The 144,179-nt window shown below is 41.0% G+C and overlaps 1 protein-coding gene across 1 annotated transcript; it reads right to left on the reverse strand.

The window, feature by feature from the left end:
- Window positions 1-20,960: 20,960 nt before the first annotated feature.
- LOC126198626 (histone deacetylase 11) lies at window positions 20,961-100,638 on the reverse strand. Its single transcript, XM_049935083.1, has 8 exons — window positions 100,331-100,638; window positions 79,108-79,258; window positions 78,885-78,995; window positions 75,708-75,799; window positions 71,479-71,683; window positions 42,290-42,456; window positions 23,967-24,075; window positions 20,961-21,125 (listed from the first exon to the last, which is right to left on the reverse strand). Exons 1-8 carry the CDS (start codon window positions 100,378-100,380, stop codon window positions 20,961-20,963), a joined length of 1,050 nt encoding a protein of 349 aa, XP_049791040.1. The 5' UTR covers window positions 100,381-100,638.
- Window positions 100,639-144,179: the final 43,541 nt, after the last annotated feature.

The raw sequence follows: 144,179 nt of genomic DNA on the forward strand, positions 1-144,179 counted from the left end.
CTGACTGTAAATTATACAAGTAACACCCAGCAACGAATTTCCAAAATCTAAACGGTTCATCTGATTCTGTCGATCGACGTGTCTTTAGAAAGCTATTAGTGTAAACCTAAATTGGTATGAACTACAGGCATGTAACTTGAATAGTACATGAGTTATTGCAGGTCAAAGTGGCCGATTACTATTGACTGCTTCAGACCATAAGTACTCCACAGTTACACGAAAAAACGATAGCAGCATGCTTAGAAATATATTTATTCGTCTATGTATTTGTTTATATTCGATATATACTATTCATGAAGAAATTGGTCAAATATTTACTGTGTTTTAGAAAGCACAGAGACATTAGGCTGCTGGCCTACTTTTGTTTCTATTCCTTTGATTTGTTTATGTATTTAATAACGTGTGCTAGAGCGTGTTTATGGTCCAGCCGTAGGAATATTTATATAATTTCAAGTTATTTAAATGTAAATTCAGTATTCCGTATGTGTGTCAATATGTTTGTGTGTTCAAAATGGCTCTGAGCACTATGGGACTCAACTGCTGTGGTTATCAGTCCCCTAGAACTTAGAACTACTTAAACCTAACTAACCTAAGGACATCACACACATCCATGCCCGAGGCAGGATTCGAACCTGCGACCGTAGCAGTCGCACGGTTCCGGACTGCGCGCCTAGAACCGCGAGACCACCGCGGCCGGCATGTTTGTGAGTGTGCGTTGGCTTGGAGACATGACGGGAGCGCTCCAGCCAATCACAGCGCTCGTTACTACGGTAGGCGACTACTCAAGACAATGGAGAGACTGGATGGAAGTGGGAGAGGAGCATCCGGTCGCACGGGACAGGGGGTATTGGATGGGAAGGCGCCACGGACGGTCGCAGGAAATACTTGGAGAGTGTTGAGCAGTTTGCGCGTGGTCGTGGGAGATAGAAATATTTCGTAGTGCCGACTTGTGCGCTTGTGAGATTTTCGTGGCTTCTGCAGTGAAGACGTAGTATGCGTTTAGAAGTGAATATCTCGCAAGCTATGTTGCTCATAACTAATTATGTGAAGTAGGAATCTATAGTTTCCCTGTTATTCAACTTATATTTTATTTAATTGCTACGTGGAAAGAACCCAACGCGAATTTACAACGCTTTGAGAGAGGTGTGTGGGCATAATGTAGCGGGTCGTAGCACTGTATCACGGTGGTCTGTTCGTTTCCGTAATGGTCGGGCCAGCACTGAGGACAACCCAAGAAGTCGAAGTCCATCAACTGAACATTTTGAGAGGGGATCGACGAAATACATGTGAGGAAATAGCATATGAGGCCAAAATGTCTGCCATTTCAGTGTACAGAATCATAACTGAAAAGTTAAAGTTGGGAAAAGTTGCTGCGAGATGTGTGCCACATGATCTGAGTTCTATCCTCTGCCATTTTCTCCAAGTGTCCTAGCCATCGTATTCGCTGAGATTTCACAAATTTTACTATGTCCCTGCCTTGTATTAACTCTTGTAATTCGGCATTGTAGAGGATTGTTGAAGAAGCCAAGGCTCACCAAGGGCTGTAGAGCTACTGAAGAAGAACTGCAGCTTGCCAGTTTTCTGGTGTGTTACTGTATTCCCAACAACTATTTGCAGCCCGCATCTCGTGGTCGTGCGGTAGCGTTCTCGCTTCCCACGCCCGGGTTCCCGGGTTCGATTCCCGGCGGGGTCAGGGATTTTCTCTGCCTCGTGATGGCTGGGTGTTGTGTGATGTCCTTAGGTTAGTTAGGTTTAAGTAGTTCTAAGTTCTAGGGGACTGATGACCATAGCTGTTAAGTCCCATAGTGCTCAGAGCCATTTGAACCATTTGAACTATTTGCAAAATTTAATTGGTTCAAAAGTAATAATGCCGTAGTATATTTAAATAATTCCACGATGAGATCGTCTTCCCCTGGAGATGTTCTGTTTCCGGATGTCTTTGACGCAGTCTTAAGTTCAACGCAGACTTGTTCTATTGATATAAGAGCAACGTGCTCATCACGAACGGCGGTTGTCACGATTCTCTTATCACCCGTCCATAAACTTTGGAATTAATCCAGCCACTTATGTTCTTATATAGAGATATAGAGTTAATGTGAATCATATCTCTTCAATCTTTGTTAAGATTTTGAATAATCTTACAGGCTTTACTTTATTATTATTAAAGTCCTCCGCGTCCGTGACATGCTAAATATGCGGCTGACAGAAAATCATTAGGTTGGTGCATAATTTCGTAGCGTTTTTATTTTGCATGTTCGTATTGCGTTTGCTATAGGTTTATTTATCGACTGTCATTTTTTATTTGTAGTTCACTATAGCTATTTGAGTTTATATTTTCTCATTTGGAGATAGTGAATGGAACTGTGGACGCTAGACAATGGAGTGCCATTTGGAGAAATTGAAACATTTCCGACATACTCTTCTGTTCTAATCACACTACTGGCCATTAAAATTGCTACACCAAGAAGAAATGCAGATGATAAACAGACATTAATTGGACAAATATATTATACTAGATCTGACATGTGATTACATTATCACGCAATTTGGGTGCATAGATCCTGAGAAATCAGTACCCAGAACAACCACCTCTCAGCTTCAACACGATACCACAGTTCATCAAGAGTAGTGACTGGCGTATTGTGACGAGCCAGTTGCTCGGCCACCATTGACCAGACGTTTTCAGTTGGTGAGAGATCTGGAGAATGTGCTGGCCAGGGCAGCAGGCGAACATTTTCTGTATCCAGAAACATGCGGTCGTGCATTATCCTGCTGAAATGTAGGGTTTCGCAGGGATCGAATGAAGGGTAGAGCCACGGGTCGTAACACATCTGAAATGTAATGTCCACTGTTCAAAGTGCTGTCAATGCGAACAAGAGGTGACCGAGACGTGTAACCAATGGCACCCCATACCATCACGCCGGGTGATACGCCAGTATGGCGATGACGACTACACGCTTCCAATGTGCGTTCACCGCGATGTCGCCAAACACGGATGCGACCATCATGATGCTGTAAACAGAACCTGGATTCATCCGAAAAAATGACGTTTTACCATTCGTGCACCCAGGTTCGTCGTCGAGTACACCATCGCAGGCGCTCCTGTCTGTCATGCAGCGTCAAGGGTTACCGCAGCCATGGTCTCGGAGCTGATAGTCCATGCTGCTGCAAACGTCGTCGAACTGTTCGTGCAGATGGTTGTTGTCTTGCAAACGTCCACATCTGTTGACTCAGTGATCGAGACGTGACTGCACGATCCGTTACAGCCATGCTGATAAGATGCCTCTCATCTCGACTGCTAGTGATACGAGGCCGTTGGGATCCAGCACGGCGTTCCGTATTACCCTCCTGAACCCACCGATTCCATATTCTGCTAACAGTCATTGGATCTCGACCAACGCGAGCAGCAATGTCGCGATACGATAAACCGCAATCGCGATAGGCTACACTCCGACCTTTACCAAAGTCGGAAACGTGATGGTACGCATTTCTCCTCCTTACACGAGGCGTCACAACAACGTTTCACCAGGCAACGCCGGTCAACCGCTGTTTGTGTATGAGAAATCGGTTGGAAACTTTCCTCATGTCAGCACGTTGTAGGTGTCGCCACCATCGCCAACTTTGTGTGAACACTCTGAAAAGCTAATCATTTGCATATCACAGCATCGTCTTCCTGTCGGTTAAATTTCGCGTCTGTAGCACGTCATCTTCGTGGTGTAGCAATTTGAATGACCAGTAGTGTAATATCGGTGACTAAAGTCTTTATCATGTATGACTCGCGGAAACAAAGTTGACACTCGGGGCGCTGGCTGGTGGGAGCGACTGTAAATGAGAAATGCATTTACACCGCGCCGAGTGTGAACTTTACTTGCGCGTATAAAACATCTGTTGCATTTACTAAAATTATGGAGAAACTATACGGACTTATGCACCAACCAATATTTTTGATATACCTTGGTTCCGCGCCTCGATACCAGGTTGTCTGTATCATACAGAATACGGTTGATTCCTTCATTGCTTCTTTTTGATATAGATTAGTGTGCTATCTTGTTGTGGACCACACACACCAGACAAAGAAAACGGAGCTGTCGTACTAGAATAGACATGAATTCGTGCAACAGCATCATCTCGGCTGCCTTGCTAGTACGTCGATCTCGTTGTCTGGCGAAAAGCCGAAAGTCATAGCCAGGTTTCCTTACATGGGCGTGAAAATTGCTCGTACGTAGTCCAGAGTTTTCTTTGCTTTCATCGCACTCTCTTCACTGATGCTCTGTTCCACGTTCATACACACCCCCTTCCAGGCTTTCATTTACGTAATGCGTAATAGTTTCTAAATAGTTCCATGGCTTCCTGTTATCTACTTAACAAAGTGGCTCACGCAGCTGGTATAGGCCGGCCTGCTTTGTCGGTGCACGTAGGCGGAATCACGTGTTGGCCGGGAACATGACGGAAAGGGGAAGTCCTATCTGGAAGAGTACTGATGGCCTTCGCGAACGTCAACTGCAACTATCTGTCTCTCTACTCGCTAAAATTATGAAAGCTACGTGGTGTATTAGAATCATGACGTTTGATATCGATTTACATTTCGTTAATGTCCAAACGTATACACCAATAATCCAAAACATAATGACCACTGACCACCTAGACTGAATGCCGCCTGCTGACGTTGTGGGTACGTGACGCGGCGAGGAGTACAGTACCCGGTATTCATTACACAGATGTTAATGAATCGTTGTTTCTTATTGTCGGCGTCAATCATCCACAGGAGTGAAACTCCGTGGCAGATTAAAACTGTGTGCCGGACCGAGACTCGAACTCGGGACCTTTGCCTTTCGCGGGCTAGTTCTGCAAGGTTCGCAGGAGAGCTTCTGTGAAGTCTGGAAGGTAGGAGACGACGTAGTGGCCGAATTGAAGCTGTGAGGACGCGTCGTAAGTCGTGCTTGGGTAGCTCAGATGGTAGCGCACTTTGCCGCGAAAGGCAAAGGTCCCGAGTTCGAGTCTCGGTCCAGCACACAGATTTAATCTGCCACAAAGTTTCGTATCAGCGCGCACTCCGCTGCAGAGTGAAAATTTACTTCTATAAACAGGAGTTCTTATATCCTTAGCATAAAATTCTGTCCACCAATGAGGCTCTCTATGCTCTTAGCCAATGATTGGCTTAAGCTAAAGAGCTTTCTAGTAAAAGTGATCTCAAAGTGATGTGTCGTGCGATGCGTCCATGCTTTAGACGCCATATTGATTTATGAGTTTTCGCAGTTTTGGTTTTATAACCTGCAGTATGCCATTTCAAGGCAACGGCACATTGAAGATTTATCACAATATCTGCTCGATTTCTTATAATAAAATGTCAATAATAACGCATCAGCGGTAAAAGCCTCAACAGACAAACATGAACGATAGTCTACTGAAGCTCCAGACTGGAAGTTCTAGGAGATGTGGCTGGAGATTGTGACTTGTGGAGTATAAGGTATTAGGCTCAAGTCCTGCTATATGCCAATACTTTTTTTCCTCTTAGCATTTGTAAGATGTTTAGCGAATTTCTTTTTCACGGTTTTGTGACTTCTGTCTGATAGAAATCACGGATTAAATTGCTGCAGATGGCATGACCAATGACATTCCTATTCTTGCTTGTCACAAATATTTGGCCGTTTTTTCCTAAAATGTCACGATTTCCGAAGGTATGGTTACGAGGGAACGTAAGAACACAGCTGAAATTGCTGAGAGCGAAACGAACACGTATGACCTGTATATTCATTGCTTGCCACATATATTTGGCTGTACAGTTCTGAATATGTCGCAGTTTCCGAGGGGGTCAGATCGTTCCAATGATTCTCAGCACTATGGGACTTAACATCTGAGGTTATCAGTCCCCTAGACTTAAACCTAACTAACCTAAGGACATCACACACATCCATGCCCGAGGCAGGATTCGAACCTGCGACCGTAACAGCAGCGTGGTTCCGGACTGAAACGCCTAGAACCGCTCGGCCACAGCGGCCGGCTTCCGAGGGTGTGGTTAGGCAGATATTCACTGTTTGTTACAAATATTTGGCTGTTTATTTTCGAATCTATCGCAATTCCCGAGTGTGTAGTTATCCAGGAACCTTTTTAAGAGGACAGATTAAATTTCTGTTGCAAATGTTTGAACTCGGAACAGCGTCGTCTGTTAGGCCGTGACGTGTTTCAAGATCATTATTCCTAATGAGAATCTTCGACTGGGAGAACATATTGCTTGGAAAAACAGAGTTTCGACTGGTTTCAGCTCTCTGCCTCGTAGCAACAGTATCTTCGCCCGGAAAGAATTTGCTGCTTGGGAAATAAGTGTACGTCTGATATACATCTATGGGGATACCAACATCGATAGCGCTGCTTGCATGCAAAGAATTGCTGGCAGAGACAGGAATATCTGTGCAGTAAACAATGAATTCCGTGTGCTGTGACATACGCAGTCACGCTGTTATATCGTTCGATCGCAATAAAGTACTGTCTGCTCACAACCATCTTATCTCTGTTATTGGAACTTTTATTACACCCAGAAGTGAAATCTTCCATACATCAAAATCATGGCTGATGAGTCATCTTACACGATGGGGGAACAGATCGTAATGAGCTCGTATGCTCATAGCTGATACTTTATGGGTAAATCAATGAGAGAGATTCAGCGTGATTTCACTATAACGTTTCGGAAACCTGTCCCATCGAAACCAACAACTTTTTGGTGGGAGAAAAAGTTTTACTTAAAAGATAAGCTCCGCTCACGACGACCACCAAGACGACTAGAAACCTGTCTGGGACTAGTAGTGCCTGTCGAAACGTTCGCCAAAAAGTCAATTCGTAAGTGGTCACAGGAATTGGGGACTCCATACTCGACATTAAAGAAACATATGAAGATTGATTTGAAGTGAAATATCTTCAAACCTTCCTTTGTAAAAGAAATGAGTGATAATGACATACGAAAACGTCATCAGGCTTGTGGGAGAATGCCCAATGTCTTTACAACTCTTCTTTCGAGGGGGAAGTGTTTTCTCGGACAAGTCTGAGATATATCGTAGTGCAAAAGCGAGAAACGTTTATTTCTGGAGTACGGAAAACCCACATTTTTATGAAAAACTTGAACACATCCCACCACATGTCGTGATTTGGGCTACAGTGTCTGCAACCCATATTTCCTTGATGCGTATATCACAATGTTACTCTCAATCAGATATTTCCTGGTAAATGGAATTGACGTTGTTGAGTCCATTTGCCTAAACTTTTGGAGTGCCCCCACCCCCCCAAGTCCTAATCGGTGATCTTGTGACAAAGCATTATGGGGTTCATTAAACAAAAGGTTGCTGCCACACATCAAGAGAGAGTTGACGAACTAAAGTATGCTGCTCGAGGTGCATCTACTCATCACAACCACAATTTTGAGGAAAATTTCACATTGTACATGGAGGAGAATCATACAGTGGTGTACACACAAATTGGAATAAATAATAAAGAGTCGTCAAACTACTGCCATTATCTCACATTAATACAATGCAGTCATGTATGAATATGTGGACATGATACAGAGGTTACCTAATGGGATTTTGTGATCATCCGGTATATAACCGGAGCAAAGGCCATTGGTAAATTATTCTAGTGATAACGTGGGACTCAAAGGGGAAATCTGCAGATATAAGTGATTTTAACTTAGCGCAAAATGTTACGACTTGGCTCCTGGAAATGCCAAAACTGGTTGGCTATTCACGTGCTACTGTCGTGAGCATCTCTGAAAATGACTGAAGCACGATGAAACTACAAGTAGGAGACCAGTTTTTGTTTGTCCACATGCCTCGTCATAGACAGTGGAGGATGAAGGCTTGCCCACTCCATATATCAGGACAAGAGGCGACCTGTGGTGCTGACGTCATACTACAGCGTGTTTTGGACCACACCGTCCTGTGCTCATTGTTGAACATTGAGCCTGCAACAGACAGTCCCTATGTATTCCCATGATGATCCAAAGACATAGTCAATAACTATAGCAGTGGGCACAAGATCATCGAGACTGGACTGTGTATCAATGGAGTCATGTCCCCTGGTTGGTTGAATCACATATCTTGTTACATCATGTCGACAGTTGTGTCCAGATACATCATGATCTAGGCGAACAGCTGCTCGAAACATGGACCATACCACAGACGCAGGTTGGTGGGGGCATTCACCTGGGCTTCATGAGATCTGTGGTAGTAATTGCAGGCACCATAACAACTGTGGGCTACGTGAACATTACTGTGGACACCTGCAACCCTTGATGCTTGAGGTCTTCCCCAATGGCGATGGTGTATTCCAGCAGGATAACTGTTCATGTCACCTTACCAAATTCGCTTAATCTGAACTGGGACGCCAATGGGCGCCACCTCTGTACCCACGAACCACACACACCCCATAATATGTGGAAACTGTGTAGCTTGTGCATAGACATCTGTTGCCACACCTCTGGAAAAGCTGCCATGAACTTGTCGAACCCATGCCACAGAGAATAGCTGTTGTGTCTGGTTTCAAAAAAATGGTTCAAATGGCTCTGAGCACTATGGGACTTAACATCTATGGTCATCAGTCCCCTAGAACTTAGAACTACTTAAACCTAACTAACCTAAGGACATCACACAACACCCAGTCATCACGAGGCACAGAGAAAATCCCTGACCCCGCCGGGAATCGAACCCGGGCGTGGGAAGCGAGAACGCTACCGCACGACCACGAGCTGCGGACTGTCTGGTTTCAAATGTGGACCAACATGCTGGTAAGCAGGTGGTCATAATGTTTTGGCTCGTCAGTGTAAATTTGAATTATAACAGGATGATCAAAAACTTTCCATTTGAAGGCCGTATAGACCAGAATTGGTATGTCAATCGAAGAGCACTGAAGCAATAATCTCAGCAATACATCCGGTTGATAGCTAGAAGTCAGTAACTGCTGTTGCTCATACTTGTCAGACAGGAATCATCGACCCTTCATGGCCGTTTTTAAGGGACCCAGGCATGATAATCCAATGAGGAGAGATCAGGGCTATAGGGCAGGCAGTCGAGTGTCTCCCACTAAAGTTGGTGTAGCTTCTGCATTACGACATTTGCGATATGGGGACGTGGGTTATCATGAAGCTACAGCACACAATGTCACAGTTTTTCCTTAACAGCATGCCATACTTTCTCCAGAGTTGCGCAGTACCGTTCCCAGTAATGGAGAACGAGAAGGCTGATTCTCAGATTGACTGCCGTTTTGTGTCGAATCGCGACCAGCATGGAAGTTGGTGTACCATTCCACAACAGTGGATTTTAACAGACATGTCGCCCCATATGCATTCTTCATTCTCTGATGTATGTCTACGGTGTTTGTTCTTCGGCAGCCAAGAAAAGAATAACAGCACGTTGGTCCTGTTTCGACGCATTTGGTAATAACATTGCCACAGTTCACATTTCCGCATTTACCACACGCACGTCGGAAATACATGAGTGCCACAATAATCCTACGTGTTGGTGCTTATACACCTGCATCGGATTCGTGCTACATTGCATACAAGCTGCAGCAACACTCTCAAACAGGAACTTTCTGATCACACCTTATATAAATGAAACACTGACCTGTTAATAAACAGTGCCTAGTTGTAACACAGTTTAATCAGAATCTTGGTCATCAACTAACTAAATATTTATTGCAAATTTTGTTTCAGTTGCTCAATTAGTGACATTGTGGTAGGATGCTGCACGGGCGAGCGAACAATGTCTGTCCTCTCGAGCGCTAGTCATATGGGCTCCTGCGTTCCTACATGACACTGAGTATGGTCCCCTAGATCTATTCAATATTCGCATTGCAGTTGCGGGATCCAGACCAGAGCAGTCTAATAAGCAGAATACTAAGATTCTGCCACTGTTGAATTCTGACAAGTTTTTCCTCTACACATCGGGCGTAACACAATCTCTTCACAACTAACCAACATTCAAATGCAATTCCTGAATGAGAAACACTTTGCTTACAGTAATCTTTCTTCACAAACAGAATGTTTATAGTGTCCGTCGTACCTAATTTGTGCGGTTGCACTGCAATACGAATTATTTGTATATCAAAGTACGCCAATTTTCTTGCGCGGCGCCAACGCAGCGGTACAATTTTACTGGTCAGCAGTGTATATAAGTTAAGTTTCGAGAAGGAAACATGCGGTAGGGTGCGAATAAAAAATCGGATGAGATCTGTCCGGAACCATAGTGCAAATCTCAAGTGATTTATAGAAACCATGATAAACATAAATATGGATCGCCGAAGGGGTATGAACACCACTACTCCTGAATAAAAGCCATTGTACAAAATTACAGCACTACTTCATCTGCTACGTGAGATAAAAACAAAATATTTAGTGTACATCTACTTTCATTCAGAATGTAAATTTAAAACGAGCCATCAAAGATTAAGAGCAGGACTCATAATTAGCTGAAAAAAAATAACACTTAGCTTTTTGTTATCATTTTAGCACTTTTCAGCTTCATACTAGAATAGGCCAATTCTGGCTACAATCTTTATCCTATCCTATTTCCGTTTGCCTTGCTTTTCAACAAGTGAAAGTTTGCTAGTGGTAACACCGGTTCCCGTCAGATCTCCGCAGTTAAGCGCTGTCGAGCAGGGCTAGCACTTGGATGGGTGACCATCCGGTCTGCCGAGCGCTGTTGGCAAGCGGGATGCACTCAGCTCTTGTGAGTCAAACTGAGAAGCTACTTGATTGAGAAGTAGCGGCTCCGGTCTCTTAAACTGACGTATGGCCGGGGGAACGGTGTGCTGATCACATGCCCCTCCATATTTGCATCTAGTGAAACCTGAGGATGAGTGAAGTGAGAATGACACGGCGGCCGGTCGGTACCGTTGACCCTTCCGAGGCCTGTTCGGACGGAATTTAGTTTAGAAAATTTGCTAAACTGGATTGGGCTTTCTGCCTACAGAGGGCTTCTGCAGCACAAGATGATAGACTGTACAAGCATCAGAAAAAAATTCTCCTGAGTGGTCTAGAAAAGTGAAGTGGATATTATTTTGAGACAGTAAACGACACTGAATTACGAAACTGTTACCCTCAAAATTTCCCACGTTCTTTTTTTTTATTTTTTCTTTAATGTAGGCCTAATCTTTGCATTTATTAATCGTTCGCCAACAAAATGCAGGCCTGTATACATCTCTTAGGCAAATTTCTTTCTCTCAATACCTGCAACGTAGTGAACAAAGTACTCACCCATTCAATGTTATTTATGAATCTGCAATCAATGGATATGCAAATCTAAGGTGAACTCACTGTTTTAAGTTTTTATATTACGTCATGTCATATTTCCGTGTACTCTGTTACTAAATTATGGATGTTTAGATGGTAATTCAACTGCCCCTCTCTATGCCGTTCCATGCAACCCGCAATGTTAATGTGACCACAAACCACACGCGAGCGGCCGGTACGTGCAAACTTCTAGTCGTCCAGAAAAATAAACAAGGCCTTTTTGTAGCAAATTTTATGTAGTTAAATTTTGTTTGGGATACGTTTCCGCTAGAGGCCAAAGTACAAAAGCGACCTTCAAACGCATCTCCACCCCACATTCATCCCTCACGAGTCAAAATTTCTAGTATGTTGTTGGTAGCACTCCCTCCTACCACAGTACAAATATTTCCGACTACTCTAACTATTCCCGATATTCGACCTTTTTTGGTCTCTATTGATTGGGCTATTACGCCACCAGCATAGTCGGCTATTTAGTTAATATTATTAATTTAAACGTGGCCGTGAGGGTAATGAAAAAAAAAATGACTTCTGTAAACGTTAAGTTGAAACTAATTACGTTGACTATTCGTCCAAAATTAACCCTTACAAGCATAGTAGTTTCGAAGTCAGAAGGCCAGACGAATACAACGATGCAATTGTTTACTCTGCGCTGTTAAAAATCCACAACATTGAAAGCTAAAATTTACACAAAGTTAATTTTACAATTTGCAAGTGCTCGATTAAGTCGGTGGCGTAGTACGGCCAATAAATGAAGACCAAAAAAGGTGGAATGTGGGAAATAATTCGTGCAGTCGCAAATTTTTTGGAGAGTGATAGGAGGGAGCGCAATGAGCAACATACTAGAAACCCTGACCGGTGGAGGCTGTGTGTGGGATTAGGAGCTGAAAATAACTTTTCTAAGTTAACTCAAGAACTACGCCCCTAGCGAAAACGTCTCCCAGTGCAAAATTGAGTACATTAAATTTCCTAATTTTTCTGCAAGACTAACTCTTAGCACGTAGCGAACGAGTAAATACGAAAATCTCGCGCTTGGTTTTTGAAGGCCAGATGTAACATTGTGGATTGCATAAATCGACATCGCTAGGGGCAGCTGAGTCTCATTGCATACTCTTCAGTGACGACACAAGTAAATATGTTGAAAGGTAAATAAATTCCATGTGGATTATTAACAGCCATAGAAAGGTGTGTTGTTGGTTTCGCTTCACATTAAATACGACGTTGTGTTATTCGCTGTAGCTTGATACAATCTCTTGCAAACGGCATGTGTTGCATTTCGATATACAATGCCCTGTGTCGTACGATGATTTGCGGTCTCAGCGGTGATGCGGTCATCATGTCGTATCAAAGACACTATCCACATATTAAGGATTATATATATCCAAGTGTAAAAAAGCATAAAAAGGTAAGATCATTTTACTACTTAGAAGACCCAACAAAAAAGTTTCTCAAGTGGCGGAGTAGACGTCTTCCGTTCCTACAAAATGCGCACCGCATTACTGGCGGCTAACGCGGCACGGTACCGTGACCACACAAAATCAAAAAGATTTATGATTATGAGTGTGTCACGAAAGGTGTTTCTTGTTTTTGGGAATATGAATTGCAAACCTCGACTACAAAGGCGCATCTACACGCACCGTATAGTTTTGCGGATCACTAAAAAGTGTGTGACAGAGAGCGCAGGTGGCCCTGCGAGCGCGCAGTTACCGGCAAGTCTGTATTTTGGATGAACGACACATTGTTGCAGCCACTCTACACTTTTAAGGTACAGCAGAGCAAAGCGGCATTATAACATGTGATTTGTTCTTGTGAAGTAAAGGAACCGTGGGCGGGAGTTCGTCGTATCAGTATTGGAATCATAGCGTGTCAGCAGGAAAAGATGACAATCAGCTTTATTACAAAACATTAAGAACAAATTCTACTCAATCGTGACTAATAAAATTCTTCTGACACTAATAAAGGCGAAAACATAAGAACTGTTATGATATGCTCTGCGCGACACGAGTCCTACTGTCAGTGTTTCTTAGTCACGTTTATGAAATGATGAAGTGTTTGTTATCCAGTAACTATTCATTACTTACTATAATAATAATGCCGTGGGTTTTTAAAGCGAATAGTAAAACAGCAGGCTCGTGCCACTTTCTAAACAAAAACGTAACAGAAGAGAGATAAATGCTCCAGTAGTTACCTTTTCTTCGTCCGTAGGGCCCAGCAAACGTCGTATTCTTCCCAATAACATTTTCATCGATGTATTTTATTAACTTCGATGTCTCTTCAGTTTTCTTTGGTGGGGTGGTGGAGCTAATCTTTCTAGCACGCAACGGATATTCTTCCGGCAAAGAATAAAATCTTCTATTCCCAAATGTTTTCTTAGAAGTCATTATCACACAGACTTCTCTTAAAACATAACACGTTCACTCACAAACAATAGCGCCGCGTTACCACGTCTTGCTTCGTTAACGGCGAACGGGTAAATTAACCTCACACGCGCTTCCAGCGAAAACGCAACACTGTCTGCGAACCCCAGCGCTGGCTACATGCTTCTGTTTTCTGCTCTGCAGTGCTGCCAACACAAACCGCTGTTGTCACTGACCTTCTCAACCTGTCGAGAATATTGCAAAAAGTGCAGCAGCTGTTTTCGGCGCGAAAGAAAAATGTTATAATTACAGAGTTACGCGATTCTGCAGTAAACAAAATACACGGGATTAATGGCGAGATGTCTGCGATAAAAAAATGCACTTTAGATAATCGTAAGTAAAAAACGATTACTGGAAGTTTAATTAACCCATTATACGTACATCATCAAGGCAGCTCCTGAAAATAATAAACGGCACTCTGTACTGTTCGTCTATTAACAGATTCTAGTAAGCAATATTCCCATTACAATGAACACTACAGTAATTACCGTCTCCGTGATGGATAATCAGTGTTAAGGTAACTTGCGTAAACGAGAGCTCACGACTCAGCAAAATGTTTACAGATATCTGCAAAATCATTAGAAACATTATTCGTTATATTGCATGATACAGTTGAAAACTCAGATGTTATAACTGAAAAAGTCAAATATAAGAACCTCCGAAGAACAGGCACTACACAATATGCATTATAACACTGTGCACAACATGTAAGTAAGCAGAAATAAAATTGCATAAAAGTTTATCAGTGTGTCCAGTACGTTGGTAACAAGAAAATAAAAGCAGTATTCCTATGTGAAATAAAAGACATTATGCGCCACTCAACCTGGGCTAACTGAGAGTCAGATGGGTAATTTGACAATGAAGGACCTGCCATGAGATGACTGGGTGTTTGTGTTGTCCTCATCATTTCATCATCATTCATGCAAGTGGCAAGATTGGACTGAGAAAAGGTTGGGTATTTGCACGAGCACTGTTAACCGTGCAGTTGAGCACCCCACAGTCCAAAACATCATCATCACCAATGAAGGACTTTATCTTATTCAGTCATTTCTGTAGATCTAAACATTAAGATGGTGGAGTTTGTGTGTACTGGATATTAAAACAGAGAATCTCCTATTACAACAATTAAATATAATTTGAATGTAGTAGCATTCCATAAAGTAGAGGAACAAGAAGAGCTGTAGGATCAAACAGAATGGATGAGCGATGAAGCATTGGAACAGCTCAGGATGCTGTAGGAACTGAGATGAATAGGTCTAGGTGAAAACTATAAAATGTTACAAAAAAGTGCAGTACAAACAGAGGCAAAAGTAAGAAAAATTAACACCAATATAATGAACTCAAGAAATAAGTTAAAGGCTGCTTGGGATAAAATTAATGCCAAAAGAAAGCAAAAAGATGTATCAAACAAAGAGAGAGGGGTAAGGTCAGTAAAAATAGGTAACTCAATGTTTACAGATGGTATAGAAAGCAAACATGCTCAATAATAATTATGTAAATGTGGTAGACAACTGGAAAGAAAAAGTCCGAAAACAAAGGATACTAGAATATAAAAAAAATCATACAGTGCCATGTTCTCATAACCTGTCACAAAATATGAACTGAATAAAATTGTACAGAAACTAAAGGGAAAAAAAGGTCAGGCAGTGATTATGAAAAGTCAAATCACATAATATGGTCAGTAAGTGAACAAATAATCACACCATTGTTGGATGTACCAAAAAAACAGGTCTTTCAGAGATACAATTTTGGCAGAAGAAGCAGGGTTTTGCCTTTGTACAAGGAAGGGGAATAGAATAGAGTACAACAGTACAGAATCTTTATAGTCATGTGACATGTCATGTACAATCATTTGATTGAAACATGAAAAGGTTAGTTGCTACTCACCATATAGTGAACATGATGAGTCACAGATAGGCACAACAAAAAGACTGTCAGAAAGTGAGCTTTGTCAAACACACACACATGCACATGCACATGATCACAGTCTCTGGCGGTTGAAGCTCACTTTCTGACAGTCTTTTTGTTGTGCCTATCTGTAAATCAGCATCTCTGCTATATCATTAGCAGCAACTATGCTTTTCATAGTATTGTTATATTCCATCCTTGTTTCACCGAAATGTTAATGACTTGTCAATGAGTTCAGTATATTCCTACACAGGTATATATAAAAACAACATACTCATATGTTAAAAGAAAGTGTATGCACACACATGTAAGCATGTTACAACATAAGAATGACCCAAACAACTACAGACCAGTTTCACAACCACAGAGCAGTTTCACGGATATCAAGTTTCACTGATATCAAGTTTCTCTGAAATCCTTATGTATAATTTATTTCTTCTCTTTCTGGATAAAGACAACTTTCTTGTACACATGGCCTATTTGAGAAACAATTTGCCACACAAATGCCTCATTGTTTGGCTGTCCTCCTGCCCCTCCCACCCACTATTTCCCTTATAAATTTTCACTCTGCCACTTTTCTCCACTAGTGGTGGTACACCTTGTATACAAACCTTGCACTTGGGCACCCCACGTGCCCCTGTCAGTTTGACACTCCAAGTGGCCGCTACTAATGTGGTACCCCTGCACAGAAATCTTACAGTTGTGGCAACCCTCTCCGCTTGGCATCCCAAGCGGTGGGTTGTGTCTTTTGGGCCTTAAACTGGCACTGCTTGTACCATCACATCATGGTTTCTGAAAGGATAAATCTACAGACTCAGCTATTGCCAGTCTGACAGAATATATTATACAGTCTAACGCCATACTAGCTGTTAATTGACTGTGACTGTTTCAAAGATATGAAAAGGTTTATTTTACAAACTGCTACCAGTCACAAATTTTTTGTTGACATACTTAAATCATTTAATAAAATAATCCTCATCCTGAGGCCAATGGTGATACTGAGCACATGACTAGAAGACAGCCATTTCAAATGAACGATGACAACCACAGAACATGCCAAGACTGTAAAGTTGAGTTTTGCTTGCTTTTATTAAACATTATTGTATTTCCATAGTATTCTGTAGCCTAAAAATGAGGTTTGTACCTCAAAACACATTGCATTATTAAATAATTTGAGTAATTCACCAAAAATTTGTGATTGCTGGTGGTCACTGATGAGACTTTTCGTGTTCTACAATCATTAGATGAAAAAAAATGTTATATCTTCAATATTTTAAGATCTCTCCAAAGCATTTGACATCACAGCCCACAAAATACTGATACAAAAACTGGAAAACTCAGCATTTGAGGGCAAATAGGAGAGTGGATACTATCATACCTGTGCAACAGGAAACTCTATATGTCAATAAGAAACTCATACCAATCAGAAATTAAAGCTACCAAATATGCAGTGTTTCAGGGTTCACAAATGGTGCCATTGCTATTCAATCTGTTTATAAACGATATGGGTGTGAAAGAGAAAGAGATTAAAATATTGTATATAGATGTCATGACAATACTGAACAGTGACAATAATGTGTAACAACTTGAGAGAAGAGACAAATGTTGCAACTCAATGGGTCATGAAAAATGAAATTATTCTGCACCTGTAAAAGACTATGTATGTGATGTTTAGAAAAAGAGAGATGTCTCAGCATGTGGATTATGAGGTGGGTGATACAAAGCTGGAAGAACTAGAATCCACTAGATTCTTGGGTATTACTGTGAATAATGAGCTGAAATGGAAACAATATATTTTAATTCTATATTTAAGATACTCAACTTGGTCATATTCATAATGAAGCAGCTATCACACTATGAAGACGAACAGCTTCTGTGCACAGTGTACCATGGACTCTTTGAACTGTACCAGCAGTATGGAAATGATTATTTCAGAAACTGCTTCAAAAATACCCGCATCTTAACTTTCATATCTCTGAATGTATGGAAAACAATAACATGCATCACTCAAAATAGTTAGGAGAGGATTACAATGGTAGTTTTTACACCCACAGGCAGTTGAGGAAGAACAAGATACAAAGCATACCCCACTGACTGACAAACATTGAGAAAGGACCTCAATACTTGGCTATGAAGCTACTAAAAACAAACAACCTGTGAGTGATAATATACATGACATGAACTTCACAAAGAAACTAAGAGACCATCTGGTGGAAAGCAATTTTAAAGTGTTAAATTTGTATATATTGTTCTTTATAATGAGTTGTGTTAGAGAGAGTGGTGAAAGTAGTGGCTCCTTAGAAAATAAATGCTAATGAATGTTTTTTTTTTATGTGTCCTATATTACATGTACATTTATTGAACACAATATAAAGGCATAGAATCAAATAAAATTCAATCCAATCCAATTCATTTCAACCCTTACTCATCTACTGCAGTAGCCATCAGAAAGATCGCGGGAGGCGCACGTCGGCACAGCGCATCACGAACAGTAGTTGTCGCAAGTAAAGTCCCGTCCACCAGAGGGCACGCGAGAATTCGGCCGCGCCCTCTGCCGGCGGAACAATAACAACTCAGGCAGCACGAGCCGTGCCCAGTCAGTTTTACATCGGGCATACCTAGCAGACAGTTCTCGGTCTACACTATGTGAAGTGCGACGGACAACGTGAATCATGTTAAAACATCTACATTTGCCATTTATTACCTGGTCTGCATCATTCACCAGGTGTGGCTGGACAAACTGTGTCAAATTTACAATATTAGTAAATTACAATACTAATGATATATATTGCAAAGAATTTAAACAAATTAAAAATATGCTTTGCACTCTGCACAACACTGTTCATACTGTCAGTGTTTCTTAGTAGTCTCTACCATGTGATGAAGTGTTTGTTATCCAGTAATTGTTCATTATCTAATGTACTGACAATACCATTAACATTTATGTATATAGAGAACAACACTGGTCCTATCACACTTCCCTGGGGCACTCCTGATGATACCCTTGTCTCTGGCGAACACTCGCCGTTGAGAACAACTTACTGGGTTCTATTACTTAAGAAGTCTTCGAGCCACTCACATGTCTGAACTTATTCCATATGCTTGTACCTTCGTTAACTACCTGTGGTGGGACACTGTGTCAAATGCTTTCGGAAATCTAGAAATATGGAATCTGCCTGTTGCCCTCCACCCATAGTTTGCAGCATATCGTGACAAAAGGGCAAGCTGAATTTTGCGTGAGCGATGCTTTCTAAAACCATGCTGATTCATGGAGATAAGTATCTCAATCTGAAGAAAGTTTAATATATTCAAACTTAGAATATGTTCAAGAATTTTGCAGCAAACCGAAGTTAGGAATACTGATCTGTATTTTGTGTGTCTGTTCTTTAACTCTTCTTATATACTGGAGTCACCTATGGTTTTTTCCAGTCTCTTGGGACTTTGTGCTAGGCGAGAGATTCATGATAATGCAAGCTAGGTAAGGGGCCATTGCCTTTGAGTACTATTTGTAAAACTTAAATTGGCATTCCATCCCGACCTGGTGATTTATTTGCTTTCAAATCTTTCAGCTGCTTCTGTACATAGGGATGCTTATTACTATGTCATCCATATGGGAGTCTGTCTGATGGTCAAATGATGTGTGTTCGCACGATTCTTCTGTGTGAACGATTTTTTGAATGTGAAATTTAAAACTTCAGTGTTTGTTTTGCTATCTTCAACTGCCACACCACACTGGTCAACAAGGGACTGAATGGAAGCTTTAGATCTGCTTAGCAATTTTACATATGATCAGAATTTTCTCGCATTCTCTACCAGATCTTTTGTCGAGTTGTGATGGTGGTAGTTGTATGCTTCACGCATAGATCTCTTCACATATGCACAAATCTCTACTAACCTTTGCTTATCGTCTTTTATGCATTCTCTTTGAACTGAGAGCGCAACACTTTCTGCTTCCTCAGCATCTTCTGAATTTCATTATTAAACCATGGCAAATCTTTTCCATCCTTTATCCAGTTACTAGGCACATACCTTTCCAGACCATGTTTTACAATCTTCTTAAACTTTGCCCATAATTTCTCTCCATCCGTAATACCGGAACTAAGTGATGTCAATTCACTGTCTAAGTGAGATGTTAAAACTCCTTTTTGTGATGTTACTCAACTCGCATGTCACAATGACTTGAATGTCAGTTATGTCGTCAGAGTGTTGACCCTTAATGTGAATGTCCATATTTTGTCATTTTGTGGCATGCTCATCACCCATGCTGATTTTTTTCAAGAAAAGAACTGTCTATGTTTTGCATTTCAATCAAGTCACGACAGGTGTCTGCGTGTTGTTTTTGTTTGGGAGTCAAGGTGTACAGGACAAACTTTGCACACACTTTACTCTTTTTCAAAATATTCTGGAGAATGTCCTAAACACTTCATTCAGAAATGTTGCTTCATTGTGATTTATGATACAACAACATTAACACACAATGGTCACATGTCCACTGCTTAACACTGTCTGCTGCAACTGACTGGTTGAATGCACATCTGCTATTTACAGTTTTTAGTTCAAGCTGCCACCATAGTTTCTGCGCCGTCATCACTTATATACCAGGAATAAAATCACTCATGGAACTCTTTTGATTACTTCAAACAAAAACAAGTTACCAAAGTGGGACATATCAGACAACCTGTACAATTAATTAGTTGTTTTGTATTTCCATTGGCTCTCATAGAATGATCAATCAGGAAATAGATTCTTAACAGATAAGAAAAACAGGTTATGCAATCTACCAACATTTTATTTATTACAATAAAAATACAAGGATTTAAAAATCTGGGCAAGAATGCTATGGCTATTTCACACATAAGGTTTTATAAAATTATCTGTTGATACAGTCTATAATGTGCAATTAAAGTTTTGTCCTAATTTGTTAGGCCCATCACCAATTAGTTTTCTTCGTGTGTGAAACACTAAATACTGAAAATATATAAGGCATCATGTCAACTACAGGTTGGCCATTCCAGCCATGAGCAAACATTATGTTAACAAACTATTTATTGTGAAAATATCTACTACATTTATGAAATTTCACAACCCTGATGTAGATGGCAGAACACTTACTCTTTTATATTCAATAAACAACTAATTCTTTTGGATGATAAAGCTTTTATATCCTTCAATAAATTCTTGCATTTATGTAAACAATTCTATAAACATTAGTTAATATATCTGTGCAAGAGTGAGTTGCTGACACCAATATGTAATAGGTGAATATTAATGAGCCCCCTGGACTTTTTTGAAGGTACGGACTTTGGCACATTAATTACAAGCATAATTGAACAACAGAATGAAGACAATGGGAACAAAAATTACACAGTAGGCCCTGAAATAAGGCCTTTATCATAGAGATTGATAATGGATTCAGCTATGATACGAGCAGTTCTCTTGAGGTAACCACCACTCGTCAGCATTACAACAGGTATGTGACGCTCATTAGCCTTCATGAATACCAGTTCATCTCTGCGTATAATACCCTGCAAAAAGAGACTGAGTGTCACTTATTGCATACACAATTCATCAAGAACATTGGAATACTTGCAAATGATTACAAAACAGGATTATAAATACATTATGAAAAGAATGCAGGTAGCATGGTGTCTAGCCTCACTGCATCTGAGATTAATATGTTCTTTCACAAAATAGTGCTGGTGTACGTACACCACTATTCCACTGGAAGTTCAATAAAGTAAGAAAGTGATTTTCACTATGGCATTGGAGAAATATAAGGTGATCAGGAACAGTCTGAAAAGCTTGTAAGAGTGTTACAAGGTAGACTCTGCTGAGAAATAAGTGGCGTGAAAAATAAATCCAACACATTGCACTATTTCTGAGTTAGCCAATCAGGCTGTTGTGTGTGCAAATTCAAGTGGCCCGCCAGATGCAATTCGTGTCAGTTGTTCACACAGTATGATGATAATCCATGAAACTGCTCAGCCTTTGGCTCATGTTTGATCCTTCCTACCATACTGTGTCCAGTTTTTGTATCACTCTCTTGTTCAGTTTTAGGAAACCAGACAAAGAACATGTTACAACATTGGCTCTGGCAGGTTGCTTGAATATGCACGCGCAGCAGCTGGAATGGCCGACTTCAATACTAATTAATTCAAAAAATGGCACAATGTATCAAATTTTTTTCTTAACAATTATTTACCAGCACAACCTATCTTGCAATACTCTTACAAGCTTTTCAGACTGTTTCTGACCACCTAGTATAAAAAAGGACTATGATAAATATATGTGATTAAAACTATCATTGGAGCCAGTGACCTTATTCAATGAAGAAGCACAACACCCACAGCAACAACTGATGAAGTGCGCCTAAATTTAATATTACTAATGGCTATAGAAGTTTTTTGTTCATCTAAATTTAGAATGTGCTACAGAAATGGTGATGTTACATTGCAGGGGTGGTTTTCATGGTTAGGAATGTTGTTCCCTTGTTGAAGCATCAAATGCATAAAGACATGAACACATTTGAGAAGCTGTATACCACAAACAGTAGAGAAACAGTTCTGAGATGATGACTGTTTCTATCAGCCTGCCATTCCTCCAGACACCGACACCTCATTGAAAGTGTCCCAGGCAGAGAGTTCAAGCCACGAAAAGGGCAAATGGTGGGTACAGCTCATATTAATGTCCACTAATAGGTGTCTGGATACTTTTGATCAGATGGTGTACAGTGATTTATACTTCAATTTCTATTTTTCAACCCCCCCCCCACCCCCCCTCTCTCCCTCCTATCATGTGTGTACACACACACACACACACAGTTTTATTCATTCAACCTTCCAAGCAAAGAGCAAGGTGTCTGTAATATTTATAGCAAGTAAATCTGGCATGTTTCAACGAAACATAATTACAGGAAAAACCAAATTCTGCCACTTGTTTCACTCATTTTTTTTTTTTAAATTTTTGTTGCAAAAAATGCAAAAAGTGTTTTTCTCCCTGTAAACTTGTCAGCAATAAGTACAGCTGAGGAAAAAGAAAAGAGGGACAAAAATATATTTTTTTCTCTTTGAAATAAAGAATACATTTTCAGAAATGAGACAAAGCATCAAAACATCTGCTGTGACAGATATTTAAATGTTAAACATCCATATAGCCTCAGACATTCTGAAATTGTTTTTGCTCACATCCTGCAAACCATTACAACCTTGCATAATGGTTTGACTAAGTTCACACTCTGTTTGATAGAAAAAGCTCTAGAACTAACACTTAATCCCTAGTTTGTATTAAGCCATTCTCTGCCACATAGTGCCTCCACCCCCACCCCCTCCTTTTCCAGGTTAGTAGTGCAAACTTGGCAGAAGAACTGCTTGTAGTACACACAAAAAGTATTGACAAATCAGAGTCTGTAAGATACATCAGCTGTACTGTTATCATCAGCAAACAAACTGACCAGTGTAAGTCAGAATTCCTAAATGACAAATAAGCCTTACATGAAATATCCAAGAGATTTTACAAGAGACAAGTTTGGTAGCCAGGTACTGACATACATTTAATTAATGAAGTATTAAACACCTGCCTCAGGGTAGTATACGAAGAAGACATTTCTGTGCATACCTTGATTGCCTTCAATTAAATTTAAAAGTCTGCTATACAATTGATGTAATTGTGGCAGCAACAGAGTGCATACTGAAATGAAGAGTAACTGAACACTGCAAAGTGCATTCTGCATCTGTTTAAAATAGTCCTTGACATGGCGTTCGTATGACCTAGGCACATGTTCGTAGATGGCTGACAATGACTTTGACAAGGTGTATCTTAAGGTACAGTTATTGCTCCATATTAGAGAAATAATCCTCAAAAACACTCAAAAACAGTTTAGTATCATTTCATGTACGACTTGTGTTCGGTCATTATTTTTAAATATGAGAATGAGGTGCCACATCTTCTGTAGTCCATTATAAGCTAACCTGAACATTAATGGATAACTGCTGTGAGTTTCAGAACAGATTCCTTCCCCTACAACAGCTAACAAAAATGAACCTGGAATCCGAATTCTTCTGAAGAATTCTTGGGTTGCATGCATTCAATATATAGTGAATTGTCGCTGAAACTGTCAGTGCATTAATTGTATTAATTCTGATTTGATAACTAGTACAGTGCTTCACAGAAAAATGTGCCTCCTATTACCACAAAATTATTCACCATTTCTAGTCTGCCAAATTTTGATGCTTTGTCACTCCACCTGTTGGGTCACTTGAAGTTTTAAATTTCCAAGATGTGTGTCCCCTGCCCTCTACATTGTAGAAAGATATTTGCAGCAACAGCTAAAAACTAAATAAATTACTGCTCCATTTACTTTACCTTACCTGTGAAGAAACAGACAGAAGACCAAGCCTATCTCCATCAAGGATATCTGTTCCTGCATTATAAACTATTATGTCTGGATGAAATTCTCTGAGTGCTTCCTCCAGATTACTGCAAAGAGATATGGAATGTCATTTAGATAAATCCTCTGAACAACAGAACTCTATTAAACTCTACATCTAGTGTGCTGTGTCATTCTGTGAGTACCAGAGGTACTTTGTGTACAAGAAGACTGCATATGAAATTTGAATACTAATAAGAGAAATGAATAATAATGTCAGTTGCTGTCATACAGAGTCAGTGTACTGAGGAATGAAATATACCACTTCCACACAAAAGAAACAAGACTGCTCACATTACTAAGAGGCTATCTGTTATAGTGTATTAATGTGTTACTTTTCCAGATTTGTTTATTTTCTCCACCTTTATATCACTAAATCTAGCTGCTTTATGGCTGCTAACTAGTTTCTCATCAAACTCAGAAACTAGCTTATTATCTTCTAACTTTATTTATTTGTGGATATTAGTCTCTTTCCATGTAAAGTCTTCGTGCTGTCTGCCTAAAACATGTAATTCCCAGGCTACTCAAAGTGCATGCCTAACAGTCTCTCAGTTTTGACCAAACAGTAGTATGTTTCAAAGGAGCTCACAAAGTTTGATAACTGAATAGGTTTTCTTAAAACTATATGCACTCCTCCTCTGAAAAGCACCCCCCCCCCTCCCCCCTGTGGGCTGAGTATAAAATGGGACCAATATCTAATGTTTTCAGTGAAGCAAGACATGGAAGGTCCTCAATAGACTGAGAACTGGAGCATTTCAGTGTAAGGTAAACATGAATAAATGGAAATATATATCAGAGGACGAGCTATGTGAGTGTGGTGAACCTCAAAACCTAATCAACTGCACCGAACTGGCACAACTTGTCTCAATGGACGAACTGTTGTCTCCAATGACAAGGTAGTTCGTACAGCGGAATTCTGGGCTCCACGTGGAATGTAATTATGTATATATATTTTGTAACATAGTTTGTTCTAGACATGTATAGGTAAACAAATAAAAATGAAGCAACTTATAGACTGATATCTGGTTTTGTTCATTGATACTGCACAGGATTTCAAACTGTTGCTCATTTCACATGACACAATAAGTTGTGTGCACATCCTTTAATGTTCAACTATTATAAAGCAACATAGATTAAATTAACACTGAAATTTTTTACTAACACCAATATGTGCAGAAAGGACAAAGCTTCATCTACAGTAAAGCAAGATTTTTCATGGGAAAAAAATTATTCACAATTAAACTGATTACATTATTTTGTTTAGTAGTTTCTAGTACATTAATACTTGTAGAATGGCTTTTCTGTACATTTTAGAGTATTCAAAGTTATGTACATAGAAAGAGAAAGAAGAACCAATGAAAGGAGCTCAGAAGCTATCAAGAGAGAACAACATATGAAACAGGCAATAATTCCTCTCTTACTATTACTTTTTTAGGGTATCTGTTATCACTGGAACTAACTCACTTATTTCTCTTCAGGTACCAATAGTGTGAAAAGGAAGTAAACAGTTGTGTTACGTAGTAACCACAATAACTTTTACTTCTTCATATACATGTCTTCAAGCAGTTGACACATGCACTGTAGGACCTTGTACCTCGTTCTGAAAACTTGGAAACAAGCTTTCAGACTTGCTTGGATAATTTTTTGTCCAGTTTTTTAAGTATAAATGGCCAGGGGAGTGTGATTTATTTCTAAATAAGGGAGTGAGATTCTCTTCATTACATTTCTGCTGTGTTCAATCAGCTATAGTATTGTCCAGAACAACAATTGGGCTAGCTTACATTCTTTGGCAAAGTTACTGAGATGCTTTTGCTCCCTTCTTTGTTACATGCAAGATTGCACTTCTAAGTGTCTGTAAATAGCTGCTGCAATTTTGCACTAATTCATATCCCACTGCCGTGATGATTTCCCGTGCACAACCACTAAACAAAGATAAGGCAACACCGATTCAGCTCACTGAATCATAAATATTGGCCTTGAACTTGGAAATTCTATTACTGTTTCAGCAATATAAAAATCATTTTATAGACAAGTTGACATATACAACTGAGCAGCAGGGTAGTTAATATATAGCTTTTTTTAAAGTACATGAAGGAGACATGTATGAAATAATGTTTTAACTCCTGAATAAGAATTTTGTTGTGGTGTTTAAGGATTTCTAATCATGTCTGTCACTTTTATGTGAAAATATTGGATGTATAGGTAGACCAAAGCAGCATGATGGGATCTTCCAGCAAAAATAAACATCATTGCCTGAAGATGATGAACAGATGCTCCATGAAAATACGGGAAAGCTTCAGTGACATCAGCAAATTCAACACCTGGGAGCTTCAACAACACAATACTCATTATTGCTCTGAATGATTCAGAAATAAACTGTTGAACTTGAAACAGCTGTCTATGAATTTTTGGAACAAGTCCTTAACATAGCTTATCATGCTGATCAAAAAAGCTGTTAGAGAGTTGTGCCTGCTAGGAATTTTGATTGCATCATCCTTGGTTATTCCAGGGGTGCCCCTACCTTTCCTCATGACTTGTCCCGTCTTATTCAAACTTATTCTGACTTGCTAGATGGCGACATGAGATGGGAATTGGTGCACACATTACCCCTGAGGTAAGATAGACTAAATCTGCCTAGCCAGCCAGTCTCTCCCGCTCTCCACCTATAGTTAGGTTTTATTTTTGCCTGAATTAGTCTTTGTAAGTAATCGATTCACCAGCTTCTGTACAGATCTGTGGACAGAAGTCTGGGTAAAGTCAACGTCAGTAAATCTATTATTATGAATGATTCTAAAAAATAGTTTTCTTGAAAGCTGTCTGGTAATCCTAGTCCTAAGTAAATAGGGAGAACCATACCTGGCACATAACTTTTGAAATAATTTCCGATTTCGTGAGAATACCATTCTCACACTGAATGTAAGATAATCAAGTTAAAGTCATTGAAGCATAATTTTTCTAGTAAACTGAATGGAGTATTATATTTGTGGAAAACATAATATTATATGACTGGTTAAATTACTGTGATAATGGAATATATAATTTTATATTTGGTACAGAATATTTTATGGGATGTGACGTAGACGGAAGGGTTTGTATCGATTTTGAAAGGGGGTGAGTAGTGTAGGTAAAAACATTATTTACACTAACAGATAAATCATGACTAACACAAAAACACATCACACCTTTCAAACAACCCTCACAAACAAGTGTGTCTGATTCTTCACCATTTGCCCCTTCCATAGGGTTGCTAAGATTTTCTTCGGGGACCTCAAAGGTGAAGGTGGAAATGTCCATTCTGTAGGAGATGATTTAACACCATACCTCCTCTGGCTTCTCACTCAAGTACCGATGAGGTACAGGTCCTGGGGAAGGGGGTGGTTGGGAAGTGTTTCCTGGCTTTGGGGCTGTCTTCTTTCTCTTCTTCGATCTTCGCAACCACATCTATTTTTTTCCTTTCTTAGTTCTCGTTTGTGGACCTATCTATTTCTCCCTCTTTCCATATTCATCTACTTCTATCGCAGAAGTCCTTCCTGGTTTCCGTAGTTTCCAATAACCTACAACTTATCTTCAGATAAGCAGGCCGAAGAATCAGGCTGCACAAACACGCATCAGCATACACACTGAGATACACGGGTATGCAAACAATGAAACTACTGACTAGAAACCTGTCAAAAGGTGAGAACCGTCAGTGTTGGAGGGGGAAGGTTTGTGTACATCGGGAAATATGCACACATTGTTGTTTACTGTGACAGTTCTACATCGAACGCATATATAGGAAAATATACATATACATATAAGAACTAAGATGATTCAATATCACAGTTATATATACATATAAAAAAACTAGAAGGATTCCACGTCAAGTATATAAGAAGTAGACGTGAGTAAGGAAAGAGAGCATAAACCTGAGAAGAATCAATTGTGATAATTATTAAGGAATGTCAAGTTGAAGCATAGGTAGACATAGTATCTGTTAAGAGTAAAGAAGTCAAAAAGTAGATGACTCCAGGGACTAAATGAAGTATCAAGAAGTTAGAGTGAAGTGTAAAATATATTTTTATTTTCACTAGGAAATATTTAATTATAGTATACATAAAGATATATACTAGGGCAATGAACCACGAGGCCTCCTCACAAAGGATAAGGGGGGCATTTGCTAAGGATATAGGGCAGATGTACCTACTTAGAGATAGGATGACCTGTGGCCTGAAGACTAGGGATTTGTTATAAAGGGGTGTACCTACTGGAAGGTAAGACAGAAGTGCACTCATAGGATCAACCCACATGTAAGGTATAGGTACTGATCCTAGGGGAAGTCACACATTTTATAAGTTGATTGGAATACTCTCTTTCAAATTCTGAAGGTGGCAGGGGTAGAAAACAAGGAGCGAAAGGCTATTTATAATTTGTACAGAAACCAGATGGCAGTTATAAGAGTCGAGGGACATGAAAGGGAAGCAGTGGTTGGGAAGGGAGTGAGATAGGGTTGTACTCTCTCCCCGATGCTATTCAATCTATATATTGAGCAAGCAGTGAAGGAAACAAAAGAAAAATTCGGAGTAGGTATTAAAATCCATGGAGAAGAAATAAAAACTTTGAGGTTCGCCAATGACATTGTAATTCTGTCAGAGACAGCAAAGGACTTGGAAGAGCAGTTGAACGGAATGGATAGTGTCTTGAAAGGAGGATATAAGATGAACATCAACAAAAACAAAATGAGGATAATGGAATGTAGTCGAATTAAGTTGGGTGATGCTGAGGGAATTAGATTAGGAAATGACACACTTAAAGTAGTAAAGGAGTTTTGCTATTTGGGGAGCAAAATAACTGATGATGGTCGAAGTAGAGAGGATATAAAATGTAGACTGTCAATGGCAAGGAAAGCGTTTCTGAAGAAGAGAAATTTGTTAACATCGAGTATAGATTTATGTGTCAGGAAGTCATTTCTGAAAGTATTTGTATGGAGTGTAGCCATGTATGGAAGTGAAACATGGACAATAAATAGTTTGGACAAGAAGAGAATAGAAGCTTTCGAAATGTGGTGCTACAGAAGAATGCTGAAGACTAGATGGGTAGATCACGTAACTAATGAGGAGGTATTGAATAGGATTGGGGAGAAGAGAAGTTTGTGGCACAACTTGACTAGAAGAAGGGATCGGTTGGTAGGACATGTTCTGAGGCATCAAGCGATCACCAATTTAGTATTGGAGGGCAGCGTGAAGGGTAAAAATCGTAGAGGGAGACCAAGAGATGAGTACACCAAACAGATTCAGAAGGATGTAGGTTGCGGTAGGTACTGGGAGATGAAGAAGCTTGCACAGGATAGAGTAGCATGGAGAGCTGCATCAAACCAGTCTCAGGACTGAAGACCACAACAACAACAACATGGTGTTTTATATTGTTGACTATTGCAATGAGAAAAAAGATGAACAATTGAAACATTGTTAATTGTACTTCACGTATTGGACTCACTAGAGGCAAGACAGGTTCATAAATTATGTAGTTGTTCAACATACTTTATTGCAGATGTATTTTATCAAGTCTAATGCAAGATGAATCGGTTGACTTGTATACATTCAAATACTGATGTGAGAAATGGTGAATATATTATTTGTAGAAGTTGAAATATACCAATACTGAACTAAAAGTATTCTTCCAGTACTAAATTATTTCTAAAGTAGAGAGACAGATCTTATAAATTCCTGTTAACCAGCAGTAATCTTCGGAGAAGTAGTTTTTGGAGATCGACGTAGCCAGAATTCAAGAGAACAAGATCAGCTGTACATACCAAGTGAGTCAACCTATGGGAGAGAGGTGTGAGTTTTGCAATCCAACTTCACATCACTTCTTATTGTCAATATCATTAGAGTAGAAGGAAACAAGATGACTTAGGCAAAATTTCTAGTTGGTGTGATAAATGGTAGCTTGCTCTAAATGTAGAAAAATGTAAGTTAACGCAGATAAGTAGGAAAAATAATCCCAAAATGTTCAAATACAGCTTTGGTAGTATTGCAAAGTGATATGAAAAGGAACAAACATGTAAGGATGGTAATAGGGGAGACGAATTGTTGATTCTAATTTATTGGGTGACCTTTAGGAGAGCATAACTTATCTATAAAGGAGACCAAGTGTTGAAAACTAGTGTGACCCATTCATGAATACTGCTTGAGTGTTTGGGATCCCCACCAGGTTATATTTAAGAAAGACATCAAAGCAATTCAGAGTTATGCTGCTAGATTTGTTATTGGTAGGTTCAATAAACACTTGAGTATTAAGGAGATGTTTCTTGAACTCATGTGGGAAACCCTGAAGGGAAGATGATGTTCTTTTCATGAAACACAATAGAGTAAGTTTAGAGAACCGGCACTTGAAGCTGCCTGCAGAACGATTCTATTGGTGCCAACATACATTTCGCATAAGGACCACGAAGATAAGATAAAAGAAATTAGAGATCATAAGAAGACATATAGACAGCCGTTTTTCCCTTGCTCTATTCGGGGGTGAAACATGAAAGGAAATGATCAGTAGCAGCAAAAGGTACCCTCTGCTGTGCACAGTATAGTGGCTTGTGGGAAATGTATTAGAACCAGATGTACATGCCTCGTAAAGCTCTGTACTATTCAAACCAACATTCAGGTTGATAAAAGCTTTGCTTTCAAACTTCAGCAATGCAGGATAAAACTCACTAGACCAATTTAGAAAGTAGGACTGGAAACCAATTACAATAAAATTAAAATAACATGCAGTCAACATATCAAAAAGAAAATAGTACAAATTAATGTGGAAGCCACAGAACTAGGTAATGAGTATTTATGGCAGTTGAAGAAAACAACTAGATATGCAAAGAAAGAAATAATAATAATTGTAAAAATGACCTCAAATACATTCGGTAAATTAAAAAGAGTTTTCAAAACCGAACTTTTGATGTACCTATAGGGATATAGTGTCTGTTCTTTCGGACATGTCTGAAAAAACAGACACCATTGATGATCTGCAGTTGTCTAGAACAAAATTAGAATTACGTTAATACCTTCAGCTGCTAACAGGCGTTGATATATATCAACGGGGACAGGTGAAAATGTGTGCCCCAACCAGGACTTGAACCCGGGATCTCCTGCTTACATGGCAGACGCTCTTTCCATCTGAGCCACCAAGGGCATAGAGTGACTGCAGGGACTATCTCACACATGCCTCCTGCGAGACCCACATTCTCACCTTGTATGTCCACACACTACATTCGTAGTGTCCCACCCCAACACACTTATTACTCGTGGAAGACATTCTTACCAGATAGTCCCTTCAGTCACACTATCTTCTGTGCCCTCGGTGGCTCAGATGGATAAAGTGTCTACCATGTAAGCAGGAGATCCCAGGTTCGAGTCCCGGTCAGGGCACACATTTTCACCTGCCCCCGTTGATATATATCAATGCCTGTTAGCAGCTGAAGGTATTAATATAATTCTAATTTTGTTCTAGACAGCTGCAGGTCATCAATGGTGTCTGTTCAGACATGTCCGAAAGAACAGACACCATATCCCTATAAGTATATAGTTCTGGCAACACCGGCCATGACCTTCTTCTTCTGTGCGGATGCACACATATTCCCCGAATTCTTACGGGACGTGGTAAGAATGTCCTCCATGAGTAATGAGTGTGTTGGGATGGAACACTATGAATGTAGTGTGTGGATATACAGGGTAAGAATGTGGGTCTCGTGGGAGGCGTGCACGAGATATCCCCTGCAGTCGCGCTATCCTCTGTGCCCTCGGTGGCTCAGATGGATAGAGCATCGGCCATGTAAGTAGGAGATCCTGGGTTCGAGTCCCAGTCAGGGCGCACATTTTCACCTGTCCCCGTTGATATGTATCAACGCCCATTAGTAGCTGAATGTATTAATATAATTCTAAAAACTTTAGATGTGTCTGCAATGGAAACTTTACAATTAGTGTGTACTCTGAGCTCTGAATTATGCAATGAGATATAGACTTTTAATATGAAAAACATTACAAATTATCCAGATAATAGAGCTTACTTGTGGGACTTGCTAGGAGAGACAGAAAACGAACAAACTGATAAGGAAAAAGAGTAGAGTGGAAGAGGTAATTGTAACAGTAATGGAAATGAAATAGAGACATGCAGGACATTGAAGTATGTGAGTGGGTGCTAAATGAACCAATGAAGTTCTTTTCAGAATTCCAAGAGGCAAGAAAAAACAAAAATTGTAAATCTGGGATCTAGCAACAACAATATGAATAGAGTAGATTAGCATTTAATAGTAGCCTAAGCTTTCAGATGTAGTAAACAAACACACACACACACACACACACACACACACACACACACACACACACACACACACACACAGATATGTATTCATATACATATAACTCGTACACACTTAGCCACTGTCATCTCCAGGCACTAAGCCCCAACTCTTAGCGTCTGGAGGCAGTAATTGTCATGTGTGTGTGTGTGTGTGTGTGTGTGTGTGTGTGTCTGCGTCTGCGCACGCGTGCCTTTCTACATCTGAGAAAGGAAGCTGTCCGATAAGTTAGTCTACTTTTAAATAAGCCTCTCTGCTGCTCAGCACCTCCTCTACATGGTGAATAGCAGTCTATCCTATTCCATATTGCTAAAGAGATTAGAAAAGACAGATATGATAACCTAGAGGAAAGTGAGTGGATTACAGAAAACATGTAGGATCACAGTGCATATAACTAGAATGTAATTCACTGAAAAATTGAGAAGAATAGGTGTGAAATTGCTGTCACTGGTGGTGATTTTATGCTCAGACAAGAGGTCATAGGTTGGCTAACCAGCTAAAGTGTAGTTTAGTACATGTAGACAAAAATGTGGCATGACTTCCACAATTTTGTAAAATATTTCACTTGCTTCTTAAATTATTAAGAGTTGTCAGTCTGCCTGGTTCAAGTAAGTTATTAGTACGAGATAAGCTGGCCACAATTTCCTGTTACTTTAGCATAACTTTGTTAATCTTGGTTGCAAGTTTGAGTTTGACTGTTTGTATATAGGGTGGACATGGAGGAATTGTCAATGTTCAGTAATATGGGAGGAACAATCATTTCAGGCTAAAAATTCCAGCAAGCATGGTCTCTAAAATGCATATCTTAAAAGGTACGAGCAGTTCTTCATCTACATCTACATCTACACCCATACTCCGCAAGCCACCTGACGGTGTGTGGCGGAGGGTACCTTGAGTACCTCTATCAGTTCTCCCTTCTAATCCAGTCTCATATTGTTTGTGGAAAGAAGGATTGTCAGCATGCCTCTGTGTGGGCTCTAATCTCCCTGATTTTATCCTCATTGTCTCTTCGCGAGATATACGTAGGAGGGAGCAATATACTGATTGACTCCTCGGTGAAGGTATGTTCTTGAAACTTCAACAAAAGCCCATACCGAGCTACTAAGTGTCTCTCCTGCAGAGTCTTCCACTAGCGTTTATCTATCATCTCCGTAACGCTTTCGCGATTACTAAATGATCCTGTAACGAAGTGCGCCGTTCTCCGTTGGATTTTCTCTATCTCTTCTATCAACCCTATCTGGTACGGATCCCACACTGCTGAGCAGTATTCAAGCAGTGGGCGAACAAGCATACTGTATCCTACTTACTTTGTTTTCCGAGTGAATTTCCTTAGTATTCTTTCAATGAATCTCAGTCTGGCATCTGCTTTACCGACGATCAACTTTATATGATCATTCCATTTTAAATCACTCCTAATGCGTACTCCCAGATAATTTATGGAATTAACTGCTTCCAGTTGCTGACCTACTATATTGTAGCTAAATGATAAGGGATCTTTCTTTCTATGTATTCGCAGCACATTACACTTGTCTACATTGAGATTCCCTGCACCATGCGTCAATTCGCTGCAGATCCTCCTGCGTTTCAGTACAATTTTCCATTGTTGCAACCTCTCGATATACCACAGCATCATCCGCAAAAAGCCTCAGTGAACTTCCGATGTCATCCACAAGGTCATTTATGTAAATTGTGAATAGCAACGATCCTACTACACTCCCCTGCGGCACACCTGAAATCACTCTTACTTCGGAAGACTTCTCTCCATTGAGAATGACATGCTGCATTCTGTTATCTAGGAACTCCTCAATCCAATCACACAATTGGTCTGATAGTCCATATGCTCTTACTTTGTTCATTAAACGACTGTGGGGAACTGTATCGAACACCTTGCGGAAGTCAAGAAACATGGCATCTACCTGTGAACCCGTGTCTATGGCCCTCTGAGTCTCGTGGACGAATAGTGCGAGCTGGGTTTCACACGACCGTCTTTTTCGAAACCCATGCTGATTCCTACAGAGTAGATTTCTAGTCTCCAGGAAAGTCATTATACTTGAACATAATACGTGTTCCAAAATTCTACAACTGATCGACGTTAGAGATATAGGTCTATAGTTCTGCACATTTGTTCGACGTCCCTTCTTGAAAACGGGGATGACTTGTGCCCTTTTCCAATCCTTTGGAATGCTACGCTCTTCTAGAGATGTACGGTACACCGCTGCAAGAAGGGGGGCAAGTTCCTTCGCGTACTCTGTGTAAAATCGAACTGGTATCCCACATCAGGTCCAGTGGCTTTTCCTCTTTTGAGCGATTTTAATTGTTTCTCTATCCCTTTGTAGTCTATTTCGATATCAACCATTTTATCATCTGTGCGACAATCTAGAGAAAGAACTACAGTACAGTCTTCCTCTGTGAAACAGCTTTGGAAAAAGACATTTAGTATTTTGGTCTTTAGTCTGTCATCCTCGGTCTTTAGTCTGTCATCCTCTGTTTCAGTACCATTTTGGTCACAGAGTGTCTGGACATTTTGTTTTGATTCACCTATCACTTTGACGTAAGACCAAAATTTCTTAGGATTTTCTGCCAAGTCAGTACATAGAACTTTACTTTCGAATTCATTGAACGCCTCTCGCATAGACCTCCTCACACTACATTTCGCTTCGCGTAATTTTTGTTTGACTGCAAGGCTTTGGCTATGTTTATGTTTGCTGTGAAGTTCCCTTTGCTTCCACAGCAGTTTTCTAACTCGGTTGTTGTACCACGGTGGCTCTTTTCCATACCTTACGACCTTGCTTGGCACATACTCATTTAACACATATTGTACTATGGTTTTGAACTTTGTCCATTGATCCTCAACACTATCTGTACTTGAGACAAAACTGTTGTGTTGAGCCATCAGGTACTCTGAAATCTGCTTTTTGTCACTTTTGATAAACAGAAAAATCTTCCTACCCTTTTTATTGTTTCTATTTATGGCTGAAGTCATTGATGCAGTAACCGCTTTATGGTCACTGATTCCCTGTTCTGCGTTAACTGTTTCAAATAGTTCGGGTCTGTTTGTCACCAGAAGGTCTAATATGTTATCGCCACGAGTCTGTTCTCTGTTTAACTTCTCAAAGTAGTTCTCAGATAAAGCACTTTAAAAAATTTCACTGGATTCTTTGGCCCTGCCACCCGTTATGAACGTTTGAGTCTCCCAGTCTATATCCAGCAAATTAAAATCTCCACCCAGAACATGGTGGGGAAATCTACTTGAAATTTTTTCCAAATTATCCTTCAGGTGCTCAGCCACAACAGCTGCTGAGCCAGGGGGCCTATACAGACATCCAATTACCATGTCTGAGCCTTCAATACTGTGAAACTAATCTCTTCTACTGCAAGCCCTTAGCTTTCCAGACTCTGGAAAGTGGTAGCATGGACCAAAATAAGAAAAAAACTATCTAGTAAACATGAGTATCTATTCAGTCGAAGAAATGGGTTTCACATTGCTCAAAGCTCTTAAGATATACATTTTAGAGCCCATTTGTACTAGACCTTTTTGCTTCAAGTGACTGTCCCTGTCATATCTCTGAATATTGACAATTCCTTCTAGGACACCCTTTATGTTGCACTTTTTCCAGTTTTACATATCTTAAACAAATATACGTCGAATACTGTTTTAGCCAGGGGATGTATAATCTTGCACTGGAGCATCTCTAGGATGTAAAAAACAGAATTCCTTTGAAATATCTTATTTATTCTGTACATTTTCTGTTTACTCTTCATTATTTGGTTTACTTTCAAAATTATTATATTTACCTTACCAGACTGTTATGATGGCATGGGGAATAAATTGCAGTTTACGAGTAAAGATTGCTGTCTGTTTTAGTACAGCTCATATTTTGCATAGTATTTTTCCACTTATACTGGGGACGGTGTTTTTTTCAGTACAGGAAAATCAGTCTTTTATGTGGTGATTTAAATATACTTCTAGTTCAGGATGAGGTAATCTGCAGCAAGTTGTCTAAATTTTACACAGGATTCTTCTATTTATGTGGACCTCTGAAAATGTTCCTAAAAAGATTCATGATGATCTAACTTCAGTTGACCCAGATAATGTGAAATTTATGGATGTTTCCAGTATATACATTAGATAACTTTTTTATTCTGAAATTATGGTTTTGTTCTGCGATGAAACATAGAGCTGTAACTCTTGAATATTGATCTCAACCCTTCATGTCACTGCATGACAAAGCCGGCGGATCCTTCTCTCCCATAAATAACCTTTTTTTAAATTTACTCTTATTTGCAATAAGTTTCTTTATTGACATGCAGTTAGGCTTACCAAATTTTGTTGGGCCCAACTCAGGACATATTTCGAACTTCCTTAAAAATCTAACCAGTTCACAGAAACATTAAACTTTAATTATCTAGTGGAATTTTTCAGTAGATAGCACTTTTTTCAGAAATGGTTTGTTTGTTTTAATTACATCATAAATTTCACAAGAAAGAAGTTCACAATTAACTTTAACACTTAGCAGATATTTAACAGAAGCTACTGAAAGTCTACTCCTTCCTGCAGATCAAATGTTCCTCATAACTGTTATCAGCAATATAACAAACCAACTCTTCTTCGAGTCTGTATTTTTCACAGACTGCACAAGACAGTTAGTCAAAATTTGAACAGGTTTGCCTGACGCTTCATCAAAATTTAAAGTTTACCTTGAATTCGCTCCTCCAGACTGAAATATTTTACAAAAATCATAACAGGTTTTACTTCACTTATGTTTGAGCTATCCATCATTACTGTTACATAATTAATGTTTTCCAAAGATCACAGCACATAAACAAAAATAAATGGTGAAATAATGTTAATAATAATTGCCTCACATTTGGTTCCAGCAGATGAAAGTTTAGGGTAATATAACTTTTTAACCAGTATAGATGTGCACCCTGATATTTTGCAACTGATTTGTGTCTAGTTGCATGGCATGAAAATGTAGCCTTTTAACAGAACAGTTTAGATCACCGTTATTTCCATCTTTTACTTTAAAAATATATCTTTATGTTTGATGAAGCAGAAGCATTAATAGCATCATTTTGTTTAGCTGTTTTCACCCAGTGTTTAATATCTCCTTTCCCTTTATTGCATCAGAAAATTCTCCAGTAGATAGTGTGCAATAAAAAGATTCAGTGGTACTGTGATTATGCACTTCAAAAATTTGTTTCCAGTTGTACATTAATACTAAGCGCAAACTTTGTTTTGCCCATTGCTAAATGAAGAGACAAAAAACAAAAAGTGATAAAATGATAAAAAACGTGGACACAAGTTACTTCACATGCGAAGGCAACACATAAACACATTGCCTCTGTTGTGTTGCCAAATGACTGACTGGCAGAATCTGTAGCCACACCTCCCACTCAATGTCAGTGCTTGCTTCAAGGTCTGCTGGGAGACGACAGCCACACGAGAATGTTTAAAAACACAATGTTGAACATATGGGTCAAAGGTTTAAAAAAATCATTACCAGTCGTAACATTCTCCAAGCCCAGACAGCACTAAAAATCCACAAATGTCTGGGCTAATCCAGGACATACGGCAAGCCTACATGTTAAATTTACCTAAAAATCTCAATATCCTATTTAAATTTTTCACTTAAATTTATTAAACAGATTGTTATTTCAAGTGCTCTGATTCATTTGTGTAATTAACTTTCATTACGGCACAGTTAATTAAAAATTACAGTTAAAGTAAGCACTACATTCACTACATGAGCTAATCCTCATATCTGAGAAGGGTGACTTACACCATTCGAAAATTAACCATTCCTACTTTCTTGTAAAGCATCTTAAGTAATACATAACTAATTATCCTCTGGAATAATTAACTTAAAAGTTCATAACTTGTACCATTTTACAGAGCAGATTTTGTAATAACTATTGTTAAATTCCACACTTCAATGATATACTTTTGTAATCTTAATTTTTTGTACAGTTTGACATACAGCATTGATTATTTAAGCACTAATTAAAATTTCATGAAATTTACTATTATTTGTAATATGGCACTCATACAAGTAAATGACAGGATCCACAATGCAGAAAAATAGTGCCCATGTATTTTTTTTTTTTTTAATTTCTGACTAGCAACAGTTTCTATTTATCAAAATCATGAGTTATTGTAGTTTATCAAAAAATTTCAAAGCATATGTCCATTTACAAGCAGCCAGATATTACCCAAAATTTCATCTGCAGTTTGAAAGTAAAGGAGTAACACCTGTGCTGGACATACGCAAAAAATACATGCACTAGGAACTGCAAGACTCAAGTACTGTAATGTTCAGTTACTTTCAAGTACTCTTTGTGGGCTAAATTAATGAATGTTTAAAATGAACTGTGTTATAATTACCAAGAGTGTTAAATGTAATATAAGTGAACTCTTGTTGGTCTCGGTGATTTATGTTATGGACTGGATTAAATGAACTACCAGAGTGCAACTGCCTGTAACAGGCATTGTGATGAGGGAGAACTGTTATAGTTATGTATAAATGTGGACAGCTTATTTTGTAAATGACATCACTTCTGCTTTGGCTGTTAAAACATGATTTATTGTGACTGCAATTTTGACATGATGTCATTTTCAAGCATTGTGGGATGTTGTAACCCACTCAGTAAAATAACGGAGTAGGTTTAATAATGAATAAAAAAATAGGAGTGCGGGTACGCTACTACAAACAGCATAGTGAACGCATTATTGTGGCCAAGATAGACACGAAGCCCATGCCTACTACAGTAGTACAAGTTTATATGCCAACTAGCTCTGCAGATGATGAAGAAATTGATGAAATGTATGACGAGATAAAAGAAATTATTCAGGTAGTGAAGGGAGACGAAAATTTAATAGTCATGGGTGACTGGAATTCGTCAGTAGGAAAAGGGAGAGAAGGAAACATAGTAGGTGAATATGGATTGGGGGGAAGAAATGAAATAGGAAGCCGCCTTGTAGAATTTTGCACAGAACATAACTTAATCATAGCTAACACTTGGTTCAAGAATCATAAAAGAAGGTTGTATACCTGGAAGAATCCTGGAGATACTAAATGGTATCAGATAGATTATATAATGGTAAGACAGAGATTTAGGAACCAGGTTTTAAATTGTAAGACATTTCCAGGGGCAGATGTGGATTCTGACCACAATCTATTGGTTATGAACTGCAGATTGAAACTGAAAAAACTGCAAAAAGGTGAGAATTTAAGGAGATGGGACCTGGATAAACTGAAAAAATCAGAGGTTGTAGAGAGTTTCAGGGAGAGCATACGGGAACAATTGACAGGAATGGGGGAAAGAAATACAGTAGAAGAAGAATGGGTAGCTCTGAGGGATGAAGTAGTGAAGGCAGCAGAGGATCAAGTAGGTAAAAAGACGAGGGCTAATAGAAATCCTTGGGTAACAGAAGAAATATTGAATTTAATTGATGAAAGGAGAAAATATAAAAATGCAGTAAATGAAGCAGGCAAAAAGGAATACAAACATCTCAAAAATGAGATCGACAGGAAGTGCAAAATGGCTAAGCAGGGGTGGCTAGAGAACAAATGTAAGGATGTAGAGGCTTGTCTCACTAGGGGTAAGATAGATACTGCCTACAGGAAAATTAAAGAGACCTTTGGAGAGAAGAGAACCACTTGTATGAATATCAAGAGCTCAGATGGCAACCCAGTTCTAAGCAAAGAAGGGAAGGCAGAAAGGTGGAAGGAGTATATAGAGGGTTTATACAAGGGCGATGTACTTGGGGACAATATTATGAAAATGGAAGAGGATGTAGATGAACATGAAATGGGAGATAAGATACTGCGTGAAGAGTTTGACAGAGCACTGAAAGACCTGAGTCGAAACAAGGCCCCGGGAGTAGACAACATTCCATTAGAACTACTGATGGCCTTGGGAGAACCAGTCCTGACAAAACTCTACCATCTGGCGAGCAAGATGTATGAGACAGGCGCAATACCCACAGACTTCAAGAAGAATATAATAATTCCAATCCCAAAGAAAGCAGGTGTTGACAGATGTGAAAATTACCGAACTATCAGTTTAATAAGTCACAGCTGCAAAATACTAACACGAATTCTTTACAGACGAATGGAAAAACTGGTAGAAGCGGACCTCGGGGAAGATCAGTTTGGATTCCGTAGAAATGTTGGAACACGTGAGGCAATACTAACCTTACGACTTATCTTAGAAGAAAGATTAAGAAAAGGCAAACCTACATTTCTAGCATTTGTAGACTTAGAGAAAGCTTTTGACAACGTTAACTGGAATACTCTCTTTCAAATTCTGAAGGTGGCAGGGTTAAAATACAGGGAGCGAAAGGCTATTTACAATTTGTACAGAAACCAGATGGCAGTTATAAGAGTCGAGGGGCATGAAAGGGAAGCAGTGGTTGGGAAAGGAGTGAGACAGGGTTGTAGCCTCTCCCCGATGTTATTCAATCTGTATATTCAGCAAGCAGTAAAGGAAACAAAAGAAAAATTCGGAGTAGGTATTAAAATTCATGGAGAAGAAGTAAAAACTTTGATCGCCGATGACATTGTAATTCTGTCAGAGACAGCAAAGGACTTGGAAGAGCAGTTGAACGGAATGGACAGTGTCTTGAAAGGAGGATATAAGATGAACATCAACAAAAGCAAAACGAGGATAATGGAATGTAGTCAAATTAAATCGGGTGATGCTGAGGGGATTAGATTAGGAAATGAGACAATTAAAGTAGTAAAGGAGTGTTGCTATTTAGGGAGTAAAATAACTGATGATGGTCGAAGTAGAGAGTATATAAAACGTAGACTGGCAATGGCAAGGAAAGCGTTTCTGAAGAAGAGAAATTTGTTAACATCGAGTACAGATTTAAGTGTCAGGAAGTCGTTTCTGAAAGTATTTGTATGGAGTTTAGCCATGTATGGAAGTGAAACATGGACAATAACCAGTTTGGACAAGAAGAGAATAGAAGCTTTCGAAATGTGGTGCTACAGAAGAATGCTGAGAAGTTTGTGGCACAACTTGACTAGAAGAAGGGATCAGTTGGTAGGATATGTTTTGAGGCATCAAGGGATCACAAATTTAGCATTGGAGGGCAGCGTGGAGGGTAAAAATCGTAGAGGGAGACCGAGATGAATACACTAAGCAGATTCAGAAGGATGTAGGTTGCAGTAGGTACTGGGAGATGAAGAAGCTTGCACAGGATAGAGTAGCATGGAGAGCTGCATCAAACCAGTCTCAGGACTGAAGACCACAACGACAACAACATATACTATATATGTTACACAATAGGTGAAATATTGATGTAAACACTGAAGTTGAAATTTCATGAAAATCTCATGCAACTGCTGTTACACAGAATGGCAGAGCTTTATATTACTGAGTGGGTTACTGCATCCCACAAAGCTTGAAAATGACATTGTATTGAAATTGCAATTGCAATAAATAATGTTTTAACAGCTAAAAACGGAAATGATTTAGTTTGAAAATTTCACAAATGTTGTGGACCCAGTTCTCATCAAACTTCTGTTTATTTTGTGCCACAATTGAATACTTCACCACTAGACAATGACTGTTAAGCATTGTGGGAATGGATTGTGCTCAACTGTCCTGATGATTTTTTGTAATGTATAAGCTGGTCCCGATTACTTCGCATGGAATAAAATGTGTTTTATTGTCATCTAAAATAAGTGTTGTGTACATAAATGAACAATCATCATCACACACTCAATTACATATTCAGCTTTGCAGTGACCGGGACAGGTGCTATCGAGGAGAGACTATGGAATTCATGTCAATCCTGTGACAAAGTGAATTCCATACGGTGACTTTATTTACTGCTGTAAAACTTATTTTTCTCAACAAATTGTTTATAAAAAAATCATATCTATGTCTCTCTCCCTCAATGTAACAGAAGCACAACAGTCTATACTTACTGCTCTACAAGATCAAGGTACTCAGCATCCTCAGTGAAATGTTCCAGCTGAACTGCTCTTCTGATGGCTTTCTTAGCTTCACCATCATTTGGATAAATGCCTTTGTTGTATATATCAAGAATATAAACACTGGAATCACCAGAGAAATCTCTCTCATGGCCATTTCCCTGCCAAAAGGACATTTTTGTCAGTAAACAAGAATATGTGTCTGGCAAAAGTGTAATTTGTGTGTATAAGGCAGTTTCCATGTTTCATAATATTAATTGTTTTTAATTATTTAAATAAGATAGCTCACGAACAAACACTCACGTAAGATTAACTTTGGATGAGAATACCAACTACAAACCAATTTAAAGGATTGCAAATTATTTTTGCAGATTATGCGAAAATATACCATGTACTCAAAAAGAAGAATGGGGGAGGGAAAGGAATTGATTTGTGTACACCACATAATAGTTTGTTTTATTCACCCATAATGTCATAATTTAGTGTGCATGTTTTCTGTTTGTTCATTCTAAGGCAGTTATTGTTCTCTTTGCTAGCTTGTTTGCTTTCCATTCCAATGATGAAATCATTCTTTGAGGCTATCAAGCAATCACAGCAACATTTGTTCCAAATAACCTCCGCTACAAGGTAAGACAGTATAAACTATTTTACATCCCCCGCCACACACACACAGACAGTGTGAAGAGTTTTTGAGATGAAAATACTTGTTCCTCCTCTTACTTCACTGATACGCTTTTCACCAGGAGTCCCTTACTCCATTGTTCACATTCTCTGCATGTCTTCTCATGCCTGTACATACAACTACTTACATGGCGGTTAGTTTTGCAAATCTAGGAGAGGAGTGACCTTGTCCTGATTCTAACACAGAAAATATAATTTATAAATCAATAGATAAGTCACTGAAAATTTTTGGTGGGTATGGAGAATCCTAAGAGGCTCATGAACAGGTGTATATCACAATGCGCCATGTGGATTTATGGTGCTACGTGATGTACATCTTTATAAAATCAGGTCTTCTCCTCATGTCAATATTTTCTGAAGAGGTCATTTTCGATTGAATTTTTAACTTTCTGGACTTTATACTGTTATGTCTATACCCAGTTCCAGCAGTAAACTGACCTTACTAGTACAAATGAATTTATGATCTCAGATTAAATTTCACATTAATATACTACCGAATTTATATTAGCAACTAAGCAGAGTAAACTGTTTGTTATTAATCCAACTTTGAAATTTTGTGATATGAACTGTGCAGTCATGTTGCACCACATATTCTTGAAAATTCCCTTCTCGCCTATTTCTGAAGAGCTAGATGTTTATTCATTATGATTATTTAAAATAATAACTCTACTTGAGAACAAACCAAAATATTGTTAACAATATTTGATTTAAAATGATTTGTTTATAATTAACTAAAATGTAATTTAAATTGTTGTACAGTAAATTTTATTGAAATTAAATATGAAATTAAGTAAGCTTTTCCAAATTGAATATCAGAACATGTTTGGCAATATGTGGCCCACTTTGTGATGTAACTAACTAAATTCATCTAATCTTGTAAATCTTACAGTTAACAATGTATTCGATTGTTTGGTTTTATATAAAAGAAAGTGGTGCATGAGCCACAAAGTCAGTCTGCATTATTGTCTTTCGGAGGCTGTCAGATAGCCAGATGTATATTCCACCAATGTACATGATAATCAGTCACAATATAAGACAAGAAAAGCAATATACTCTGTGTTTTATTTAAAAATTTGTACAACAGTGATGCCGAACTCTGAAACTTTCTGAAGCAACAACCCTCAAGGATATCAAAGTTGAGTATCTCATCAGCTGGAGCAGCTAAGTTATTATGTGAACTTTCATTAACTGTGATTGAAATTTTCTAGTTTTCACTCGTCTTCGCATCTGCAAATGGTGTAGGCCCAAACTATCAAGTTTGGGTTTGCAGAAAAGGATAATCACAATGACCTCAAGAATTCCCAGACACTATATTTTCTGAAACATGTTGCAAACAAACAAGACTGCTGTCATAACTGTTCACGTTGGAAATTACAGGAAACTGAGACTTTCCTGGTGATCCCAGAAGCATATCAACATTAGTTTCCCAATAGATGGAATTTGTTTATGACAGTTATGTTCACAACAATATAAGGAAAAGGCAGGCCATAGTGCTTAATGATTTTTCATTCTGCAACTCAATGTGTCATCTTTACTGTGAGTGCAATATACCTTTCCCTTATATTGTTGATATTATGACCTAGAGTTTTCAATGTTGCACAGTTATGTTTATTTTTCTTGGATTCTGGAGTAGAATTTAAAGCTACTTTGTCTGGTGACGAAGTGATGATACACATTTCGTCCTCCTGCATATAGTGCTCGAGATGTTTGTGTGTAATTATTTTGGATACTCAGTGACATGAAACCTTGCAATACCACAAGGAACAGTGAACAATATAAAAACTACTTTCATATGAACTGCAGTACTCCGGGAAAATGACATTCCAGCACAGGCGTCAAGACACTTCCTGCATAGCACCCAGCACACAATCTTGCCCACTGTGAATGAGGTACCCCTGACTGTTCAGTCATACAGAATTTTTCACTTCTAATGAACATGATGCCACTAATGAACATTTCTTAATGTGACACTACACCCTGTCCATCAGATGTACTTCCCTATGCATTCTAATGGGCACAGAAAGAGAATGGATGTGTTGAGCATACTACACATTTTTGTGAACCGACAATGATGCCGTGGACAAGGCAGCTCCCCAGTGCTGCTGGACACACTGAACCATAGCTTGTTATTGTTGTCTACATAGCCAAACTTAAACTTAGGATGTAAATAAACAATCTATCAGTCTACATCTATATTCTGCAAACCACTGTGAAGTGCACAGCAGAGGATACATCCCATTGTACCACTTATTAGGATTTTTTCCTGTTCCATTCACAAATGGAACAAAGGAAGGATGATTGTTTAAATGCTTTGTGCATGCTGCTGCTAATATAAACCTGCCCTCACAATCCTTATGAGAATGATACGTAGGGGTTGAAGTATATTCCTAGAGTCATCATTTAAAGCTGATTATTAAAACATTATAAGCCGACTTTCTCAGGATAGTTTATGTCAATCTACAAGAGTCAGCCAGTTTAGTTTCTTCAGCATCTCTGTGACACTCTCCCATAGGGCAAACAAACCTCTGAATATTTGTGCTGGCCTTCTCTGTAGTTGTTCAATATCCTCTGTTAGTCCTATTTGGTACAGGTCTCACACATCTGATCAGTATTTCAGAATGGCTCACACAAGTGATTTGTAAGCTATCTCCTTTGTAGACTGATTGCATTTCCCCAGTATTCTACCAATAAAATGAAGTCTGCCATCCGCTTTACCTGTGGCTGAGCCTATGTAATCATTCCATTTCATACCCCTACAAAGTGCAACACTCAGGTATTTGTAATGAGTATACTGACTCCAACTGTGCCTCACTAACATTACAGTCATAGGGTACTGTGATTTTTCGTTTTGTGAAGTGTACAATATTACATTTCTGAAAATAAAGAAAGAGAGTAATTCTAGTAATCAGACACACTTATTAGGAAAGAAGTAGAAGGTTTACAAATGTCTGGTAACTACTGCCCCACACTTTGCTGCCACATTAGTTGACATGGCTTGTACATTGCTCAGGGGACACAGATACTGAAGCTTTGTAAATATCCTCCCAGCTCAGCAAACATGATGTGAAGTTGTTGGACATCTGTTATAACTATGCAAGCTTGTATCATATTATCAATATCACATGCTCATACTTCTCCCTGGTATTATTAGGTAGATTTTGTTTTATAAGTGTAATATGATGCACGTCTAATAACTAAACAAACTTAAATTTTCTCAATCAGAGTTCTGGCAAAAAGGTGGTATGAATTTTCACAAGGGAGGGGACATCTACATTCAAATGTTTGAATTTATGATCCAGCCAATATCGGTTGTGTCATCCATTACCTGGTGGAAGTTGCTTGAACAGCAGTACCACAGTTTTGAGGGAGTTCCAGGTTGTTTGAGGTGACAATGAATTGAAAAAGGTTTGTCAGAACGTGGTGAAGCTCAAAATGACACATTTTGTAAGATTTGAGACACAGATGGAGGCGACTTCGTAGGAAAACACAAATAAAGAAGTGGTACAGCTAGTTTCAAGAGAACCAGGTATCAGTGGAGAATGATAAGCACTGTGGATGTGGAAAAAACTGTACTCGGTGCAGCTCTTGTTGCAAGTATGTGAAATCTGGTAATGAGAGATCATTTGACCAATTACAATCTATGATGATTCTGTGCATGTAGTTTGTGGATGTGGGAAAACTGTACTCAGTACTTGTTGCGAATATGTGAAATCCGGTAATGAGATATCATTTGACCAGTTACAATCTATGATGATTCCGTGAATGCAGTTATAGATAAGGTTTTCAAGTTCAGTCTGTCTGCATAATTTCTTCTCAAGTCACTGCCGGCATAACAGAAATAACACCATCCTGATGTTTCACTGAACATTGCCAACCCTGATTATGTGTTCATGAACACTGTGATAACTGGAGACAAGTCTTGGATACAGAGCATAATCCAGAAGCAAAAGCACATTCATTACACTGGAAGCCTTTCTCAATATTAAGAACAAAAGATATGCAACCGATGCAAATAAAAATCTAGGGAGAGCCAAGTGTTGACTCTGACAGCTACACTATGTGGTCAAAAGTATCCGGACACCTGGCTGAAAATTACTTGCAAGTTCGAGGCACCCTCCATCCGTAATGCTGGAATTCAATATGGTGTTGGCCCACCCTTAGCCTTGATGACAGCTTCCACTCTCGCAGGCATACGTTCAATCAGGTGCTGGGGCACTGGAAGGTTTCTTGGGAAATGGCAGCCCATTCTTCACGGAGTGCTGCACTGAGGAGAGGTATCGATGTCGGTCATTGAGGCCTGGCACAAGTCGGCATTCCAAAACATCCTAAAGCTGTTCTACAGGATTCAGGTCAGGACTCTGTGCAAGCCAGTCCATTACAGGGATGTTATTGTCGAGTAACCACTCTGCCACAGGCCGTGAATTATGAACAGGTGCTCGATCATGTTGAAAGATGCAATCGCTATCCCCGAATCACTCTTCAACAATGGCAAGCAAGAACATGCTTAGAACATCAATGTAGGCCTATGCTGTGATAGTGCCATGCAAAACAACAAGAGGTGCAAGCCCCCTCCATGAAAAACACCGCCTCTGAATATTACTGTTGGCACTACACACACTGGCAGATTATGTTCACCAGCCATTCGCCATATCCATACCCTGCCATCAGATCACCACATTGTGTACCGTGATTTGTGACTCCACACAGCGTTTTTCCACTGTTCAATCGTTCAATGTTTACGATCCTTAGACCAAGCGAGGTGTCGTTTGGCATTTACCGGTGTGATGTGTGGCTTATGAGCAGGAGCTTGACCACGAAATTCAAGTTTTCTCACCTCCTGCCTAACTGTCATAGTACTTCCAGTGGCTCCTGATGCAGTTTGGAATTCCTGTGCAATGGTCTGGATAGATGTCTTCCTATCACACATTATGACTTTCTTCAATTGTCTGTGGTCTCTGTCAGTCAACAGACGAGGTTGGCCTGTACGCTTTTGTGCTGTATGTGTCCCTTCATGTTTCCGCTTCACTATCACATTGGAAACAGTAGACCTAGGTATGTTATGAGTGTGGAAATATCACTTACAGACTACAACACAAGTGACACCCAATCACCTGACCATGTTCAAAGTCGGTGAGTTCTGCGGAGTGCCCCATTCTGCTCCCTCATGTCGTCTAATGACTACTGAGGTCACTGATATGGGGTACCTGGCATTAGGTGGCAGCACAGTGCACCTAATATGAAAAATGCATGTCTTTTGGGGGTGTCCAAATAGTTTTGATCACATAGTGTATATGACTGACCATTATGAATCAGGACGAAGAGTGACAAATGGATACCATCAAGAAATTCTCTGTCCTCTCTGTGATGCACTTCAGGACAATGCTCCAGCTCATTCATGACTCTTGATCCAGACTTTCTCCTTGGAAAAACCAAATTCTTGATCCCAAACTCCATCCTCTTTACACTGAGTTCCTTGGCTTCTACTTCTTTACAAAATTAAAAGGTACGAATACTAGAAACCTGTTTTGGAAGCAGCGAAGAAAGAATGTGTAATGAAGAAGCAAAGCTGCAGTCAATTCAAATGGAGTTCTTGATAATAGAAGAATCAGTGCTTTAAATGTGTGTAAGAGACCTAGTTTGAAGAGTATTAGGGTGGCATGCAATATACTTTTCCAGTATGATGCTTTTTAGACATACATCATATGTTATTAATAACAGAAATACAATCCTTGTATGAGTCCATGATCATTATGAACTTTATAAAGGATGCTGTTTACAGTGGTTAATGATTTTTTATTTATTACATTATTTCATGTGACATGCTTTAGCTACTGACATAACCAGATGCAAACAAAATACTTCCAAAACAAAGCCAATTAAGACATCTTTGAATTTAGCATTCTGGACAGTATTATTCTTCAAGTTCTCATATGCCTAGGTGAGAGCAAATAAGTTCAGTAAGATTATTTGGACACTATTTCAGCTCAAGATACTGAATAAGGCCAACTTAAAACCTTCAATTGTGACTATGTGAAAGATGTATAAGTACTTTTGCTATGCCTGGATTAATGACCAAAGACTGCAGGATCTTCGAGAGGCTATGTTCTATGCAGTTCCTTCCACTGGTGGCAAACTGTACATAATGATGACACTGTGTGGACTTACTAAGCCTTGTACACAAAAACAAAATTTCTATTTTAATACCAGAACACTACAAGTAATTTGAAAAGCTTCAAGTTAAATGTGTGAACCCCCGCAAAACAGTTATTTAAAGGTATCCATTCAAGAAAGAGAAAAGTTTTCATTCACTCAGTAATCGTGCTGCATGGTGGAATCGGTCAAGGTATACATCCAAAAAAGAAAACAACTTTCAGAAATGAATTATGTAATTCTATTAACAACTGCATTAATTTATTTATAGTCAAATAATTGTAAATGGAACCCAATTTGAAAATTTTTGCTGCTTCTTGAGTCATACAAGGGGCCTGCTGTTCATCTACTGTGGTTTGCGCAATATTTGCAGAACTACAGTAGCGATTATCAAGTAATAATTTACCAAGATAATGTAAGAACAGAATGTTTGCAATTGACATTGTTAATTGTCATGATGTCAACAGGAATACCACTGACAAAGTGTTCACAACACCGTGCAGTAGTTTTAAGTTGTTGAATATAAATAATTTATAGCAATGCCTCATAAATCATGTTTATCTTTTAAATCTGCAGGTTCCCAATTTCTTGTTTCATGCCTGGTAGTATTTTGTTAAAGACCATTGTACCAGAATACAAAACCCACTCTTAATCTGCAACAAGGTGAGACCAAGTTATATACAGTAATTACTTTGGTTCTTTTTCTTTGTTATGTAAAAAGCAATTAATTTAGGCATTGTGTGTTTATTAGACACCAGATCAATAAAGGGGTAAATGCAGTGGACAGAATGCATAAGAACTGTCCAATATCTAAAAAAGCCTCTAAAATTTAACATTACTCATTTTGCCAAGTTAGACTTTACCTTAGCTACAATGATGTAAAAATCACATGCAGTAAAATGAGCACAATGAGAGTGTGCAACAAATGCCAAACTAATTTTCTTGATTATGTTATCTGTGATTCTACTGTAGGCTGTGATCAAACTGCACACAAAAATACTTTGTATGTTTGAAATTGCAAAACATGAGTTTTTATGAGAGAATACTCAAACTGTTTGCTGTGGACCAGTTGTTGGCATGTTGTGTTACCAACTGGGAGTATCTGATGTTATGGAGTTTGGATCCTTTTTTAGTACTGCTTGATCAAAAGCAAACACAACAGTTTTTAACAGTCCTTGAATACGTCATGTTTGTTCAGTACTGATTGTGTGACTACTTTTTAATGGCCGGGTTTAGGCTGATAATACATTATCTGCATATATATACATATATTTTACACTATCAATCATCACTAAAGTAAGAAGTATAAAATGAAAATTACAATATTAACAATTAAATAGAGGACCTAACTTATTCATGTCCATGCTAGCTACAACAGTTGCATATCAAACTATATCTGTCAGATGGCTTTGCAATACTCACAGCAATAGTAGGGACCACCACAGTGTCCTAGTTAGATGGGTTATCTGTCATGCACACTTCTATAATAGTTTAAAAATTCTATATATCATTTTATGCCTTTCTGACCTGACACATGTATTTGTCATTGGGTATAAGATCAAATTTACTTTCCTTACAATATGTAATTTTTTAAAAAGCCTCCACCAGCACTAAGCATTTACAGATTTTTTGTTTAATCTCTAAGCAGTCCAAGAAATTCTTCACATGTACATTATGCTTCACACTTTACAGCATTTTTGTATAATTGCAAGCTGTGCACAATGAGTGACAGGTGTGTGTATAAGAACCAACAGAATTTAATAGCACCCAAATGAAATTTAAATTGTGATTTCTTTTCTGAATGCATGAAATGTGACAACAGAGATATCTGTGGGGTTTATTGGGGGATGGGGGTGAATTTAACTTCTAGTTAAATTTCCTAAATTAAAAAGCAGAAACTTCTTTTAGAATTTGATTTCAAACATGTTCTTTTATACTTTCAATTTTCAAGATACAATCTACGTTTGGCTAATTAGTTGTTGCTGCCTTGGGTCCAAAGACTGGTTTGATGCAGCTCTCCATGCTACCTATCCTGCGCAAGCCCCCTTCATCTCTGAATAGCTACTGCAACTTACATCCTTTTAAACCTATTTACTGTATTTATTACTTGGCCTCCCTCTACAATTTTAACCCCCACTTCCCTCAAATACTAAACTTCTGATCACTTGATGTCTCAAAATGTGTCCTCCCAATGAATCCCTTCTTTTAGTCATGTTATGCCACAAATTTCTATTCTCCCTAATTACATCCCTGATCATCTAATTGGTTACATGATCTACCAACCTAATCTTCAGCATTCTTCTGTAGCACCACATTTCAAAAGCTTCTACCATCTTCTGATTGTCCATGCATCACTTCCATACAAGGCTACACTCCAGACAAATATCTTAAGAAAAGGCTTACTACCACTAAATCTGTATTCAATTTTAAGAAATTCCTCTTCTTCATAAATGCATTTCTTGCCACTGCCAGTACATTTTATATTCTGTCTATTTGTTTTTCTCTTTTTTATATTTATCATAAATCCTTCTTTCAAGACTCTGTCTATTCTGTTCAACTACTCTTCCAAGTCCTTTGCTATCTCTGACAGAATTACAATGTCATCAGCAAACTTCAAAGTTTTTATTTTTTTCCCTCTCTGAACTTGAATTCCTTTTCTAAATTTTTTTTTGGATTCATTTACTGCTTGCTCAATATACAGACTGCATAATATTGGGGATGGGGTACAACACTGTCTCACTCCCTTTCTCAACCACTGCTTCCCTTTCATGCACATCAACTCTTATAACTGCAACCTGGTTTCTATACAAGTTGTATATGACCTTCCCCTCCCTGTACTTTACCCTTGCTACCTTCAGACTTTCAAAGTGTGTATTCCAGTCGACACCGTCAAAAGCATTCTCCAAATCTACAAAAGCTATAAACATAGGTTTGCCTTTCCTTAACCTATCTTCTAAGATAAGTCTAAGGATTAGTATTGCCTCAGATGTTCCTACATTTCTTTGGAACCCAAACTGATCTTCCCCAATGTCAGTTTCTCCCATTCTTCTGTAAATAAATATTGTTAAAATTTTGCAAACATGAGTAATTAAACTGATAATTCAGTAATATTCACACTTGTCAGCACTTGCTTTCTTTGGAATTGGAATAATTACTTTCTTCTTGAAGTCTGAGGGTATTTCAACAGCCTTGTATATCTTGAATACCAGGTTGAACAGTGATTTTTAGAGAATTTTTAAGGTCTCACTATTCAAAAAATTATTGGTAACATTTGGGAAGTAGTTTCCATTTTGCTAGAAATCTTCACTCTCTCTTTCAAATGCCATTCTCTGCCAAATTTTTCAACTTACTTTCTTTCCATTTGGTTTCCTTCACACCTAAAGTAAGTAACATTGGGTTCTCAAAACTCAAGATAAATTGCTTTTACCTCCTTTCTCTCCAATAATTGAATTCTCCAACTTCAATGGTGGTGATGAGCTGATTTTCATCTATATTAGTCTTATTCTTTTTAATTATCACACTGAACAATTATCTGTAATATGTACAACTTTTCTGGCAATATCTTTATTGTTCTTATTATAAGGCATTCAGTGGGTAGTGGAGGATACCAAATTCTGTCACTTATGCAATAAAATGAAACATCTACAGCCGTTGTTTTGATGTTATTTTATTGTATTGCAACCAGTGACTCAATACACCATCCTCAGGCCTGATGCGTAAACAGTAATGATAACATGGTCTTCAGTCATGAGACTGGTTTGATGCAGCTCTCCATGCTACTCTATTCTGTGCAAGCTTCTTCATCTCCCAGTACCTACTGCAACCTACACCCTTCTGAATCTGCTTAGTGTATTCATATCTTGGTCTCCCTCTACGATTTTTACCCTCCACGCTGCCCTCCAATACTAAATTGGTGATCCCTTGATGCTCTGAACATGTCCTAACAACCGATCCTTTCTTCTAGTCAAGTTTTGCCACAAACTTCTCTTCTCCCCAATCCTATTCAATACTTCCTTATTAGTTATGTGATCTACCCATCTAGTCTTCAGCATTGTTCTGTAGCACCACATTTCAAAAGCTTCTATTCTCTTCTTGTCCAAACTATTTATCATCCATGTTTCACTTCCATACATGGCTACACTCCATACAAATACTTTCAGAAATGACTTCCTGACACATAAATCTATACTCGATGTTAACAAATTTCTCTTCTTCAGAAACGCTTTCCTTGCCATTGCCAGTCTACAGTTTATATCCTCTCTACTTCGACCATCATCAGTTATTTTGCTCCCCAAATAGCAAAACTCATTTACTACTTTAAGCGTCTCATTTCCTAATCTAATTCCCTCAGCATCACGCGACTTAATTCGACAACATTCCATTATCCTCGTTTTGCTTTTGTTGACGTTCATCTTATATCCTCCTTTCAAGACACTGTCCACTTCGTTCAACTGCTCTTCCAAGTCCTTTGCTGTCTCTGACAGAATTACAATGTCATTGGCGAACCTCAAAGTTTTTATTTCTTCTCCATGGATTTTAATACCTACTCCGAATTTTTCTTTTGTTTCCTTTACTGCTTGCTCAATATACAGATTGAATAACATCCGGGAGAGGCTACAACCCTGTCTCACTCCTTTCCCAACCACTGCTTCCCTTTCAGCCCCTCGACTCTTATAACTGCCATCTGGTTTCTGTACAAATTGTAAATAGCCTTTCGCTCCTTGTTTTCTACCCCTGCCACCTTCAGAATTTGAAAGAGAGTATTCCAGTTAACGTTGTCAAAAGCTTTCTCTAAGTCTACAAATGCTAGAAACATAGATTTGCCTTTCCTTAATCTTTCTTCTAAGATAAGGCGTAAGGTCAGTATTGCCTCACGTGTTCCAACATTTCTATGGAATCCAAACTGATCTTCCCCAAGGTCGACTTTACCAGTTTTTCCATTCATCTATAAAGAATTCGCGTTAGTATTTTGCAGCTGTGACTTATTAAACTGATAGTTCGGTAATTTTCACATCTGTCAACACCTGCTTTCTTTGGGATTGGAATTATTATATTCTTCTTGAAGTCTGTGGGTATTTCACCTGTCTCATACATCTTGTTCACCAGATGGTAGAGTTTTGTCAGGACTGGCTCTCCAAAGGCCGTCAGTAGTTCTAATGGAATGTTGTCTACTTCCGGGGCCTTGTTTCGACTTGGGGTCTTTCAGTGCTCTGCAAACTCTTCACACAGTATGATATCTCCCATTTCGTCTTCATCTGCATCCTCTTCCATTTCCATAATATTGTCCTCAAGTACATCGCCCTTGTATAGACCCTCTATATACTCCATCCACCTTTCTGCTTTCCCTTCTTTGCTTAGAACTGGGTTTCCATCTGAGCTCTTGATATTCGTACAAGTGGTTCTCTTTTCTCCAAATCAAAATGATTATATAAATAGTTCAAAATGTGTCAAAAGACCAAAGGTAGAAAACCACCTATGTCATTACATGTGCAGAATATACAAAAGACTCTACAAGATACTGTTGAGGGCGAACATCATTTATAAAATTTTCTCGGACTTCCAGCCGCATCCAGTGGTTTAAAAATCCACGAGCTTTTGGCCAATTTCTCCTCAGCCATTGTCAAGTGGTGACTGTCGAATGATTGTTGTTACCGTCCTTATATAGCCGCATTGTCTTCAGTGACGGTGCTGACTCCAGCACCATATATGGTAATGTTTTCATTGCGTACTTGCTGTGCCCACTTTAACTTTGCATTGGCCAGGTTCCAAGCTGTGCTTAGCTGCAGACCACCATCTTTATTGAGGGTGTTGTCAGAAAATTTTAACCAGATGGGTGGCTTCTTGATGGGAAGCCCATTAGCTCCAGTTATAGCTAACCTCTTCATGGAGTACTTTGAGAACATTGCTGTGGAGATGGCTCCAGCAAAGCCTAGTTGCTTTTATCGTTACATTGATGACACGTTTGTTGTCTGGGCTCATCCATGATGTCAGATTCACAATGGTGCCTTGCCTTTTCTAGATGTCCTCGTCCGCCCGAAAGAAAAAGGGTGTCTCAGCCACAATGTTTATCAGAAACCCACACACACAGACCAATATCTGCATGCTACCATATATCACCACACTTTGTAGAGAAGTTGTGTTCTGAGGACATTGGTACATTGAGCGGAAGCCTTTTCAGATGCTGAAAGCCTTCCGAATGAACTGAAAGTCTTCACAGAAAATGGCTACAACTGCCAGATTTTGCAAGCCATTTTGCCAAAAAAAGCCTCCTAGGAGAGCACGAAGAAGCTTGCATTCTTGCCGTTCTGTGGCTCAATAACAAGAAAAATTAGTCGACTTCTAAAGAAGCATATAATCGATATGGTTTTTAGGGCACCAGCTAAAATTCAGCAGCCAATGAGGCCTGTGAAAGACGATGTTGGACTCGGAACACCAGGAGCGTATAAAATACTGTGTGGGTGTGGACAGTTCTGTATCAGACTGTACGTACTATTGAATGGCGTCTTGTGGAACATGAGAGATGTTTTCGCCTACAGTATCCTGAGAAATCAGCAGTGGTCGAGAAGATGGACATCGTATTGCATTTGCCGATACGTCTGTTATTATGTCGATTACTAGCTTTTTGGACAGTGTTATAAGAGAAGCGACTGAGTTAAAAATTTCTGACAACACCCTCAATAAAGACGGCAGCCTGCAGCTAGGCACAGCTTGGAACCTGGCCATCAGAAAGTTGAAGCAGGCACAGCAAGCGCGCATTGAAAACATTACCATATATGGTGCTGGAGCGAGCACTAATGACGTCACTGAAGACAGCTCAGCTATATAAGGATGACAGGAGCAATCATTTGACAGTCACCACGTGAGAAGGAGAATTCACCGAAAGCTCAGGGATTTTAAACCACTGGACACAACTGGAAGCCTGAGAAAATTTTATCAGTATCTATCGCTGCGAAACTACGCATTCGTATATTAAAGATACTAAATATTATGTGGATGTATATTATTAAGTTCTGCCATTTACACGAGTTAGATAGTAGTCCTTGTTTGTTTTATGACAGTACATGATATTTGGAAGCAGTCTTAAGTAAATGAGCTTTCATATATTCTGTATATGCTAAGATATAGGTGGTTTTCTACGTTTGGTCTTTTGACACTCATTTTATGCATACGACAAATATGCTCACATACAGTTTTCACCGCAGCAATTTATAACTTCAAGGTTACCTATTGACATATTTATATTGTCATTTTGATAACTTTAGGTGTACTGACACTTTGATATTGTTGATGCCGTTCTTTTGCAGTGACTACTTGCACACAGCAGCATATTTCTTTGGTTTACTTCTGTCTGCTGCTGATGATGTTGTTGTTGTTGTTTCTTTCATAAAGCAACCATTTTAGTGGCTTGGTAGGCTACTTCAGTATTTTGCAGTTTAATGTATCATCTAACTGACCAAATTTTTAATAATGGAATATTTAACTAATGATTTTATTAATAAATAGCACATAACTGGTGGTTTTTATCAAATGATTGCTGTAAATTCCCTAATATAGTATTGTCCTTGATTTTTATTCTGCATTTAAACTGTCTTTGTAATTGCACGGTAGGTAAGTTGTTGATGTTATCATTACTTCTTATGGATAAGGCCTGAAGATATTGTACTGAGTCACCGACAATGGTTGCAATATAACATAATAACATCAAAACAACAGCTATAGGTGTTTTACTTTATTATGTAAGTAAATGGCTGGAGTCAGACATTGCAAAAATCAATGGTACATATTCCTCTATGGACTTTTCTTTCTCAAAATCAGTTTTAACTATAATAGTAGGGCATTTAAACCATCAGAAAAATTGTTTCTCCCATACATAGTCTTTACCATTATATATAGGGTAGTTATAATCAAACTTCCACTGCTTGAGTATGGGTACTCAACTTTGTATGTACAATTTTCAGACTGTGTGCTACAGGGTTTGTGTTGTTAATACTGTTAGTGTCATGACTTACCATTAGGTACTGATACAGGTATGGCGACGTATGGTTGAAATGCAAGCATCGGTGTGCATTACAGTTGCAGTCACTGTGTGTCCAGACAAGGTGAACGGGGCTGTTTTATAGAAACAACAGCAATAGTGCTGCTCTTCGCGAATATCAATGCATTAACGGAATACTGAGAGGACCTCATTCTACATTGGGGTTGAAGTATACGATTCGGAAGCTCAAATTAACTGGCGATTTCGGAATTGCTGCTAGGAGAGGCTGACAGCCAGTTCCGACACAAATTGTTTTAGACATTACTGTCGCCATAGCGGAGAACGATGGACACAATCTGTAATCTTCCAGCAGTGCAAGTGCTGTGTCACACAGCTGAACATTCCGTGGTCTACCTGAGATGTTTCGAGCAGCAGTATAGCAATCTCTAGTGTGGTTCCAGGCTGTTGTGGATGTAGTTGGTCATCATAATGAACATCATTTGTAACATTGAGTGTCAACATGGTACACAATTTAACAAACATTACCCTCTCATGTGGAAATTAAAATGTGTTAAAACACGTGTCTTTCAATGGTTTATTCATTATTTCTCTTTCTCATGTGTCGTCAAATGTTTTCCCAAGTTTCACTGTCCAATGATCACTTTTTTGTGGAGGCCCTCTGAAATAGTGAAAGTTTAATTATAATCAACCTGTACATTGTTAAAGAGCAATTGTACACACAATAATGACAATAATGTACAGTTTGGTTTTCTTCCTCAAAGGAGGTTTCACAGAACACAGGAAAGTTGTATGTACGGCCTATCAGCTTGTGATTAGGATACTACTATGGAACCTGAATTTTCAGTAACAGTAAACAAGGCTCAAGATCAGGCAGAGGGGGAGGACTAGAGAGAAGGGGGTAGAGGGAGCAAAAGGACATAGAGAGGGGGAAGGAGGGGGTGGTGGAGAGAGAGAGAGAGAGAGAGAGAGAGAGAGAGAGAGAGAGAGAGAGGGGGGGGGGGAGGCTCAGGAAATGAACAAAGAGAGGGGGAGGAGAAATGGACAGAGAGATGGATGGGAGAGAAAGAGGTTAGGGCAGATACATAATTCCCATACATATTTAATAATTGTGAAGTATTGCCAGGTTCGCTAGGTTATTTACAAAAATATACAAACTTCGGGAAGTAGAGTCTAAATTATCTAGTTTCTTGTCTTTTGAGAATCCAGAACTGCATACATCACTTACTACTGTCCACACACGTGTTCAGGAAGAACTTGTTATAACTACAGGTGTGCTTAACTTCTGGCTACAATAAAATATGTGTAGATTACAAATTTAGGTACTCTAGATGTGATATGTAAACTCTAAATAAAAAATGGGCTGTAGCATCTACGAGCAATAATTTGGAGGAAAAAAAAAAAAAAAAAAAAAAATTAGGGCCAATTCAATCAATCTTTTCATATGGAAGATTTACCACTTTAATTGGCTTCCTCTACTGCATTTCGTAACATTTATTAAAATAAAAAAGTTATCAAAAAAAGTGATGGATACTTCCAACTTCCCCATTTGTAATTCTTCCCTACAGTATTTCCAAACTCACTTTCATCTGATATTCACTCTCCTCGGTGGAAAAGGGATAGCTAATTCATGTTCTGTCACCAACTTCACATGATATTTTGAAGTGAACTGATGGTACTTTTCATTTTAATGATTTTTGTTCAATCTCAGTTCTAATTTTTTTAGCTTCACGCTGACTGGTTTGTTAATGTTTTCCATTTTGTTAAATTTAATGCACTTTCAATTATTAAATTAATTAGTATTACTTTTTTGTATGCTGACAGTCTGTGGTATGCTGTTTATAAAGAACTGTTTGGTCTTTTAAATACCAAGACATAAATTATATTGAGAAAACTTTATATAACATCTAGAATGTTTAATGACACTGATGTAGCAATCAAATAATTCTAATGCACTCTACAGTTTTAAATCTGGTGTTTAGTTTACATGTGTCAGTAACTATTATTAGTTTTCTTTTGGTGTCTTCCTCCATCAACTGTCTGTCAGCTTTTCCAGTTCACTGGAACAACAGGCAGAGATATTGGTTCTCTCTGCTGAATCATCCAGTTATGGCATTTTCATCTTCAAATGAAAAGATTTATCCAACAAACACTTGAGGATTGAAGGTGTCTCACCAACACTGAAATTAGTACAGGATGATGATGATACAATGAGAAAGGAGATTTTAAGTCCACTTAGCTGTTTATTTATTCATGTTACCTTTTTACATCACCTCAAAGGGTATTATACATAACAGTATTATACATAACCTAAACCACTATACAATCTATGATTTTTATTTTATTTCAGCCTTTTACTGTTAGTTTTTTTTTCAATAAATATATAGCAAAGCAAAAATAACACTCACGATAGTAACACAAGAAAACACTGTACTACCAATATGCTGCTACAACTACTTCTAAAGATATTCCACCTGCTTCCTTATTCTATTTTTTTATTTTATGTCTTACTAACATAGAATCTACACTCATGCATAGTCAGCAGCAAAAGGCAAACTCATTATCAGTAGGTCATGAGCTACTCATTACCTACATCATTAATTCTATGAAATGCTAATTTTTCTAACAAAATGTTGTGATGTGAGTCAGCAGCAAAAGGCAAACTCATTATCAGTAGGTCATGAGCTACTCATTACCTACATCATTAATTCTATGAAATGCTAATTTTTCTAACAAAATGTTGTGATGTGAGTCAGCAGCAAAAGGCAAACTCATTATCAGTAGGTCATGAGCTACTCATTACCTACATCATTAATTCTATGAAATGCTAATTTTTCTAACAAAATGTTGTGATGTGCACAATCAAATGTCTTACATTGGTCACAAAAATACAGACTGCTAAGACAGGATGTCCCACATAAAACCAGTATGCCTCACATAATGGTTAATAATTTCTAGTCAAATTGCATGTGAAGTGGCAACACTGTCAAAAGTTGGCTACAGTGCTTTTTATCGGAAAGTTTAGTGCAACTGTGTGTGTGTGCGTCAGTGGTTGTGAGTAGCTCATATTATTGAGTTGTTACAGGCAGGGGGCAGTTTGAATTTGAACAGCAAATTGATATTGTGGAGTGTTATATAAATATAGGCTCCATCAAGGAATGTAAAGTATCCTGGTATGAAACTTCCCACAGCCAGCACTATTCAAGATCTGTACAAGAAATTGAGAGCTGGGATCTGTTTAGAATGTGTAGAAGCATAGGCGACCGACAGTGAGGAACCTTGAAACCACAGACAGGACTCGCATGGACATTTTGAGAAGTCCCCAGCAAGAGTTGAAATTTGAAGGGGGGGGGGGGGGGGGGGGGAAGAAAAAAAGGTCCTTTACTGTAACTGGCTGTTAACATCAATGCTAATGGTTACTTGGATGACCTGCTTTACTTCACATCAGGCGATGCCTGGTTTCATTTGTCCGGTTATGTAAACTCACAGAATTGCTGATACTGTTCACAGGACAACACATATATTCTGTGTGAAGAATCTCTCCACTCAGAGAAGAAAGATGTTTGGTATGTGCTGTCCGACTCGTGTGTTATTGGCCCCATATTTTTCAATTACAGCTTAAACAGTGCCACATAGCAAGGGATCTTTGACTATTTTTATGCATCAGAGCCAAGGAAGCTGCATGCAGTATTCCAACAAGATGGAGCAACCCCTCACACATCCAACCAAAGTACAGCCCACATCACCAATGTTTTCCATGAAGACAGACTTCAGCAGAAGCCTCTGGCCTCCAAGGTCCCCAGACTTAACCATTGTGTGATTTTGATTTATGAGACAAACTAAAAAGCAAAGTGTATGCTGACAATCTTCACATAATAGACAATTTTAAACAGAACATTACTAGGGAAATTAAAAACATCATGCCAGCAGAATAACAACATGTTGCTGATAATGTCACCACACAAAGTCAGTGATGCCCGGATGCCCATGGCCAACACTTCCAGCATCTCTTATGAAAAGGTAAGTACATGTTTTTTTTTTAATGTTAGTATTATCTACACTTTTTTAATTAGTTCACTGTTACTTGAATATCAGGTGTGTGGTGTAGCGGTTTTATGTGGTACACACAGTATATTCAGAGTTGAGCTGCTCTTCTAATTATCAAATAGTGATTTACTAAATCTATTACTAGTGCTATTATTATTATTATTATTGTTATTATTATTATTGAAGAGGAGCAATAGTCTATTGTACATTACTTCCTCAATGCTTCACAAAATGATGGTGAGAATGAAAGAGAACAGAAGTTATTAACAATGCTTATCACCTTACTTATACTGGTGTTTAACAATAACAATCAAAAAGGCCTTGAGTTAGTGGGGCATTATATATTTTATAAAAAGCAATACTTATTACGGGAGGAGATTCCAAGTAATCTCACTCACTATAGCCTTTCACCACAAACATTTCTGAGAACTATTTCCCTTCTTTTCTTCAAACTGTCCACTCAACCATCATTCAGGAAGAAAATCATTGACTTTTGACCTGCCCAGAAAAGCATTGAGATTTTACATCACCAAGATTTCATTAATAACTCTGATTACTGGAATATTATTAATGGCGCTTTTCTTAAGTCATGTCGCAATGTATTACTCAAGAAACTGCAACCAAATGTTCTTGTCAGTATTTTTACGAAGAATATTAAGTAATTCCTTGATCACTGTCATCAGTCAGAACCACAACATTTTACTTCACAAACATTCTTGATTTGAAGATGCTACACATGGGGAACATTCTCTCCTTGTTTATCTAGACTGTCCGTTTCCCATGTAAACATATATTGTATGTTTTGCAAAATTCTTCACTTGTTGGTCTATTTATATTCAAGCATTACTTTCAAATTTCCACGTGAAAATAATAATTTAGCCTCCACTAAGACATTTCAAACGTGCATTAATAAAAATTCCTCAAAGCATTATCGATACAATATACTCAATTTACACTTACGGATCATAACATGTCATGGGTGACAGTGTGATATTTTTCTTCTTTGGGAGAAAAACAAGGTTTAATTAGTGTAGTGAAACTTTCAGCAAATGATACATTTTAAAAGTCATGGCAAGAGAAAGAAAAACAGTGTACTTGCAAAATTCACATTAGCTAGTGACTCAAAAGAATGAAAAAAGAAATATTCCGTGTATTTCCACACTGAAACAACATGAAGCACATTTGTAATGACTGCAGAATGCCACATCTTTCAATGATAGCAAATGTAACAAATTTTATGTAAAGCCCTAGGCAGTTCATAGTTACCTTCCCAGTCAGCACCAAATCCTGAACATGAAATCAATCAGTTATGCAGTTATCTAGCTGCACACTGGCCTGTGTGTAGGCAATTTAAAAGAAGCCCCACTTCCCATTCTAAGCTTCAGATGATTATGTGTTGGCTCAAGGCATCCTTGATAACATCATCAATATAAAATTGTGTAATTCTCTTTTTACTTATTTTTAGAACACTTATACTATGGATCCTATAGTGAACATTAACATGATGTGTGCAATATGGAAACACATGTGTTACTGATCCCAGACAGCGTAAGAAGATCACATGCATACTTTCAAGTGATAACAAGAAACAATGTTAAGTAAGAGTGTCAGTGCAGAAGTAAAAGTAAGAATGCACTTGCAAATTTCATTGAATACAAGTTATTCAAGTTGAAAATATACACATATGAGGGTGTTCTGTAATCACACTCCAAAAAGTGGGTGGTGGGTGATGGAGGCTGTTAAATGCAAACTGAAGCAGTTCAACCAGCTTTCTGGTTGCTACCAACCTAGCCTACCCTTGTTAGTATATAGCATTGAGTTTTGTGCATCATCCACTTTTGTATATGAAAATATGTGTGGCAAGTGGGGTTAATGATTGCTTTATCTACCTCATTATTCAAAGCTACCTCATTATTCATTTTCCTGAACAGCTAAAAGAACAGTAATCAATCACAAAACATTATACAGTCAAGGAAACGTAGAATCGCAACAACAGTGGCAGTGTACACAGCATTATATGCTAGGCTAAGCATTATTTGTGACCCAATACACGTGAACATCACTCTGAAGACTTATAACTTTTTGCATCTTCTATCAGTTCCACTTCTCTCATCATCCACTGCACTGAGGGTCTTTGTGGAGGCATATACAGCACCATAAGAATAAAGCAGATGAGATGGATTACCTAAAACGTGCAGCTTTGCAAATTCTACAAGTGTTTCGTATCCATAAAAAGAAGGAGCTGCCACTATTCAATCCCCTTGTCCCCTTATGCTTGATATCACAAGTCTTTGAGCCAACTTTAAAAAATGTTATCAGAATCTAGTACACTGGGATGCCTCCAACAAATTATTGGCTGTAATTTGCACAAAGCACCAAGAAAATTACACTTTTGCTACTGATGTTCTATCATCAATTAAATTTATATGTGAAGAGGCTTAAAAACTCTGTGCAAAAATTTATCCACTTCTATAATGTCAAGAAGTTGTCAGTTTCTACAGCTCATGGAAATTCACCAAGATATGGACTAACATAACTATTTGGGCATACTGATGTTATAAGTTCTAGATTGTATGCCAAGGTGAATAAAACTAACTGAATATTATCAGCTTATGAATGCAATTTTGTGGTCACATAATACAAGAATGTATTTTTCTCTTTTCAGCCATATCAGAAAGATTAATGTACAGAATATTTTGGTGGTGTTCTCTTCCCAGTTATTTTGCTATATTTTTCCCACTTGTGCCTAATCATCATACTTCAACTTTGCAACAGCTCTGCCACATACCTCTCACAGCTACATATTGTCATTTCTACAGAATGTATCTGTCATTAGGGTATATGGGTTCCGCCTTTTTTGCAAACATGCTGTTTTTTCTTTTTACCCAAACATGTCTCAGCACCTCCGTGGGTTTTAGAGATTGCTGGGGAATGCCTGGCTGACAGCACATTAACAAAAGCTTTCATGTTCCAATGAAAATAAAATGCACAATTTTGAGGTAGCGCTTTCCTACGAGTATTGCTGCACCGTGTACCAGGTGAAACACCATCTGCACTTGCACAATGTTCTGTATACAATTATACTCTCAACAAATCTCAGAATACTTGCGAAAGAGTTCTGTCAACTGACTTAATACAATGGCTATATGAAGTCAGATAATCTTATATATCACTCAGCTGTGAAAATTAAGAAATGCAAGGTTCTTGCTGTATTCTCCAAAAGTGCTCTTCCTAGAGTCATTTCTGAGATGACCTGAAATGTCTGCAGGTACCAACAACTTTTTGTTTCGAACTTTTTTGTATGTGCCTCATTTCTAGAGCCAGGTTTCCGGTACTTCTAAGTCTTTAACATAACAGTCTCCTATGCCAGTCTCTGGTTGCTCAGAGCATGCAGATGAAATTTTGTGTGAATTGGTTAACTGTGCCCTTCAGATTTTCATTGGAGACAGATGTAAAGACAGGGCAGGTTAGCATTTTATTCCACCTTCAAGTTGAACATTATGTGATCCTATTTAAAGTTATTGCTACTGGATCAACTATTATCAGGCAGTAGTTTTTACATCTATACTCTGTAAGTCCGCAGCTTGTGGTCTCGCGGTAGTGTTCTCGCTTCCCAAGCATGGGGTTCTGGGTTCGATTCCTGGTGGAGTCAGTGATTTTCACCTGCCTCGAGATGACTGGGTGTTGTGTCATCTTTATCATCGTCATCATTCATCCCCGTTACAGTTGGAGGAAGGCAATGGCAAACCACCTCCACTACGACCTTGCCTAGTACGCCGGTGCAGGTCTCCCACATCGTTCCCCTATGCTCAGTTGAGGAGTATGGGACTTCATCATTATACTCTGTAAACCACTGTGAAGTGCATAACAGAAAGTATGCAACATTGTTTAGGGCTTCTTCCTGTTCCATTCACATTGGAGCATGCAAAGAATGACTGATTAAATACTTCTGTGTTTGTCACCTCTAAGGAAGTGACGGGTTGTGGTATGCTGCTAGATGCCCTGTTTAAGGCTAGGCATTGAAACTTCATAAATTCATTTTCATGGAATACTTGTAGTTGTCTACTTTCAATCATCTGCCAGTTCAACTTATTCAACATGTCTGTGATGCTCTCCCATGGGTCAAACAAACTGGTGACCATCAAGCTGTGCTTTTTTGTATATGTTCAATATCTCCTGTTAGTCTTATTTGGAAGGGTTCTTACACAATTGGGCAATAGCCTAGGACATGTTGGACAAGTGTTTTGTAAGCAATTTCTTTTGTAGACTAGTTGCATTTTCCCAATGTTGTTTTTTGAAATGCAAAATTCACATTTCTGGGTTGCCAATTTTTGAACCACCCTCAAACCTTGGTAGGGCCTGATTGAATATTTGTGCAGCTTTTATTGGACAGTACTTCATTATACACCACTGCATCTCCTGTGAAAAGTTTGAGGTTACTATTGTCTACCAGTTCACTACTATACAATATGAACTGCAAGGGTCACAAAACAAATCTGTCTACATCTACATACATACTCCTCAAGCCACTATATGAGGATGGCAGAGGATACCATGTACCACAACTAGTCATTTCCTTTCCTGTTTTACCCACAAATAGAGTGAGGGAAAAATTACTGTCTATACACCTCATATAAGCCCTAATTACTCTTATCTACCTGGTCCTTACATAAAATGTATGTGGAGGCAATAAAATTGTTCTGCACTCAGCTTACAATGCCATTCTCTATTTTCTGAATAATGTTTTGCAAAAAGTATGTTGTCTTTCCTCTAGATTTTCCCATTCGAGTTCACAAAGCACCTTTGTAATACTCGCATTCTGACTGAGCCTACTGGTAATAAATCTAGCAGCCTGCCCCTGAGTTGCTTTGATGTCTTCCTTTAATCTGATCTGGAGAAGAATCCAAGCACTCAAGCAGTATTCAAGAATGGAACACATTAGTGTCCTATGCGTTGTCTCTCTTAAGAGATGAGCTACACTTTCCTAGAATTCCTTCAATTAAGTCAACCACTGACCTTACCTACTACAGACCTTACGTGCTCATGCCATTTTTTATCACTTTGCAACATTATGCCTCCACATTTAATTGACATGATTGTCTAAAGCAGCAAATTACTTATGCTGCATTTGAACATTACTAGTATGCATTATCTTACACTTTTCTACATTTGGAGCAAGCTGCCATTCACCACACCAACTAGATATTTTGTCTAGGTCAATTTGTATCTTCCTACAGTCACTCAATGATGACACTTTCCTGTACAACACGTCATCAGGAAACAGAAGACTTCTACTAACACTGTCAGCAATTTTATGGGTCCTTTCTTTTATCCTTTTATATAACGAGTCACCTGTGCTTCTTTCCAGTCATTTGGGACTTTGTGATTGGTGGGAGATTCATGGTAAATGCAACCCATGTATGATGCCATGCTATAGACTACTCTCTGTAAAAATGAATCGGGACTCCCTCTTTCAGTTGCTTCTCTACACCAGGGATGCCTATTAGTATGTCCTTCAAGTGGGAGTCTCTATGACAGTGAAACGACAGAATGTTTGTACAATCCCCCTGTGTGAATGATTTTTTAAATGCGAAATTTAAAACTTCCACTTTACTTTAGTGAACCTAACATAGGACTTTTCATTCTTCATATCAAGATAACAGTCAGTTCAGTATTGCTTGCTTTTAAGGAGGACCTTGTATGAAATGGGCAATAGTGATATTCCTTAGGCTGCAGACATTTTTCTTATCTCCTCTTTAGTGCTGTTGATGACATTCAATCCAAAATAACCTGCTGCTCCTTAAATCCTCAATCCAGTCAAAAATTTCCCTTGGTAGCCCTTATGATCACACTTTTGCTAATAAGTGCCAGTGTGGTACTAAGTACTTTTCAGAAGCAAAGAAATATTGCATCTACCTGGTGCCATTGGTCTATTGCTTTAAAAATGACATCATGTGAAAAATCAAATGTTGGCTTTCGCATGCTCTGTGACTTCTAAATCCATTCTGGTTGGCATTTGTCACCTTCCTACATTACACCTCTGGTAGTTTATGCAGTCATAATACAGTGATTATCATTAAAAATTATTAAATTCTTTCTTAGCTAACAGATGACAACGATGCAAATTTTGTGGTTGTCCGATTTGCTTTCTTAACGTTTGATCCTAGAACCTGCCATCAGAAACTGGGTACATTATTAAGCGACAAAAATGTGCAAAAGAAAAGCCAACATTGAATAGCATTAAGGATAAGTTCCACACTGAACAATGGCCCATCTCTGCTAAAGCATGCTTGTGTGGTGGTGCTCTATCTGGGGGTAATCAGGTTTGAATCTTGGTGGTGGAAAAATTTTCACCTCTAGGGCATGTGACACTGCTGATGGTGAATTGGATGAGGAAGTTAAGCTAGGTGGCCCTCTTGGTGTTATTCATTAATAGTAAGCTATGCGCTGGTACCAGGTTTCACCCTGCCCTTTCCATCATCATCTTTGTCATCATCATAGTCACAAATGATCACAGTCGACAACATACACACACGTAGTATAACAAAAAGTGGTAATGGAGTACATCATAAATAAACAAAACAAAACAAAAACCAAACAAACACTGAACAATACCCATATATCAAATTTCTACCCAGAGTCAAGGAAGCAGGAAGAGAGAAATGTTGAGGTTTAACATTATACTGACATCGAGGTCATTAAAAATGAAGAACAAGCTTTGATTGAGCAATGATGGAGAAGGGATGAGCCTAAAGTCAAGGAAGCAGGAAGGGAGAAATGTTGAGGTTTAACATTATACTGACATCGAGGTCATTAAAAATGAAGAACAAGCTTTGATTGAGCAATGATGGAGAAGGGATGAGCCTAAAGTCATTTAGGAAAACTGAACAATTTACATCAGGGTAGCAGATCAGGGATTAAAATTCCAATCCTCTCAAATTCTTGATGTATCAAGGGAAGAGATTCCACTGGGAGAGGCAAAGGAACTGGTCAAGGTGTATGTGTGAAATGAATATCAAGCAGGCTCCAAGAATTGGCTGTCAGCAGTTGTAAATCCTTATGGGAGCACAGAGAGACAAGAGAAGATAAAAAGACAGAAAAGTAAATAAAAGTAAGAAGCAGGATAAGAGAGATGGAAAACAATGGAGGTCTTAAATGGAAAAAAAATGAAAAAGTTGAGCAAAGTAAGTAAAATGAAAATTGTAAAAAATAAGTTGTGTATATACAGGGTGAGTCACCTAACATTACCGCTGGATATATTTCATAAACCACATCAAATACTGACGAATTGATTCCACAGACCGAACGTGAGGAGAGGGGCTAGTGTAATTGGTTAATACAAACCATAAAAAAATGCACGGAAGTATGTTTTTAACACAAACCTACGTTTTTTTAAATGGAACCCCGTTAGTTTTGTTAGCACATCTGAACATATAAACAAAAACGTAATCAGTGCCATTTGTTGCATTGTAAAATGTTAATTACATCTGGAGATATTGTAACCTAAAGTTGACGCTTGAGTACCACTCCTCCGCTGTTCGATCGTGTGTATTGGAGAGCACCGAATTACGTAGGGATCCAAAGGGAATGGTGATGGACCTTAGGTACAGAAGAGACTGGAAGAACACATTACGTCCACATGCTAACACCTTTTTATTGGTCTTTTTCACTGACGCACATGTACATTACCATGAGGGGTGAGGTACACATACACACGTGGTTTCCGTTTTCAATTACGGAGTGGAATAGAGTGTGTCCCGACATGTCAGGCCAACAGATGTTCAATGTGGTGGCCATCATTTGCTGCACACAATTGCAATCTCTGGCGTAATGAATGTCGTACACGCCGCAGTACATCTGGTGTAATGTCGCTGCAGGTTGCCACAATACGTTGTTTCATATCCTCTGGGGTTGTATAAAAGACTAAGGAAACAACAACTGGAAAGGCAAATGATGAACGGGCACATACAGAAACATAGATCTAATGGCTATTCAGGCCACCAAAGGGGATGAAGGACAATTCTTAACACACAATCAGAAGAACCAATACTCAATATGTAAGGTTATATAGCATGATTCAACAAGCTGTTTATATTGTTCTGAGAAGAATGATCACTATTATTCTTAAGTATAAATGCCAAAGAATGATTTGACAAAGAATGTAAACTATCTACATAAGTCGGGAAAAATAACAAGAATGAAATACATGCACATACAGGGATGAATGAGAGCACTACTTTGTGAGACGCAAAATCTAAAACAACAATATACAACAAAAACTGTATCGTTTGAAAGCATAAAAAAGGAAAATAATAATAAGGACTGACAGCAAGCCAGAACAGAGAAAGTAGAATAATTAAGGGAGAACAAACACAATTAGAGTTGGGCCGAATACTTTCAGAATAAATGGAATGCCAAGTAAGACCAAATATCTCACAGTAACCGGTAGAGAATACACAGCCAAGAGAAGAAAAAGGACAACAAATACAGAGGATATAATGGAAGAGATGAAACAGAGATGAATGGAGGAACTTTGGCTCCTATGAATAAAATGGAGAATGTACTTTATAACTGGAATTTTGAACATTCTCAGGTTTGCATGAACAAAGTGAGTCAGACAATATACTTCACTTGAGAATTTTCTTAGCTTGGTTGAAAGGGTGGAGGAAGTTGCTGAACCCAAAGAACATTTTTTGATTTCATATTCAAACTAGATAAGTTTCTTAGATAAATTTCTCACAAGCAGAGAACATTTCTCATTTTTTAAAGGAAGCTCTGTAGCATATTCAGAGATGAGTAAGTTCTATTGAGGCTAAGTTTCAGAACTTATGGTACATGCAAAAAAGGACATACCTACCCCAAAGAAATACTGAAGAGAGAAACTGTAGAAGTTTATAGAGGTTTAACAATAAAAACATTACTTGGCTTGTGAACTTTCCTCCCAAAAATCATGAAAGAAGAAGGCAACGTTTTAAATGATGTTAAAATGAAAACGTTTTTGTGTTATTTAGCAGACCACTGTTCAAATTTGGAGTACATGAAAATGTGATGTATTCTTAAAATTTTGTTTGCATAATGTGTTCACCTAACTTCAATTACAAAAAAAGTTACCTGTATGTAAAAAATTCAATAAGATCGTCAGAAAATGCATTTTTGTACACTGTCCATAATTGTCTTAATAATTTGTTGCTGCACATAAAAGAAAAATCGAAATGTGCACAAACTCTTGCAGCACACACTGATGCCAGCTCCATATTTATACAATGAATAGTTTACCTGTTTGAGTGAGGTGAATGAAATGTAAGATTACACATATGTTCTATGCCAGACGCAACAGATGACACAAGAAAGAACTTCCTCATCATAGAATACACTTTGAATTTTTTATATATCTAAAAACAAAGATGATGTGACTTACCAAACAAAAGCGCTGGCACGTCGATAGACACACAAACAAACGCAAACATACACACAAAATTCAAGCTTTCGCAACAAACTGTTGCCTCATCAGGAAAGAGGGAAGGAGAGGGAAAGGCGAAAGGATGTGGGTTTTGGAATTTTTTTATTCATATGAAATTGAGAACTTTTTCAGAGAATGTTCTTTTGCTTTGAGAACCTTCTTTGGAGAATGTTCTCTTTTTTTATTCATATGGCCCGCTGAGGTAGCCAACATTTATTAATAAATGTAATACTGAAACAGAAAAGAAGAACTATTCAAGTAGAAAACTGATTGCAACCATGTCCACATGGACTGTTACTCAGTGACTGCAACAAATTTCTTGCATGATGTCACTGCTTTGACAGAAAACCTTTTAGGACATGGGTATGTTTGGTGGCAAGTGAGTGGGGTAACTCTCAAATCAAAAGCTGTTAGTGGAGTGTGATGGGCATCAACACACCACCCAAATGTCCACCACCTCTCTACTTCAGTCTTTCTAGCCGTGTCCTACATCCTCCTCTGCATCTAATGAACATTTTCTATTTACCGATATTAATATGACTTTGGACTTTTATGCCTGTCACTTTCTGTTTATTGCTCGATTTTTGTGGTAGCTTCAATTTTTCTGCCCCCTTGTTTGTAGATCTGACCATGCCTTTTGTCGTCCATGTACTCCAATCAACCTCTACTAAGAAGAGACAGAAAATCAATCATTGTATCAAGTGTATCTCTGATCTCTTCATATCCCTGACTTTTGCAAATTAAAAAAAAAAAAATAGTAAAGGAAGCTAGACTGAAAAGAAGAAGAAAGAAGGAGAAAATAAGTGATAAAAGAACATCGCAGAAGCCAATATTCTGTACAATACAATATACCTGGTGTGCATCCAGGTCAACAATCATAGCTGTTCTGGCTCGCCCATGCCGAAATAAGAAACGTATGAGAAGAGTAATGTCAGCATATGGACAAAACCCACCACCTTTCTGTCCACAGCAGTGATGAAAACCACCACCTATGTTTATGGCCCACCCACGTTCCAGTGCTAATTTCCCAGCCAGGATACTCCCACCCACCTGATACCTGTAAAAAAATAATGCATTATTAACAAAATAATCATATACTTGTCACTAAAACTGACATATACATAATTTATACTTGTCACTAAAAGTTTAAAGATTAGGTAAGAAATTTGATTATTTCTTTTAAACATACTGTTTTCTGTATGTCAAACAATGGAAAATCCAGGATGGAAAAATGACAATATTATGAAAAAGGATGGATTACTACTCACCATATAATAGAGATGTTAAATTGCACGTAGGAACAACAAAAAGACTATTAAACGCATAAGCTTTCAGTCAGAAGGCATTCTTCTGAAACAGACAACAAAAGCACACGCATTCACATACACTGTTTCTAGCTGCAGAGACCAGTCTGAGAGAAACTGTGCTTGATGGAAGAAGCAGCATGGATGGTAGTGGTAAGGTGGTGGTTTGGGGGGGGGGGGGGAGGTGGGGGGGGGGGGGATAGCAGGGTATGGGTGGAGGAGGGTGAAGTGCTGATTGCGTGAGCATACAGGGACGAGGTGGAGAGAGGGTAGGACAGCTAGATTGTGAGGTTACACGGAGCGGCACAGAGGGAGAGGGAGAGGGAGAGGGAGAGGGAGAGGGAGAGGGAGAGGGGAAAGGGGAGGGGGAAGGGGAGGGGGAAGGGGAGGGGGAAGGGGAGGGGGAAGGGGAGGGGGAAGGGGGGAGAGAAGGGAAGGGGAGAGAAGGCTAGAAGTAAAAAGACTGTGGATGCACTCGTGGAACAGCAGGCAGTGTAGTTTTTGGAGTGGGACCAGGCGAGGGGATATGTGGGTGAAGGAAAATGAGTAATGAAGAATGAGGCCAGGAGGGTTACGGTAATGTAGGATATATTGCAGAGAGAGAGTTACCACCTGTGCAATCCAGAATAGCTGGTGTAGGCAGGAAGGATCCAGATGGCACAAACTGTGAAGCATTCATTAAAATGAAGAACATTGTGTAGGGCAGCATGCTCAGCAACATGGTGGTCCAGCTGTTCCTTGGCCACAGTTTGTCAGTTGCCATTCATGCAGACAGGCAGCTTGTTGGTTGTTATGCCCAAGTAGAATGAAGCACAGTGGTTGCAGCTTAGATTGTAGATCACATGACAAGTTTCACAAGTAGCTTTACCTTTGATGGGACAGGTGATGCTTGTACTGGACTGGAGTAGGTGACGGTGGGAGGGTGTTTGGGACAAGTCTTGCCTCTGTATCTATTACAGGGTTTTGAACCATGAGACAAGGGGGTGGGAGCAGGGGCTGTCCAGTCATGGATGGGGATACTGTGTAAGTTTGGCAGGTGGTGGAATAAGACTGGGGGTGGGAGAAGGTGGGGAGGGATAGCAGGTAGGATATTCCTCATTTCAGGGCACAAAAAGAGTTGACTGCTGACATCAGCTTTTCTGAACTGCACAGATGGAAACTCTCCCTGCAATATATCCTATGTTCCTGTAACACTCCTGGCCTCAACTTCATTAGTCATTGTCCTTCACTGACTGATTCCTTTCCCTGTTCCCATTTCAGCACTACACAGAGCACTACACAACCTTCTATTACACAAGCACACACACAGTCTTCCCCACCCCCTCTGCCCTGCCCTCTGTCTAACTTCCCAATACACCCAGCTACCCTACCTTCTCTCCACCTCGTCCCTGTATGCTACCACAAACACCACTTTAGATGCCGCTGTATTCCTACCATTCTGAAGATGGAGTCAATTCTTTCATTGCAGTACTCCTTATAATTATCTGAGGAAGGATTTAATTTTATGACAAGTCTGATTTTCAACTAGGTTTTTGAATCCAACACATTTGTCGACAACTTCTCTTTTATATAAGAGGAAATAGATTTGACACTATCTCTTATAGTTGCCTATAAAGGTAACAAAAAATCTCACACCACCTTGACACGTTTCTCTCACTGGCCCACAGAATTAACTCCAGAAGTTCATGAGTTCTCTTCTAATTTGGTATAGGAAGTGGTCATGATTTTTCCTTTGTGACATACAGATCACCCACCGAGAATAACATCACTTGAATTTTAAACATGTGACATACTCATTTTTGATAATTATGATCATATCCCATGAGTTCTAATGGCCTAAAGCAGCATGCCAGAGTTGCATATCAATTTTCATAACTTTTGGCTCAGCAATGACACTGCCACTGGACCATTTTCTTGGTTGTAAATAAAACAGGTTACCAACTGACTGCAACTGATGTGAACCATAACTTGCTCTCCCTCCCCCTTACCACCACCAGTCATGTTGCTTCTCCCATCACGCACAGTTGCTCGCAGTCTGGCATTGGCAGCCACAGACAACGCTCGTGTGTGTGTGTGTGTGTGTGTGTGTGTGTGTGTGTGTGTGTGTGTGTGTGAGAGAGAGAGAGAGAGAGAGAGAGAGAGAGCTGCTTTTGCATGAATGAATGTGTGTATGTTTCCTATTCATGAAGAAGGCCTTCTGGCCAAAAGCTTATGCATTTAGTGGCCTTCTTGTTGTGCTTGCCTGGGACTCAACGTCTCCACTATATGGTGAGTGGCAATCTATCCTTTTCATAATATTGTTTTCTCTATGTGGCACTTGATGGCACAGTTAATTAAGTATCAACTGTGTCAGTTGTTTTAAGACTATTTGTGACACAACAACTTTCACCTCTAGAAAAATACTGTTTTTGAGAAAAATGTCAAGTCACACATTACTTCAGAGTCATTATTACAGATATCTTTATCTGTTATTGTGTGTGAACTGAGCTAGACAAAATTTCATCACTCTATTCGCAAACTGTTATCATGTCATTTCTCTGCTATTTTTTTCTAACGCTAAAGACAGACACACTACACCAATCAGTACAGATGTACCATTATTTACATTAGTGTTGCATTGGCACTAATGAATGTATAAAAATTTCACTTATCTACAAAAGCCTCTTAAAAGAATGTTCTCTGAATCATTTTTGAGTGTTGGTCTTTTCACTGCAATCCATAGCAAGTAACACACACACACACACACACACACACACACACACACACACACACACACAGAGAGAGAGAGAGAGAGAGAGAGAGAGAGAGAGAGAGAGAGTGTACACAGAGGAACAGCAGAGTTCACAAGTTTGTTCAGTGAGTACCACAAATATGCTCTGCAGACCCTCTTGACCATTACAAGAGTCTTAGTGTCATAACTACTACACAACCTCACTCTTTTAGAGTGTGTGGAATATACTATTACTTTTATCATGCACACAATGGCCAGTGGTAAAATCATAGAAATTCAGAGAGGCTTACAGCTAGTCTTTATTTCCATGCATTAGCCTTAAATGGAACAGCAAGAGGACCAAAACTATTGGTTGTATTGTTTATCTTCTGGTATACAATATAAAAAATTAACTTCTCAGAGTAGTAATAAAAATTTTAAAGTTTTTACAATTCCACATCCAATGTAATCCCAAGCTGAGCAGATGAGTATATTTAATGACTGCTTTATGGATCACAGACTTACTTTCATTCAATATGTTAATTTTGAAATGGCTTGCTATTTCTGCCATAAATATTGAAAACCAGCAGAAAATACAACTGTAATAAGGCTACATAATTTTCATATCAACAGCAGTATGCGTGTTTCATGCCTAATCACTCAAATTTATGTAGAGTGTAAGAGACGGAAATTAATAGGTATACAAATAATATAGGTTATCTGTTTTCCCAACAAGAGTGGGTCAAAAGTCTTATACTGATGACATAATACAATGTAAACAAATATTAAAAAGTTTTAATGATATTAAATAAAATGTATGTCTTATGCTGTCTCTTAGCCTGAACTTAACCTATACTTTACCCTGAGTATCCATTTCTTTCTTGTTGATCACAACCAAAAACTGAGCAGACCTTAGGAAATGTATAACTCTCCCTGTTTCTCATATATAATAAGAACTATGCCAGTTTACAATAAATAAAATATTAACAACAAATGTGTCAATAGTATCTAATAGTTTCACTATAAAAATCTGAAAATATAATAAACTAATACTGTATTTATCATACCTCATAGGTCGCAAGTAATGTGACTGGACAAAAAAGTTGGGTACCAAAGCTAGCAGTGGAATCTCAGCTACTGCTGCTACATTAAAACTGAACTGTAAACATGAAAGATAAAAGGTTAAAGTCCATGATATGAAAAATGAACAATTAATAATAATCTATTAATCGTAGCTTCTAAAAGCTCTTTGAGACACTCACTTTTTATTTTTATTTTTATGGGAAATTAAGCTGTAATGTTAGTCCAATGAATTATTCAGACCAACTAATATTTGTATTACGATATGTGCCACTAAAACTCTTCATTAGTCACTTTTACATAGAGATACAGTGATTATTTCAAATTAAATGTGCTGACATTTTATGTCATCATATACGTAACACACCAAGCTCTCTCAAGACAAGGAATCTGACATGGAAAAAAGCAAAGAAATAAAACCAGAGGAATAAGTTGTACTTAGTCTAGTCACATGCAGATTCAGAGCTGGAATAAACAGTAGAAAGTTTAAAGACTTTAATTCTATAACTCAAATTTGATTTCCTAGCAATAAGAAGGAAAAAACACACAAATAACAATAAAATGAAAAATACGAGAAAAGTAACTAGGTCACAAATGGATACGAGCAGGAAAGAATTCCGAGGAAATAAAATTTTCTGCGAAACAGAAAATCATTATGATAATCATAAGAATCTGTGACAACAGGTATTGCAGAAATAATAAGTGATAAGAATAGATTATAATGCTGAGAGAAATCTCAACTGGATTATTAAGAGTTCTGATGCAAACATGCAGATTCCTGCCACTTACTTCCAGGGTTCTGCAACAGTATGGAAGAATATCGTGGGGCATCCATGGAGCAAACCATATGGTAACTTCTTACAAATCACATCTACATCCATACTCCGCAAGCCACCTGACGGTGTGTGGCGGAGGGTACCCTGAGTGCCTCTATCAGTTCTCCCTTCTATTCTAGTCTCGTATTGTTCGTGGAAAGAAGGATTGTCTGTATGCTTCTGTGTGGGCTCTAATCTCTCTGATTTTATCCTCATGGTCTCTTCGCGAGATATACGTAGGAGGGAGCAATATACTGCTGGACTCTTCAGTGAAGGTATGTTCTCAAAACTTTAACAAAAGCCCGTACCGAGCTACTGAGCGTCTCTCCTGCAGAGTCTTCCACTGGAGTTTATCTATCATCTCCGTAACGCTTTCGCGATTACTAAATGATCCTGTAACGAAGCGCGCTGCTCTCCGTTGGATCTTCTCTATCTTTTCTATCAACCCTATCTGGTACGGATCCCACACCGCTGAGCAGTATTCAAGCAGTGGGTGAACAAACATACTGTAACCTACTTCCTTTGTTTTCGGATTGCATTTCCTTAGGATTCTTTCAATGAATCTCAGTCTGGCATCTGCTTTACCAACGATCAACTTTATATGATCATTCCATTTTAAATCACTCCTAATGCATACTCCCAGATAATTTATGGAATTAACTGCTTCCAGTTGCTGACCTGCTATTTTGTAGCTAAATGATAAGGGATCTATCTTTCTATATATTCGCAGAACATTACACTTGTCTACATTGAGATTCAATTGCCATTCCCTGCACCATGCGTCAATTCGCTGCAGATCCTCCTGCATTTCAGTACAATTTTCCATTGTTACAACCTCTCGATACACCACAGCATCATCTGCAAAAAGCCTCAGTGAACTTCCGATGTCATCCACCAGGTCATTTATGTATATTGTGAACAGCAACGGTCCCATGACACTCCCCTGTGGCACACCTGAAATCGCTCTTACTTCGGAAGACTTCTCTCCATTGAGAATGACATGCTGTGTTCTGTTATCTAGGAACTCATCAATCCAATCACACAATTGGTCTGATAGTCCATATGCTCTTACTTTGTTCATTAAACGACTGTGGGGAACTGTATCAAACGCCTTGCGGAAGTCAAGAAACACGGCATCTACCTGTGAACCCGTGTCTATGGCCCTCTGAGACTCGTGGACGAATAGCGCGAGCTGGGTTTCACACGACCGTCTTTTTTGAAACCCATGCTGATTTCTACAGAGTAGATTTCTAGTCTCCAGAAAAGTCATTATACTCGAACATAATACGTGTTCCAAAATTCTACAACTGATCGACGTTAGATATATAGGTCTATAGTTCTGCACATCTGTTCGACGTCCCTTCTTGAAAACGGGGACGACCTGTGCCCTTTTCCAATCCTTTGGAACGCTACGCTCTTCTAGAGACCTACGGTACACCGCTGCAAGAAGGGGGGCAAGTTCCTTAGCGTACTCTGTGTAAAATAGAACTGGTATCCCATCAGGTCCAGCGGCCTGTCCTCTTTTGAGCGATTTTAATTGTTTCTCTATCCCTCTGTCGTCTATTTCGATATCTACCATTTTGTCATCTGTGCGACAATCTAGAGAAGGAACTACAGTGCAGTCTTCCTCTGTGAAACAGCTTTGGAAAAAGACATTTAGTACTTCGGCCTTTAGTCTGTCATCCTCTTCCTCATTGGTTGTTGCTATGGCGGCTGTTCTCTAAACAGCTACTGTCAATACTATCATCACGTTATCTCATTCAACTTCAAAACATAACGTTCAGGTCCAAAATCATAAAACTTACACAACTATAACTATTTATAAACTATTTTGATGTAAAACTTCCTGGCAGATTAAAACTGTGTGCCCGACCGAGACTCGAACTCGGGACCTTTGCCTTTTGTGGGCAAGTGCTCTACCATCTGAGCTACCGAAGATGGTAGAGCACTTGCCCGCCCAAGGCAAAGGTCCCGAGTTCGAGTCTCGGTCGGGCACACAGTTTTAATCTGCCAGGAAGTTTCATATAAGCGCACACTCCGCTGCAGAGTGAAAATCTCATTCTGGTATTTTGATGTGGACCTTGGCAGCTAAACTAATGTTTAACTCTTTTCAGAGGCACATGATAAAGTGCAGAATTTGCATTTCATTCACATATCTGACAACATCTCAAACATGTACGCACACCAGAAACACAGTGCTGTAAGTAGTCAGCAAAAAATATCAACATATATACAGAGAAAAAAAAAGACTGTAATAAAGCATTCCACATGAAACATAGACATGTATGCAATGAAACTAAAATCGGATGTAAGTGGTGAAGAATGAGATTTAAAATTCAAATTATGTACCTTCAAACTCTGAAGATACCGTGCAGTATGTACAACCAAGAGGTCCTCTTGTGACGCTTCATTTGGTTGTAACACCTTATCCTCTGACAGGTGCAACTCATCTTTCAGGTACTACACAGATAAAAATATAGCATCAAATTCTGATAAAGCACTGACTAGTTGTACTCTTCAATAGTTACATTTAACACCATGTTTCAAAGCTAATACACAGACAGTATTATACCTGGAATATATTACCCCATTTATTAGCATCAAATGGATGAAGTTTTTCTACACCAAGAAAATGGACATTGTATTCTTTCCTATAAACAATAGGCCATTGGTTATGCCGAATTTCAATGTACAGTCTAGTATGCGGAGTTATCTGTGCTTGGCTGAAATTAAAAAGGGTCGTCAATACACAATATACAACACAATATGAATGATTCATAAGGCTATGTGCAATCACATTACATTAAATAAGATGATAACTTCCTCTTTCAGTGAGATGATTAAAATGGCAGAGCTGATCATACAGGCCAGAATGAGACACAACCAGCTATAATTCTTATAATAGGTTTTTGTATTCTGAAAATAATATCACTGTAAGTTGAGTTTACACCAAATACAGCTCTGTAACTCATTAGTGAATGGAAAGGTACACAAGATGAAACTGAAAAGGCACTGAGTCATTTGGTTGATGAAATTTGGTTGATGGCTACAATATGCACATAAACAAACAGGAATCTATGGTAAGGATGTGTGTCAAAGGTGTACATATTGGATTGCTATTTCTTAACTTGACTCTTTGAGAAGTGAACAATTCTTTGGAACTCAAACATATAGAAGAAAGGTGTAGGAAAGCAGCGAGTGCTGCAAAGGGCAAAGGGCTTCTGATGGAAAGTTTCATGGAAAGCTATGTTTCGAATGCAAAAAAAAAAAAAAAAAAAAAAAAAAATGTAAACAGAGAAGAATGAAATTACTTTCAAATATGCCATTACAAGAGACTGTTTACAATCCAATGAATTGATCAAATATGGAGTGAAGACAGTACATCTGGATCAGTTGGTTTGGGGCTTAAGGGAATAAACAGCAAGGTCATTGGTTCCTTAGTTAAGCAAAAGGTCATCTGGTATTATGACGTTACACACAAATTTGATTGAACTATGGAAGTATGTAGGAGTAGTAAAATCAAGGCACTGAAAGTCCTGTCATATCAGTGCCAGCTCATCTATGGCGAGAGAAATTTCACCACTTGCATCTCACCCCCCCCCCTCCCCCCCTGCCAACATGATTAAGGTTGGTTGGTTGTTTGGGGAAGCAGACCAGACAGCGAGGTCATCGGTCTCATCGAATTAGGGCAGGATGGGGAAGGAAGTCGGCGTGCCCTTTCAGAGGAACCATCCTGGCATTTGCCTGGAGTGATTTAGGGAAATCACGTAAAACCTAAATCAGGATGGCCGGACGTGGGATTGAACCGTCGTCCTCCCGAATGCGAGTCCAGTGTCTAACCACTGCGCCACCTCGCTCGGTCCAACATGATTAAGAGCTAAGTCAGTTATGGAGTACAGAATCTCTTCTAGCCGGAAAATTCTTAATAGTCAAAGTGAGAAGACTAAAATCGTAATGGACATCAGTTGGATCTACAGTAGTAAAGTACGACGAGAAATAATCAGGTCAGTAGGTGGGTGGGGTGTGACTCTGGGGCTTAACATGCAGTGGGGTGTGACCCTTCCACAACCGTTCCAAAATGTTATAGTTCAAATGATAACTATGGGAACATCATCCACTACGAAAAAAGAGCTAACTGCATCCAAAAGAAATTAGAACACAGTAAAAGAGGGACGACCAAGGCAGCTGGCAGAGGAAGTAGGATCAAGAGTCCCCCAGCCTACGCATGCAATGGGAGACGCCCGAACTCCAGCCACCTTGTCCCTGCTCCAAAAAGTAGTCTGAAACATTGCATCTGAAATAAGAATCATATTCTTGGAGAAAATAAGGAACCAGTTAAACTGTCCATATGCCAACCATCAATATTAGAGGCAAAGAATCTAGAAGACCATGCTTGCTTAGTATGGAGAGCCAGAAAGAGGGGAAATTTCACCAGGATGTGAGCTACTGTCTGTGTGGCTCTGCAACCACAATGTGGGGGTGGCCCATTACATAATAGAAACCTAAGGATTAATCTGGCACTACTAGTAAAGGGGCAACAGAATGGTTGATCTCTTCCAGGACTAGTCTGGAAAACACCTGCAGCCAGTCTTACTTTACAATGATGGACTTGGTCCAGTAATTTCAAAGCTGAAGAAGCTGTTGAACCATAACCCTGACAACCATAGTCCAGTGGTGACAAGAACAGGGCCCAGTAAATACGAATTAGAGCTGGGTGATCTGCACCAAAAGAGGTGTGGGCAAGAAAACGGAGAGCATTTACCTTTTACATACAACTAGTATTTAATCGATGAACGTGGCACGGCCATGTCAGCTTTTTATCAAATAGCAGTCCCAATAATTGAAACTGTGCAACAACATCCAAGTACTGGTTATCCAAGTAGAGTTATGGTTCAGAATGGACTCTGGTATGATGACATGAGTGGAGGGTAAGTAAAATGTGATAGTCCCACGCAGTGTCGTATGCTTTATTTAGGTAAAAAATGACTGCAATGAGAGGCCGACTCAGAAAAAGTCTGTCAGATTGAAGTTTCCAGCTAAATCAGATGGTTGATTGTGGATCATAAAACACACTGATAGAGAGAGAATGGTCGATTCACATCCCAGTATAATCATTGGGCTACCATCATTTCAAAACAGTTTGCAGACCATGTGCACTACTTGGTGGTAGCTGTCGATGGACATTGGGTTTTTGCCTGGTTTAAGGATTGGGATAGTGATGATATCTTGTCACTGTGATGGGAAAACATCTTTGAGCAAAATGCAGTTGAAGATTATGAGTAGATAGAATCTACACTCAGGTGTTGGGTCACCTGATAACGAATCAAATCTGGACCTGGTGCTGCATCATCTGAGTCTTTTATGCATTTGAATGGTAGAAAGGTAAGACAAGGTTGCCAACATGGTTACAAAGTGGGTCACAATATATTCAGCAAAAACCAACACATTGGTAGAGATACTACCACGAAGGAGGACATTTGGAACAGTTTTTGTTCTTTGGTGGCCTAGTAGACTATGGAACTTGGTACACACCTGGAATAAAGAGAGAGAGCTATACATCTCTTCCACAGGAGGAGATAAGCATTCCCACCACAGGTTAATTAGCTAACAAGTCTTTGCACCAAACCACTTAAAAGTGATGAGAGTGGTCTGTGAAGTGTGTCAGTTCAATGATCCTGAATAGCTGCTGCAATGTCTTTGACCCTCCATGTGACCAGCCAACAGCAGAGGAGACCAGTAGGAAGGGCCGGGTAATAGTGTTGGATATGTCTCCCACATCTTCATCAATACAATTTGACAGTGGGGACAACAGCAATGACATAGGTATATGACTGCCAGTTGGCTCTTCAAAGAGCTCAGTTGGTAATCAATCTGCCTGGAGGTTAATCATTTTTACAAATGGTGGTAATTGGAGTGTTTTGCACTCAACACTGCTATTGCTTTCAATGTGGTGTACAGGAGAATCCATTCACTGACATTATTGTGACCCAATGTACATACATGTCCACAGTTCCTCAAGGGCCAGTACTGTTCTGATACAATGAACAATAACTTCAAAGGTATGGAAATGAATATCAGTGAAATGTGTTTCTTGAAGACCATAACAGATCAAAGAACACGAGGAAATAAGCTGGTGATGGTTGGTTGGTTAGTTTGGGGTGTAAAGGGAGCAAACTACAGGGCCATGAGTCCCTTTTTCCTGATGCAAACAAGGCTAAAGGTACAAAAACACCCAACTACACACCTAAAAAGAAAACAAATGGAATGAACGAAAAATGGGGAAAACATACACCACAAGGAAAAGTAGAAGAAGGTATTAAAACCATACAGCATATGGTCTGGGCTGGCTGATCACAATAATAAAAGAAGATGAACCAGCCACTCTGTAACACATTAAAATGTCCATCCCAGAAAGACAAGGCGAGATGAACACATGTACAGAAAAGACAACCATCAAGACAAACAAATGCAAAGAATGATGATGATGATTATTAGTGTTTTAGGGCGCACAACAGTGAGGTTATCAGCACCCGAAATGCAAAGAAAGTGCGACAGAGTTGAAATGGAGGGAGTGTGGCAACTTCAGAGAGAAGGCTAAATGCCCACCCTCAGATGGTACGATAAAACCCCTGTCACGAATAAAATGTAAAACTAAATCTGCTGTTGAGGCATTGTCACCCAACACCGAAGGTAGGGCGTTGGGAAGGTTAAAAGTCCGCCACAGAGTGGCTAAAAGAGGGCAGTCCAGCAAGATGTGGACGACAGTCATATGTGAGCCACAGTGACACCGAGGTGAGTCCTCGTCACGGAGGAGGTAGCCATGTGTTAGCCACATATAACCAATGTGCAGCCAGCAGAGTACCACAGAGTCCCCTGCGAGAGGCCCACACGGAGGTCATCCACACATTCGTATCTCCTTAACGGCATGCAGTTTGTTGTGCGTATTGAGGTTATGCCATTGTCTCCCAAAGCTAAAAAACTTTGTGGCGCAATAATGATCGCAGGTCAGTTACAGGGATGCTGATCTCCAGAAGAGGATGCTGATCTCCAGAAGAGGTTGCTGATCTCCAGAAGAGGTTTCCGTGTAGCCTGTTTGGCCAGTTCATTTCCTGGGATTCCGATGAGACCTGGGGTCCACACAAACACCACAGAATGAGTGGACCATTCCAGGGCATAAATGGACTCCTGGATGGTCACTACCAAAGGATGGCAGGGGTAGCACTGATTGATAGCTAGTAGGCTGCTCAAGGAGTCAGTACAGAGGAGAAACGACTTGCCAGGGCAGGAGCGGATGGGCTCAAGAGCACGAGAAATGGCCGCAGCTCTGCAGTGAAAACACTGCAGCCATCTGGCAAGGAGTGCTGTTCAATATGTCCTCCATAAAGATATGCGAAGCCAACGTGATTATCAGTGTAAACCACCTCATGGTCCCGATACATGTCAAGAATCGAGACGAAGTGACAGTGGAGAGCCGCAGTGTTAACTGACTCCTTAGGACCATGTGAAAGATCCAGACAAAGCTTCAGCCTAGGTGTACACCATGGAGGTGTACATGAGTAGACCTCGAGTATAGGTGGTAAAGGCAATGACTCCAATTCAGACAGAAGAGATCAGACGCGAACCGCAATCGTAAGCCCTGACCTGGGCCTCCCATGCAAAAAATTAATCGCCGTGGATGGGAAAAGGAGACGGTAATTTGGATGCTCAGGATAACTACGAATGTGTGCAATGTCAAGGGAGGGACTCTGGCCTCCACCAGGATGCTCGTCACCGGACTCACCCTAAAAGCTCCTGTTACCAGTGCAGTGGTGCACTGGGTCAAGTACATGCAATGCTGAGGGCATCACTGAACCATAAACCAGACTCCCATAATCAAGGAGGGGTTGAACAAGGGCTCTGTAGAGCTGCAGCAGCATAGAGCGATCTGTATCCCAGTTGGTGTTGCTCAGGCAGCAGAGGGCATTGAGGTGCTGCCAGAACTTCCACTCCAGCTGATGAACATGAGGAAGCCACGTCAATCGGGTGTTGAAAACCATCGCTAAGAATTGGTATGTCTCCACTACAGTGAGTGGATTATCATTAAGGTAAAGCTCTGGTTCCGGATGAACAGTACGACACCGACAGAAGTGCATGACACACGCCTTCAAGGCTGAAAACAGGAAGCAGTGGGCTAGAGCCCATGACTGCACCTTGTGGATGATTCCCGGTGTCACTCAGCAACACCAGTACTGGAGGAGCAGTACAAAATGCAGAAGACGTCTGCATACAGAGAAGGTGAGACCAACGGCCCGACAGCTGCTGCTAGACCATTAATGGCCACTAAAAATAGAGATATACTCAATACATTCTCTTGGGTATGGGGGGAACTATGGGACGCACCAACTTGGACACAGAAAGTATGGAGTGATAGGAAATTTTGGATAAAAATTGGGAGCAGGCCCTGGAGACCCCATTCCTATAATATAGACAGGATACGATATCGCCAGATCGTGTCGTAAGCTTTCCGTAAATTAAAAAAAAAAAACAGGTGTTGGCATCTGGAAAAGACTGTTCAGATGGCAAACTCTAGGGAAACTAGATTATCAATGGTAGAGCGACCCTGGTGGAAAACGCCCTGGCATGGAGCCAGTAGGCCACATGACTCCAGGACCCAACACAACCACTGACTTACCACACATTCTAACAGCTTACAAAGAATGTTGGTGAGGCTGATGGGCCGTTAGCTATCCACATCAAGTGGGTTTTTACTGTGTTTGAGCACTGGAATGATGGTGCTCTACAGCCATTGCGATGGAAAGACGCTAATGCGCCAGATCCGGTTGAAGATGACAAGGGGATGTCGCTTGTAGTCAAACGTTAGATGTTTAATCATCTGACTGTGGATCCGATCTGCCCCAGGAGCTGTGTCGAGGCAATGTGCAAGGATGCTGAAGAGCTCTCACTTTGTAAGTGGAGCATTATAGGGTTCACTGTGATGTTCAGTGAACAAGAGGGCTTTGATTTTCACCCGCTGTTTGAGGGTGCGAAATGCTCGGCGATAATTCTCTGACACGGAGGCTCGAGCATAGTTCGGCAATTGCGTTTGTGCCAGTAAATAACACGTCATTGAAACATCTGTCATGGTCTGGTACACACAAACATGTCTGATCTTCGTCCAGACTTGGGAAGGTGATGTATGGCATCCACTGGTCGAGAAGTACCTCTCCCAACACTCCTGTTTCTGTCTTTTTATAAGTTGGCAAATGCGGGCATGGAGCTGTTTAAAAGCTATTAGGTGTTGTAGGTAAGGGTGCTGTAGATCTCGCCAACGCTCTATAATGTCCTCAGCGATTTCTGGCGACCACCAAGGTACTGACTTTCACCGGGGGCACCCTAAAGAACAAGGGATCATGGCAGTGTGTGGTACGACTGGTACGTGTGAAGGTGGCGATAATGTAGCTGCAGCGTATGTGGACGTCAACCGAATGGGGTGTTGGTATTCAAATTTACGTTTAGCCTCTTGGTAAGTCAACTTGGCCAGGGTCTTGTACTGCATGATTTTTTGCTCCTTTTGGAGTACTGTGCAGTCTGGCGAGCAGTGGAAGTGCTGCTCTCCGCACTTGATACAAGTGGGAGGAGGTGCACAGGGAGCATCTGGATGCAGTGGAAGTCTGCAGTCTTGACATGTGGCGTTGGAAGTTCAGCAGGAAGACATGTCCCCAAATTTCCATCACTTAAAGCACTGCATAGTGGGAGGGACGTATGGGTAAACGTCACAGTGGTAAACCATCACCTTGAGCTTTTCAAGCAATGACTCACCCTCAAAGGCCAAGATGAAGGCATGGGTAGCAACCCTGTTGTCTTTGGGTCCCCTGTAATTGCGCTGCATGAAATGGACACCCCGCCATTCTAGATTGGTGTAGAGCTCGTCGTCAAGACTGCAAGAGGTGGTCGCAATGGAAAATAATCCACTGGACCATGTTGAGGCTTTTATGGGGAGTGACAGAAACAGGAATATCACCCAGCCGGTCACAAGCGAGTAACATCCAGGATTGGGCTGGGGATGCTGTCTGAATCAAGACTGCACCGTTTCTCATCTTGGATAGCGCTGTCAGTTCCCCAAACTTATCCTGAAGATGTTCAACAAAAAAACTGATGCTTCATAAGTAGAAATGAGTCCCCATCCATTCTGCTACAGACTAAATACCGAGGTGAACATTGCTGGGTCATATCTGTCAGCATTGTACTTGATCTTGCCCTTCTTGGAGACTGCTGGCGCCATACGGTCACCAGCAAGAGATGACTTAGTCCGCTTCATTGTGGGTCATCTGCCCTTATGCCACCACTTCGATCAGGGGCTCTCTCCATGGGCACCATCCAGTCACAGCAAAGGCCACCTGGCATGATGGCTGTTGCTGGGAGTCCTGATGCCCCAGGAAGACAGGCATCTACTCCTTGGGATACCTGGGTAGTTTACAGCTCAGGCATCAGCAGCGCGATCTCTGTGTTGTCAGGGGGGTCCCACCAAATGGGTACATGACGGCCCCCCCACAACGGACTGGCTACCATGCTGGATATTGGGCACAGAGAAATCCAATACTGCCATGGGTGCGAAAGAGGACAGGAGGCAATGGAAGAAGACTACATATCCCAGGAAATGTACTCGCCCAAATAGTTGAATTCCAGGTGGAGATTGGTTGGTTTGGGGGATCAAAGGGACCAGACTGCTACGGTCATCGGTCCCTTTTTCCAAAGACAAAGAACACTCACAGAGAATAAAAACGAGGAACAGAATAGAACACAGACGATACACAAGAGAAACTGAGACAAAGACAAGACAAAACGAACTAAAACCACACAGAGTGTGAGGGTGGTTGGCCGACCAGAGAAACAAAAAAAAGGAAATGCCAACCACTTAGAAACACGTTAAAAAATCAGTTTAAAACCGGAGGCCAAAGGCCAGAATCAACACAAAACAATAAGATAAAATAGAAACACTCAGATTAAATGATAAAAGCCCCCTGCCCGAATAAAACTTAAAACTAAGTCAGCCATAGCCGAGTCATCTGTTAAAAGGGCAGGGAGCGTGTCAGGCAGTGCGAACGACTGCCTGAGCACAGCTAAAAGTGGACAGTCCAATAAAATGTGGACCGCCGTCAAAATGGAGCCGCAGCGACATAAAGGTGGGTCCTCTCGTCGCAATAAGTGTCCGTGCGTCAGCCACGTGTGCCCAATGCGCAGCCGGCAGAGGACAACAGACTCCTTGCGAGAGACCCGCAAGGAGGAGCGCCACACACCGGTAGCCCCCTTGATGGCCCGAAGTTTGTTGGGCATGGGCAGGGCGCGCCATTCAGTGTCCCAAAGGTCCAGAATTTTGCGGCGTAGGAACGCTCGCAAATCTGTCTCCGGGAGGCCAACGTCCAGAGATGGTGCAGTAATCGCCTCTTTCGCCAGCCGGTCAACATTTTCGTTGCCGGGGATCCCAACATGGCCTGGGGTCCACACGAAGACCGCGGAGCGGCCGCAACGCGCAAGAGTATGCAGGGACTCATGGATAGCCATCACCAGACGGGAACGAGGAAAACACTGGTCGAGAGCTCGTAAACTGCTCAGGGAATCGCTACAGATAACGAAGGACTCACCTGAGCAGGAGCGGATATACTCTAGGGCACGAAAGATGGCGACCAGCTCAGCAGTGTAAACACTGCAGCCATCCGGCAAGGAACGTTGTTCGGAATGGTCCCCTAGAGTTAGCGCATACCCGACACGACCAGCAACCATCGAACCGTCGGTGTAAACAATTCCAGAGCCCTGATACGTGGCCAGGATGGAAGAAAAGCGGCGGCGGAAGGCCTCTGGAGGGACCGAGTCCTTCGAGCCCTGTGACAAGTCGAGCCGAAGGCAAGGGCGAGGACAACACCACGGGGGTGTACGCGAAGTGGCCCGGAAAGGAGGGGGAACAGGGAAAAATCCAAGCCCGGAGAGAAGCTCCTTAACGCGTACGGCGATCGGACAACCCGACCGGGGCCGACGCTCTGGCAGATGGACGACCGACTGTGGGAACAGCACACGGTAATTTGGATGCCCGGGCAAGCTAAAAACATGGGCAGCATAAGCAGCCAGTAATTGTTGACGTCGGAACCGCAGTGGAGGGACACCTGCCTCCACTAGGACGCTGTCCACAGGGCTGGTGCGGAAAGCACCAGTGGCAAGGCGTATCCCGCTGTGGAGAATTGGGTCCAACACCCGTAACGCAGATGGGGATGCTGAGCCATAAGCCAGGCACCCATAATCCAGGCGGGACTGGATTAACGCCTGGTAGAGCCGTAACAGGGTAGAGCGGTCGGCGCCCCAGCGGGTGTGGCTCAAACAGCGCAGAGCATTGAGATGCCGCCAACACGCCTGTTTGAGCTGCCGGATATGTGGCAGCCAAGTCAACCGGGCATCGAAAACCACCCCCAAAAACCTGTGGGTCTCCACCACAGCAAGCAGTTCGTCGGCAAGATAAAGCTGCGGGTCAGGATGGACTGTTCGGCGCCGGCAGAAATGCATAACGCGGGTCTTGGCTGCCGAAAACTGAAACCCATGCGCTACAGCCCAAGACTGCGCCTTGCGGATAGCGCCCTGTAGCTGACGTTCAACTGCTCTAATGCCAGTAGAGCTGTAATAAAGGCAGAAGTCGTCAGCATACAGGGAAGCGGAGACAGAATTTCCCACGGCCGCAGCAAGCCCGTTAACGGCTATTAAAAACAGACAGACACTTAAAACAGAACCCTGTGGCACACCGTTCTCCTGGACGTGGGAGGAACTACACGAGGCCGCGACTTGCACGCGGAACGTACGACACGACAGAAAATTGCGGATAAAAATCGGCAGAGGACCCCGAAGACCCCATCCATGAAGCGTAGAAAGGATGTGATGACGCCATGTCGTATCGTACGCCTTCCGCATGTCGAAAAAGACAGCGACCAGGTGCTGACGGCGGGAAAAGGCAGTACGGATGGCCGACTCCAGGCTCACCAGATTGTCGGTGGCGGAGCGGCCTTTACGGAACCCACCCTGAGACGGAGCAAGAAGGCCCCGAGACTCCAGTACCCAATTCAAGCGCCGGCTCACCATCCGTTCAAGCAACTTGCAAAGAACGTTGGTGAGGCTAATGGGACGGTAGCTGTCCACCTCCAGAGGGTTCTTTCCAGGTTTCAAGACGGGGATGACAACGCCGTCCCGCCATTGCGACGGAAACTCCCCCTCGACCCAAAGACGGTTGTAAAGATCGAGAAGGCGCCGCTGGCAGACCACTGAAAGGTGTTTCAGCATCTGACAGTGGATGCCATCCGGCCCAGGAGCGGTATCAGGGCAAGCAGCTAGGGCACTGCGAAATTCCCACTCACTAAATGGAGCATTGTAAGATTCTAGGTGGTTGGTGCGAAACGAAAGGCTCCGACGTTCCATCCGCTCTTTAATGGAGCGGAAGGCCTGGGGGTAATTCGCAGAGGCGGAACTCATAGCAAAATGCTCTGCTAAGCGATTTGCAATGACGTCGGAGTCAGTACAAACTGCTCCATTCAGTGAGAGCGCAGGGACGCTGGCAGGGGTCCGATGGCCGTAGACGCGTCGAATCTTGGCCCAGACCTGCGATGGAGTGACATGGAGGCCAATGGTGGATACATACCGCTCCCAGCACTCCTTCTTGCCTTGGCGGATAAGGAGGCGTGCCCGCGCACGCAGCCGTTTGAAGGCGATAAGGTGGTCGATGGAGGGATGTCGCTTGTGACGCTGGAGCGCCCGCCGGCGATCTTTAATCGCTTCAGCGATCGCAGGCGACCACCAAGGCACAGCCTTCCGCCGAGGGGACCCAGAAGAACGGGGAATGGCAGATTCGGCGGCAGTAACGATGCCGGTGGTGACCGATTGAACCACCGCATCAATGTCATCAGTAGGGAGAGGCTCAAAAGCGGCAGTGGAGGAGAACAAGTCCCAGTCAGCCTTATTCATAGCCCATCTGCTAGGGCGCCCAGAAGAGTGGCGCTGTGGTAGTGACAAAAAGATCGGAAAGTGGTCACTACCACACAGGTCGTCATGCACACTCCATTGGACAGACGGTAAGAGGCTATGGCTACAGAGTGAAAGGTCAATGGCGGAGTAGGTGCCATGCGCCACACTGAAGTGTGTGAAGGCACCATCATTTAACAGCGAGAGATCGAGCTGTGACAATAAACGCTCAACGATGGCGCCTCGGCCTGTTGCCATTGACCCACCCCACAGAGGGTTATGGGCGTTGAAGTCGCCCAAGAGCAAGAAAGGTGGCGGCAATTGGGCGACTAGTGCAGCCAGGACATGCTGCGAGACATCACCATCCGGTGGAATGTAAAGGCTGCAGACGGTAACAGCCTGTGGCGTCCACACGCGTACAGCGACAGCCTCTAAAGGCGTCTGGAGAGGGACAGACTCGCTGTGCAGAGTGTGAAGGACATATATGCAGACGCCACCAGACACCCTTTCATAAGCTGCTCGGTTCTTATAGTAACCCCGATAGCCACGGAGGGCGGGGGTTCGCATTGCTGGAAACCAAGTTTCCTGGAGAGCAATGCAGAAGAAAGGGTGAAGGCTGATAAGTTGGCGGAGCTCAGCTAGATGGTGGAAGAAACCGCTGCAGTTCCACTGGAGGATGGTGTGGTCCATGGCTGGGAAAGGCGTGACGGGACTGGGAAGGCAGATTACGCCGCCGGATCACCTGCTGCCTCCGACTGAGCACCCGCGCTAGTGCCATGCATGGCGTCTGAGGGACCGCCGAGATCGAGGTCCTCAGCGGACGCCAGAATCTCCACCTCATCTTCGGACGCAGAGGGAGAAGGTCGCGGTGGGACAGGTGCCACCGCAATTTCAGGATTCTTGGGAGCCTTTTTCTTTGACTGCTTTGCTCGCTGTGCCTTTGGGGGATCTGGCTGGGAGGGCGTCACTGGGTCAGTCTCAGGGACTGAAGACGACCGCGACGCCCGACAACCAGCGACCGGTGGGTTTTTGGCAGACTGGCGAGTGTCCGCTTTGGCACTGGGCAAAGCCTGGGATGGGAGGGCCCCAAGGGACCCCTTCCGGGCGAGAGGAGCCGAAGAAGGCCCACGCTTCTCCGGCTGTGAAGGGGGAACAGATGTCCCCGGTGGTTGGGGTGGTGTTGCTCCTGAAGTAGATGGAGCAGGAGCAACAGGGAGTGAAGTGCCCCCCACAACCGAGGGGGCCGGTGATGGCTGACAGAGCTGAGTTCGAACTGTTGGGGACGACACTGAAGAAGTTCGAACAGGTGTTGCAGCAGCAGCATAGGTGGACGGCATGGGCACAGGATGTAGCCTTTCAAACTTCCGCCGTGCCTCGGTGTAGGTCAGGCGGTCCAGGGTCTTATATTCCATTATCTTCCTTTCCTTCTGGAAGATCCGACAGTCCGGCGAGCAGGGGGAATGGTGTTCTCCGCAGTTAACACAGATAGGAGGCGGGGCACATGGAGTATCGGGATGAGATGGGCGTCCGCAATCTCGACATGTGAGGCTGGAAGTGCAGCGGGAAGACATATGGCCGAACTTCCAGCACTTGAAGCACCGCATCGGGGGAGGGATATAGGGCTTGACGTCACATCGGTAGACCATCACCTTGACCTTTTCCGGTAACGTATCACCCTCGAAGGCCAAGATGAAGGCACCGGTAGCAACCTGGTTGTCCCTCGGACCCCGATGAACGCGCCGGACGAAATGAACGCCTCGTCGTTCGAGGTTGGCGCGCAGCTCGTCATCAGACTGCAAAAGGAGGTCCCTATGGAAAATAACACCCTGGACCATATTTAAACTCTTATGCGGTGTGATCGTAACAGCAACATCCCCCAACTTGTCACAAGCAAGTAACCGCCGTGACTGGGCAGAGGATGCCGTTTGTATCAGGACCGATCCAGAGCGCATTTTTGACAAACCCTCCACCTCCCCAAACTTGTCCTCTAAATGCTCGACGAAGAACTGAGGCTTTGTGGAGAGAAAAGACTCCCCATCAGCCCTCGTACAAACTAAGAATCGGGGCGAATATTTGCTACTGCCATCCTGAGATTTACGTTCCTCCCACGGCGTGGCCAGAGAGGGGAACGTTTTCGGATTGTACTTTTCAGCATTAAATTGAGCCCGAGAACGCTTAGAGACTGCTGGCGGCTGGCCGCCAGCGAGAGAAGAAGTGCCACGCTTCATTGCGTGTCATCCACCCTGATGCCACCTACTCCGACCAAGGGCCCTCCCCACGGGCGCCACCCAGCCACAGCAAAGGCCACCTGGCAGGATGGCCATTGCCGGGAGTCCCGATGCCCCAAGGAGATGGGCATCTACTCCTTGGCATACGTGGGGAGTGAACGGCGCAGGCATCAGTAGAGCGATCCCTGTGTAGTCAGGGGGCTACAACCAAGAGGGTACATGGCGGCCCCACCACAACGGACTGGCTACCGTGCTGGATGTTAGGTGACAAGTGGTCCATGGTCGCCGTCAGTGCAGAAAATGGCCCTGCACAGTGTTTGGCAGAGAGTGTACGCAGGAGCGTATCCATGCCCAAGCGATGGAAAGCGGGCAGGACTGCAACGCAACGACGAAGAAGATGGCGAAAGTTCGGAACACAACATGGACACAAGGCACCAAGTAAGGCGCCCTTCCCCAATTGGCTCGCTCTTCGGAAGAATTTTGAAACATGGAGGTCAAACCCAACAGGGGACCAAAACATAAGGCCGAAACGTGTGAGACTCCTTTTAGTCGCCTCTTACGACAGGCAGGAATACCGCGGGCCTATTCTAACCCCCGAACCCGCAGGGGGGTCCAGGTGGAGAAGCAAGGCCACGACAAGAAGTTCAGGAGATCGAATCTAAGGGCACAATTGATAATTCATGCACCACGTAAGGCTTCCTTCCCCATATGGCCTGCACTTCTGTAGAGTTTGGAAAGTGGCAGGTCAAACCATAAAATGGGACCTGAAGCTACAGGGCCAAAAAGTGAGAGACTTCTTTTAGTTGCCTCTTATGACACACAGGGATACCTCGAGCCTATTCTAACTCCTGGACCCGCAGGGGGGAGGGTTTGCCAATGACACTGTAATTCTGTCAGAGACAGCAAAGGACTTGGAAGAAGAATTGAACGGAATGGACAATGTCTTGAAAGGACGATATAAGATGAACATCATTGGAAGTAAAACAAGGATAATGGAATGTAGTCGAATTAATTCAGGTGATGCTAAGGAAATTAGATTACGAAATGAGGCACTTAAAGTAGAACATGAGTTTGTTATTTGGGCAGTAAAATAACTGATGATGGCCAAAGTAAGACAATATAAAATGTAGACAGGCGACAGCAAGAAAAACATTTCTGAAGAAAAGAAATTTGTTAACATCAACTACAGATGTAAGTTGTAGGAAGTTGAGATGAAGCAAGCTGGGGTATTTTTACTTCCCCTCTTGTTTTGCCATCTGCCTCCTTACATTTGTTTTCGTCATTTTTACTGATTACCATTAACATACGCGAGTATAATCTGCATTTCCATAAAAGAGAAGAGTTGGGGCTCAGTTTCAAAGAATACAGCACCAGAACTAATTTTGTGCTTAGGTTTATGTATGTAATTGCTTTTCTAATTTATTTTGACTACTCCTAGTTAGTATCTTTCGTTATAGGGTGAAATCACTAATTGCTTTGTAACTGAAATGCTATTGTTGACGTATAAACAAATATAAATTCTGTATTAATTATAAACATTTGGGAGATGAACTAATAGTATTGTTAAAGGAAGGGGTTGTGAACAGTGTAAGTAAAAGACTGTGAAACACAATTGTGCATCTGTCGGCTACATCATTTACAGTAGACAGTAGTAGTACTTCCACAACCCACTTTTCAGCCAGTGTAGCAGCTAGTACGTCAACACTGAGGACAACAAACAAACAGATAAAGTAGGCGAGCGTTGCCACAAAGTTTTCTGAAAGTACCTGTCTGGAGTGTAGCCACATATGGAACTGAAACATGGACAATAACGAGTAGATAAAAAGGGAATAGAAGCTTTCGAAATGTGGTGTTACAAAAGAATGTTGAAGATTAGATGGGTAGATGACTTGACTAATGAGGAGTTACAGACAAGAATTGGGGAGACAAGAAATTCATGGCACAACTTGACCAATGATAACAACAACAACAACAATAATAATAATAATAATAATAATAATAACAATAATGATAGTGGCAGATATAGAAAGAATTTTTAGGTGTACAAGATATGTTTTCTGATATAGTGAGTTCTGGAGAAAGGAAATTTGAGGAGAGTGCATCACCTAAGAATACTGGGAAATGATGAAGTTCTGGTTGAAAAAAGGATGTACAAGGGGAACGAGTGTGTACAAGGACAATGGTAATCCTTAATGTTGTTTTGGTAGATATGTCATTATATATCTTCTTAAGCTGGAGATGTTATTCAGTTCTCTAATATAATGTGGAATCAGGTTCTTGATGCTGAGAAGGACTGCAAGAAAGTGGCTGAATTGAGTGATGGAGTGGGACAGAAAGGATTTTACTTTGATGGGAATGGGTGTTTCTACCATGTTTCTCAGACAGGAGCGTTAAGACTGAGGAGAGATATGAGGAACAGCGTCTGTTGGTAAGAAAGACGAGAAGATGGAGGGTATGGAAATCTCTGTGCTTGTTCGCAACTAAGATAACTGTGCATATGATGGTGAAACATGATCAAAGAGTTGAGCATCAAAGATATAAGAAACACGGGCATTCATAACCCGTTCCAGATAAGGTGAGCTTTCCTGAGAAAGGCACTGGAGGATAACATCACCGTAATCAATAATTGGATGTATAAGTGTTTGTATAAGTTTCTTCTTCAAGTCAAGATGGAGGAGCTTTTTATACTTTTGTAGAGCTTGGAGAGATGTGTATGCCTTCTTGCACATTGCAGTGCTCAGTCCAATTTAGATTTTCATCTGTTATTACTCCTAGATCCTCTGCTGATGAAGAGATGTTGATACTTGTCCCATTTAGGGTTAAAGATGATATTCTGGGCTAATCAGTATGGTTAGTGTTTTGGATGGGTTGAGATTCAACCCTATATCCTGCGCCCATTTTCATGCTGCACATAGGATGAGGTTCCCGATAGCTGTCCTCAGGTTTATTGGTTTTGAACTTAGATAGAACCAAATGTCAGCTGCCTTTGTGTGGTATTTGCAGCAGGGCAAAACAGATCGTGACTCATTTACATACAATGAGAAAAATATAGGACTTAATACTAAACCCCAAAGACACTGAAATTACCTGCCTCTTTTGTGACTTTATGGTGCTGGACATGACACACTGCCGGGAAGATGTCAGGCATGAAACAAACCATTGCAATGCTCTTGGTGAGAAATTTAGGCTGCTAAGTTTGGCAAGTAAAGTGCAAAGGGTTTGCTGAAGTCTAAGAAGAAAATGATAGTTGCCTCTTGTGCATCCACGGCAAGCTTCAGGTCACCTGTTATCATTATTAGCTTTATTAAGGCAGATGATGTGCAAAGATGTTTATGGAAACCTAGCTGGTTTTCATCTAGTAGATTGTTTGTAATTAGGTGGTTTGTTAGTTGGTTGGACTATGTATTCTAAGACCATGGACAGAGCAGAAAGAATGCAAATATGTCAGTATGCAGAGGGTGCTGTGGCAATATCCTTTTCAGCAGTGACTTAACTAGTCATTGTTTCCATGACTCTGGGAAAACACTTGTGGTTAAGGAGTGATTGAAGATACAATTATAGTGGGCCACTAATAAGCTTAATCATTTGCACTGTGATGCTGGTCCGATATGCATGATGGTTTTTCCCAGGGATTTGAATTAACATGCTTTAGACTGAATTTTTTTATGGCTACAAGTAGTTACCCCCATGAAGTAATCAATGGGTCTCTGTTTCATTTGTGGTTGTAGGTGATGTATGCAGTGGTTCAGTTCTCCAGATGGGACAATGGGATCATCTGAGCTTTTACTTTGCTTATACCAAGACCACACAGCAGTCTCTATAGGATAGCCAGTCTGTTTCTGTTGTCAATGTGTGGGCATCCCTGAGTTTTGCATTTCTCACAGCTTGACTGACTCTGGTCCATTTCTGCTTGTAAACAGTATGATTTTCAGGTAAGGGGTGTAGTTTGTATGCACATTGTGCAGTGTTTCTGATTATTCATGATCTGTTTTAGTTCTTCAGTTAGCCAAGCCTCAGGTTTCCTTCTTCCATTTTTGGTCTTTAGTAGAGTATATTTGTCATATAGTTGAATAAGTTTGTTAGTAAATACATGAAGTTTTTCATTTATGTGCGAGATGGGAATAGATAATGCCCCCCAAACTATTTCTTGCACCTCAGTTGCAATTCAGATAAATTAATGTGTTTGAAGTCTCGGTGTTTAGCCAGTCACAGTTTCTTTCTGGGAGATTCTAGTGAGTACATCATGGAAATTATGTAAGGGGTGGATGTGTCAGGTGCAGATATTTGAGAGGTACAAATTACTCTGTCTTCTGCATATGTCTATGCCAAGTGTTAGGGTAGTCACTAATTTTACCTGCAGCTGGTTCTGACCCCAGGTCCTGTCAGGCTGTCTCATTACTTATGATTTCTGCTCCTGATTTACATCCATTTCTCTGATATTTCATTTCTGCTCTTTGATATTTTACCTTAAGTAATTTTTATAAACAATGCTCATCTCTTGTCTTGATATATGGGTGATGCCACAATCTAGCTAGTTTTACAGCCAGATCAATCTGACATAATCACTGTAAACTTTAACTAGGCCATTTAACTAGATGATTCAGGTGGCCATATGCTTAACTGTTAGTCCCATGAAAATATATGTAATCCTTGGGAATGATGATTCACACAATCAGGTATGTTGGCTAAAACCAATACAAAGGCGATAGGTGACATTTTGTCATTTATAATTTACATTATGTGGCTAATGAATGTCTAACTACCAGTTCTGATAGAAAGTCATTTCGAAATCCAAATGGATTTTACAGTCAGCACAAACCAAGCTGACACTTGGCGCATTGGCTGACGGGAGTGACCGCACAGGCATTTCCCATTTCCAGTTGCCACCATCAGCCCCTGCACTGAGTGGCAACTTAGTATACATGAGCAGTATCTCATTATTGTGATGGAGGTTAAGAATGTTTTTAAATATACATTTTTCAGATGTTATTTCAAATGTAACTTGCTTAAAAAATAGTCTAATAACAGCAGAACAGTATACACAGATAGTGAGATGTTGCCAAATGAAGATGGCAACTAGAGATTAAAGCCATGTGACACAAAGTGGGACAATTCCCTTTAGGCTTTATAGTGATACTCACAATGCCTCTACAGCTCTGCCAAAGCCACTGTTGAATCATTTTTGCTACAGTAATCCTGAAACTTCATTCAACACTACAAGACTGATGCTTAGATTCCCTTGCTGATGTTATAGGTATTGCCACCATTCCTCTAAGATTAGTTAACAGCATGTAATGGATTACTGAAACCATCCATGTGGACTCACTGAAGTGTAGCTGTGTAACAGCTATTGAATGAAAACATGTTTGGGATGGAATAAAGTTGTTCACCGGACCTGTACCAGTCTTCCAGTTCCACATACACCAGAAAACCGATCATAAGGGCTTAACAATTTATGAGTTCATTACACAACGATGGGTCCATCTATTCATGCGTCTACTGTCGTTCCAGCAGTAAATGCTTAAGAAAGAGCTACAGACACAACAGAAACAGCAATGAATACAGAAATGACAACATCAGCAAGTTCAATATCAGATATAACAAATGCACCAACAGCGCAGCTGTGTAAACTCCTACACAATCACTTTCCAAAGCCTGCAGAGAAACTGCAGCTTCTGAAACTCACACATCAACTTTGCCAGTGTGTTACCTCCATTTCCTGATTTTTGTTAATTCAGAGCAATATTCATGTCCATCAGTTGCAACAATTTCAAACCTGTCAGGCATACAACTAACAATAAAAAGCCTGTACCGTATCACTGTAGGCTCAGATGAGTCCACTTTTTTTATAGACACTTTAATCCTTAATTCCAAGTTTGTAAGTTGCAAAGTTACATTTGGACCCTTCTCCCCCAATGCATTTTTCAATATGGGATGGACATAAACATTAGGGTTCACGACCAGTCAATTTGTTAACACATCCAGATATTCTCCTTTCACATTTGTTGGCTTTGTGAAGTCACAACGAAACTGTCACCTTCCAACCTAACCGAGACTTTGGGCTGTGCTACAGATCAGTCAGTCACAACCACCAAGATCATCACTGTAGACATGATAAGGGAATTACGATATGGCAAATAAGGAGATGGAACCTTAGTTAGGTGTTCATTCACCAATGTTATTAGCTACATGTGCTAACTAATTCACACACAGAAGCAAAGAACTACAGGCAAAGTTTGACAAGGATTTATATGCTGTACACATGCTTATTTTTACACATGTACTTCTGAAAAAGTTGGTAAATAATATCAAAACTAATGTTACATTATTCTATCACATCTCATCACTTGACACTGCATGCAACGGAAATACAAACAAGACTTTTGGCTGTCATTAAGGTGATGACAATAATACTACCTTTCTATCACATACTTTGTGCTAAAAAATGGGGGTTTTCTACAACCAATAGGAAAAATTTCTCTACATGCCAAATAATATGCTTTTGTGCCTTTGGAAAACAAGAAGTTCCTTAAACTTGTAATGGTATTACATCATACTTAAACAGTAGCCAAGGCTAAGGAATCTATCTTCACTTTTAAACACCACCACTTATACACCAAATAGAATCATCAAGAAACTGACAACTTTCAGTGGGCAATCAACCAAAAACGGGGAGGATGTGGGGTGTGTGGGTATTTGCACAAACAAAGGAAGCAAAACAACAGTTAATGTACCTTCAATTAGTGACATAACACAACTTAAGAACTTAAAAATACGGAGAATGAAATTGGCAGCGTCCTTTACACAGGAACTATTCTGGAATTCTCTATTAGGCCTAACTGCTTCAAGGCCACCAAAAGACCAGAAGGAGACTTGAGCCTTGTTCCTAACACATGAGAGAGAGTACTACATCATGTCAACACCACCACCTTAATTAGCACAGCTGTACATAGCCTGCATTATTCCACTGTGTGACACGGTACATCCGTATGGTACATGGAGAATAACTTGCAATCATTCCAAACAAGACAGCTGGAATTATCATATGATGCCCACTACTAAAGACAAAACTGGTGCAGAAAACAGCTTTTACAAAAAGACTGCTTTACAGAATTTCACAGTGATCCTTCAAACTTGACGAACTATCAACAAACGTGTTATGTATGGATATAGCAAATAAACCAAAGAAATGCAAGGGGGTCTATTACTTAACTTTTACCAGTGAAGCCAATGAGTATGTTATGACAATTTTTTTTTATATGTAACTGCAATCTGTTGTTAAATCGAGAAACCGAATTTCTCACTGTGGTCTGATTAAAAGCCTCCAATTTGTTTAAAGGCGTTAATAACGACTACATACCCACGCAAAAGCTCTATATTCCAATGAGGATCCCGATAATAGGAAACAGAGGTAAAGTTAAAAATACCTGTGATTGTACATTAGTGCCACTGATCATATCTGACGGGCTATATTCTAGTATCAGTAGTTCCATTGCATGTATCCCCCTACGTTGTAGCACGGTACATGGTATCAGTACAACATAACGAGTAGGATTGCTTGCATGTATTTTAAAAATTATCTGCAATATACATCACCTATCTTCAACATGTCTCCTCTTAGGCTTGATAAAATCCTTCCCCATCATTTATGATTCAACAATAAATGTATATGCTTCATAGAATAGAATCTGCATTCGGGATCATCTCGAAAATTAGAAACAACAGTTTCCAAATGAAAGATAATGTCACTATCTGGTTGGAATTCCATTTCATTTATTAGCATCGTATAAACAATTTACTGACATGATTCTCGCAAGATAACAGTACAAAACCGCTTTCACCAGCAGATCCATCTAGCAAAATACTCAAACCCGATCCATATCTCATGAAAATAAACATATATCACATGACCAAAGTTAATTAACTGAAAGAGAACTGTATCTGCGTCATACGCTGTAAAAGTGAAATGCTTTAGACACTTATTGTTGGTGCCAATTGACAGTACACTCAGTTCATATAGTCTGTGCGTTATTGAAGGTTTTAACTGTGTCACTTATAACATACAACCAGGTATTTTACTAATTTATGGTTCATAATGTGTCTTATGGTCGATCTGAAAAATGAGTCTAGCTCACTAGTTAGTCCAAATCTGACGCAACCAGTTGCGTAAATGATAGCGAGGAAGCCTACTCATTGTGGTGGTGAGCCATGCTAATCCCCGCCCCCGTATTGTGGGGATGCTCGAAACTAATTTTAGTGATTTACTGAAAAATGTATTCATTTATCCACGGAAACATTTTAAGGAGAAGCGAACAGAAGCGTGCCAGTAGGCATGTCGTACCCTTTCTTGTTTAATGTGAACGACCAGCATTGAACGCAGCGCACAGATTCAGTTCCACTTTTTACACTAACAGTGGACGGTACGCCAGTGAGTGCTCCGGAAGGCGTTTCCTTCAATTTGTATTAACAACAATAGGCTCTGCTACCAACAATCCCTTAAGTTTTTTGTTTATTGTGAAGGACAGTGTTTTAGTACAAGGAGAGTGCTGATGGATAATGCCTCGGACATTGCAATTGTGCACATCAGTTATCGGCATAATGCAGTTCATTTCGTCTTCATCTTAGCTGTGCCTGCATGAATGAAAACGTATTGCTGGTGTTTCTTATATGGGCGCACCTTAAACGTTATCAGTAAGTCAAATAGATAATATTTATGCGATGTTAAGAACAGGAAATTAAAAGCTTGCAGGGACGAAACAGTTAAAAAACAATGAGCATAGATAAAATCTTCTAGTGAACAACTACACACTCTGGACAGGAAAATACTAGAATTAGTAACGGAAGTTAAATTGGAGTGACGTCTGACGATTTAAGAGCTGAAAGAGGAAGTCAATACAGTCGCAAAAACGAAAAGGGGGAAGACTGTGACAGTTTGTAAGTTCATAGGGGACACAATACGAGCTACAGTGACCAGCCAGAACATTATGACCACCTACCAAACAGATGTCCACCTTTGGCAAGGATAACAGTAGCGAAGCATCATGGCAAGGAAGCAGTGAGGCCTTGGTAGATCGCTGGAGAGAGATGGCACCACATCGGCACACAAAGGTCACCTAATTCCCATAAATTCACGAGAGGGGGGCGATGAGACCTGACACCATGTTCAATCACATCCCAGATGTGTTCGGTTGGCCTGAGATACGGTATCTTGCGGGGCCACCACATGAATTGGAACTCACCATTGTGTCCCTCGGACCACTCCATAACACTCCTGGCGTTGCGACATAGCTCATTATCTTACTGAAAAATGTCACTGCTGTCAGGAAACATGATCATTGTGAAGGGGTGTACATGATCTGCAACCATTGTACGATACTCCTTTGTGTCTTTGTGCTTGCATGAGTTCCACTGGACCTACGGATGCTCACATGAATGTTACCCAGATCATAATCGACCTGCTGCCAGCTTGTTTCTGTCCTGCAGTATGGGTTTCAAGGAGCTGTTCCCCTGGAAGATGACGGACTCCCTCCCTCCCATTGACATTATGAAGAAGATATCAGGATTCGTCAGACCATTCGCTGCTTTGCCACTGCTCCAGCGTCCAGTGTCAAAGGTCATATGCCCAGTCGTAACTCCTGATGTCATGATGTTAACATTGGAACATACCTGGGTCGTTGGCTTTAGAGGCCCATCGTTAGGAGTGTTTGGTGCACTGTGTATTCAGACACACTTGTACTTTGCCCTGCATTAAAGTCTGATGTTAGTTCTGCCACAGTTCGCTGCCTGCCCTGTTTTATCCAACTGCCCAGCCTACGACGTCCAATGTCTGTAATGAGGGGTAGCCACCCAACCCCAGGACGTCTGGGTCTGGTTTCACCTTGGTTTCACCACGTGTTGAAGACACTCACCACAGCTCCCTCGAACACATGACAAATTGTTTAGTTTCTGAAATACTCAGTCTGAGCCTCTGGACTATTACAATCTGCTCTCTGGTAGATCGCACACATTTCCCATTGTACACACAGACCACACACTAACTGATGCTACATGACTATAATCCGTTCATCATAAAAATAAACCTGATGTAAACAAACACAAACGCGATGATTGGTCAGAAGCCGTAGGACACGTACACTGGTATTGTTACACTCCTGGAATCAGGTCCTACTTATGTACTGGATATCTTATTATTAAGCTACATTAAATGAAACTGACAGGTTTCAGATAGATTATATAATGGTAAGACAGAGATTTAGGAACCAGGTTTTAAATTGTAAGACATTTCCAGGGGCAGATGTGGACTCTGACAACAATCTATTGGTTATGAACTGTAGATTAAAACTGATGAAACTGCAAAGGGTGGTAATTTAAGAAGATGGGACCAGGATATACTGACTAAACCAGAGGTTGTACAGAGTTTCAGGGAGAGCATAAGGGAACAATTGACAGGAATGGGGGAAAGAAATACAGTAGAAGAAGACTTGGTAGCTAGAAGTAGTGAAGGCAGCAGAAGATCAAGTAGGTAAACAGACGAGGACTAGTAGAAATCCTTGGGTCACAGAAGAAATATTGAATTTAATTGATGAAAGGAGAAAATATAAAAATGCAGTAAATGAAGCAGGCAAAAAGGAATACAAACGTCTCAAAAATGAGATTGACAGGAAGTGCAAAATAGCTAAGCAGGGATGGCTAGAGGACAAATGTAAGGATGTAGAGGCTTATCTCACTAGGGGTAAGATAGATACTGTCTACAGGAAAATTAAAGAGACCTTTGGAGAAAAGAGAACCACTTGTATGAATATTAAGAGCTCTGATGGAAACCCAGTTCTAAGCAAAGAAGGGAAGGCAGAAAGGTGGAAGGAGTATATAGAGGGTCTATACAAGGGCGATGTACTTGAGGACAATATAATGGAAATGGAAGAGGATGTAGATGAAGATGAAATGGGAGATACGATACTGTGTGAAGAGTTTGACAGAGCACTGACAGACCTGAGTCGAAACAAGGCCCCGGGAGTAGACAACATTCCATTGGAACTACTGACGGCCTTGGGAGAGCCAGTCCTGACGAAACTCTACCATCTGGTGAGCAAGATGTATGAGACAGCCGAAATACCCTCAGATTTCAAGAAGAATATAATAATTCCAATCCCAAAGAAAGCAGGTGTTGACAGATGTGAAAATTACTGAACTATCAGTTTAATAAGTCACAGCTGCAGAATACTAACCCGAATTCTGTACAGACGAATGGAAAAACTGGTAGAAGCCGACCTCAGGGAAGATCAGTTTGGATTCCGTAGAAATATTGGAACACGTGAGGCAATACTGACCCTATGACTTATCTTAGGAGCTAGATTAAGGAAAGGCAAACCTACGGTTATAGCATTTGTAGACTTAGAGAAAGCTTTTGTCAATGTTGACTGGAATACACTCTTTCAAATTCTAAAGGTGGCAGGGGTAAAATACAGGGAGCGAAAGGCTATTTACAATTTGTACAGAAACCAGATGGCAGTTATAAGAGTCGAGTGGCATGAAAGGGAAGCAGTGGTTGGGAAGGGAGTGAGACAGGGTTGTAGCCTCTCCCCGATGTTATTCAATCTGTATATTGAGCAAGCAGTGAATGAAAGAAAAGAAAAATTCGGAGTAGGTATTAAAATCCATGGAGAGGAAATAAAAACTTTGAGGTTCGCCGATGACATTGTAATTCTGTCAGAGACAGCAAAGGACTTGGAAGAGCAGTTGAACGGAATGGATAGTGTCTTGAAAGGGAGGATATAAGATGAATATCAACAAGACCAAAACGAGGATAATGGAATGTAGTCGAATTAAGTCTGGTGATGCTGAGGGAATTAGATTAGAAAATGAGACACTTAAAGTAGTAAAGGAGTTTTGCTATTTGGGGAGCAAAATAACTGATGATGGTCGAAGTAGAGAGGATATAAAATGTATACTGGCAATGGGAAGGAAAGCGTTTCTGAAGAAGAGAAATTTGTTAACATCGAGTATAGATTTAAGTGTCAGGAAGTCATTTCTGAAAGTATTTGTATGGAGTGTAGCCATGTATGGAAGTGAAACCTGGACGATAAATAGTTTGGACAAGAAGAGAAAAGATGCTTTTGAAATGTGGTGCTACAGAAGAATGCCGAAGATTAGATGGGTAGATCATATAACTAATGAGGAGGTATTGAACAGGATTGGGGAGAAGAGAAGTTTGTGGCACAACTTGACTAGAAGAAGGGATCGGTTGGTAGGACATGTTCTGAGGCATCAAGGGATCACCAATTTAGTATTGGAGGGGAGCGTGGAGGGTAAAAATCGTAGAGGGAGACCAAGAGATGAATACACTAAACAGATACAGAAGGATGTAGGTTGCAGTAGGTACTGGGAGATGAAGAAGCTTGCACAGGATAGAGTAGCATGAAGAGCTGCATCAAACAAGTCTCCGGACTGAAGACCACAACAACAACAAATGAAACTTTAAGATATTCAAATGTTTTAAAAGCCATCAATAATTTTCTTGATCACGCTTTAATCCCGTAGTTTTTATTTCAAAAAACGTGTACAGTCACAGCCTCTGCAGCGTTGTACTTTAATTGTAGCTCTGTTAATGCATGTTATGAAAATGGCTGAGACTGCTTTCTGTTCCGTAGTGAAACATGCACGTGGAACACGGTTAAAAAGTGCCGAGAAATAGGCTGTTCTTAATGTTTTCCATAAATTTACGGAGACAATCGGTTTTGAAGTTTTGCCAACTTAAATGGCTCTGAGCACTATGGGACTCAACTGCTGAGGTCATAAGTCCCCTAGAACTTAGAACTAATTAAATCTAACTAACGTAAGGACATCACAAACACCCATGCCGAAGCAGGATTCGAACCTGCGACCGTAGCGGTCGCACGGTTGCAGACTGTAGGGCCTAGAACCGCTCGGCGACCCCGGCCTGCGTAATTATGAAACTCATCATCGTTTTTTATGAATAGTGTACGTCTTCTTGCTTCTAATTACATATTGGACGCGAAATTCCTTTTTCCATTTCAAATACAAATTCTTAATTATCGATGTTTTATGAAAGACTGTTCATAAAAGTTGGTTAAATTAAAAAAAACATAACAATTTAATTTTTAAGGCAAAAATGAAAAACTAAATCCTCTTTATTTGGACCATGTCCATCGTTTTATAACACTGAAGTAGATAACTATCATAGAAACATGAAAAACAATCATTTTCACAGCATCAAGTACATCATACAAGTGCTGCATTTTTACATTTGCTACTGTACCATTACAATATGAACCCAACAGAACTGATCTGGAGCTAAGATGCGGGATTTGGCCCGAGAAGTAACAAGACAATCTGCCAGACGTATTGGAACTAACGCACGCAGCTTTTTCACACGTCACTGCCGATCGCTGGTGGGATGTAGAGCGGCTCGTGATAAAAGAAGAAGAAAAAATTCTGCGCCTGGTTGGCTTCGTGGATTCTGTTGTTGATAGGCTCGTTATCCACGTAGCAGGTGACACTTCCAGAATTGAAATGTATTTCTCGGATTCGGATAAGGAAGGATCTAGATTACCAGACGACTGACTGTAAGTAATCCCTTCAGTGGCTTCAATATTTAACTATACGGGGAAATCCTTGAATACTCTCTTACATTACACACAGCTTATGCAGAAAAATTACCCTGTGGTTAAGTCAGGAATTTTCATCATTCTTGTTTTTAGTTACAATAGAACGTTAGCTAAAAACGATAACGTGTTGCGGTTTTCGTCTAGTCGTCTAAGGAGCGTATTGTGGGAGATTTGCAGTGTAATATTTCATGCTGCTCAAAAATTAAATGGCATTCGAAGCTGTATTGCTCCTCTGCTCGTGTCGTTTTAAATGTGACCTACAGCTGGCCATGTCACTGCAGGCTAGCTGTAATCAGCTGACCGGCCAGTGCTAAGTTAAATGCACCAGTAAAGCTGTTGTCCCGTATCATGCTACTCGCGACAGCTTGGCTGCAGTCCCACGTGAAACTGAAATCCAATGAGGTTACAGCAAATGCGGAAGAATACATAGTGCAATGTTTACATCAGCTTTATTCTTATGATGAACGGTTAATTTTTTTTACGGACCTCGGTTTATAGTAGTCATTCCTCGTCAGGTGACGCTGCTATAACCTGAACGGGTTTATATCGATAGTAGGTCGGTGTCCATGATGTTCTGGTTGATCAGTGTACAACTGTATAGGTGCAGAGGTCATGTATACGATGGTGTTGCATCTATGAATAACAAATACTCAGGTTTTCAGTCAGGAATTAAAGCACATTCCTAGATGCTGAGTTTTTAGTGAAACGCCATTGGCTCCAGAAATTGCGTTGGGCAGTTGAAGCAGGTCGAAGTAAGGAGGCCGCCCTTCCTCCATGCCAGATGTGGGTTGGTAGCAGATTGATGAGTTGATACCTGTCTGCTGCCTCAGGGTGTTAGATAAAAAAATTTAAAACAACAAATATATATTGTTCAGAAAATACAATGGTCGAAGTATTGACGTACCAGGCAGCTAGCGTTGGTGTATCTGTCTGGTATATGCTAATGTAGACGTGGTGCATAGCAGTGGCATCAGTTCGAGTGACGTCATGAGGCTTGCAGCCATGCACCAGAAGTGTGCAGTATTGTCTGCACTGTGCAAAGTGGCTTCCAAAGTGGGGGACCAGTGTGCTCATCATCACACTGTAGACTACATGCAGGAAACACTGCCACCAGCCACTGTCTTCACCCATACCAATTGTCTTTTAGCTTTCCAATTCATTGGGTAGGGATGTATTGTGAAGCATTGGTAGTTTACATCCATACTCACTACCTGGAATCGCTCCAGTCAATGTCATCTTGCCCCACATGTGCAAATTCCATCTATTAACATGCGGTAGAGGAGCGACAGAACTTAGTTCTCTTGGTTCCAGTACGTGTTGTAGCTTTGCAGCTAAGCATTGCTATACTTTTTACAGTGATAATCAAACAATGGGATGTCCACGTTGGAGTGTCAACAATATTATGAAAAGGACAGATCGCTACTCATCATAAATATGGCATGTTAAGTTGAATATAAGCACAACGAAAATACTTATACATAGAGCTTTCAGCCAGAGCCTTCCTCTGAAAGGAAAACACACATACACACTCACACACACATCCGCACAAGTAACTACATCTCTTGTACATGTGAACACTAAATCTGGCCGCTCCAGTAAGGAGTTGTTTTTGTTTTTGTGGTAGCAATGTAGGACTTAATGGTTCATGTATTGCGTGACGAACTGCCTCTTGCAACGTTGCTACTTCAGCTTTTGCATTGCTCGAACTATTCCCCAGTGAATGTAGGAACTTGCCTGCAACCATTACTTCATCCAGCAAATTTAGTCGAGTTTGCACTCAATTTAAGTCGCTATTTATTATTCCCAACATTTGTACATGCTGGAATTGGTCAGGATGGGAAAATGAGCTGCAAGTGGGGAGTCCGGTGGAGTTGGGAGAAAACCTTCGAAAGAAAAGACTGTTTCCAGTCACTGATGGAGGTTTTACTCATGCGAAAGCCTACGCCTAACGGGTACAGTGAACTCAAACTCGCTACAGCAACAGGTCGCCACAATTAAATCAAGATGCTCTGCACCCCAAAAGCGAGGAACTAGTGGAAACATCTGGTTGCGAACCAAGCTGGCAGGAAAAGAGTGTTCTGAATACCGACGCACTCTCACTAACCTCTCTGATGCTGCCAATGTGACAGCCCCCCCTCCCCTCCCAGTCAGTCCTATTGGTGGACAGAGAGTGTTTCAATGGACATCCCTCTGTCAGCATTACTGAACATAGTGTCAGCAGTATAACCATGAGATAATGTTCACATAGATTGAGCACAGATGTTGCACAAAACATCTGGTACTATGCCGGCCCGGGCTCAGTCAATGTCTTACCGAAGAGGCAGTACCAGACATCACATGAAAGACAATTACAATGGAAAACTCGAAAAAATTTTGAACATCCATTTTCCCTTTCAATAAAACTTTTCACTGTACACAAATTGTGTGGCGCATCATCGGCCTAAATTTTGGGGAGGCCAGGAAACGTATCAGGAAATCCCCTTTACTACACTTTGAATGTACAAATGCTTAGTGTACCTAATGATCACCACCACCACCACTACCACTACTATCACCGCTAATATTGCTGGTAGCAACTCCTTAAATTCTAAAATTTCATGAGTCTCACAGTCTGCCCCAGCAGACGAGACTCTCTTCTTAAAGTCATACCGAGATGCTCTCCAGAGTATCCATGCCATAGTGGACACCTACTGACTAGAACACCTTTCCCCCACTACTGCAATCTGTCTATGGGTGTTTCCATCCAGAATTCCCACCTGCATGAAAAGCAAGCATTATTCAGTGTGCGCAAGTAATGAACAGTCAGCGTAGCACCTGTCTGAATGCTCCTCTTTTCGTTGTGAACCACTGCTGTCATTATGTGAAACAGTTCGTCATGTGTGAAAAAGTGCTTTCGTTTTGGACTAGCGCTTTCAATGAGTACTCAAGGACCGTCGCACAACGACCATTTGAGGACAGATGGGTGAGTTGGCCTTGTGCACTGATAAATTGAGAACCTTTGCTGTGTAAGTCACTACTAAATTTTGTACAAATCGCATATTCCTCATTTTGTTTTTGTTAAATGAAATGTTGTAGTGTCTACATTAATAAACAGCCTGTGTTGTCGAAAATTTACTCTCCTTCATTTTCGTTGCTTCACCGGAATATTCTCTCCACATAATTTCCCGCTTTCTCCTTCTTTTCCCCTTAATTCCCTTCGCCCAATAGCTGTGGTATACATTGTGTAATGAAATGCTGTATTTCCAGCGTTGCCAGCGTTATCACAATACTACATCTACTAAGACGACTACTGCTAATATTACTATTACTACCACCAATACTGCTGCTGCTAATAATAGTAATAATAATAATAATTAAACTCACTTGTATTTACAAACAAAGTAGCAGGTTCGGCGTTTGAGAGTTCTCACTTGTAAAATAAATGAATTCAACAATCCTTATTCTTCCCGAATCTTTCAGTGATATTGTTATACCACATGAGTTATCTTCCAAGTATTCGCAGTACTGGATTTACAATCGAAGTAGAGCAAGAGTTGATAAGCTATCCTGGACCATACTCTTCCTCAAATACGTTTTCACGCGTTAAGACAAGAATAACTCCGTTCAACTGAAGCAGTTGTTGTAGGAATTATAGAAATTAGAGAGGAAAGTTTGAAAGCTTCACAAAGAATTTGTTCCGTTTCATTGTCAGTCATTCTTTTGATTATGTCTCCCAAACTGACAGAGTGACATTTTTTTGTGCTGGCTGAAAATACAGTCCCCAGTTCTCTACGAAACTGCAAGTGACTGAAAGAAGTACCAAACGATTGTAGTAATGGATGCTCACTGTCTACAAGGATATACTGAGAACAACTGGCGAACTGGGTAGTATTGCTTAATTTAATAAGAGCAGTTTATCGCAGTATGATCATCCTGTTTCCAGTTGTGTTAACAATGTTATCCAATACCTCGAAGAACACCTGTTTGTATTTGAACATCAATGGATTGTCAATGTATGTATATCATTTCAGATCTATTCAAGGAAGCTTCAGGTTGTGAGTTAGTCGAGCCTTTCGTGGAATTTAAAAAGTCGATCAGTTTATCTTCATTCTCAACTTTGTCATTCAAACAACATTGTTGCAAAATTGTGCATCGTTTGTTTTTTCCTCAAACATGTTGAAGGCAGTTCTCTCTTTAAAAATATGCTTTGAAAAACAGAGGGAAGAAAACAAAGTAAGGGTCTAGGAGCTATTTTTGAAAGTGTAGTCATTGCACAACACTCTGGGCTATCAGTTACATTCTAAGAGAAGAAGAACGACGCACCACGAAGGATTTACCTGAATGGGACAGAAATCTGTAGATGTGATGTGCATGTGCAAAAAAAACAAATTATTACATTTTCAGAAAAATTAGATGACTAATTCAATAGATAGAGCTTCACAAACTAGGCACAGCAATAATGCGTCGGTCCACCTTTGGCTCCTGTACAAGGAATTATTTGACTTGGTGTTGATTGACAGAATTTTTGGATGTCCTCTTGAGGAATATCGTGCCAAACTCTGTCCTATCGGTGCGCTAGATCGTCAAAATGCCGAGATGGTTGGAGAGCCCTGTCCATAATGCTCCAAAAGTTCTCACTTTGGGAGAGATCTGGTGGACTTGCTGGCCAAGGTAGGGTTTGGCAAGTTCAAAGACAAGCAGCAGAATCTTCGGTCTGTGCATATGGGCATTATCTTGCTGAAATGTAAGCCCAGGATCGCTTCCCATGAAGGACAACAAATTGGGGCATAGAATTTTGTCATCATACCGCTGTTCTGTAATGGTGCCATGGGTGACAAACAAAGGGCTACTGCTGTGAAAAGAAATGGCAGTGCAGACCATCACTCCTAATTGTCGGGCTGTATGGCATGCTACAATCAGGTTGGTACCCCACCACCGTCTAAGGCGTCTCCAGACACGTCCTCAGCCTGGAATCTCATTGACTGGAGTAGAATTTCTTCAGTGATGAGTCCCACTTCGAGTTGAGTCCCGATGATCAACAAAGATGTGTACGGGGACACCCTGAACAGTGGTGGGATACAAATCTGTCTACCACCTGCCATATGGCCCGACAACCAGGAGTGATGGTCTGGGATGCTATTTCTTTTCATAGTAGAACCCCTTTGGTTGTCATTCGCAGCATCCTTTCAGCACAGCGTTACGTCGACGATATTATACATCCTGTCTTCTTGTCCCTTATGGCAGTGCCTTCTGGACTTACATTTCAGCAAGATAATGCATACCCACACATGTCGAGAGTTTTGTACTGTTTGTCTTCGTTCTTTCCAAACCCCACCTTGTCCAGCAAAGTCACCAGATTGTCTCCAATTGAGAACTGTTGGAACGTTATGGTTAGGGCCCTCCAACCAGTTCTGGGCCCTCCAACCAGCTCTGGATTTTGATGATCTAACACTTCGAGTGAACAGAATGTGGCACGATATCTGGCAGAAGAAAATCCTACAACTCTATCAATCAATACCAAGCCGGATAACTGTTTTAATATGGGCCAGAGATGGACCAACTCGTTTTTGACTTGCTCAATTTTTGAAGCTCTCGTTAATACATCATCCAGTCTTTCTGAAGTTGTAATTATTTGTTTGCCTGCACATGCAAATCACATCTGGTAATCTGCATCCAATTCAGAGAAACACTGGACTCGCATTTGGGAGGATGACGGTTCAATCCCACATCCAGCCATCCTGATCCTGATTTAGGTTTTCTGTGATTTTCCTAAATCGCTCCAGGCAAATGCCAGGATGGTTCCTTTGAAAGGACACGGTCGACTTCCTTCCCCATCCTTCCCTAATCCGATGAGACCAATGACTGCGCTGTTTGGTCTCCTCCCCCAAATAACACAATCCAATTCAGATAATTCCTTCATGTTGCATCTTTCGTGTATTTCATTTAAAACCGCAACTACCCCAGACGAATGGCTGCTATGATTATGGTGTTACAGTTCCATCTTGTTTCACTGTTTGAAGGAATGTGTTTACCAACAATACTGTGGAGAATTGCTGTGTGTTTGAAAGATTGGTGGAAGGAAGCAAAAATACCCTGAAGGCCCCTTACACACTGGCGATTTGGTCGAGCGACTTGCCCGCTAGATGGAGCCACGTCCGTCCTTTAACACGCAGTTCCCATAAGGCCTCTCACACTGGCGATATCGCTGCGCACCCGCCAGTCGCGGCGATTCAGGCGCGTTTGAGCCTTTCACACGCGGCGATCTGGCAGCGCCGCTGCGCAGCTGGGGAGGGGGTAAACAGCTCACGCCTCGCCTCGCCAGTGTGATTGTTGACATGCGTGCTATTGTGCTATTTTTGCTACAAAAATGACTTTCACCGTGGAACTTTTCATCATAGAAGTAGAACATCGCCCTGCAATTTGGGATTCAAGAAACAACGATTACAGTAATAAGGTCGAAAAACGTAATGCTTGGGAGGAGATGTGTAAGAAATTTGTACCTGACTTTGAAAATAAAATAGTATCGGAGAAAAAGGAAAGTGGTATGTATTATTCTGTTCATTTCTCATTAGAATACATATTATATTCTTGGGAACATTTTGGGTAAACTGTGCTCTTTTCCTCTCACAATTTTTATAAGAAACAGTCTAGAGTGCAAACTTTGTTTCAGTTTTCATAAGTTGTAACAGCACCTGGAGGCATCCGTAGCACCTTCTCCGCTCCATGCCAACTGTGGTATTGCCTGAAGATGATCCACATATGGACTGAAACTGTTGTTGTTGTTGTGTTCTTCAGTGTGAGACTGGTTTGATGCAGCTCTCCATGCTACTCTATCCTGTGCAAGCTTCTTCATCTCCCAGTACTTACTGCAGCCTACATCCTTCTGAATCGGCTTAGTGTATTCATCTGTTGGTCTCCCTCTACGATTTTTACCCTCCATGCTGCCCTCCAGTACTAAATTGGTGATTCCGTTCAACTGCTCTTCCAAGTCCTTTGCTGTCTCTGACAGAATTACAATGTCATCGGTGAACCTCAAAGTTTTTATTTCCTCTCCATGGATTTTAATACCTACACCGAATTTTTCTTTTGTTTCCTTTACTGCTTGCTCAATATACAGATTGAATAACAACCCTGTCTCACTCCCTTCCCAACCACTGCTTCCCTTTCATGCCTCTCGACTCATAACTGCCATCTGGTTGCTGTACAAATTGTAAATAGCATTTCGCTCCCTGTATTTTACCCCTGCCAGCTTTAGAATTTGAAAGAGAGTATTCCAGTCAACATTGTCCAAAGCTTTCTCTAAGTCTACAAATGCTAGAAACGTAGGTTTCCCTTTCCTTAATCTTTCTTCTAAGAGAATTCATAAGGTCAGTATTGCCTCACGTGTTCCACCATTCCTACGGAATCCAAACTGATCTTCCCCGAGGTCGACTTTAGCAGTTTTTCCATTCGTCTGTACAGAATTCGGGTTAGTATTCTGTAGCTGTGACTTATTAAACTGATAGTTCGGTAATTTTCACATCTGTCAACACCTGCTTTCTTTAGGATTGGAATTATTATATTCTTCTTTAAGTCTGAGGGTATTTCGGCTGTCTCATACATCTTGCTTACCATATGGTAGTGTTTTGTCATGACTGGCTCTCCCAAGGCCGTCAGTAGTTCTAATGGAATGTTGTCTACTCCTGGGTCCTTGTTTCGACTCAGGTCTTTCAGTGCTCTGTCAAACTCTTCACGCAGTATCATATCTCCCATTTCATCTTCACCTACATCCTCTTCCATTTCCATAATGTTGTCCTCAAGTACGTCGCCCTTGTATAGACCCTCTACATACTCCTTCCACCTTTTTGCTTTCCCTTCTTTTCTTAGAACTGGGTTTCCATCTGAGCTCTTGATATTCATACAAGTCGTTCTCTTATCTCTAAAGGTCTCTTTAATTTTCCTGTAGGCAGTATCTATCTTACCCCTAGTGAGATAAGCCTCTACATCGTTACATTTGCTCTCTAGCCATCCCTGCTTAGACATTTTGCACTTCCTGTCGATCTCATTTTTGAGACGTTTGTATTCCTTTTTGCCTGCTTCATTTACTGCATTTTTATATTTTCTCCTTTCATCAATTAAATTCAATATTTCTTCTGTTACCCAAGGATTTCTACTAGCCTTCGTCTTTTTACCTACTTGATCCTCTGCTGCCTTCGCTGCTTCATCCCTCAGAGCTACCCATTCTTCTTTTACTGTCAGTTGTTCCCTTATGCTCTCCCTGAAACTCTGTACAGCCTCTGGTTTAGTCAGTAGTTGCTAATAAATTCAAAAGTTTGCGCTCTAGACTGTTTTTTTTTTTAGAAAAATTAGAATACATTTTATATCTTGCTCATTTGACAAGTAAGAGCACCTTCACTGCTGACAAGATAATAAGCAAATTTGTCTCGTACACTCGTGGCATAGCGGCTTCTTACAGGCATGATGCTCTGTACATCGTCCAACCCAATTATTTCTAAAGTTTCATCCAATTTGGACCCATCTCATTTGTGAACGTAGTTGTGCAGAGGGCAACATGCTTTAATTATTACTGCATAGTAGTCCTCATCCACATTGAAAGGGCGATGAAAAATTCGGCGTTTGTTGGATAGGATTCCAAAAGTGCCCTCAATGTAACGTCGCGCCCTCGATAACCTGTAATTATAAACCTTTCTTTTCTCTGTCAAATTTGTTCCACTGTGCGGATGTTGCATGTTTTCTTCAAGTGCAAATGCTTCATCTCCAACAAAACAGAATGAAAGAGACTCACCTGAGTCAGTCAAAGGACGACGCTCTGGCAAATTTAAATTACTGTCTTTCATTCTTTTGTAAAGCTCACTGATTTTGTAAATTTATGAGTCCCCACTTTTGCCATATGAACCTACGTCTATGAATGCAAAGTAATAATCAGCGTCACAAACTACTAGTTACATTATTGAGAAAAAGTGTTTATAGTTATGGTATAAAGAGACACTGTGTTCAGGTTTAACAATTCTTACATGCTTTCCGTCAATTGCACCAAGACAGTTCGGTAAATCAGCATACACTTTAAATTTTTCTGCTTTATTAATCTAACCTTCTTCTGATGCGGGTGGCATGCATATGCTTTGTAGATCATCCCATATCTCCTGACAAGTGTCTTGCACGATTTTGGATATAGTTGAAATGCCACATTTGGAAGAATAATGTAGCTCTGTAAATGTACAGCCTGTAGCAAGGTACCTGAAATCAGAGAGTTTAATTTTTTTGCAGCAACTCAGTTACAGAAGAAGTGGAAGAACATTCGTGACTGTTACACAAGAGAACTCAACAAGAGAAAAGCCTCAAACAGTGGTTCTCCTGCAGAAACCCACAAAAAATATGTATATTTCGATATGCGTAATTTCCTATCACCTGTAACTGCCACTAAACCACCAGAGTTGGATGAAGCTGATGCACATACTGATGAGGCAAATAATTCTGATGTACAGGATGGAGTTACCTCCAATTCCCATAAGAGACAAAAGATGACAGATGAGGAGAAATTATTTCAGGTACTTGCAGCAAACATCAAGAGAAAAACGATCAATGGCTGAAGCAGATGACCCTGACATACATTTTCAACTATCATTATTAGACAATTTGAAATCTGTGCCACAACATTTGAAAATGGACGCTAAATTTGAAATAATGTCAGTTTTGGGGAAGTGCAGCAGTTCTTACAGTTGACTAGACAACTATAATTTTAAGTTCACTTCACAAATACCAATGCCCGTATACTCAAATTCACCCATAACTGTACCGGCATCTAATCCAAGCCCTTCTACATGAAACTGTGATGCCACACGTTCACCTGTATCATCTGATTCATCAGTTGTTACTGATTTATTCTCTGGGTAGCGAAATATCACAGTTTTGGCTTACTCTATTTTAATATTACACATTGGAGCAAATTACTGTTAAACCTACTTTAAAAATAAAGGTATATGTAAAATAAGCATTTTATTTACCTTAAAGTAATCATTAGTCTTTCCTCTGGTGAAATACTGTTCCCCATTTGCGTATATTGCCGTGTGAGATTTGGTCTCAGCATAGCACATAATTCATCAAAAGATGTCACAGACATTCTGAAATAGTTCATGAATTTTGCAGGCTTTTCTCTTAATTCGTAATTGTAAAAAAATGTCTATGTTTCTCTCGAGTATTCAGTAAAGGATGAATCTAGTATTTTCTTTGATGTCGGCGGCGTCTGTATTTCCTTTTCAACAACAGAGCGAAAAGCAACACTTCGTCGTCATAATCCATTTCGGAACTGGCTGGCACAAGCACACAGGAAGCTCCCACCACAGAGCTGCTGCCGCACGGTTGAGCCGCGTGCCTGGCGATTCTGTCGCATGGCTCAGCAGCGCGATAGTCGCGCATTGCAGCGATTGAATCGCGCAGCTGAATCGCGGTGACGAAATCGCCAGTGTGAAATCAGCTGAAGTGTGGAGAGAAAAACTCTTACTGGTTTTTTTACAAGAACAGCTCTGCTGCAAAAGTAGGTTTAAACACTGCGCAGAACAGTGAGAAAAAAGAGCTTGGGGAGATGCCCGTATTTCACGCACCTTAGCTTGCAGGCTATTTAATTCCCTCGCCAGAACGGAAGCACCATCATAGGTTTGGGCCACTAGTTCGTTCTTCATATCAAAATTCTGAAACATGCCACTCAGCACAGAGAACAAAGCAGCAGCAGTTCTAGCTTGGCTATCATCATGAAAACATAGAAAATGTACTTGAATCTCGCCATTGGAGTCCACTAGCCTCACAACAATAAAGCATTGTGATTTGTCTGAAACGTCTGTTCCTTCATCCACAATACAGCCATAAAAATGAGGTTCTATCCAAACTTGAATATATATGTTCACAAATCTCCTCGCTTATGGAATCAGTTCATTCTGTATAGTTTTTGAAAACCCCAGAAATAGCACATTTTCTCGCAGTGTGCTTTCAAATATACTTTTCTGTTTAGCCCAGTTTTAGAAATGGCTCTGAAATTTCGGAGATCCAGGGAATCTGCTGCCTTATTATGAGCGCTGGAAGCTAACTCCTACTTGTGACTCCTGTTAGAATTTTCGTAAGCTCTCTGTTAGCTTTCACTTTGTTGTTGTGTCTGATCTTCATCAGTTCGTGATGTTCATTAAGGAGTTCTGAAATACCAAACACTTGTTTGGATCGTTCTTCGAAGGAAATAAAACTACTTAGACGATCTTTAGAAGAAGCATACCATGCTAAACCTCTAGACAGACCTTCAGCAGACCATATAGTTTTTATTGTGCTTAAGAGCAAACGTGGCCAGCAGAATTATTTTCGTTTTGTGAGGCTACCACATGACCACTTGTGCTGCTCGTTCCGTCTGGCAAACAATACTGCTACATCAAGCAGCTGATCCTATATCTCATCCACTACTCCTTCCCTGAGGAGGTGTAGAACCGTCTGGATTACATCTCCCATCCTAGATACGCCGGAGATACGCCACCTAGGAGAAAGGAATTTACTTCACATTCCTCCCCTTTCAAAAAGTATCTGTACACAACTCACTATTACAGTCTCACTGCTGGAAAACACCAAATGTCCTATCCTTACAATACATAAACATCACAAAAAACAAAAAAGTAACATTTAAAAGGAACAAAAATGAACTTCTAGTGTACTCCAAATACATCAAAACACTGACACCAAAAATTATCGTACATACTTGCGAAAAAAAGCCAATGTCATATCGCCATTCACCAGTGTGGTCTATGTGCATAAGGCACCCCTTGTATTCCTTCGTTACTGACTTTTGATTTCTCCCTCTCTCTCCTAGACTTGTCATTCGGTGCTGGTGATGATATTGGCATTTGCAACGAACTGTCAACAACCTCTTTAAATGATTTAATAAGTCTCACATACGCAATAGAGGTCACTTTTGGCAGTGGAAACTTGTTGCTGATAGGTGATGTCATCTCCATGACCTGATGAAGTCCTTGATATCTGGTCAAGAACTTCTTTACCTTACCTATATGTGTGTATGGATTCATCAACAACATACATTGTCCAACTCTATACTGGTGTAACTTACTGACAAAATGCCAGCTTGTCTGTTTCTATCGCTTGAGTGCTTTAGTTTTTACTTTTTTCTCCTTCTGCCACACATTGTGCAATATTTTTACATCTTCTTTACTGAGTACCCATATTTTCAGAATTTAGGTTTTGTTTCCTCAAATGGCGGAGGCATCTTCCTACCATATGTCCCTTCTTAGGGTGAGAGCCCAATATGCCGTGTACCCTAGAATTATGAATATATGTTGACATGATGTACAGAATGTATATATCGCAGTCATAACATTTTGACAGTTGTATGATGAACATGTTCCTTTTTCTATTTGACTGAGAATGGAAAGAGCTAGTCCAAATATTTGAATGTGTAGCACATGGTGAAACTGTTTCATCAGATTGGTCATAAAATTAAAGCCCTGATGTGTAATTCTTGTGTTTATAGTGTCAAATTTTAGTAGCAAATTGTTCACATGGCTGGACCCGCTGTATTCACCAACCATTGTGACAAAACATGAAATGTGAGCTGTCATGGTCAAAATATAAAGGTTATCCCCTGGTTTTTGGTTGAATAGTCCAAAAACATTCATCTCAAACATTTCAAATAGTTTGTATGCTTCTGACAACCTTTCTAGTAGCACCTGTTGATGACTGAGATTGGAATGTTTTGTTCACAGTATACGGCAACGGCCTTGCCGCAGTGGATACACCGGCTCCCGTAAGATCACCGCAGTTAAGTGCAGTTGGGCGTGGCTGGCACTTGGATGGGTGACCATCCAGCCGCCATGTGCTGTTACCATTTTTTGTGGTGCACTCAGCCTCATGATGCCAATTGAAGAGCTACTCGAGCGAATAATAGCGGCTTCGGTCAAGAATACCATCATAACGACCGGGAGAGCGGTGTGCTGTCCCCATGCCCCTCCTATCTGCATCCTCCTCTGAGGATGGTCCTGGTAGGCCACTCGTGGCCTGAAGACGGAGTGTGCACAGTATACAGTACATATTGTGCAACATTGTGTCTCCCTGCCCTCCACCAAATTTTTTGGCTACTCCTCAGTCAGTTGCTTTCCAACCTCCTTGATCTGCCAGGAGGTGGCCATGTACTTGTCTTATACTTTGTCTTTGAAAGCTGCAGGTGCCACCAGCCCGCACTTTGTCATTCTACACAAGTCTTTGTGTGTAGTAAACTGTGGCTGTGCCCTGAATATTTAGCATTCTGCATCAGCAGACTTTTTACCTTGTTCGTGCACTACCTCAAACATGCTGCATAGTGTATTTATCAGTAAACACTGTTAAATTTGCTGTACCTAGCCTTTTGAACACGTCCTCCAAGTGATGTACATGCTCTTACATGTCTTTAGAAAACACAGTTATATCACTGAGATGAACCATGCACTGCTTCGGGTTTATTCCTCAGAACACTCCATCTAACAGTCTTTGGAAAGTAGATGGCACGCACATTCTTGAGACCAAATGGCATCCAACGATTTTGACAGCACCCCCATGGGACAGTGAATGTATACTTTGTCGGTTCTTCAGGAACCATTATTAACTGCTGATAATCACTTTTTAAATCCATCTGTGAAAAGTATTTACATCAACTCAAGTTGTCCAGAGTCTCCATCATATTTGGTATAGGATAAATGTCAGTGATAGTTCTTGTGTTTAGATATCTGCAATCACAGCAAAAACTGTTCTTTTTTGCACCATATGTTGACTTTTTGGGATTAATTACAATAGCTCCAGCTTATGGGCCATCAATATGCTCAATAATGCCATCAGCCAACTGCTGTTTGAAGAATTCTTTCATTGTTAATTGTAGGTGTTTTGGGGTCCTGTCTTGTTTTCTGTATACTGGAACACTATTGCCCACTGTTATCCTCTATAGCCCTACTGGTGTTGCTGTTAATGGCCCACCAGAATTAAATAGATCTGTGATTTGTAGTAATAGAGCTTCCATCACTGTTCTATCCTTTCCTCCTCAGTGCTTCACCATTTCACATAACACAGATGCATTGGTTGTCAGCTTGAGGCAAAGGTCTCTGCTCGACCTATCTAAATCATCATCCTCCAGGATGTCAATGTTGGCAATTAGTAAATCCTTTCTCTGACTTACCTCATCTGCGCCAAAATCATACACACTTGCTGGAACCACATAATCTCCATCTGTTTTCTTTAGACATACTATACCACCACACACGAAACATGCGACATATCCATCTAGTCATTGTAATCTGACAGCTCTATAACATCTCACGTGGTAGGTCAGTTCTTACACACATGCAGACTATCTTTCCTATAGCTCTCAGTATCGTATTATGCAAATTGAGCTTTAGTACATGCATGTGTAGTTAGTTTGGTTCCACCTTCTTGACAGGTGAACCTTGCGACTATGTAGCATCTGCAATGGTCATTCCCAGCTAGGATAATGTCTGACTGTGAAAGATCAGTTTTTACTTAATGATTATCTAGAGAACTAGTCTGAGGATTGCACAGTATCCTTGTCAACATGTGGTGATACTTCCATATACTCCAACACCGAAACTAAGCAATGTTGCTCCTAATGATGATGCATCATTGTCCCCTACTCCACCGAGTCTACCTTGTGGAGTCTTCAGTCTTCTCATACCTAAGAGGTCCAAATTAGCTACCAACACACGAGCCCCTGTGTTCAGCAAGAATATATACTACATCCCTTTTACCATTCTTAACAAGCAGTGTTCCACCTCTGCATACATTTTTTCAGTATTTCATTGTACTGGGAACTCCGTTTAATGAATGCTTGTCCCTATGCAGTCTATTCTGTCTCCTGTTTCGATAATCACACGCCTGATGCTCTACTTCTGTGCATTTATAACATTGAGGTTGTGGCACTGCTTCTTAACATGCCTCATATGCTTCAGAGGAGAACACTTTTCTGTTGTCATGTCCTTGGCCTTGGGTGGCAATGTTGATTTCCTCAACTTGCATGGCAAACATAATAGTGATGGCTAAATTGTTGGTTTTCCATTCTGAATCGAAGTCCCATCAAAAACACGATGAGCACCCTGGTTTGCACGCCTTGCAGAATAACCCTAACCATTCTGCATTTTACATTAATCATAGGCTTGTGCACCGATTTTTCTAATCCTGTCCAAAAATGCTGCTACAGCTCATTGCCCTTCTGTGACAAACATTCAAGTTGATGGAGCCTAGTAGGGCACTAAAAGCATGAGGTATTTTTATGATTCTTAGCTTGCAAACGGCATGTTGGGAGTTGAAAGTAACTGCCGGCGAGCCCATCCCTTAGTAAATCTTGCTGGACAGGTCTACAGCTGTATGGGAGAGACAGGGCAGTTGAGACAGGTCTCCAGCAGAACAATGCTAGCTATCTGCCGCGGTGCTGACAGAAGCCTGGGTTAGGACGACGGTCTGAAGGAACACGTCTACACAGTGGAGTCGTAAACCATGCACTGTGTGCAGAGCCACGCGTAATAAAAATTCATCTGTTTTCGTGTTCGCTGGTAGTGCAAATAGGCCAGTGAACCACTTCCCCTGGCTGCCTCGGTTGTATAAGAAAAATCCGGCATCTGAGAAACGTTTGGAGATCTAAATTACACCTCACAGATAGGACTAACAAGCTCCAAGGCAGAGACGATTTAGATAAAGATCTTTGAGATTGTATCTGTTCGCTTGTTGCTCTAGGAGGAGACACGACTTCGAAAAAAATAATCTTCCCCCTCTGTGAAATCTTAAAAATGCCAGTAATTGGCGGTTTCTTTCTTTTTTTTTTTTTTTTTTTCAGAGACGCAGGTTTCTTAGCTCTTGCCTTGGCTCGACATGAGTTTGTGCTGTCATGTGGGAGAGGAGATTTTTAGCGCCTCTAGAACCCTGTGATTGGCTCAAGACGGGGTGAAGGCGGTGTCATTCGTGCACTTTGCGGAAAATGGATTTTTTTTCCGGAGAGGTGCGAAGACTTTGGTCTGGTAAGCACTTCTGGTCGAAGCTCTGGCATGTGTGGTTGGTACTTGGGACCTGTTTTGAGACTGACTTCACTTGCGAGTGGTTTAGATTGGGGAGCCTGTGGTGAAGTTCTTACTGTACGGAACCGACAGTGTGACTTCAAACGTCTCCGACTACTCGTTTGCCGAGGGCACACTTATTCTTTTTTGGTTTACCAAAAAATGGTTCAAATGCCTCTGAGCACTATGGGACTTAACAGCTGAGGTCATCAGTCCCCTAGAACTTAGAACTACTTAAACCTAACTAACCTCAGGACATCACATACATCCATGCCCGAGGCAGGATTCGAACTTGCGATGGTAGCGGTCGTGCGGTTCCAGACTGACGCGCCTAGATTGGTTTACCAGTATTGACGTTTGGTAACCTAGTTCGCTCTGTCGTATAAGTGAGCCATATTTGTCCTTGATACGACCAGCAAACGGTGTGTCACACACTGAAATCTATCGTGATTTCAGGGCTCTGGTAGAGAGTAAATTGCGATTCGTCTGTCTGATCGCTAGACAGTGAGATTTTTGCATTTCTTTCGTGGCCGCTTTCGATTCACAGGTGCTGCCTTCACGTCTCACCTCCAGCTCACACATCTGGCCAGCTGCAAGTTAGAGCACCGCACGAAGCAAACAGGGTAACATACTGCTGCTCCGGCATTGACAGGGCGTACAGATCTCAATCGCCACTTGCGCTCAGCTGCACCTATGTAGAGAAACTTCAGTAGATTTGATCAAAGTCTGCTCAGCGTCAGATCAATTCAGATTGCGTTATCTACATTTTTAGGGCCAGAGTACTTGACTCACTCCACTAGTTAAACTGTCTCTGCCACCCAGGATCCTTGTCCATTGCAGTCTTAAATCACCTGTTAGTTGTCTACGGTATTCACCCAATAACTTGTTTAGCATAATTAATGTCTGTTTTGGGAAATTAAATGTTGTTAGAACATTAAATTTTGCCTACATTCTCAATCATTTATATAGTCCCCCACAGAGTTACCTTTCAATGTAACTGACATATTCTAAATCTTCCCTCTCATTTACACCCTCTGCCTCTTCTTCACTGTATCCTCTGTCATCTACACACTTTACCATTGTGGCTTGATTATTACTATTTATGCCATTTACAATGATCAATTTTGTTTGAGAAGAAATTCCACTTCTTGGTTTCATAAAATATAAGTCCTTATTTGTCCAACAAAATCTTACTTTAGCTTTCACAGTTCAATTCATACCAAAAATAATTTCCTCACTCAAACCGTGTATCAAGAGAAAACCCAGGATAAATTGTATGTTATTAATTCTAAATTACAATAATATTTTTTCACTATTTTGCTATGTCCTCCTGTGGTTCCTCTAATCTTAATCCATATTACAGATAACAAAATCTGGACTTTGTTTTATTCCATCCCTTAATTTTTCAGGTACACCACAAACTGGACTCCCTGTATTAATCAGATAGTTACTTACCCACATACCAGTTTGAACATGAATGTATGGATTTCCCTGTATATCACTATTATCTTTATTTTCTGCGTCATACAAAAGATCTTCCTCAATGTCATTGAACCGCGTATCTATCATTTCATCTTTCTTTATATGGTTCTACTCCTGGTTGCACCGTACTCACAGGAGTATTAGTCTTTTCTGATGCTAGGTTTGTATCGGTTAAGACTCAAATCATAGGATGAAGCAGCTTGGTGTGCTGCCACATACGGTACGTATTTTTCTGTGGAGTATGAGGCCGTAGGGTCACTTTCACAGCTGTCAAAGAAGCGTGGAGGCATTCAGAGCTGGCACACACCGTAAACGGACATTGCTTGTGATGTTGAGCATTCTTTCCTCAGGAGGCATAACAACACGTACCAAGTCCTTGGAAGCGCAGTCTTCTAGATGCTTTGCTAAAAACTCGCTTCAGGCATTGAGGTACCTTAAGCAAATTTGCTTTTTATGTTCATGTTTACTTATGTTGGAAGCGAGAAGGCGGGACATGTCTTTGATCCAGACGTAATGATAAGAGATTTTCACTCTGCAGTGGAGTGTGCGCTGATATGATAACTGCTTTTCTTCATATTTTGCTAATTGGAGAACAGCAGGGCGTTTTATCCAGCACTCATTGCGCGTATGTTGTTCGCAAGATAATTCTTGTTTGTGAACGATTAATTGTAATTATGTGTACATATCTGGAGAATCAGCTTAACCACAGAAAATGTGCGAACCCTGCAGAACGTAGCATTTTATCGTGTAGCCAAAGAGGTATCATGATCTCTGTGAGTCGATGACTTCGTATGTAGAAACAGTTTATTTCGTTGCACTGTGGCCATTACTCAGTCTCATTTGGGTGGCAGGAATGTGCGTTTGTTTATGTCGTGTCTGAAGTTGCGCACCATTCATAGCGGACCGCTCTGTAGGCCTTTCTGATGCGTATGCGTTGAAAAATATATCACATACAATCCCCCATTTGATGGCAACGAACCTTTTTTTTTTTTTTTTTAAATCGGAATGATGAGGCATATAAAATGCGCCGTGGAGTGTCTGTCCAGAAGGGGTGAATTCCGTATGCCTCTTTTCGATGTCGTCTATCATTTGCGTCTAGTAAATGTGTTTTTGGATACTGTCCTTCGTAATTTTTTCCTCCAGTGATATAAATCTCTTCTCTGTTTGCTGAAGATGGTTAAGCACTATAATGCTCGGTTTTATGGGAAAAGAAACCACTTTTCTTTTTGCCTTCCACGCAGTGTTATTTTGAAGCATCTTGCAATAATACCGAGTGAGGTAGCGCAGTGGATAGCACACTGGACTCGCATTCGGGAGGACGACGGTTCAATCCTGCGTCCGGCCATCCTGATTTAGATTTTCCGTGATTTTCCTTCATCGCTCCAGGCAAATGCGGGGATGGTTCCTTTGAAAGGGCACGGCCGACTTCCTTCCCCGTCCTTCCCTAATCCGATGAGACCGATGACCTCGCTGTCTGGCCTCCTCCCCCAAACAACCCAACTCCCCCCCCCCTCTCCCCCCGTTACGCTCTTCCCGCAGTCTTGAAATAATTCCAGCTCCTTGGGAATCGGAGTTCTTTTTGGCCATATGTGATCCCCATTGTTTTTAATTTCCAGGAATGTCGTGGAACATTGTCTGTTGGCGTCGCTGTCTCTAAACCGATGTAGTGTGCCATCCCAAGGTTTGCCGTGGTGCTTGATTTGCTCCCGCTAAGAATCCAACCTAGAACGGAGGGTATAACTAGAATGGATGATGATAGTTGAATCGGAGGACAATCTTTAACGATCTTGATGGGAAGGTCATTTCATCTTTTGGGTCCGCTAACTGAAGTCTCTAGCCATAGTGCTCAGAGCCATTTGAATCATTTGAACAAAACAGATGTGAAATGACGACTATAAATCCAGAACCTTACAGGATCATAGTTTCGTCCTAAATGTGGTCGACAGAGGTATTCGTTTAGCTCGCTGGGCACAGAATCAGATATTGGTTTTTCTTGCGTTAGTGAGCTTTGGGACAACAGTTTCTTATGTCATGTCCAAACTGAAGGCTTGTTAGAGTCTTCTTGTGTTACATCTGAAGCTTTGTGTTCAAGAGACAACTGACCCATCCGTCTATGCTCGGAACGAATTTCCTTAGTTATTTCCGCTATTGGAGCTGACACTGCAAGGCGAGAGTCAAAGTGAATGCACTTGAACCGGTGATCCAAAACTGTACCTATGGCTAGAAAAGTATTTCTTCCAAAGTCGTAATCTCCTGTGAACAGAGAATTTTTTACAGACGCCCCAAAATAAATTGAAGGAGTTGCGTGCTCCATTTTTTGTCGAAGTAGGATTGTTGTGGGAATGCCTAATCTTGCAGTCACGTAGTTAGCGCCACCGTTCTGGGGAATATTGTTGGTGCCAGGCATACCTGACAGGTGAAAAGGTGGTAGAAGCGAAATGTCTAACGGAAGAGAATCTCGGGAGTGAATCATTTCTGATATGTGTTCTGAGAATGAAATTTTATACTTACCATAAGCATTTCAGACAACAGAGTCTATTTTCCATCAAATACCAGCGCAGTAATGTCTGTGATTTTTGTTTCGAGTGTACGTTACTTTTACAGTGCGTTCACCTACTCTTGATCGAGGCACCGAGGAGGTAAGGGGAGCGCACATTCTGACTCTAGTTGGGAGCAGGAAGTGGTAATTTCCTCCATTCTCATACAGTGCTGTCACCAAATGTGTGTATTTTGCACCTTGTATCTATCGTCTACAACGTTAGAAACGACACACGAAAGTAACAAGTTTTCGTAAATATACAATATACCAGGTAATCAAAAAGTCAGTATGAATTTGAAAACTTAATAAACCACGGAATAATGTAGATAGAGAGGTAAAAATTGACACACATACTTGGAATGATATGAGGTTTTATTAGAACAAAAAAAAAAAAAAAACACCCCATGCTGATAGACGCGTGAAAGATCTCTTGCGCGCGTCGTTTGGTGATGATCGTATGCTCAGCCTCCACTTTCGTCATGCTTGGACTCCCAGATCCCCAGACCTCAGTCCGTGCGATTATTGGCTTTGGGGTTACCTGAAGTCGCAAGTGTATCGTGATCGATCGACATCTCTAGGGATGCTGAAAGACAACATCCGACGCCAATGCCTCACCATAACTCCGGACATGCTTTACAGTGCTGTTCACAACATTATTCCTCGATTACAGCTATTGTTGAGGAATGATGGTGGACACATTGAGAATTTCCTGTAATGAACATCATCTTTGCTTTGTCTTAGTTTGTTATGCTAATTATTGCTATTCTGATCCGATGAAGCGCCATCTGTTCGACATTTTTTGAACGTTTGTATTTTTTTGGTTCTAATAAAACCCCATGTCATTCCAAGCATGTGTGTCAATTTGTACCTCTCTGTCTACATTATTCCGTGATTTATTCTGTTTTCAAATTTCTACTGACTTTTTGATCACCCTGTAGATACATTCATGTTCAGATCAGGTGCTCATTTGTAGTACTGAATATGAAATTAAGTTAAACACATTGTAAGACATTTACTGTACGACTGCAGAGATCGGTAGTAGATGCAATTGGCAATAAATCTGCCGATGAGAACCATACTGCCTATGAGCCAAGAAAAGACAGAGCACAAAAAATATCTCTTTCGATGTTCATTATACAGTAATTTAAATATCGGCGGTATTAAGCGGTGTTGTAACGACAAATATCTATACCACGATGTATCGATATTTCTAACTCATCCCTAGCCGAACCACGGCTGCGAAAGTTTGTTCGACGTGCATAACATCTTCTTCTTCTTCTTCTTCTTCTTCTTCTTCTTGCGTTACGGCCTCTGTAGGACCACGGGTAGCCCCTTCGTGGACTGCATTTTCCTCTTCTTCTCCCAGAACCTCTTCATTCTTTCTCTTCTCCTCTCCCGCTCTTCTTCCGAGATCTTCAGTTTCCGTTTCTCCTGGCGGCTCCACTGGTGACACTCTATTCTTTTCCTGTATTCTTCTCTGTCATTGATCTCCGGCATATTTGTCGGTGTATATTTGTACCTCCAATTTTCCTTTCCTTCGACCTTGATCCCCAATACCATCCAGTCCTTACGAAGTCCAACAACCCACATGGTTCCTGTCTTTCCCCTTGTCCTCCCTGTTGTTTCCCACACTCACTTCGTCATTCTGTCCATACCCATCCTAACTGCATGCCCAGCAAACCTTGCCCTTTTGATTCTGATTTCCGCGGATATTGTTCTCATGTTCTGGTACAATTCTTCCCTAGGTCTTCGCATCCACCTCTCTCCACCTCTTTTGGGACTCTTTATTTTTCTCAGTATTTTCCTCTCTTCCTTCTCCAGTTGCTCTGCCCCATTTCTTTCTACTGTCATCGTCTCAGCAGCATATAATACTGCATTCCTCACTGTTGCCTTGTAGTGGCTTATCTTTACCTCTGTGGATATATTCTTTTTATTGTATAACCTCTCTCGTCATGCAGAAGGCTGACCTCATCCTCTTTATCCTCTCTGTTATTCCCTCCTTGCTCCTGTTCCTTCCTGTTATAAATTCTCCCAGGTATTTAAATTTGTTCACCATTTGCACAGTGCCTTCCAGTGTTTCCCAGTTTGCAGTGGTGTTTAATGTCTTTGTCTTGTTATAGGCGATCCTCAGTCCCACCTTTCTGGCTACCTTACTTTAGTAGTCGAGTTGTGTCTTTGCGTCTTCTTCCGTCTCACTTACTATTGCTATGTCATCTGCAAAGGCTAGGCAGTCCACTTGAGCCCTGTTGTCCTTTTTGTTCCCCACATGGGTCTTTGGTATTCCCATTTCCTTGTTTATTGCATAACATACGTAACACAATCACACTATCGCGTACCCTTCGCATTTACACATATGCTTTCAACCCCACAATTTTGTAACCCTTTCCACGAACTCGTCCATACACAAACTACCTTTTACACCCAACAACTCGAGAATGAAGGAGAGTTTTTCTTGTATCACAGAAGTGTGCAGAAGCCCTCACTGCCGCCCGCGGCTAGCCATAGCGGAAGCGCTGCCCACGAGTGCTGACAGTGATAAATGATAACTGGTAAGACTTGGCGAGGTTCAGGTATTCTTACAGCGTCGCCCGTTTACTGCACGTTATAGAGTACATTTATTACGCCTTACACATTCTGTTCTACAGGTTGTCACAGGAGGAATGGTCAATATTCAGGGACAGAATAGAAACGAACATTTGAAACAAAAAAATCCAGTAAACATGGGCTCTAAAATGCATATCTTCAGAGTTATGAGCACTTCCTCATCTTCTGTACTACGAAACAAAACTCTTCTAATGAAAGCTCTTTGCTTTCCATATTTTGAAGGAGGTAGCGTGAACTGGAACAAGGAAAAATGTCTAGTAAACATCTCGACATTTTTCCTTCTTTCAGTTCTCGTTACCTCCTCTAAAATATGGAAATCGAAGAGCTTTCATTAGAAGAGTTTTGTCTCGTAGTATAGAAGATGAGGAAGTGCTTATAGTTCTTAAGGTATGCATTTTAGAGGCCATGTTTTCTAGACTTTTTTGTTCTAAAGTGCATAACTTAAGAGCTGTGAATACTTTTCCAGTAGAAGATCTGTGTTTCACAGCAGTGAATATGAACAAGTGTTCATACCTCTTAAGATATGCACTTTAGAGCCAATGTTTCCTCTACTTTTTTCCTTGTTTTGAGCCACATTAACACCTCTTAGAATGTGGGAAGCGAAGAGCTTGTAGTTCATAGTTCTTAAAGTATGTTTACTAGATTTATTTGCTTCGAATGATCGTTCCTGTTATATGCGGAAATTTTGACCATTTGTCCTGGGATACCCTGTATAACCTGTAACTAAATAAACTGAAGGATTCGGACCGGCCATAATGCAAGGGCTACCTGATCTGTTTTGTACTCGCTTTTGCAGATCATGAGCACGCCGATTGTGACTAGTTACCAGTTGTGAGTATGGTGTTTACTGGTACTCCCGCCCAAATATAATGTGCCTCAACTGATGGATTTCTTGGGATATTCCTGGCCCCAATTAACACGACAGTAGTGTGGCCTGGAATTCTAACGCTAGTGGTGTGTGGGATGTACTACGCCCCATCCGGTTTTTTTACGTATTTTGAATATTTTGAAATTGAAATTAGTGGTTTAATCAACTGTAAGTTATTACTATCGATTAGTATAGCATGCCTGGGAAGTAGGGACGAATATTAAAGTGCTTTATAGAACATACAAAATTTATTGAAAATATATTTTTTCTTTTTACAAATACATTAAACAACTTCTCTCACTTATGTATGAAAAATTATATCCTCCGGGTGACCACCCAAGGCGCACGGCAACGAACAATGCTTTCATTGACGTTCTCGATGACGCGTTGATAATCATCTGGTGGGATGCCGTTAGCAACCCTTTTAATTTCATCCTTCAATTGGCGTATTGTTTGTGGCTTGTGTCATGTACACTTTTGACTTGACAAATCCCACACAAAAAAGTCAGAAGGCGTTAAATGGCATGATCTGGCAGGCCATTCCTGGTTGCCAAGCAAAGATAATTTTTTGAGAAAACTTTTCATTCAGCAGAGCAATCGTTACACGGGATGTGTGACAGCCGCACCATCTTACTGAAACCAAAAATCGTTATTTTCATCAATAAGAGGGAAAAACTAACCAGAAAGGATATTCCGGTAACGATCGCCGTTTATAGTGACGGCGGCTCCCTCATCACTTTCAAAAAATTAGGGGGCGTTTATTCTTCCTTCCCAGAACCCACACCACAGTCGTGCGTTGTAAATACATCTCATCTTCCACAGTCATTCGCAGATTTTCGTTACCCCAAATTCTGCAGTTCTGCTTATTGGCGACACACTGAGGTGGAAGTGCGCCTCATCTGAGAAAATTATTCTTTTTGTGAAGTTCTCGTTCCCTGCTTGTCGAGTCAAGAGCCATTAAGCAAACGGATGTCTCTTTCCATGATCTGAAGGCTTCAACTCTTGTATAAGTTGTATATTGTACACATGAAAGGATTTCATACAGTGAACTTGGTGATCAATTCGATTGTTGAGCTCGTCAGCGAGCCGATTTCCTGGGGCTTACGGTCGCATTGTCACGCACGGCAGCAATGTTTTCTTGTGTTCGAACACAAAGCGGCCATCCCGTTTTCTTAACGTTTGCAACAGAACCCGTGTTCTCAGACTTCTGGATCAACTTCCGAACTGATGATTCGTTGGAGGAGAATTACGTCCGAACGTCACATGCAATTCACGAACGGTTGCCGTCGAACTTTCACTGTTTTCGTAATAATTTTTTATCACTTGGATACGTTGCTCAGTTGTCATCTGCTCCATGACTGAAATAAACATAAAAAACAGTGCACTCCACACAAATGTTATCAGGCTACTAATGGGAAGGATCGCACATAACAAACCGTGAAAAACCACAGTTGCCAACCATCATATGACAAAATTGCGCAAAATTCAAATTCAACCTTACGTCGCGGACACACTTTATTATTGCATATTAATAACACATGGTGACAATAATAAGATGTAATCTTATTTATTAATTATTATTCACATATCAGTCACAAATATCTACATCTACATCTACATCTACATTCATACTCCGCAAGCCACCCAACGGTGTGTGGCGGAGGGCACTTTACGTGCCACTGTCATTTCCTCCCTTTCCTGTTCCAGTCGCGTATGGTTCGCGGGAAGAACGACTGTCTGAAAGCCTCCGTGCGCGCTCTAATCTCACTAATTTTACATTCGTGATCTCCTCGGGAGGTATAAGTAGGGGGGAGCAGTATACTCGATACCTCATCCAGAAACGCACCCTCTCGAAACCTGGCGAGCAAGCTACACCGCGATGCAGAGCGCCTCTCTTGCAGAGTCTGCCACTTGAGTTTATTAAATATCTCCGTAACGCTATCACGGTTACCAAATAACCCTGTGACGAAACGCGCCGCTCTTCTTTGGATCTTCTCTATCTCCTCCGTCAACCCGATCTGGTACGGATCCCACACTGATGAGCAATACTCAAGTATAGGTCGAACGAGTGTTTTGTAAGCCACCTCCTTTGTTGGTGAACTACATTTTCTAAGCACTCTCCCAATGAATCTCAACCTGGTACCCGCCTTACCAACAATTAATTTTATATGATCATTCCACTTCAGATCGTTCCGCACGCATACTCCCAGATATTTTACAGAAGTAACTGCTACCAGTGTTTGTTCCGCTATCATATAATCATACAATAAAGGATCCTTCTTTCTATGTATTCGCAATACATTACATTTGTCTATGTTAAGGGACAGTTGCCACTCCCTGCACCAAGCGCCTATCCGCTGCAGATCTTCCTGCATTTCGCTACAATTTTCTAATGCTGCAACTTCTCTGTATACTACAGCATCATCCGCGAAAAGCCGCATGGAACTTCCGACACTATCTACTAGGTCATTTATATATATTGTGAAAAGCAATGGTCCCATAACACTCCCCTGTGGCACGCCAGAGGTTACCTTAACGTCTGTAGACGTCTCTCCATTGAGAACAACATGCTGTGTTCTGTTTGCTAAAAAATCTTCAATCCAGCCACACAGCTGGTCTGATATTCCGTAGGCTCTTACTTTGTTTATCAGGCGACAGTGCGGAACTGTATCGAACGCCTTCCGGAAGTCAAGAAAAATAGCATCTACCTGGGAGCCTGTATCTAATATTTTCTGGGTCTCATGAACAAATAACGCGAGTTGGGTCTCACACGATCGCTGTTTCCGGAATCCATGTTGATTCCTACATAGTAGATTCTGGGTTTCCAAAAACGACATGATACTCGAGCAAAAAACATGTTCTAAAATTCTACAACAGATCGACGTCAGAGATATAGGTCTATAGTTTTGCGCATCTGCTCGACGACCCTTCTTGAAGACTGGGACTACCTGTGCTCTTTTCCAATCATTTGGAACCCTCCGTTCCTCTAGAGACTTGCGGTACACGGCTGTTAGAAGGGGGGCAAGTTCTTTCGCGTACTCTGTGTAGAATCGAATTGGTATCCCGTCAGGTCCAGTGGACTTTCCTCTGTTGAGTGCTTCCAGTTGCTTTTCTATTCCTTGGACACTTATTTCGATGTCAGCCATTTTTTCGTTTGTGCGAGGATTTAGAGAAGGAACTGCAGTGCGGTCTTCCTCTGTGAAACAGCTTTGGAAAAAGGTGTTTAGTATTTCAGCTTTACGCGTGTCATCCTCTGTTTCAATGCCATCATCATCCCGGAGTGTCTGGATATGCTGTTTCGAGCCACTTACTGATTTAACGTAAGACCAGAACTTCCTATGATTTTCTGTCAAGTCTGTACATAGAATTTTACTTTCGAATTCACTGAACGCTTCTCGCATAGCCCTCCTTACGCTAACTTTGACATCGCTTAGCTTCTGTTTGTCTGAGAGGTTTTGGCTGCGTTTAAACTTGGAGTGAAGCTCTCTTTGCTTTCGCAGTAGTTTCCTAACTTTGTTGTTGTACCACGGTGGGTTTTTCCCGTCCCTCACAGTTTTACTCGGCACGTACCTGTCTAAAACGCATTTTACGATTGCCTTGAACTTTTTCCATAAACACTCAACATTGTCAGTGTCGGAACAGAATATTGAGTCATACGCTTCTAATTTCTCATTCAATGCACATATTCACTAACAGAGAAATGTTTCTTACATTTACTCATAAACTGGTGAAGAACATCTCCAATTGCAGCCAATTTTCCTACTCCCTTCCTGGCTGCTCGAGTATCTTGGTCAACAAAAAGAGGACAGCGCAAGAGTAAGCTGAATCTTTGGAGGGGCATAGCAGCCCAAAAAATCTTCATCCCATTTCCATCAGATGCCCAAAAGCAATCCAGATTCAATCTACTTGCCTTGTAGGTTGCTGCTAAACACGGGAGCCCACTGCCATCATTTCGAGCTTCGTAATAAGTTTTGGTACGTTTTCTTTTGAATACACCTTTTTCTGACTCTCTATGGTCTTTACTGTAAACAAAACAGATTATTCAATAATATCAGAAAATATAAAAAGGTTGCAACACACTAATGGTGTATCACATCTCTGGCATCACCAACGACACCTGGAGGATGGGCAATAACATGCGACCTTGCTCTAACATTGTACCGTGAAAATTCTTTTCTCTATTTAGTTGTTCCATCTTTTTCCAGGCTGTAACTATCACCGACCGCATCTTCATCGTTTTCATCTCCTACCTTCTTCTAGGCGCTGCAGTCTGGAACCGTGGGACTGCTACGGTCGCAGGTTCGAATCCTGCCTCGGGCATGTATGTGTGTGATGTCCTTAGGTTAGTTAGGTTTAAGTAGTTCTAAGTTCTAGGGGACTGATGACCTAAGATGTTAAGTCCCATAGTGCTCAGAGCCATTTGAACCATTTTTTCCTACCTTCTCTGATGCTGTGTCATGATTACTGGCAATAACAACATCCTCATCATCTCCATCATCGGAATCAATATGCTCCTCATCAAGCACATTATCAACCAATGCTTGCACTTGTCCCTTCCTGCTCCATAACAATCGCTTTACAACAATATTTGCTATTAATTGTACAAGTAAATATCATATGTTATTCAAAATACGCACAAAAATGCAATGAAATAGCTACCGTGACTTTTTCTTCTTATGGGACGGGTGTGGCGTGTTGGGGTTTTACAAATCCTAGCACGCTCGAACTTGTTTCAACAGCATCTCACGGAAGTCCTGCTCTCAATTGAAGTTACAAAAACGCACTTGTGCCAGTCTACTGACATCTCGTAGCAGCTGTCTGAAACCACAAAACAGTGTGAAATGTCGTCTATAATTTAATTGTAAAAATTGGTCATAAAGGGTGTACCACATTCCTACACACTATTGCCGAGTTAACTTTCTCTGCCCACTTTTATAATACCACACAACTACACCAATTTATTCCTAAAATCTCCTACTATAAGATTTGTATTAAGCTTAACACAGTAATGAATATGTGATTGATTATCTGCAGCAAACACTCCCTTGCCAATACAATAGTCAATCAAATCACGCTCTTCGTTAGGCACTTATTTAGCACCGACACATCCTCTGTCTACTGTTACAAAGAAGCCTGGAGGAAGTACGACGATGAACCAATCACTAACTTCAATGAGAGTAATTTGTTACGTATTGTGCGTCTTTCTAGTGAGGAGACGACGTTCGATAGTGAGGTGGAAGACGCTATGCGTAAGCGTATTGTTTCATCTGTACCACTTTCGGACCTATGAAGCGTTGGATTACGAAGTTAGCTAATATCTTTTAATTTTATATTTGACTATGGGGACAAGAATAAATGTGATATTTACACTAAGAGTTATCCAGCATTACGCATAATGAGGTAAACGATGAAAATCAGTTCTTTAGGAACATATATGATAATGTAATCATGAACAAAATTAAAGTGTATGTACGGAATACACTTACATATTGTAAGGATTACTATAGAAATCGCTGCACATAAAAAGGTTTTTGGGGAACAAGGTTCCCTTGAAAAAACTAGTGCATTTGGTAGTAAACTTGGTGCACTTTCCACAGCAAGGGTTCGATTTAACAGCTGTGCCTCGGTGAATATGTAACGGTAAGAATCAGTATGTATTTACAGGGTGTGGTAGATAAGTAATGAGACTGGCCGCCGCGCGGCGCCCCAGTCGCTCGCAGGGCGGTCTCCACCTGTACGTCACGTGGTGGGGGATCTGAGCTAACAATAGAACCGGTTCGTAGTCGCGTCGGAGCTCTGGTGCAGTGAGGGTCGAGCTTCGCGTATTACGTTGTTTGTGTGCCCGTGACACTTGTGAAAACGCTGAAGATGGATCGCTCGATAGAACAGCGGTATGCAATCAAATTTTGCTTTCGCTTGGGCAAAACTGCTTCGGAAACTTTTGCTATGATTACAGAGGCCTACAAAGAAGACTCCCTGTCAAGAGCTCAAGTGTTCCGGTGGTTTAATGAATTTAAAAACGGGAGGGAATCCGTTGAAGACATGGAACGATCTGGACGCCCTTCAACGAGTCGTGTGGATGAAACGGTGGCCAAAGTGAAAGAACTCCTGGACTCCGACCGTCGTTTAAGTCTCAAAATGATCGCCGATGAGGTCTCCGTGAATAAATTTACGGTTCACCAAATTGTTACGCAAGATTTGATGATGAGTAAAGTTTGCGCAAAATTGGTTCCCCGAGTGCTCACCGCCGAACAAAAGCAACAACGAGTGGACGTTTGCCGTGAGATGTTGAATGATTTGGAAAATAATCCACACTTTTTAGACAACGTAGTAACAGGCGACGAATCGTGGACATTCCAGTACGACCCGGAGACGAAAGCCCAGAGCTCGGAGTGGCACACACCGGCATCCCCGCGGCCGAAGAAAGCAAGAATGTCAAAGTCCTGCATCAAGACAATGCTGATTGTGTTTTTCGACAAGTGGGGGTTAATTCACAAAGAGTTTGTCCCTCAGGGGAAGACTGTCAATGCCGAATTCTACAAAGAAGTCCTTCAGCGATTGCACAGAGCCGTCAAACGGAAGCGACAGGACCTTGCTCAACGCTGGCGTCTCCACCACGACAACGCTCCGGCGCACACAGCGTTCCTCGTGACCTCCTACTTGACCCGAATTGGAGTTGAAGTTTTGCCACAGCCACCATACAGCCCTGACTTGAGTCCTCCTGATTTCTTCCTATTTCCAAAGGTCAAAAGATGCCTGAAGGGTCATCGTTTCGACGATATTCCGAACATCCAACGTGCTGTCACGAAGGCACTAACTGGGATAACTCAAACGGACTACAGTGGGGCCTATGAAGCTTGGAAAACGCGCTGGCAACGTTGTGTCGACGCCCAAGGCGAGTACTTTGAAGAATATTAACGTTTTGTACAAATTGGATCAATAAATTTGTTTTTCTAGACTGAGTCTCATTACTTATCTACCACACCCTGTACAATATAATCTAAACCGAACAATTCTATAAAAGCTAGTGATTTGATTTAGAAAAACAGTGTGCAAAAAACCATATACTTCAGGGTAACAATCCATTTTACTGTTGTGTTCAGGTGTCAGGTACAGAACCAAAAGCTAATGATACAGTCCAATGTATAGCAAAATACTAGTATCTTGATTTTATGTGTACAAGAAAAGCGCGTTTGCCTTTTTGTCAGAAGAAGTCGAAAGTAACATTCTAAATAAAGTTCTTCATATCGAAGTCGTTGTCTGCGTTGACGTTTATTCTAACTGGGACCATCTTCGCTATTTCTCTACCGACCTAAAGACAGCCTTCCTCGCACCTGATGAAGACAGGATCCAGAATGTTGCACTGATTTTGTACGAAAATTACATAAATTGTTCAGCTGCTGTATTAGTTTTAGAGGAGCTATGATATTGAAAATATACTGCAAGGAGCTTCTAAGACTGTTCGGGCAGAGTTATAGATATTTCTGTTTATGTCCAACGACCATAGGTGTTGTCACTGGTATGATATTAGGTTGACACTATAGACCTCTGTGTTATCGGTGCTAGAGCCTCCTTGTTGCTGGCTGGGACGTGCCGCTTCTGAACTCTTCCGTGACCTGAGCTCTTCAGTTTGTGAAATTTTGCTTCATTCGACTACGCCGTAGCTGCTTTGCGCAGTAACATTAAAGAAAAATTCTCCATCTTGATGTACTGGAATTCTTCTCAACGTCGACTGCGTTGCCCTGATTCCGCCCTGACTCCGGTGAATAGGCGATTTTGCCGCCCTGAAGTACATGTAAAATAACGATTGCAACAGGGCCGTAGCCTGGTGTTGCCACGAGAAGACGGATATGTTTGTTGTTCAGGGCCTACGTTCCGTCTTGCCGACACCCCTTCTGCCCACTCTCTTCACTCCTATCCGCAGGCGGAATGTCCATGTGGCCAACGAGCTTAAATTTCATCGAGTGGCTGGCTATACGTCCGCCATGCCTGAAGCAAATTGAATTCCCACCTGCCATTTTTCTGTAGTCAAGGGCGTCATCTGTTTTTGTCACGCCCCCTTAAAACTGCCTGTAACTAGCTTAAAACAGTTCAGGCTAGTTTTTTTTTTTTTAAGTGAACGTCAATGATTTCTGTGTACAGTGGCAGCAACAAGGACAGTTTTAATCGAAATGTGCATAAGCTTTCCGATACAGATAAAACTGCAAGGTCACTCAAACCATGTTCGTCTATCCACAATAACTTCTTGTTGCTCGCAAACTGAATGTAAATCAACGCAATGTTACCGTGTACCAACTGAAGATTATGGAGTTTTATGGGTGTGTGACAGAAAAGGTGACTGGCGCATAAATTCAGTACTTTTGTTTGTATTTTAAGCGTATAGTCACAGCCTCAAAAACCAGTCAAATATGGACAGATACAAGTAATTAACACAAGTCCTAGCTGCGGCATGGCATATATTGGTCAAACTATCAGCTATTGGGACAGTGTCATTAGGGAGGCAGTTGAGATTAAATTAGCGAGCAACCTCGTTAACAGGGATGGAGGTTTCTGTTTAAACTCTGTTTGGAATCAGGCTCTCTCCCTTGTCAAAAAACAGAGGAACACAGTCAATGCTGCCTCACCTGCGAATTCATAGTCTCACTATCGATATAACATGGGGTGACCAGTATCCAAGCAATGTTCGGCAATAGCAGATCTATTTGGCTGCTGTAATCGTGTGTGCCGTTTATGCTCAGTACATCTGTCCACGGTCCTGATAGTTTGACCAATATATGCCATGCCGCAGCTACAACGAATACGATATACACCCGCCTTACGCAGTCCAAGATCATCCTTAACGGAACTCAAAAGTGTCTAATTTTAGATGGAGGTCGGAAAACACATTTCACATCGTATTTCCGTAAAATACGACCGATCTTATTGGACGTGTTTCCTACGTAAGGCAAAAAGGCAGTAGACTTAGCTGTTGACTCAGAATTATCATCAATCACCCGATGTACAGTTGGTCGATAGCGCAACGCACGTTCAATCCGTCTATCACTATCTATGTGCGCATGTTGCTAGCCCATGACTTTTGTCATCTCAGAGTATAGTTAGTTCTCTTTCAACTTTACCTGTCTGTCCAAACGATTTAGATTTACGTATATAAATGATCGATTCTGAAGATAAAATAATAATTGAGATGCAGATTTATGTTTCACATAATGCATTTATTCCCAAAATTTAGTTACTGTAAAAAAGATGGTAACTTATTATATATAAAGAACTTCGCAGTAATTTTCTTGGATGAGATAATTTCACAAACTTTCATAAATAGCTACATGCCTTAGCTGAATAAAAATGTAGGATCATACCCAATTTAATTATTTGCTGAGAATACTATGATACTTTACCAGTACCTTGAAGTTCCTAAAGCTCCTTCAACAGACCCGTTACGCTGTCACTACTGAACATAGAAACTGAATTACTTAGACTTTTTTACCAAATCAGTAACTAAAGTTTCTAGCTGTGCTATTCTTCTTTGTGTTGCACGATAAGTTGCTTTATGTACTTATTGAATGGCACATTCTCTGCATTTAGTCTGTCATACTGTGCTTTCAGCTTTTTTGGACTTGGAATACAGGTAGTATAAACTGATGTACTAGGCACTAAAAGAGTGAAATCCCGCTATAACTTAATAACAATAATTTTACTGCATAAAAATAGAAACTATCGAGATCCGTCGGTATCTCCAGACTTAATCAAAATCGGGAATTGACTAACTTTATTTAAATTCGTTGGGCACCTCTCAATGTTGTGACCGTTGTGGAAATGGCGGCTGAGTTAGCTTTAGCTGTACTGTGTTTGTGTCCCGTGTGTTGTTTTTCGTTTGCTCGTCTCGAATTATGTGTTCAGCATTCGACAGACTAATGAGAGGAAAGCTTACCACCATGGAATGCTTTGACACTATCTTACCACCATGGAATGCTTTGACACTGCATTCAATCATTTCATACGTCAATCAGTACTAGACACTAACCTTTGGTTAAGATTACATTGAGAAATCCACTTCCCCTCGTATTTCGTCTCCGGTCGACGATTTTTCTTCAACAATGCCTCATATTTTTCTTTTTAAGTTCGAAATTCAATCATTCTACACATCAGTCATTACTGGACACTAAGGTACCTGTCTCTGCGGTCCGAGTGTAAAATTACTTGGAATTATGGTTGATAAAAGACTATCTTGGGATGGACATATAAATTACTTAGCTAACAAACTTGCACGAGTTCTCTTTCAGCTACATAAATTAAGAAAAAAAAGTCTGCAAGAGTATGCTGCTACAATCTAATATGTACTGACAAGACGAATTGTATGAAACCATATTAAAATGTTGATAATAAATAAATATTATTTTCGGCGTAAGCATTCAATGCAACAATCACACAATCTAATCTGGTCGGGACATAAGAAGACTTCACTTTTTTACGTGGTGTTTTCAAGGCCACGGTCAGGAATATTTCTATTAATATCCAGCTCTTTTATTTTGGCGAAATACATATACGCTGCCACACTGAGCTGTTTTCAGAATCGAACGTGTCAAAACAAACCACTAGCTGACGACAGTTTAGAATCTCGATCGTTCGTAAAAGTCGATAAGTGTGTTAATCGACTAAAGCGTATATACGTCATAATGACGTCATATCATATCCAGGTTGGGTGAACTTAGCATCCTCCGGCCCTGAAGGCCGCCCTGTCCTCTTCCGTGGCCGCAATCGCCTCCTCCGCCGCGGCCGCCAGCATGGCGCGCAGCTCCTGTACCTGCGGCGCCTGCTCAGCCGCCGTCGACTGCCGGTCCCCCGCCCCACTCTCACTGGTGTGATATCCCGGCCGCCTGTTGGCAGTGGGAGCTGTCTGCTCACCTTCCGGCTCCGTCTTCTTACGGCGGCGCTTGCGGCGCCTCCGTCGTCGTCTCTAAAGCCGTCGGCATACGGACCGTGTTGCCGAACGTTAACGTTGAGCGTGCCAAGTTCAACGTGCTGCTGTCAGCTCAGGAATGATGCGACTTGTGCATACGGTACGTGGACCCCAACGTGGTACACGCGATCGCAACGCACTCCAGCGACAGCTGAGGGATGTTTCTAGTTCGTTAATCACACTGTTTACTCAACGGGAGCGCGTAAAATTCCCACGTTAGCTCTATTAAAATGCACATTTCTTCCATCGTCCACGAAAAGGAAAGTACCATGTCCAATCAATAAGGACACAGGCATAGAAAAGTTCCGTTACAAACAGTGCGTTACAAATTTGGAATGCTTCTCCGCATAAGATAAACATTATTTCATCATTCCCACATTTTAGTAAAACCCCAAGGTCAGTCTTACTTGATCACTGTTCTACCCAGTAGCAGAATCTTTGCAACATGTGAATTACGAACCGTAAAAGAAGAAGAAGCAAAATATCTTTATATAAGTAGCGTAAGCTGTCCTTTAGATTAAGTCAATCGAACAGTCACCCCTCCAAAAAAGGTGAACTTGTATTTACATAACATCAAATATTATAGTCTATACTTACACTAAACTAATAATAAAGTATCAGAACCTAATAAAAACGCTAATGTTAGGGAAAAAAATTGGTTGTGTCAGGATGCGAACCACCGCCTCTACGAAATTGCGCACAGATTTTTTTTTTAATCTCATTTTGTTCGGTTTTGTTCGTTGCATCTGCTCGGGGCGGACGTCATAAGACATCCGTTTAAGTTCGTTGTTGATCGATTAACTCAGTTTTTTTTATTACAGGACCGAACACGCTGAGCTACCGTGCCGGCAGTCTGATAGACAGTGACGCTATACATTACGCTAAACAAAAATCACACGTTTGTCCTCTAATCATAGTGTCTTACCTCTCGCTAGAAACCTTAATCGTAGATATTTTACTAACTGAAATTTAATTATAACAAATTGTACCAAGAATACTGCGTTTTGGGTCGATCTTCAGTGTGTCGCTGCCTTCAAATAGCCTACTCTCATTATACGAAAGTTATAATAATTCTCTTGCCACGAATATGATGTTTCTCATTATTTTATTGGAACGAATCACACAGTTAACAACTAGTTTTGCAGTGATTCTGAATTTGCTGGTGCTCGGAACGACATACACTCCTGGAAATGGAAAAAAGAACACATTGACACCGGTGTGTCAGACCCACCATACTTGCTCCGGACACTGCGAGAGGGCTGTACAAACAATGATCACACGCACGGCACAGCGGACACACCAGGAACCGCGGTGTTGGCCGTCGATTGGCGCTAGCTGCGCAGCATTTGTGTACCGCCGCCGTCAGTGTCAGCCAGTTTGCCGTGGCATACGGAGCTCCATCGCAGTCTTTAACACTGGTAGCATGCCGCGACAGCGTGGACGTGAACCGTATGTGCAGTTGACGGACTTTGAGCGAGGGCGTATAGTGGGCATGCGGGAGGCCGGGTGGACGTACCGCCGAATTGCTCAACACGTGGGGCGTGAGGTCTCCACAGTACATCGATGTTGTCGCCAGTGGTCGGCGGAAGGTGCACGTGCCCGTCGACCTGGGGCCGGACCGCAGCGACGCACGGATGCACGCCAAGACCGTAGGATCCTACGCAGTGCCGTAGGGGACCGCACCGCCACTTCCCAGCAAATTAGGGACACTGTTGCTCCTGGGGTATCGGCGAGGACCATTCGCAACCGTCTCCATGAAGCTGGGCTACGGTTCCGCACACCGTTAGGCCGTCTTCCGCTCACGCCCCAACATCGTGCAGCCCGCCTCCAGTGGTGTCGCGACAGGCGTGAATGGAGGGACGAATGGAGACGTGTCGTCTTCAGCGATGAGAGTCGCTTCTGCCTTGGTGCCAATGATGGTCGTATGCGTGTTTGGCGCCGTGCAGGTGAACGCCACAATCAGGACTGCATACGACCGAGGCACACAGGGCCAACACCCGGCATCATGGTGTGGGGAGCGATCTCCTACACTGGCCGTACACCACTGGTGATCGTCGAGGGGACACTGAATAGTGCACGGTACATCCAAACCGTCATCGAACCCATCGTTCTACCATTCCTAGACCGGCAAGGGAACTTGCTGTTCCAACAGGACAATGCACGTCCGCATGTATCCCGTGCCACCCAACGTGCTCTAGAAGGTGTAAGTCAACTACCCTGGCCAGCAAGATCTCCGGATCTGTCCCCCATTGAGCATGTTTGGGACTGGATGAAGCGTCGTCTCACGCGGTCTGCACGTCCAGCACGAACGCTGGTCCAACTGAGGCGCCAGGTGGAAATGGCATGGCAAGCCGTTCCACAGGACTACATCCAGCATCTCTACGATCGTCTCCATGGGAGAATAGCAGCCTGCATTGCTGCGAAAGGTGGATATACACTGTACTAGTGCCGACATTGTGCATGCTCTGTTGCCTGTGTCTATGTGCCTGTGGTTCTGTCAGTGTGATCATGTGATGTATCTGACCCCAGGAATGTGTCAATAAAGTTTCCCCTTCCTGGGACAATGAATTCACGGTGTTCTTATTTCAATTTCCAGGAGTGTATATACATATAGGCTTGAAATGAATGCCAATATGGCGCCCACAACTCTGTACTGAAGGGAGACGGCGTGCTTGTGACGTAGGTGGCGTTGTGCCATGTCATTGGTCAACGCTCAGACGCACGCTCAGAATATCTGACATGCCAGATATTGCTCTGCACGTTCGGAAAGACTCGCGAGCGTGCTATTCCATGCTGCGACGTCAGAAACTCGGCACGCTCAACGTTCGGATGCACGGTCCGTGTGCCGACGGCTTAAGGTTGTGCCTTTTCGCCAGCGCAGCCACCACCGGTGAAAGCCGGGCAACCACGCCAGTTGGCCACGTGTGACCCGCCACAGCGAGCACAGGTCGACGCTGCTTTTCTTCTGCCACAGGCGCGGGTGTCGTGCGCGCCAACGTACCGTGGTGAGTTGCGGCAGCATTTGGCCACATGTCCCTCGACTTGGCACCTGAAGCACTGTGGCTTAGGGTCCATGCCCAGGGGGAGAGCTTCTGCTGTCACAGGGAAGCGTAGAAGCTTCCTTAACCCGAAGATGTCGCCGCCGTCTGTCGCAGTACCCACTACGACGATGAACAACGGCGGCGTCTTCCTGTTCGTCCGGTTGTGCAGCTTGACAGTTGCACCCCGGAATCCTGCTCGCGTCAGCCCTTCCTGGACTGTCTCCTCGTCGAAAATCCAAGGCAGCCCCCTGATCAGGGCCTCGGATTGCTTCTTGCG

This window comes from Schistocerca nitens, chromosome 8, assembly GCF_023898315.1.
Source record: "Schistocerca nitens isolate TAMUIC-IGC-003100 chromosome 8, iqSchNite1.1, whole genome shotgun sequence".
NCBI lineage: Eukaryota > Metazoa > Arthropoda > Insecta > Orthoptera > Acrididae > Schistocerca > Schistocerca nitens.

Excerpts from the sequence above, each read along its gene's own strand:
- LOC126198626 (XM_049935083.1), bottom strand. The coding sequence starts at position 100,380 with ATGATGGGGAAGGATTTTATCAAGCCTAAGAGGAGACATGTTGAAGAT. Across the intron at positions 78,996-79,107 it reads AATGGGGTAATATATTCCAG|TACCTGAAAGATGAGTTGCA; the intron begins GTATAATACTGT and ends TTATCTGTGTAG. Across the intron at positions 71,684-75,707 it reads CATTACTTGCGACCTATGAG|GTATCAGGTGGGTGGGAGTA; the intron begins GTATGATAAATA and ends ATTTTTTTACAG.